The following is a 111,498-nucleotide window of genomic DNA, read 5'->3' as shown; positions in this document are numbered from 1 at the left end:
TCTCTCCTGCTCCCTCCCAGAGTAGTCTCATTCATGAGGCTCATCTTCCCCACTCCCCACTCCTCCACTTTTCTCAGCGGCAAAGAGGTCTGTAGCCTGAGCAATGGCTGCGAGGCCCTGGGGTTCCTTCCTCAACTTGGTGGAAGATAAGTAAGACCACTCCTCAACCTCCCGTGAGTGGTGGATGCCCTTACTACCAACGCACTGCCTGCCTGACCACTGGTCTTCTGCAGTGACTACTGTGTGCAGATACAGTGCCATACTGAACCCAGAGCCAGGCTCGCCAGCTCCCTCCCCTCACAGATGAGGAGACTGCAGCTCAGGCAGGAGGCGGGACTTGTCAGGGTGTCAGGTCAGTGAGCAGCCATGCTGTCTGTCGTGGATGTCCACAGCTGGCCTTTTCAGTTCTACGTGTTCTGTTTTCCCTCAGAGCTGCACAACTATCAATAACCCACCTGTGAGAGTTTCACAGGCTCCTGTCACGGCACAGGCTTCCAGTCTGTCCCAGGATATTTAGTGGGAGCCAGTTATGGGACCTTGGCCCACTTTGGTTGATCTAAACCAATTTTCTTCTGCTGTGATAGTCATCTCTTGAGACTTGATAAGTAGGCCCCGCAGCTGTAAGCAGGGGCTGTGGCCGGATTGCAGTGGTTGGAACCACGAGAGCTGTATCACCTGGAACAGCAGAACCGCTCTGCCCCACTCGCAGTAAAGGCGATAGTTCTAGCTTGCATTTTCAATCTTCAATGCCCACTGGGGAGTTTTGTTTTTGTTTTTTGTTTTTTGTTTTTTTGTATTTTTCTGAAGCTGGAAATGGGGAGAGACAGTCAGACAGACTCCCGCATGCACTGGACCGGGATCCACCCGGCATGCCCACCAGGGGCGACGCTCTGCCCACCAGGGGGCGATGCTCTGCCCCTCTGGGGCGTTACTCTGCTGCAACCAGAGCCACTCTAGCACCTGGGGCAGAGGCCAAGGAGCCATCGCCAGCGCCTGGGCCATCTTTGCTCCAATGGAGCCTCGGCTGCGGGAGGGGAAGAGAGAGACAGAGAGGAAGGAGAGGGGGAGGGGTGGAGAAGCAGACGGGCGCTTCTCCTCTGTGCCTTGGCTGGGAATTGAACCTGGGACTTCTGCACGCCAGGCCAACGCTCTACCACTGAGCCAACCGGCCAGGGCCTGGGGAGTTTTTCTTTATGTTAACTAGTTTATTTTTATTTATTCCATTTTTAATTGTTTTATCTATTTTATAATTTTTCTAAAATCTTACTCTCCCCTCCTGTCAAAAATTCTGATTTAATTATAAATTAAAAGAGTTTTTAAAACTGTTTGATATTACCATTATTACCAACAACAATAATGGAAAGGAATAATAGAAAATGAAAAATCTTCTGCTTATGTGTAAATATCTTCTTGATCTTGGATCTGCTCTTGGATGCCTTTGTACCTTTGCCCATGCCCTTCCTGCTGTCTGGTTTCTTCAAGAGACGTTGTTGTTGTTGTTTTGAGAGGAGGAGAGATAGAGAGACAGATTCCCACATGCACCCTGACTGGGATCCATCCAGCAACCCCATTTGGGGCTGATGCTCAAAGCAGCCGAGCTACCCTCAGCACCCAGGGCCAACACTCGAACCAGTCAAGCCAGTAGCTGTGAAAGGAGAAGGGAGAGCAAAGGGGGTGAGGGAGGGGATGAGAAACAGATGGTTGCTTCTCATCTGTGCCCTGATGGGGCATCGAACCTGGGACATCCGTAATCTGGGCCATGCTCTATCCACTAAGCCAACCAGCCATGTCCTAAGAGACTTTCAATGACTTATCTATGGTCAGGCAACAGGTCATTAGTAAGCAGGTGGCCAACAGGGTCCTAAGCCTCCCTGGTACTGCATGCCCTCTCAATTACCAGGCTGTAGAGACTGGTCACCTTCTGATTCCCCACGCTCAGGAAGGGAAGTTGGGGCTCAGGTGCTACGCTAAATTATTATATGTCTGTGGGCACACAATACACACATACACATACACACACACATTGATGAAACTACACTCTACCTATTTTAATTTTATCCTAGACTCCCTCCCCAATTGTCCTACCATTTATGGCCTGAGATACTTCCTACAAAAGTTTGAATGCCATTATATTCCACCCTCAGAACATAGAAAACAAGAAAAAAAATGAAGGTGCTCAAGTCAGTGAAGGAGCTATCCTAGCAAATGGGTAGAAAATGAGCGAGCCTGCAGAACACCGCAGGAGGTGAGACTTCAGCAGGATTACGTTGCCCCTGGGCTTGGAGGGGGTGGGTGGGTAGAGGCAGCCATGTTTTACAAAGGATTTGATGATAGCCTGAGAAGCGAAATCAAGGAGAAAGCCTCAGACAATGACGGAAAGAAAGGGAGTAGCTCGACAGGAGTACCGAGGGGAGAGAAGGGCCACAGAAGAACGAGCAGGTGTGGGGACCCAGCAGTGCGGGCCATGAGGCTGGCGAGGCTGGAGCAGAGTGTGGGGGGAGGGGCCTGGCGTTGGCTGAGGCTGGACTTCAAACGGGAGATGTCAGCAGCAGAGGCTAAAACCTGAGAGCTGCTCCCCTGGGTCAGAAGAGTTTAAATGCCATCCTGCAGGTGACAAGGAGCCATTGGAGGGATTTTAACAGGGCGGCAACATGGTCTGATTTACAGTTGTGCTTACAGAGTGGGGTGGAAGGATGGGGGCCAGATGGGAGCACAGCAGTGAGAGTGGGCCAGGGTGTGGGGAGGAGGGAGAAGGAAGAAAGAGCCTCCTAACCCACCACCTCAAGCCTCAATGTGTCCTGGGTTTGTCTATGAGCCGGGCCACGTTTTAAATCTCAGCCCTGCCTCTCTGCCTGCCCACAGCCCAGTGTGTTTCCAGGTACCCAATACTTTTCCACCCCATCATGTAAGTCCTTAAGTCTCAAACACTGAATTTTTTTTTCCAATTAAGTCCAGAGAGCCCTAGGAAAGGGGACTTCTCAAATAAGGTGGGACTTTGGGATTATACATTGCAAACCTCAAACCAAACACAATTAAATTTTGTATCATCTGCTACTTGGAATCCTCCAGGCCATAGTTTCCTCCACGCCATGAATAATGAAAGCTCGCTACGCCTATGCATGAGGGAATAGCAGAAAACCCACAAGTGTGGGCACTTTGGGGTTTTTGAGTCTCTTCTATGACACCCTCTGTGAATCATCTTCTCCCTGTGGAAACTGAGACTTGGTGAGTGTGGGGACCTCCTCTAGATTCTAGGATCTAGAGCCATCTGTGAGCCAGGACTTCTCTGGCCCAGGACCCGTAGCTTCAGGGCTAGAGCCTCTGTGTTTAGACACAATCACATAGCTTGTCCACAGCGTCCATCTGCTGGTCATCTCTCCCGGGCCCCTGAGTCTGGACACTTGTCCTATGCCCCCTGCCCTCCCCTCCCCTTCCTCAGAAGCCCGCATCTCCAAGGCCCACTCAGGAGAGACACTTGGGAGTGACACACGAAAGAATCTAATCAGAGATAATCAATAGGCAATATAAACAGAGCCCAATTAACTCCCCGCCTGGACGGGAGTCACCCAGCCCTGGCCAGCCGGCAGCCGGCATCCTTAATGCCATTTCCTGACAGTTATTAAAATGAGTTTGCAAGAGATAGTCCCATTTCAGCAGAGTCACAGACTAATAAAGTACTGTCAAGAGCCTGGCGGAGGCTGGTCTCCCAGCCTGCCCTCCCATTTCCGCTGGCTTCTCCTGGGCTAGGCTTCCAGAGTGCTTTCTGCCGTCCTGGAGGGAACTTCATTTCCTCCTTGAGCCTTTATTTCTCGCCCTGAACCCTGTCCCTCCAGCAGCCCAGCAGCTGTTCTACTCTCCTCCACGAAAAAGTCAGGATCTTCTCGGAAGGCTCTGAGTTCAGGTCCATAAAATAGGAGTGGTGGAGCTGCAGAGTTAGAAGACACAGATTCTCAGAGCTGGGTGAGGGCCTGGGGACCACTGTAAGCGAATATCTTCATTTCTTAAGTGAAAACACTGCATCCTAGAAGGGGGCAGTGCCAGCCTCTAGGCCACACAGTAAGTTTCCAAGGAGGAGGAGCCGGCGGACTAGCAACCAGCAGGAGCATCAGGGCAGCCAGTCCCAGTCTGCTCACCGGCCAGTGTTCACTGAACATCTGTAATAGGCCAGGACTGGACTGGACTCTGAAGTACAAGCCTAAGTGAGAGGCAGACCTTCCCTCCAGAATGTCACCGTCGGGGGTTGGGTGGGGACGTCACCGTCAGCAGGGAGAAAGACACAGAAACAGATGCTGATACTAAGGTTGGTAAGTACAAGCACAGATATTCACTCAGGGGCACAGGGAGCCAAGCGCAAGGCTCAGGGGAGCCGACATGCCCGAGGCCCGGAGGAGCTCACAGCCTGGCGTCAGTCCGAGCCATGGCCAGCAGTCACAGTGGTATTAGCTAATGCACAGAACGCTTACCCCGTCCCAGGCAGAGCTCACATTTGACCCTTATCACCTTCCTTTGAGGAAGATAATAAGATTACCACCAGTTTACAGGTCAAGGAAACTGAGAGGCTGACTGACTTGCTCAAGGTTACACAGTCAGGCATAGAAGAATTGGTGTTTGAACTTGTTCCTCCAGCTCCAGACTCCATACCCCACTGGGCCCCATGCTCTTCTACCCTCGAGGAACTGCGGGACCTCAGTTATGAAACCACAGGAAGCCTCCTGCCGCCATGACCAGGCGTGAGTTCTGCGCCACGCAGAAGGTGGTCTTAGGCCCTGAGTCATGTTTAATGACCTCAGGTCACCCCAAGCCCTGACCCTGCTCTGCCCTTCTGTGGCCTCTAATCCAGGTATCTCTGCACACTTTTAGAACTGTTTCCAAGCAACAGAGGATCACGCCTTTTTTCTTTGGCCCCACAAGGCAAGTTCTTCAACCTACTGTGGGAAGACACTCGACTGCGGTTGCTTCTCCCTCCCTCCCTGACACAGCCCGAGTTCTTGTCTGGGGCCTTCAGTTTCAGAAGAGGAAGCCACCATTTATAAGTAGCTGTGTGTACTGCGTACCGCGAGGGTGCGTTACCCGGCCATCTCAGGCTTTCTCACCTAACACTTGCAGCAGCCCTGTGAGAAAGGTGTTGTCATCCCCATTAAACAGGGGAAGAAGTCACACAGGAACAGGGATCTCCAGGAGCTTGCTACCGGCCTCGGGGCCATTGGCTGGAAGACCTAGGCTTCAACCCCAGGTCTATTTATCCCCAAAGCTGGCTGGAATTTCAAGAGTTCATCTGTGACCATGAAACAGCAGTGAGTGTGTGAAGCCTGTGTCTTTGGCTTCAAGCATGATGTTCTAGCCAACTGAGCTAACCAACCGCGGCCAGAAAGCAATTGTCGTGATATCAGAAACCTATTAGGATCCATGGAGCCTCTGAAAGACACTTCAGAAAGGCATCTGCAAGCCAAGAGTGATGCTGAGCATTATGCTCCCCTCGAAACAGCTGCCTGGGGCTGGAAGACAGCAGAATGGTCTCAAAATGCAGACCCAGCCTCGCACGGAGCCTCCCAACCACCTTCCGCCTCCCAGACAATAACGACCTCGGAGCCGAGAGGAAGCCATCCTTGTGGGAAGAACAGGATGACACGATGCCAGAAAAGAAAACGAGAATGATCTCAGGGTTGCACGGATTGCCCCTTTGCAGATTCCCAGTTGGCGGATGAGGCACTCCTACAATGAAGCAAACTATATTAACACTATTCTCCATAACAGCCTCCCAAGAAATCTTCCATCTCCATCCTCCACTGAGGCTCCTAGAGGTTGTGTCGACTAGACGTTTACCTTTCCTGTGGCTGGTTTTCTGAACTAGGCAGTGGGTTAAGTCTATGGCCATTTTCCAGGGACATGATTGCCAAATAGATCTCATTAGATTGTGAGCAAGTGTGGTGGCATGCAAATCTTGTGCTGTCACTTTCCTCATTAAAAGCCAGCGGTGTCGCGGTGTCTTCTCAATGCCTGAGGCAAACGTCCCTTTGACACAATTCACTGGGTTCTTGACCATGGGCCCAGCTGCATCTCAAGGCTCCGGCTCCTCACTTCTCTCCCCGGCCCTCACCTTTTCCCATTCTCTGCGCTTCTTGCATTTGCAGACCTGCCACACTCTCCAGACTACTTTGGGCTGGGCTTCAGCACATGCCATATCTCCCTCCCCAACTCTTCTGCGTATTTGAGTTTCTATTTAAAGTCATGTCTTCACAGAAGTTCTCTTGATCTCCTAACAGTCTCTTACTCCTTTAGCCTCTATCCTTTCCCTTTCATAATATTTATCACTGGGTCCACTCCTCCAGCAGCCTGTAAACTCCAGGAGTGCAGACCGGCGTCTGTGTTGTTCACTGATGTATTCCCAGGGCTTGGCATAGTGTATGCGGCACAAGAGCAGCCTGAGAGGTAGGGATGGAACGGAGGGACTTGGGAGAGACAATTTACCTGGCTTTAACTGGAGCCATTGTGCTGAAGATGAAATAGCACCTGTGCTTGACCTGAAAGCCATGTCTAGCCTCCAGATGACAGGTGGTGAGCATATCCCCATCCTAGGTCTTATGTTTTATGGTGACATGTATTCCTAGACCACGGAGCTGGGGGTGCTGCACGATATTTCCTCATCGCTAGGTTTTGTTCCTTCCTTCCTGCACAGATGTTCTCTTGGGAGGCTCAGTCCTTGTCCTGGGCACAGAGAAGGATCCCTATGGTTTTGTTCTTCTAATGCTTTCCAACTCACAATGCCATAGTGACATGTGCCTCTGTCACATTGATGACAATTTATGACACTGGGCATTTGACTGATGATTTCTTATTAAATGTAGCCAGATAGTTCTAAGCATCTATGTAGCATCATTATAGTCAAGATGTTCTCAGCCTGGTCCCCAACTCATCCCTCTTGCTGGTCCCTAGAATGTGCTTCCAAGCCACTAACTCTGGCCATCAAAGAGATTAGGGGCTGTGAGTACACAAACTCATCATACTGATCAAAACCAAATATGACAAGAAGAAAAATTCTCCTGGGAAAGGCAACATGTGTTGGATATTAAAATAAAGTAAACTTTGGATTACTACCGCTTTTTGCCACAGGCACTAGACATAGACACTAGGCTCAGACTAGGGTCACCAGGAAGTCCTTGTGATTAGAAATGCAGGTCAGCAGAGCCCTGCTAGAATGCCCCAGATGGGGCTGTGGCATCTCAACAATTGAGGCTTCTTTGGTTCTAATGAAAGGTCACATGTATGGATGCCGGCCAGTTGTTGCCTGCCCGAGGGCTAAGAGATTTTAAAGAACTCTACAGGCCACTTGTGAGAGCTAATGAACCAGAACCACGAAACACGCCACTTTTTCCTGAGGCTTTTTGCAGAAATTCTAGCACGTACAGTGCTGTCCCCAAACCTCAAGCCAAAGTGTGTGACCCTGGGAGCTGGCCAGCTGCTGACCAAGGCTATGACGGCAACTCCCGCTGCACTCCAGGCGTGCCTCTCCTAACAGAGTTGGAATACAGGGCAGAAATATTATTAAAATAATGATTACAACTGGAATTTCCATTGGATTTATAGTTTCCAAACATGTCTTATATATTTTTTATTTTATCTGAGTTATCTCCTTTGGAGTTTCATGGATGTGTCATCTCTTGTCCAAAGTCACACAGTAAGCAGCAGTGATGGGGTTTGACTTGGTCCTTTGGCTCTAATCCTCACATCATGAGCTGTCCAGTGACTGTCACTTCCAAGGTGGGGACAACAAGGGGCTTGGGTCTAGCGAGTTAGCATTCTGGGCATTTCCTCTGCCCAGTTTGCTTTCGCTTCCCTTGAGGCTGAGGAGTTAGCCACAGCCCAGTGGTTGGGAGAGGCACTTCTTACTGCTGCTGCTGGCCAGGCCCTAGGCTATGATAAAAGGGGTCTGAAGGCTCCTTCTCTGAAAATGACCACTGGGCCCTCCTGTGGAAATTGCTGGTAGAGGGGATATACTCTCCTTCTGTTTCATAGGCTCAACCACTGAGAGGTGCTAAGGAGCAACCCATCTCACCTCCTACCCTGACAAAGCTTACGTCACCGAGCTGGGCTAAGACAATGGATGGCTCACGGGGGCGGGGGGGGGGGACAAATGAACGGGCTGGTGAGGGATGATGGCTGAGGAACAACATTTCTCAGTATTTAGGCAACAGTAGGCCCGGCATGCCCAGAAACTTACAACCAGGCAATACATGCTGTGAGGGCAGGGATGGTGCCTGCTGACACTGCTGTATTGCTATGCCCAGCTCAGAGCCCGGAGCCCATGAAGTGACCAATAAATGTTTGTTGGCTGAACTAGATCACTGAACATGTTGTGTGTGAGCCTTAGCTAAATATGGGCCAATTGTTTCCAACAGGGCAGCCTGGCAGGCTCTGGACGTGGAGCCAGGCACAACGGTGTTCCAAGGCTCAGCCACAACACGGGGCAGCCTGAAGGTCGAAAGCAGGCTAAGATGCCTCACAGGAGAGGTGGCACTCAGAAACCAGGTGTGCAGTGAAGTGCCATTCAGGAATCTAGGGGGCTAGCAGGGATCCAGAAAAATCTGTCCTTAGGAAAGGGCTCCAGATACCAGGCTGGAGCCCTCTTACTCTGTGTGTGTGGGAGGGGCGTGGTTGCAAGGACAAGACAGCTGTCACCCCACGTAGGACCTGGGACTTAAAGATAGGAGAGCAAGGTACGGAAGATACCCAATAATGAGAACTGGCCAGATTACGGGCTATGTGACTCCCCCAAGGCACAGGGGTATGCTGAGACGCCTGGCTTCATTCCATCCTTTCACTGAGGTCTGGAGCCAGGCTGGGCTGGAGATGGGATGGCAGGTGTGGTCTAAGAGGAGAGGAAGGCTGCAGAGACAGGAAACCAAGTAGGGCCCGGCAAAGGTGAGATAGCCTTCATGGAGTGGTTTTCACAAAAGAAAGAAAATGTTGGCATCTCCCCAGGGCACAGGCAGAGGGACAGGAGCCTGATGTCCCTAGAGTCAGTCGTGGACGTGTTCCACAGGAATCAACTGGTCAGCCACCACCCTGTGGTCTCCCACATGCACCCCCGCTCTGCAGGGAGAAGCATGGGCAGGAGGAGGCGGGCTCCTGCGGACCCTGTGGTGGGGGAGGGGAGAAGGCCTGCCGGCAGTGAACCTCAGAGCTGGCACAGAGCGACCCAGGGACAGACCAGCCCAAATTAGACCACAAAAGAGGCACCACAGCTGCCGGTCTAGGGACAGGCGTAACAAAAGGAAGCTGTATCCCAGAAAGAGAGAAGAGTGACAGGGAGAAGGTCACAGATGGGTTTGTACAGTTTCAAAGAAAAAAAAAAAAAGGTAGATTCAGGGCAAAAACAGGTTTCATAAGTAGTCATTTTTATAGCATCTATTGTCATGCCGAAACCTCATCTTACACACTAACTTCTATTCAGAACATGCTCAAAGCAGATATTGCTTATTTTCTTCTGACTCAGAGAGAAATTACAGTTCCCACCGGAGTATTCCCAGGGCTGGAGGAGGGGCTGCCGTGCTCCTCCCCGCCTCCCAGGCTTCACCCCTGCGGCCCAGGACCAGAGAGAGGGGATGGAGTTGCTGGGACCGAAGGCCCTGGGCCAGGGCAGGCCTCAGGGTGACCCTCTTCTCCCCTGAAGGCTAGAGAGGACCCAGAGACTGCGGAGCCCTTTCTCAGCCAGCTTCCTGTCCCCCAGGACTGTCAGGCATGCCTGCGGTTCCCAAACACCCAAGCTTCTGTGGGGTCGTCATCCTGATTGGCTCAAAATCTAGGATTCTGCCCCACTGGCCATGGATGGAATTTTCCACAAAGTCGGAGGACCTTGCTGTTCAAGGATAAGCAGAATCTAGGGCTCCCTGACTCTCAACACAGTGAAAACCCACCAATGAGTTCCCCCACAGGCCTCTCGGGGGACCCCCTGCCACATCCTTCCTCAACCCCTTCCCTCTTCTAACACAGTCACTGTTGTCCCCTCATAAGTTTCTCTGCTTTTCTTGTTTAATACATGTGGACCAAAAGCATTATGTGATGTTTCACTGTATTTGTCTCTAGTTTCAAAGAGAGGCCCCCGGGCTGGACGTGCAGGGAGAGAAGCCCGCTCAGCAGCGGGCACAGTGAACAGGACCCACGCCCGCTGCCCAGCCCTGCACGGCGCCGCCCTCCGCCCAGGGCCTCGGTGCCTCACACAACACGGGTGGGAGTACCTCTCACCTAACTCTGGCCTCGAGGGAAGCCAACCTGTAAGGAGATGCCAGAGAGTTAGAAAAGGAAGAGGCCATTGCCACTGAAGTCAGCATTTTTTAAAATCACTACCATCCACAGGACACCCACCCTTGGGGCAGACCAGGGCCTCCTCTGCCTCCTCGTATCCCGGGCCCTGTCAGCTGGGCCACTTCCTCTAAATGGCCCCTTTGCCTTCCCAGGCCCTGGGAGGACTCTCCCAGAGCAGACAACGGCACAAATGAGACTGCCTGTCTCCAAAGCTGAAGAATAACCAAAGCCAAATCAAATCAAAGCACTTCACCAGTTTTGGCAGAGGACATGGTATTTCCATCTACGGAGTTTCGGTTACTACACTTGGACGAAGGCTAGGAGTTTCCCCAAGAGGTCTCTAATGGAAAGCAAGGGCTCCGGGGGGCCCAGCCCCCCTTTTCCCCAGCCTCTGAGTGCCATTGTGAGGTCTGTACCTGGCACACAAGCACCAGGCCAAGGGGCAAGTGAAAGCCACCTGCTTGCCAAGCAGAACACCCCCACAGCGATGTGTGCCTTGAGAGAGAGACCCTTTTAAAATTCAGGCAGAGCCTCCCTCTCTGCCTCCAGAGCCTGTCCCCCTTTTAGTGATGATGGTTCCAGAGAGAACACTTCAGAGCCAAAGAAGGACAGGAGATAACATAAAATTGCAGGCAAGTGAGAATGTGGTTCTGGGCCAGAGAGTGCTTTAGGCGAAGCTGCACAGGTCTGGCGGACGGGAGGGGAGGAGAGGGGAGAGGGAGGGTCCGAGATGGCACTGACCTCCGAATGTCAGGGCCCGGAGGACTTCCGAGCCACCTACGTAAGTCATTTTCAAAGGTGTTTGGTTTTGGTCTTGGTTCCTTTTGATTTCTTTATGTTATGTTTAGCAGTAGAATTCTTTTTTCTGAAGAAAATAAAAAAAGAGAAAGGAAAATTGTTCTTTCTGAATCTGGGGAGATCCAGAGCTCTGCCCACCCAGCCCCTGGCACCGCCCACAAGCCCTAGGGCCCCGCAGGACACAGTATGGGAAACACTCACTTGATGCAGGTCCCATGTTTCAGTGGCGATGACACTGAGGCTGAGGCCAAGGAACACGGCGTACCTTGCCCAAGGTCCACGCTGAATTGAAGGCAGAGCCAGCTAGACCCCCATGGCCCAGGCGCCTGGCACATTCCTTCTCCACATCAAAGAGGGGGGCCCTTACGCTACCTGGCAACTGAATATTCAAGGCAGCTAAGCCTGGGTCCCTGTCCACCGGGGAGGCTCCCCTATGTTCCTCAAGTAACCAGTCCCAGTCCCAGAAGTTTCCCATCTGGTTCTGCCCTCTCCGTGATGGGACTGGAGTCCGAAATCTCAGAGCTGGCAAGGACGCAGACATTGGGAGGGCTAGACATCTTCCAACCATACTGGGGAAAAGAGCAGTGCTGGGAAACTGGGTGCCACCTCGAGGACCACGTGTCTTTCTTTTGAGCTCAGTGGGAAGGCCTCGTTCCACGTGGGTGGGCTCCTGATGATGGGGAGGGTGACAGGCTCTGCCAGACATTGGCCTAGGGCTGAAGGGACAGGGACAAAATCATCCACCATTACACCCCGGGTGCTACTGCAAACTCTCAGCATCCTCGCTGAGGAGTGTTCCTGCCCGGGCCTGCTGGCCTTTCCCTCAGAGCCTGCCCCCATCTCTCCTCGGTGACTCTGGACCTGAGCTCAGCAGCTTCCTCCCTGCCCTTCCGGCCGCATGCACATCCCAGATTCCGGCTCTGGGCCTTGGCTTCCCTCCAGGCTCATGTGGCTTCCCATTCCACAGCACTCTCCCTTAGCTCCTGTCCTCGCACCCCAGTTCTTCCCACTCCCGGAAACTCTGCAGGAGACGTGCTTTTCAGCCGGTCCTGACTTCACAGCTGCTTCTACACAGGAGCTTACCTTCCCGGAGCAGGGAGCCACCAAGCTGCCGCTCCTCTGGTTCCCCTTCCGCAGCGGCCTTTGCCTTCCTCCCGAGCCCTCCCGCTCCAGAGCACCAGAGGCACAGCCGTCCCATCGCTTCACTCTCATGTGCATTTATTGAGCGCCCACAGAGTGTGTGGTCCTAAGCTCAGGGTTCCGAGCCATGGTCTAGTCAAAAGGAGACCAGAGCTAGTACAGAGAACGTTTCATAGCTGCTTACATCTGGGAAGGGATGGGGGAAGGGAGAGCTAATCACAAAACAAAGTCCTACTCAAAAGCAACAAAATCTCCTCTGAGAGTAATATATAGTCTACATACACACGCGCGCGCGCCCTGAATGAACACATGGGTGGACCCAGTGGTTGCCTATGCACGCATATACAGTGTTGTGGGTAAATAAACAACTGTATGTGCTGTACGCACACACGCACGCACACTCCACCGCACAGACAGAATCTGGCTTATGCTATCAAAGACACTAGCCTCCAGGTACTAGTGAAGCGGTCTGCCCTAGATGCCTGCAGCATGCAAAACTTGGAAGATCCGGAGATTCACAGTAAAGGAGGACAATGGGTATACATGGGTACTTTCTGTCCTCGGCCCGGCCGCAGCACTCCAGGTCGCTCTTGGTCAGTGACAGCAAAGGCTCACAGAGCAGAGCTGAGGAGCTGGCGGCCACCTGTCCAGTGTCGGGGCCCACCAGGGCCCTGGTGAGTTCCCCAATCTTCAAGGCAGAATTTAAAACTCTGGTTTTCAAGTGTGTAGTCCTGCAAACAGTGTTCCTTGTCACGGCGCCACAGATCGAGGTGAGAATTTTTTCTCGCTCACTCTCTGCAGCTTCCCACATGTGCTAACGCATTTTGTAGTCATTAGATACAGATGTTTCACACAGCTGTCCCTTGAAATCCAAGTCTACTGTGAAATCGAGGTCTCGCTGCAGAGAAGGAGCAGAGGGTCACGGCATTAGTGTGGTCAGAGTGACGGCAGCACTCCCCTCCCTTCAGGTGGACGGACGGGCAGCTCCTGTGCTCCTGAGGTCTGCTAGCGAAGGAGTTCCTGCGAACAGCCCTCGGGGACCTATTCTGCTGCCTCATTATCCTTACAGGAAGTTATTTGATTCCTAACCTAAATCCTTCCTGTCATAATATAAACTGTTCCCTCTGATTTCATCTTGGGAGAACACGGGCGAACTTTCTGTGGATAGCCCCCAAGGCATTCATTCTGCAGGGTTTTAGTACACCTGCCCGCACCTGCGGTGGCTCCGAAAGAATCACACCATCTCCAACCCACCAGGCCAGGTGAAGGACACAAACCAAATTTCTTCTAGGTCACCAGAAACTCTTACTTCCTAGGTCAGCTCATTCTAAATGAGGTGAAACCCATGGCAACAGCCTCTGTTCTCAAAGCCCCTCTGTGAAGAACGAGGAGCTGTGCTCAAGGCTGAGAGAGTTGGGCTGGGTGGGGGGAAGGGAGAAGTAGAAACAGTCTCTAATTCCTGAGCTTGAAGGGGCCAACACTGGAGTCCTTCAGTACTGCCTAGTTACACCCAAGCCCAGCTTCTTGCTGCCGCCTCCGGCAACTTCCCTGATTGTGCACAAGGCACTTAGGCAACTGGGTGTGTGGGTCCTGGAACCACAGAGGTGCCTTCTCCTCTCTGACCCGTGCCCACACACATGCTGCCTCAGCACTCACCACATTTTTGGCATTTGGCTTCATGGAGATGGTCCCATAGAGTTCTTCCCCCCTCCGGACAGTGAGGTAATCTTCCAAGTAGAAGACGGTCTGCTTCCAGTGGGTGTAGGGGGCGTCTGGGGCTGAGGAGCAAGGACAAGGAGGTAACGGGAGAGTCAGAGGAGACATTTCCAAAAGGGCTGAGGCTGGGACCCTGCCTACACGCCTCTGGTTTCCTCTAGGACCCTCTGACGCCCACACAACACTCTTGGGGCAGGTGCATAGCCCCGGTAGTCGGACTCCAGGCCCCCAGAACTCCCCCGTGTGCCCCCGTGATCCCTCCTTCCATCAAGCCCCCATCCCTCAGGTCCTAGCTGTGAGTCAGGAGAACAAGATGATGTTACTAATGCATACCAAGGGGTGAAGGATGACTACCCTCTCACCAACTAAATTCCACAGCACAAATCAATCTCGGACTGCTACTGTTCTTTCCTCATTAGTCAACAGAGTGAAGACTGGCAGACAGTGTGGGGAGGGAGTTGTAGAGTTGGCCATCCTATCTCCCCTAAAATGATATTGTTAATGCAAACTCCCCAGCTAACCCAGTTTCCCCAGTTCCACTGACAGCCCAGTCCTACAAATAGCTTTCCCTGACTGCTTCTTCTGCCTAGAATCAAAATTAGTACCCTCAGCACAGGCCCTCTAGGGGTTCCAGCTGTGCCCTCCTAACTGGATCAGATTGGAACGAGGGAGGAGTCTCACTCCACAGCCCCAGCCCTGGTCCGCAGCTCACACCTCCTGCATGATCCAAAGCCTCGCTGACACTGACGCATGCACCTCCCTCGTATTTGCCATTAAGTCCCACCCCTCCCCCACTCGGCACACTACAGATTCCACGGCAAATGAGAGGTCTGGCTAATGGGCCCTCTTCCTCAGCAGCAGCTGTCTTTGAACACTCCTCCCTCCCCACACACTATTCACCAGGCTCCCTCTTCCTCATCCTTCTAGGTCACTTCCTTCGTGAAGCCTTGCCTGACCACCCACCTGGATTTAGGGGCACACTGAGCTTGTGTTACGATGGTGTCTATTGTGCTGCAGCATAAGTGCCTTTTCCCTATGTGTTTGTGTCCTCCACAAGACTGTGATCTCCATGAGGGCAGGAACCAGGCCAGGCCTGTTCATTTTACATCTTTAGTGCTTACCACCACACTTAGTAGACCTATAAGTACTGAGTAAATTAACAGTTTACTTGGTATAAAAGAGAGTAGATAGACATTTCATGGTGCTTCAGTGCACCCATGGATGGTCAGTTACACCAGGGCTTCAGGACCCGCGGACTACAGAAGAACCCATCTGATTATAGGAAGCTCCTCTTGGCCTGCCAGGTTCCTATCTTCCTCCACCAGGATACAGAACTCATTAAGACTGATGTCCTCTTTGCTTAGGACCAGAGCTAAAGATGAGAAGACTTGGGGAGAACATAAGCGCCTTTCAAACACTAAAAAAGTTGTCACATGAAAGACTTGTATGTGGCCTTATCTGTGGCTTTGGAGGCAGAACAAAGGCTAGTTAATGGGGATTACCAGAAGGCAGATTTTTAATTCAACAGAAAGAATTAGAGCTGTATCACAATCTTATGAGTTACCTGAGTCCCACTAAGTTGGGATTTATAATGCACTGAGTCAGACTAGGTGAGCCCTAAGATCTTCCAAGCCCTATTTTAATGGTGGTGAAGAGTTTGTCTTGCTTTGCCCTTTGACATAAACTGGCTTGATCAAAAGTCAGTGGTTTGGATACAGACTTAGGTAGCCTTCACTGTGCATGTGAGGAATCAATGCAAACTCAAGGTCATGGAGGGCAAGAGCAGCCTGAACATTTGGAAGAGCCTGAAGAAGGATCATGAACATGAATCTGAGCCTCTCAGATCCTGGGTCCCCAAACATACCCAGTCCTCCTGGCCCCAATGCACACTGCTGCCTACAGACAAAGTCCACCTGCTCCAAGCACCTTCCCTGCCAACTGCATCTAAATAAATTGTCAAAAGGCAGTCTGCAGTGTGTGTGGAGAAGAGGAGTGTTTGACTGACAGCACTCTCACCCCCACTTCCACCTACAGCAGCTCAGACAGGTGTCTCTCCTGTTCTTAAAGACCTTCAGGCAAAGGGATTCAAGCAGCTTCCTTCTGTCACCTAATCAGATGTTTAATGACAATCCCAGAGACTTCACTGGCTCAGATTTGCCAGCCACCAAGCCTAGGAGTCTGCCTCTGTTGGTAGCACCCCCCAAAACAAGCCAGTCTTGAGTTAGAAGAAAGTGATTTTCCCCCTCCCCATCGGCCATCAACATCAAAACATCTTAATCAAAAGTTAAGAACTTCCCCAAACATTTCATTTCCATGATGGGTCCATTAACTATGGACTGATTATCTAAAACAGTCTTCTCAGTCCTAATCCTCCAACAAGATGTCCATTAAAACTCAGATATTTTCATTCTACTAGGAATTTGAATTCAGAATTTCTGGGAAGGAGAGATGGGGAGAAGGGAGCAGATTTGCCCAGACTTAAAAATCTCCCCCAGGTGATGCAGATGAACAGCCACAGCTGAAACCGCTGCACAAAATTAATCATTCACATCTGATCGCCCCTCTTGGGCAGGTGTCAGTGGAAAGGGCATTTATTTAGGCACAACAGACCCAGTTTCCAGTTTCCACTTTGCCACGTATTTGCACTGTGACCCTGGGGCTCACTTTCTACACCCGCAGAACGTGGGGCACTGTGAGGATCAGATGGGATGAGAACAGGGAGGAGATAAGTGTGACCAAACTGGCTGTGCACGGGACAGTTCCACTTTACTTCTGTTTTTCTGGCGTAATTATTAATAGCTCTCCCTTTCGCTCTCAAAGGTGTCCTATAACATATTAGGCCTATGCTACGGTGTTACCAAGCATTAGGTGGTTATTTCATTGTTACGAAAAGGGATATATCATTTGACTAACCCATGAATGATAGCTCCAGCCTGCAAAGGTGTACTGCCTGACTCTAGCTGTCTAGAACAGGAGTCCCCAAACTACAGCCCGCGGGCCGCATGCGGCCCCCTGAGGCCATTTATCCAGCCCCCGCCGCACTTCCAGAAGGGGCACCTATTTCATTGGTGGTCAGTGAGAGAGTGACACAAAGCGTGGAGTCGCTCACGTACAGTACTACTTCCGGTGATGCGGGACACATGTGTCACGGCTCCGGAAGCGTGTCATATCACTTGTTATGGCTAGCAGTGACAAATATGGAACCGGACATTGACCATCTCATTAGCCAAAAGCAGGCCCATAGTTCCCATTGAAATACTGGTCAGTTTGTTGATTTAAATTTACTTGTTCTTTATTTTAAATATTGTATTTGTTCCCATTTTGTTTACTTTAAAATAAGATATGTGCAGTGTGCATAGGGATTTGTTCCTAGTGTTTTTTATGGTCCGGCCCTCCAACAGTCTGAGGAACAGTGAACTGGCCCCCTGTGTAAAAAGTTTGGGGACCCCTGGTCTAGAACGTCCTGGAGAAGCATCCAGAAAGTTGCTGTGTACAAAGGTTAGCACTGACCACAGGGCTATGGATGACATCTAGAATTCTCGTCAGTGAACATGTCTTTTCTTCTCCTCCCCTGCCCTCAGCTTTCCTATTATGAAGATACCTTCATACTCTCAATATCTAGACCCCTTTTCTCCCTCCCTCACACCGCTCTCCTGACAATCTCTCTGGGTTCTGGATTGTGGACAGCTTGTGTTTTATAGTTTAAAATGAGTGTGACCAGTACTGTCTGCAGCATTCCAAGTGCATATTCATTCATTCATTCACTCACTCGTTCAACAGACATTTCTTCAAGATGCCTATCATGTGCCAGATATAGTCCTAAATTTTGGGAACAGCTACAAATACGGCCTTGCCCCCCTCAGATCCTACCGCCTAAGTGAAAAGACAACCAAGCCTGGCATGAGTTATGACCACAGGGGCCATGGCAATGAATAGCAGGGACCTCTCACAGAGTTTTCCTGGTGCTTTTGGGAAGGGAGTGGAATCTCACTTCCTGTTTTGCTTCCTAATGGCTAAATGGAATCTCATACTCTTTCTAGCGGCAAATTTGTAATTGTATTTGAAGAGTTAAAGACTATGCAGCAAGAAGCTTCTTTGACCTGAGAAGATGACTGCACGTCACAGGATGGCAAAGCTAGAAAGGGCAGTCCAGCCAGCCAGGTCCAGTGGTGTCATTTCACATATAACAAGCTCGAGGCTCAGTGAGTAACTTGCTCAAGGTCAGAGTCTGATCACCTGACCTTGCTGATTCCTGGAAAAACCAGGACTCGAATCCAGGTCTGCTCATACTCAGCCTACTGCCCTTCTACCTACCACACAGCAGTCCTGGGGCTCCGGTTCCAATTTCTTCCCACTACCTAAGACATGCCAAAGCCGTGGGGGAGGCAGCTGGACCCACTGGCTGGCACAGTCTGCCCTGGGCGCCTGTGCCCATTATGGCTCCTGCCTGGAGCAGCAGAGCAGAGATGCCAAGGCCATTAACAGCAATCGTTTTCAAGCTGCACAATATTCGATGTGTTTTGGCCTCCCCGGGCCTGCTGCTGCTGGGCAGAGATGGAAACACAGTTGGGGGTTTAAGAAGAGGGGCCACATAAGCAGGCTACACTTTGCAAGAAGTTCAAAAATAGCTGAGACCAAGCAATCCGTTGCTTAGGCCTATGCAAACACTTGATAAAACTTTTCTAAAATACAAATGGATAAGGAACAAAAAAAATTCAGGATAGTGTTCATCTAGAGGTGATGGGGTAGGGGTGGGGGACAGGGTTAGGCATAGAGCATCCAGCTAGGTGGAAAGGTGTTGATAGCATTTAAGTCACTGAGTTAGGTGGTGAGCTCACAAGGACTTATGATGTGACTATGATGTGACTATGAATTGATTTACTGACATTTAGTAAAAATAATCATGTGTAATAATGCATTTCTGCAGACTGACAGCTGTCAGGCGAGGGGGGTTGAGGGCTGGGTGGAAAAGGTGAAGGGATTGAGCTAAGAAAATAAACCTTATAGACAGACAACAGCATGGTGATTACAAGGGGAGAGGGGAGTGGAGGGAGGTAGACGAGGGTATATGGGGGATAAAAGGTGATGGAAGAAGACTGGATCTGGGGTGCTGAAAAAACAATGCAGTGTACAGATAGAACTGTATACTTGACACCTAGGTAATTTTGTTCATCAGTGTCTCCCCAATAAATTCAATGAAATAAAGAAATAAAATAAATAAACATGTAAAAATGTGTTTCTGGTTAATATTTATATGTTAATAATTTATTTCATAACTAATGTATTTATATTCCAATAATAATAATAATCTTATTTCTAGTTATTATTTATGTCATAGTCAATAATACTTGATTAACTTTACTACTTTATTCTGGTTACTGGGTTAAGTGATATGTTCACAGGCATTCATTACACTAATAAGCAACAAATGAAGCAGTCATGACCCAATGATGATAGTATGTCATAAACCAAGAATTAAGATTAATCTAATTCTGTGCATCTGGGGTCCTTACAGACAAAAAGGAAATCCTCTCTCCTTGGCAGTCAGCGTGCAGAGGGTCTGCATCAAAGCCCACCATCAAACCCGTGCTAATCGTTAAGGACGTCTGCTGAGTGCTGGGAGCAGAGTGCCTCAGTGACACCATAGGGTGGCTGAGAGAAGAGCCAAACAGTGTCCCCCATCACTGTGTACGCAGGGGTGCTGCCAGGGGGCGGGGGGCTCTGTCAGCCAGCACCGTGCAGTCTCGGCCAGGGAGAAGGCACACACGGGAGTCAGGAGATGGAGATGAGACTGCCTTCCAGAGGACGTCACCATGGGTCAGGTTCTCAACCGCCTTGCCAGGCGGGCTTGCACCAGGGCAGTGGTTCTCAACCTTGATCATGCATCACAGGCACCTGGAGGGCCTATGAAGACACAGATTTCTGGACCCCACCCTAGAGATGTTGACTCAGTAGGCCTGGAGTGGAGCCCAAGAATCTGCATGTCTAACAAGCTCCAGGTGATGCGGCCGCTGCTGGCCCAGGGACCACGCTTGGAGGGCTTCTGCCCCAGCACTCAGGAAACAGACTACAGGAACTGACCTTCCCTTCAAAGCCCGAGTTCCCGGGATTCTGTGCACAGGGGAGGGGACATGATGCCTTAACTGAAAAAAGACAAAGGAACAGGCTCAGACTTTGGTCTAGACACAAGGTCTTTGAGCCTGTATGACATTCCCTTCACCTTTTTTCTCCTCAGGGCTTGCGTGGTACCAGGTGGAGGGTGGCCAGAGAGTGGAAAGAAAGGGAACTCGTGGTTGGAGACCTAACACTTCAAATTCTCACCATCTCCGAGGCAGCCCAGGGCTCTTCTTTGATTCTCAACTGGAATTTAACCATGACTCCTCCACGAGGGGAGCATCAGGATGTTGCCTCTGCCATCACAAAGCCAGAGGGCAATTTTTGAATAGGGTCCACCAGGACATCTGCTTGACTTCTAGGGCCCCAGCTGAGAGCCACAGGGCTGGAGCCCAGGCTTTCAAAAGCCAGAGCTTGCTCCAGAGCTGACTTTCTCTTCACCTGCCACAGGGCCGGCCCTGCAGAAGGCACCACCTGGGAGGCAGGAGAGGCAGAGCCAGCCACTGTGACTCCACCCCTGGCCTCCAGTCACAGCCCTGGTCCCCAAGCAGGCTCCTCGGCCCTCTCGCTGCCCCCACTCCGAACCATGGTGGGGCTGGGCTTTCCCCATCCTCAGGGTCCAGGTAATCTCCCTGCCCCCTCCTGGCTGTTTCTGCCCACCAAGAAGATGAGCTTGCAGGCTGCCCCTCTAAGAAGGGTACTGCTGTGATGGCCCGGACTGGGCATCTTGGGTTTTCTCCGGGGCAGGGAGCACCAACCAGCATGGGCCTGGCCAACGGAGACTGGGAAACCCTGGTGTTGGTAGTTGGGAGACACTAGTTCTGGAAAAATTCCTTCTGTGAGAGACCAGATAAGTCCTCACCTGTCAACAGGTGAGGAAGAATCATTGTCACCAGGTGTTCCGGAATTGAATAATCACATCCTTAGATTCTGGTAGAACCCACCTATTCCTGCCACACGACATGCTCCCAGTCCCCAGGGCGACTCCACGTGAACAGTGACTCTGAATACATCCCAAGGGCAGAAGGTGAACCTTCACACACATAGCTAATAGACATGTGGTTAGGATCTGCGGTGAGCCAAGCACTGCCTTAGAAGCCAGGAGTGCCGAGATGCATGAGATGCGATCCAGACTCCTGGGGAGACCAAGGGTTGCAAAAATAGGTGGAAATGTTGACTAAATGATGGCACATCCTACATTGAATTCCTGTGTAATTGTTTAAAAAAAGAAATTATATATATGTATAATAATATATATATCTGTGAGGCTGTGGAAGTACCTCCAAGACATAATGTTAAATAAAGAAAAGGTAGCAGAAGGCCCTGTGTGCAGTATGCACCAACCTGTGTTTGTTAAAAATGCTGTCGTTTTGATATCGTACTCTAGTTATGTAAGATGCCACCAATGGGGAGAGCTGGGCTCAGGGTTCACCGAACTCCATGTACTCACAACTTCCTGTGGGTCTGTAATTATTTCAAATAAAAAGAATTTAAAAGGTGTATATAGATACGTATGTGATTGTGCACCACTGAAGTTTTCTGGAAGGATACAATATAAATCCTTAACAATTTATGCCCCTGAGGTGTGAGACTGTGATGAACAGGGAGAGGACATTTTCCTCGACTTTTTATACCCTCTGTTTCTTTTTGCCATGGTCTATATGCATCATGTTAAACACGGCCATGACAGACCTAAGCACGGGATGTAGGGAGCACTGAGAAGAACCTAAGTTTGACCTCAGAGGGAAGGAGGGAGTCCATTAACACCACGCTCAGAGACGAGGCCGGGCTGGTCAGGTGAGGAGCTGGGGGCTGGGGAGGAGTTACAGGCTAAATTGTGCCCCTGCAAGTTCACATGCTGAAGCCCTAACTCCCAGTACCTCCGACTATGACTGTATTTGGAGCTGGGTCTTTAAAGAGGTGATTAAGTTAAAATGAGGTCCTTCGGGTGGACCCTAATCCAATCTGGCCGGTGTCCTTTCATAAAGCAATTAGGACACACACGGAGTCACCAGGGACCTGTGCACACAGAGCCACATGAGAACACAGGGAGAAGGTGACCACTGCAAGCCAACTAGAGGCCTCAGGAGAAACCAACCCTGCTGACATCTTGATTTTGGACTCCCAAGCCTCCAGAACTGTTGCTTAAGCCTCCAGTCTGTGGTACTGTCATGGCAGCCCTAACAAATGAACACAGGAGGAAAGGAGATGACGAGAGCTTCTGACAAAAAGACCCCCTCACTCCCAGGCACACTGGGATGGACCAGGGGTTGGTGAGTGCAGAAGCAAGTCCCAGAGACTTAAGAAGCCTCACCGAGTGCAGGGAACTGCAAAGTGCTTAGTGTGAACAGGCTGTGTGCGCAGTGGCGGCAACAGGATGGGGTGAAGGCGAAGCGCAGGAGGGCTCAGAAATTAGGCTAGAGGAGTGCGCTGGGCCAGGTGACCTTGCCCCACTAAGGCATTTGGGCTCGTCCGCCTCAGGGAGTGAGGCACCTCTGAAGGGGGCCTGGGAGGGGGAATGTGGGAGGACTTTGGGAACAGTGTCAGGGACCTAATGAGCACAGACTGGGCTGTATGTAGTGAAGAAAGCAGGAGACACAGAGAAACCATTTGCAGTCTACTGAGTCTGTAGTAAGACAGGCAGTGGGCAGACAGAAATTTAATTCCACTGTTTCTTTACCCCTCACATAAAATATGCTCTAGAAGTGCTCAACGGACAAACATGCATTTCAAAAGGGGCCCGAACCTCCGCCTCTCCCCACTTAACACACTCTGTCGGGCCTGGCCATGCCAGCCACAGGTGACTACCTTCTCCTTGGGCAGCCCACGGTGCAGGGACATGCGAGTACTCTGATCGCTCTGCAGCTGCGGAAGACTTAGAGTAGGTGCCACATGGTGGCCCCAAACGCCCAGTCCTCCCCCACGTTGGGGCCAGCTCTGTGTCACTTCCCACAAAGTTCAGCAGGGGGAGAAGGGAGGGGCTGGGATGCCAACAAAAGGCTCACCTGTGGAAAACCCCATTTTCTTGTGGCACTTGGTAAATTCAATATTAAAATAGGTGACCAAGGCGTGGATGTAGTCGTTGCGCTGGATCTGCAGGCAGAAGGCAGACGTGAACGACAGCTCCTCCGTCTTGACCGTGTAGATGTCCACCTCCTGCAGCCCAGAGAGGAGACAAGGCCGGACACGTCACGCCCCCACCAGGCCTGGGTCCTGGGGGCTGCACTCCTGCAGGAGGCTACCTACATAGATCCTCCCGGGTGTCATTACTCTAAGGGTAACTTCCCAGGCCCAGCCCACCACCCTCCCTATACCCTCTCTGTTCTTCCTAGGGTGGAGCAGTGGTGCCAGCAGATATGAATCAGAACCCAGGGGAAAAAAAAAAAAAAAAAAGAACCCAGGGGAAACAGCAATAAAAGGGTAAATCTATTGGGGGTGGGGCTGATGGAGGAGGGGAGGAGAGGGAAAGAAGAATTAATTACAGAGCACCCTTAAACCCACACTGAATGTCCTCAGAGAGATCCTTCTCAGCATTGCTGCATTCATGTAATGGGTCTCAGTGTGATCTCGGAGCAATTTCCAAGGGGTAGGGCAGAGGTGGGCAGAGGAGGGCATCCCAGCCCCCCTGAGTCAAAACAGCAATCTGTGCTTTACCAAGTCCTCCCTGTGATTCAGGTGAGTCAGACTACTCATTTCTCAGGTCTTTGATATATAAGTGCCTGGCAATAGAAGGCATCAAGTACTACCACAGGAGTGAGGACCTGAGCCCACCCACAGCCACAGACTGAGCTGAAGGGACTTCTGCTAGCCATTGATAACAAGCCTGGACAGTTAAAAAAGAAAAAGTAAAAAAGAGAGAGAGAGAGAGAGAGAGAGAGAGAGAAAATGGGGTATAGAGGGATTTTTTTTTTCAATTCTGGCTGGAGGATGAAGAACTAATAATTTAACAATTTCAGTTGGGAAGTGGCTGAAAATCAATCTTGCAGGGGGAACAAATAATAAAGGACAGTTTACAATGTGCTGTTCTTTTCTGTGTGGAGAATGCTGACCTGCTGTTTGCTGGCTCCACTGAGATAGGGCAAACCCTCCGAGAGCCCATGAGGCATCCAGGCAGCTTTCAGTGAGGTCTAAGGAAGGACTGCCCACTGTTGGGGGGGGGGGCGGGTGTAGCAAGGATCTCTGTCCTGCAGACTGCAAGAACCAGACACCTGTGTGCCTGGAACGGTTCCCAGGGGCTCTCCTGAGGCCCGGATAACTGCTGGAACATGTTGGGAATAATTAGGAAAGGGGTCTGAGAGGGGAGACAAGATAAGGGAAGAGGCAAAGGGACATAGCAGAAATGGCTCTTATCTCTACATCTTTCTAGAATAAAGAAGTGAAAGCAGATGTGAAGCATCCAGGGCCTTCAAAGAGAAGTCCTGCCTCCACAGGACAGAGGAGGAGGAGGTATGGTCCAAGGAGCCAGCAGAACAGCACCACGTGGTGGTCTGGGGCCAGCCACTTTGACAAGCCCCTGGGGGAGTGGAAGCTCTGCCTATTAGTTGGGAAGAGGTGAGGCTGCAGGTTTAGGGGAATGTGGGAGCCTCTCATAAAGATAAGGCTGGGAACAAGGACTACGGGAATGCTGAGCCCTGTGTTGGGCGTGCAGAATTAGAGAGCCAATTCCATGTATCCAATGCAAGAGCCCCTTGATCTGGTAATTGCTTGAACACTCTAGGATGATGCATTCACTACCTACCAGGCAACTGATTCCATTTCCTGCTGCCTTCAATTGGTAGGTCCTTCTATGTAACAAATGAGAGCCCACACCCATCTCAGTAACTTCCACCCACAGAATTAGGTTGAAACATCTATGTTACAGCTCACACGGCTATAAAACATTTTCTACTCCAACATACACTGCCCTTGTTTTTTCATTTGCTTCTCATAAAGTCATGCTCTCTGACTCCTTCACCAGCCTCTGACCTCAAAGAGCACACTGCTGGCTCCTACTGCATTTAGTTAGCCAACCTCCTGCCTACACTTCATCCCTCTCAAAATCCATTTTTCTTTCTCCCTGGGACCCAAGTGTAGGGGTCCTCCGTTAAACTTATCATCCTGTTAGTTTGGACCATTACTTTAGTTTGGGAAATCTTTTTAGACCCAGTGTGTGTCAGCCGTCGTGATGTTCATTATTCCTCCCGGCCACATGCTGTCCACAGGTTCCCTCCAGCTCAACAGAGCAGGCTGACTGTGTTTTTATTCATGGCTTCAGCACAGTCCAGCAGGCCCCCAGTGTCTACACTCGCTGACTTTCCATCTCCTTCTGAGTCAGGGCCACTACCCAGGCTCCAGGCTGCTTCCAAGGTCCGCGCTGTTTTCTAGCCTCGCCTGGTCTTTCTGCCCTACCTCTGGCCCATCTCAGCAGCCTCGTCACCCTGGCCTTGCCCCTGCCGGTGGGACGGAGCTCTGCAGGGGCAGAGGCTGCACCTTATTGGTCTGTATACCCTCTCTGTGTGACGCGGCCGCTGACACTCATCAGTCTTCTCCCCGCGGGTCTCCTGTGTGACAATTCGCCTCCCTTTCCCAGGTCTCGCCTTCATACCAACCGACTCATCTTTCAAATCCATTCAGACTGTGCTGCTCCCTGCACGCAACACCTTCCAGGAGTCCTCAAGGCTTAGCTAAAGCGACCCAAACCCGCTGGCCTGAACACAGAAGGGGAGACCTGGAAAGTCGGCTCGGACACACATCGAGACCTGGCTCTTTCTGTCTCTCCCTCACTTCACATACACACACCACCACCTATCAGCCATTCTCTCTCTATAGGGTCTTGCTCTCAGCTCTCCATCAACCAAATGTCAGCTATCAGCTGTGTTAGCTGACAGTGCTCATTAGGTCCTGCAGACATTTGCATCTTAACGGCAGCTATGGAGGAACAAAAGCCTCAAGACAGAAATAGGGGAGCACATTAAAATGGTGACAATGTAGGCAATGGGTCTTTTGGAGTGGGGGCTGGCTCAGCGGTGAGTGTGAGATCAGCTGTGGCTGGGCTTCTGAGACACAGACCCCTCCGGACTCAGCTCCATACCCCTCTCAGACCCCAAGTCTGCAGTCAAATCCAGCTCTCCTGGCTCCCCAGAACCCAGGCCCCTTTGCTGGAAGCTTTCTTTCTTTTGACAGCAGAGACAGCATCTCGAAGACTCTGTAACTTGGCCTCAGGTGACCCCATGAAGTGAAGGGCTCCATAGGCATCAATTACAAGAGCCCCAGGCCATTGCTATCCCCACTACTAAATAATGTTACAAATGGATGTCTCAAAGCAGAAGTCTGGTCAAAACAGTCTTAATTATAATAAAGTGTCACACTCTGCAACACTAATAGCATGAAAATAGCAATTAAGTGTGTGAAGAAGGGCAAGTGTTTTCCCAACAGGCTCGCAAGACGGCAAGACGTTGCTCAGCACATTATTAGCAAGAGAGCTGCCGGAGGGCGCTCCTGCTGGAGGGAGCAAATACAGACAGTCCTCAGTCTTCCCTGAGGACAGAGGGAGAAGGCGGGAAGGACCGCAGCATGGAGCTCGGTCCCCACACGCCCTCACAGCCTCTCTGCGCCCCCTGAGTCTGGCCGCCCTGACCTGGCTGTACTCAGGCACTCAGTTGCTACTAAGGGGAAGGTCCTTGACTGTTCCTGGCTGGGACAGAGCAGAGGACGGAGTCCAGTGTGGCCTGGGCAGATGGAAGCAGGCCAGTCCACTGTGTGACCAGCAGATGTACAGAGATGCAGTGGCATACCTCCAGGTCAGGGGCAGAAAGCCACCTGGGGTCCAAGCACGCTGAAGGAATTTTATCCCAAAGCTGAAGCCATGATACACAGCTGCCTAATGGTCAAATGAGCTGCCATGTGTCATTCTGGCAAATGTAGTTGCACAGTCGATTTCTATCTGTTCCACATATTCACAGACATGTTTTGCACTGTGGTGAGCTCGTTTGAGGGTGTCCTTTCCTGGTTCTTGTTTGGGGCACCCAAAAGGAGAGGCTTCGGGGACAAAGGGGCTGGTAGAAAGAAACTAAAGGGCATGTTTGCTCACTATCAGTCCTGCAGAGACTTGGCATGGGCTGCATCATTAAGTGGTGAGAACCCTGTCTGTCAGTGGAAAGTCCAACGCTTAGACTTGAAGCCAGACCTCGTAGATAGGTTGTTACAAGAGGGAAGCAGCACCTAATGAGACCTGCGTGAGGCTCATCTCATTTTATTTGCTCTCAGAGGTGTCTTTAAACACTGCAGTGACACTACGAGCCAAGGGTTGTGGTTCTTGGGAACACCATATCTGGTGACAAAGGACAGTTAGTTATCTGGCAAATCAGCAGTTTGCATTAGTCTTTCAGAAACTTCCCTCTGTTCCCAAAGGCCCTGGGCCCCTCCCACTGTAAACACCACGGTCCTCCGCTCTCGTATTTCCAGAAAAGAAGGGACACGTGTAGAACCAGAACAGGCAGGGCTGTTTCAGCAGCATGAGGGCTGGGCGGGCTGATGAGTACGTACAAAAATGAATCCAAATTTTCAACTAAAATAATCACCTTGAACCACATGAAATTAATGTTTTTCTAGATTTTTAAAAACAACCACATATGAGTAGTTTATATGATTCAACATGATATCTTCACATACATAAACGCAAAAGGACGGGAAAACTTAATCCCACATGCAAACAGAGATTCTCTCTAGGAGGTGCATATGTTTGAAAGAGAGGAGAGGAATAAAACTCAGCTTTGAGTTTTATTCTCCCAAATTTGGCTTGTTTGAGTATTTAATAATAATGAGAACGCACTAAGGGTTGGTATCATAATGATGCTAACCAGTCACTCTGCACTTGCAGTGAAGAAAGCTTTGGAAAAAAAGACGTTAGAGCGTACAGACAAGAAGCCTCAGGCAGGGGGCTGTGTACTGCTGGCCGGACAGTCCCATGTGTGCTAGGACACGGGAATGTAGTGACAACTACACAGCAGATAGAGGTATCAGCAAATAGATTTCTTTCATAAGACGGCCATCCACCTCTGAATGGAGTCGGCCATCACCTCTGAATGGAGTAGCTTCCCCAAACCTTATCTGACCCTCCAGCCTCCAGGGTGTCCTCTACTCTGTTGCCCCTTCCCCTACCCCATCTCTGCCCCCAATACCACCAAGGGACGCGTACTGATTCTCTCCCTCAGCTGTGTCACCATGGAGTCCAATAGCTCTCTGTGTGGCTTTTTTGACTGGTCATCTTGTGATGCCAGAGGCTCTGGTCAAGGTGGCCTTGCCTCACTAGGCCAGGGTCATGCAGGAGCTGGCGAAGGCTTTGCTCCAGGGTGAAACAGCTGGGTTCCCGACATGCCCAGGCCCAAGCAGGATGGGTCTGCAGACCTTTATTAAACAGGCATTGGTCACCACTTGCTTTGGATCCACGATGTCCACCAGAGGCTCCTTCATGGCAACGTCCCGGATGCAGGTCATGTCAAAGCCATAGACATTCTCCCACCCTAAGGGAACAGAGCAAGACATGAGGGGCAGCAACAGGACCCCCAGAAGTCTCCCAAGCCCTCCTGAGCATGTCTAAGAGGGTGAGGGGCAGCCCGTATTCTGCTGCATCAGAACAGAAGAAGAATGTCTCATCTGGGTGCAGAGCTTTGCAATGTATCAAATGCTCATTCACATGATCTCATGTGTAAGATCCCTCTTTATGGAAAACTACAGCTCAGAGAGGCTGAGAAACTTCTCTAAGGTCACACAACTAGAATGCCACAGGCCCCAGTCTAGAACCCAAACCCTGACTTTTCCTGTTCCTGCTTTTCTGTCTCCCTCCCTGAATTAGCAGAGTCTCCTATCAACTCTCTCATCTGCCTTCCACATTTCTACATCAGGGCGTTTGCTCAAGCCATTCTGTAGACCTAGAAGGCCCATCTCTCTCCCTTCTATTGCCACCCATCAAAAAAAAAATTCTATTGATTTTAGAGAGAGACAGGAAGGGAGAGAGAAAAGGAGGAAAGCAATGAGAAGCATAAACTTGTAGTTGCTTCACTGTATTTGTTCACTGATTGCTTCTCATACGTGCCTTGACCAGCAGGCTCCAGCTGAGCCAGTGACCCCTTGCTCCAGCCCACAACCTTGGGCTCCAGCCAGCGACCTTGGGCTTCAAGCCGGTGACCCTGCACTCAAACCAGCGACCTCAGGGTTTAGAACCAGGGACCTTAGCATTCTGAGTTGATGCTTTATCCACTGCACCACCACTGGTCAGGCTCTCCCCACCCATTTTTAATGCAGCAGAGAGAAACATCGGCTTTAAAGTGAAAGAGGCTACAGTTTGACTCTCAGTACTACCACTTAGTGGTCAAGCCCTTGCTCAAATTCCCTAACCTCTCTGAACCTCAATTTTCTGAACTTCAAAACAAGAGAGGAGTCCATGAGAGTCTTTCCCTTTCTCGTATGCCATCAATGCACTCACTCAGGAGCTAGCCATAAGAAATATCTCCCAGGTGGAACACAAACCACCCCAGCGGAGGTCGTTGACCCCCTGCGGTAGCTCACAAGATGCTTTGAAAGGAAGAAAGATCTAGAGTGCCGGATTGGTGAGTAAATGAAGGCAAGCCTGATGGTCCATGTAAGACCACTCTTACATGGTGATAATCGTTGCTTTCATTGAGTGACCACCATGCCCAGACCTTTCATATTAGCTACGCAAAAACGTTGCATAGGACACATGAGCAAACCAGGGCCAGAGAAGTTAGCACCTGGCTCACATGATGTACCTGGCCCAGGGTCACACATCAGGGAAATGGTGGTGCTAGGGCTCAAACCCAGCGTGTCCCTTAACCATTCAGCTGCACTGACCCAATGTGACAGCATCAGGAATACAATTCCCTGGCCGCACAATGCCGAGGTTAGCCTGGGCAGAGGCTGTCGTTACTAGGCAGCCGACTCTCCTTTGTCTGTTTACTCAGACGGGCTTAGAAATGCACTGAAGTAGAGATGCTTTTCTCTAAAATTGTTGGGATTACATTTTCTTTTAAAATGTTCATCAAATACACAGCATCTTAGGGAACTCTGTTCCTGCATGTTTGGGAGAGGGGGTGTGCGAGGAGGGAACAAAGAACGGTCGGTGAAAGCTGTGTTCCTTTGACTCACACTCTTTTCTGAGGCACACAAAGACTTTCCTCAGGGAGAAGAGGTAGAGAAAATAATCATCTCCCAGAGGGTGAGTACTTGTGAAATTCTGGCTTGAGGATAAGATGCCAGTCATAGCCCATTAAATTACCCAAGCCTGGTGCCAAATTCCCAACTGAAATCTACATTTGGAGGAGGAAGCTGCTCAGTTGGGAACTGGACAAGCAGCAAAGAAGACCCCCTTCTAGAATCCGGAAATAGCTACCCTTTCTGTCCCCAGGTGAAGGTGAAGCACACACGCTAAGACACACTGCCTTTGTTTTTGTTTTTTGTGCGCCTTTTTCTTTTTCTTTTTTTTTTTTTTTTAGTGAGAGGAGGGGAGATAGTGAAACAGACTCCTGCATGTGACAGGATCCACCCAGCAACCCCTCTCTAGGGCTGATGCTCGAGTCAACCGAGCTACCCTTAGCAACTGAGGCTGACACTCAGACCAGCCAAGCTATCCTCAGTGCCCGAGCCAATGCTCAAACCAGCCACTGGCTGTGGGAGAGGAAGAGGGAGAGAAGGTGGAGAGGGAGGGGGAGAGAAGCAGAGGGTCGCTTCTCTTGTGTGCCCTGACTAGGAATCAAATCCAGGACGTCCATAAGCCAGGCTGACACTCTATCCACTGAGCCACCTGCCAGGGCCTGCCTTCATTTAAAATCCTTCCTCAGGAGACCTGCAACCATGTTTTGGCTTTTTCTCTCTTGCGGCCGTGGCCTGGGTTGAGGTTTAGTGCAAGTGTTGGGAAAATACCTGAGAGAGTTTGCGTGTGTAATAGTTAAAGGCTGGGCTTTGGAATTCAAATCTGGGCTCTGTCACTTATTTGCTGTGTAACCATCACAAGAATTTAACCCCTCAAAGAGCTGTTTTCTTCTTTAAAACGGAGATGATAACAATTACAGTTGTTATGAGGATCAAATGCGATAAAAAACATAAAGTGCATGAGACAGAGTCTGTACAGAGAGAGTGTCTGTAACAGAAAGAGCAGTTGACCAACAGTGGTTGTTCATATGATGTGGTCTAAACTTTGGTTCTGCCGCCATGTAAGCTGTATGACCATGGGCCGATCGATCCTTTCTCTGGGTTTGTTATAAAGTGAGGAGATTGATTCAGTAGTTCTGGGTTCCAGAATCATCTAGCACACCTCTAAAATACAGGTGGACCCAGACCAGACTTACAGATCAGAATCTCCAGACTTGAGACCCACGAAGCTGGCATTTTACAAATCTACAATGGCAGTTCTAACCCTAGTGTGGAAACTTTAGTGTTAGATAACCTTTCAAGTTCCTTCCAGTCCTCCAGTGGGGAGCTTACAGTCTCATGGCCTTTGTGAAACCTTCCAGCCACTCCCAGCCAGGGAACTTCTCCTGTATCCTCAGCACCTATTATGCAGCATCTGGACAATACAAGCCCACAAATAATGCTTTTTTTAATTGAAATTTACTCCCAAGCCCTGGCCAGTGGCTCAGCAGATAGAGCATCGGCCCAGCATATGGATGTCCCATGTTCAATTCCCATCAGGGCACACAAGAGAAGTGACCATCTGCTTCTCTCCCTCTTCCCCTTCCCTTCCTTGCCTTCTTCCCCTCCCACAGCCAATGGCTCGATTGGTTTGAGTGTCAGCCCTGGGTACTGAAGATAGCTTAGTTGGTCTGAACGCCTCAGCCTCGGGCGCTATAAATAGCTTGGTTGATTTGACAATTGGCCCCAGACAAGGTTGCTGGGTGGATCCTGTTCGGGTCACATGCAGGAGTCTGTCTCATTATCTCTCCTCCTCTCACAAGAAAGAAAGAGAAAGAAAGAAAGAAAGAAAGAAAGAAAGAAAGAAAGAAAGAAAGAAAGAAAGAAAGAAAGAGAGAGAGAGAGAAAGAGAGAGAGAAAGAAAGAAGGAAGGAAGGAAGGAAGGAAGGAAGGAAGGAAGGAAGGAAGGAAGGAAGGAAGGAAGGAAGGAAGGAAGGAAGGTAATCTATTCCCAAATATTTAATGTTTAGACTGCTTCACAATACATGATGTTTTAGTTTCCTTTTAAGTGGCTAGTTCATTTTTTATGTCCCCAGATAGACTACCCCACCTTCAGTTATTCAGGAGACAGATCATCCAGGACAATGAACTTTTTCAACGTCTTTCTGCTGACTATTCATGTCCCATGAGCTCCTTGAACATAAACGGAGCTCAGATAGCAGACAGCACAAGTCAAATAGATGAATTTTTGTTGCAATTCTATCTTGTCTATCGAATGTGTGAATGTGGAGTGAGGGCCATTGGCTACCAGGAAATATTGTTATTAATGTTATGGTGATGTAAAAAGTAATACCAAAAACTGCACTGTGGCGCAGTGAATGTGACTAAAGAAACAACAAAGCCCAGACCTACCAAGACTACATACTAGATTGACTCAAGTCAGCACTGTAATAGCCTAGTAAAAGAAAAAAAGTGTTCTTTTCTGTGAATAAATATTATTCACCTATCTCTACTGTTCTTTTTTTTTCTCTACTGTTCTTTTACTGACAATTTCCAGCATTAATAAAAACAATATTTCAAAGCACCTGAGAAAGAAAAACTATGACCCACTTCCAAAGGAAAAAAATGGTCAATAGAATCAAACTCAGAGGTAGCTCAGATGTAGCTCAGATTATTCAACAAAGACTTTGAAGTCTTTATACTAAATATGTTTAAAAATCTGATAGAAAAACATGCATGAAAGATACAGAATTTCATTGGTGGAATGGAAACTATAAAAAAGAGCCAAAGAAAATGTTAGAAATAAAAATCACAGTATCTGAGACAAACAGTTCTTTCGACGAGCTTATTAGCAGAATGGATAATGATAAAATTGAGGACAGGTCAATAAAATTATCCAAACTTAAATATACAGAGAAAAATGAGCAAAAAAAAAATAAAGCATCCAAGATCAATGGAACAATATTATACAACTTTGAATATATGTGTGATTGGGGCCTCTGAAAAAGAGAGAGTCAGGCAGAAAAAAAAAATCTCCAGAGATAACAGCTGAAGTTTTTCCTAAACTAATGAAATCATCAGCCCATAGACCCCAAAATTCCACAGTGCCCACAAGTGGGATAGAAACAAAGAAAAACACACCTAAATACATCAGAGTCAAACTGATGGACATCAAAATAAAGAGAAAATCTCAGAAGCATCTGGAAGAAGAGAAATATGAAGTACTGGAAAAAAATTTTACATTTCATTGGTGAGCACTGTAGCTACATCCTGCCTCCCCACCCTGGCCCCAGAAATTTGAATTTCTCTGCTATGGCTAATGGGACCACCTCGGAGAAGAGCAGAGCAAATGCCACCAGGTGCCACTTACAGCTTCTCCTCTAGACAGAAAGAAAGGTGTTTACAACAGTTTTATATATTTTAGGCTCTCAGGAACCAAGTCAACTCCTTGTATAAAGTGGGCCAGAGACTAGTGCTAGACTAGACTCTGGACTTAGGGGTGAAAGGGGAGGAGAAAGCATGGACAACAACCGAGCCGCCAAGAGCTCCTGCCCTCCAGCCCTGCAGCGGCGGCACCCCTGGCTCAGCAGAAGACTTCCTGCTCATCTTCTCATAAGCCAGGAAGCTGGTGTCAGTCCCTCTGCCTTTCGGCAGTTTGTAGATTCGTGTATTGATTGGGTGAGATTGACGTACTGGGTAAGAAATCAAACAGAATTCTCACCAAGTTTCCTTCCAATTTTGAGATTCTGTTACTGTCCTCCATAGTGGAAATTTTTTATTCTTTTTTTTTTTTTTTTTTTTTTAGAGAGGAGAGGGAAAGACAGAGAGGAGAGACAAAGAGAGAGAAGGGGGGAGGAGCTGGAAGTATCAACTCCCATATGTGCCTTGACCAGGCAAGCCCAGGGTTTCGAACTGGCGACCTCAGCATTTCCAGGTCAACACTTTATCCACTGCGCCACCACAGGTCAGGCCATAGTGGAAATTTTTTTAAAATGATGACTCCTCTCTCAAGTTTAAAGAGTTACACCTTGCATATTTTTCTGCTGGTTTATCTCTTCATTTATTCACTCTTTTATTCACCCAACAAAGTATTCATTGTGAGAGTAGTACATGCCGGTCAGTTTGTCTTGCTTTCTCTGTGGTCTCTAGTAGTCGGTGAGCAAACTGAAAGCAGGATCTGTATCTCACCGTTCTTGTGTTCCCGTGTTGTGTGTGGGTGAGAAAGGGAAAGGGGGGGGGGAGGGAAGGAGAAAGATTCAGAAGGGAGGAGAGGAGAGGAAACGTGGGGAGAGAAGAGGTGAGGAAGGGAAGCTGTTTTCCTAACAATGTATCTTCTGAAAGGGACTGGGCAAGTCCCGGGCTCCTGCCCCACTTCAGGGTTTTCCTATTTTAGCTGGTTCTTGAGCCAAAGGAAATTTGCTTACAATTGTTCCTTAGCAACCAGCAAATTTGATGCATTACTGGTGATTGAGAACTCAGAGTAACCAAAATCTTTATTTATTTGAAACAGTTTTCTAAGTGGGTTTGCTTCCTTTACTAAAAACCAGAACAGATCATTAAAATAAAATTTAAAAGAAAATAGCAAACTTCACAGTATTTTGAATAATTTTTAAATGTGTGTTTAATTTTTGTTTCTGTTTTTGGTTTGTTTGTTTGTTTGTTTGTTTATGAGATACTTCAGAGCAAGCATTCCACAAGGAAAATATTGGGCTGATTTTCAATTTTTTCTTTCCTGGAAGCCATGAAAATTGAAACAGGCAGTGCAAGGCTAACTCACATGATCTCCAGTGCTGGGCTGGCACCTGGGTACTGTCCCCAGGAACTCTCAGGGCCCACCCAGTCCTCTTCTGGCCCCAACTGGCTCACTGCAAGGTGCACATGTAAGATCTTCCCGAACACAACCCAGGGAAAGGAGGAGGGAAAGATGTGTTTGTTTGTAAACCATGAGGAAGTTCCTTAAAGAGCTGCGCCCAGGTCGCAGCTTAATAAATATTTCAGTGCACGTGAGATTAGAGAATGCACCTGGAAAAGTTCTCCTCAAAACACTATTCGGTACAATCACACAGCAAGGACCCCAAAAGCAGTATTGTCACGCAGCTCCGGGGTAAAATGTGGCCTATTTAGACATACATTTGATCCATGTTCACTGTTGAGTTGTTTCTGCAATCCACCGTCAGAGTACATCTGTCCCAAATTCTGAGCCACTGGAGGCTAGAAAGCTTAGCAGCCAGGCATGTTGCCAGGGCCAGGAGCAGAAAAGAGCTCAGTGAGTGACGCATTAGAGACTGGACCAGTCTGGTGCCTTGAGCACCAAGAAAACTGTTGTGTCCTTTGACATGCGTCATCTCGCTTAATTTTCATAACAGGTCTACGGAATTGGTGATGTTATCTCCAACCGAGACTCAATGATGTTTCAAAGTGAGCCAGATAGGATTTGAACCCAAGACCGGCAGATTTCAAAGCATGATCATCTAACCTAGGCTACCCTCCTTCACAATCCTCATCAAATGTTAGAAATGATGCCAGACTGACTAGAAGCAAAGAGTACAGAGCCTAAATAACCGTTTCATTTCTATCTTCTTCTGAGCCTCAACTTCATGCTTTGATGTTATCTTTCCGGAGCAGTGTGAAAATAGCACAGCCTAGCTGAGTTCTCACCAGTGGCACTAACAGCTATTAGATGGGAATTGTGTGAATCAGTTCGCCAAATAATTGAGTCTCAACCTCTTGGTGCAGTAGGCATTTACTCATCTGCTCAGTCTGTGACGCCTCCACAATCATCTCGCCAGAGAGGACCGGACCACCAGAGGGGCAGGAACCCTCGATGTGCTGAGTTCATTGGACTTTTGGAGTTTCTGCCCCCTGCTTTGGGCTGGATGGTGTGCGTGTCACTTGCATGAGGGGTTCTTTGCTCCTTTGTCATGGTAAGTTGTGGCTGGGGAGACATGGCCATTTCTAACTTTATGAAAGTTTAGAAAGGTTTGGTATAATCTCGTCGAGGACCAGGTTTGTGTCACTGAAAAATGTTATCCTTTAAGTTAAATAGAACAAACCAGTCCTTTTTGGACAATATAAAACAAGGAAGATATTTTGGTGTTTTTCCCTAAGGGAACAAGTTCTCAGCTGATAGAAGATCATGAAAACAGAGTTGGACCTGAGTCTCCCCGCCACAGACACGCACGCACGCACGCACGCATGCACGCACACGCATAGGAAGCTTCTATTTCTTCCCACCCCCACTGCTTTCCCAAAGAACCTCAGGGAAGAAAACATATTTCACTAAATATGAGGAGAATTGATATCATTTTGTTAAGTTTGAGTAGCATGAAGGCAGGAGGCAGAATGCTCGGCCTGGCTAGAGACCGGCCCTTTCTGACCCCTGTGGTGGGCTTCTGGGATAACGAAACCTGCTGCCTTCCAGCTCGCTGGCCTGCTGTCCTTCCCAAAATCTCAGCTTCTGAGACTTCTGTTTCTTTTCCTTTTTTTTTATTATTAATTTAATTTTCTGGGATGACATTGGTTTGCAAAACCATACAGGTTTCTCAACTGATGTTTCGTTAACACTGCATTGATTCTCTCGCCCCAAGACATCTATCTTATGTGAGTCGTATCGCTTATTTTCTCTCTGTGGACCCTTGGGACTAGGGAAAAACATAAACATTTATGGAGAGAAGAATCCAGAAAATGTCAGGTAAACACCCAGACAGAGCAGTATGTTTATAGACAGGCTGCTCACCTCAGGCCCACTGAATTACCCCCCAACCCTAAATGTGCAAAACAAACAAAAAAGTCCAACATAGAACACAAAGTTGACTTACAGTGTATTTTGAAGTCCTTGTACTGTCTGTCTTCAATTGCTACCACGTACAAAGCTGCCCGGTCTGGAAACATAAGCCCTCCAGGTTTCTGTTGATGAATTGTGGGGAAATGGGTCTCGTAATCTATTCACCTGACAAAGACATCACATTTTGAACTGCACATAGAGTCATCAGACAGGCATCCCCTTGCAAAAATTTCTCATTCAGAAGACTGTCACCTTGGCCAGGATTAGGGTTCAGATGATAATGTTTGCTTTTTATTTTGGAGCAAGGAGAATTTGAAAAACCCGGATGGAATCAGTAGAACAAATGAAGTGGGGGGGTGAGGGTAAGTCCATTGAGGAACAGTGGAAGATGGTATGACCTCTTAGCCCAGAGAAGCCAAGGTCAGAAGCACCCTCGGCTCCCTGGCCACCATGCAACCCTAAGTATTTGTTGACCACAATAGACTTATGTCTTGACAACACAGAATGGGTTCAGTTATGCTGAAGGAAGCCAAGGTTAGACCTACAGGAGAACATTGTGACAGTTAGACATGTTGGACCTACAGATAATCATTCTGTTCCCTGAAGCAGATCTGGGAGACTGGAAGAGACCATCTTCTAGCCCAAATCCTCATGTCTTCCTAGGCTGTGGACCAGGGGCACAGCAGCAAAGATAGCCAGAGACCCACAAGGGGAGAGTGTGCAGGACACTTACCAGCCACTTGTCCCTGGCAAAGATAACTGTGTTGAGCATTGACTCATAGAAGAGACAGTAGCCCATCCACTCGCTGATGATGATGTCAACCTTCTCCACGGGCAGCTCCACCTCTTCCACTTTCCCCTTAAATATGGTGATGACTGGAAAATAAGAACCCCGAGGCCACACTCTGCAGGGCCAGACCTACATGTTCTAGCCCAGTTCTGATTGGGGCATACCTCTGCCTGCACCATGCTAGTGTACACCAAGAAAATTGAAAACTAGTTGCATGTTTTCCCCCTAAAGAAAAGTAAATACTTTATTCTTACTCTTATTTACAAGTAAGAAAACTGAGGTTTAGAGAGGTCCCATGGTGGCCATGGAAACAGAGTCCAGGTTTGATCTGTTGTGACTTGACCCCTCTTTTCATGGCACCCTCACCCCATGTTAGGCTCCTGGGACAATTCAAACCCCAGGAAGACTGGGGTGACTCCTCTATTGTTCTTTTATCTGTTCACAGCCAGGGCTCATCCCGCAGTGAGTTCACGAAGGAGACAGTTTCATGTTTGACAAACGTGTGTTCTCTCCAGTCAGAGAAACCCGGACTAAGTGTAGGGTAGTCTCATTATCAGCGGCACTACTTTCCACAAGTTCTGTGACCATCAAACTCCAGTTCCCAGGAGAACAGCCCAAGGAAGTGCTATCCTCTTCGCAGGTGGTTGTACTGATGAAATGAAATCATGCATGGGAAGTGCCAGGCCAGGAGCCGGGACTCAGCAGAAGACAGACATTCCCTGACCTGTCCCCCTGTTCGCCAGCCCATAGAGAGGGGAAGGGGACAACGCCGGGACAACGCCTTTGCTCCAAGTGGCATCTGCTAATGAGTCACTTCAGAGACTTTTCAGTCCTTCTGTGGCAGGAGAAAACTTTTAGTTGGGTTTTTTATCATCTGACATACAGGTGTGCCGAATTTTGTATCCGTTGTTATAAAGATCAGAGTGAAAGCTCTCTTAGATGCCGCTGTGAAATTGACAGGGGGACATATGGGTTGGCTGGCTCCATGGGAACCTTTCCCTGAAAGGGTCCATCCATTCTTGCTCTGAAACTCTCTTCCTGCACCATCTTCTGAAAGACTATACGATGCCTGAGCTTTGCTGGGAAAACTGAACAATGGCCTGTACTCAGTAGTTTAAAACAACAACAACAACAAAAAGAAACCTCACATCTTTTCTGAATATCAGTTCCACAATAATTAATTTGAAGTGGAGGATTCTAGATGGCAAAGGACACACAGGTCACTGGCTTTATTTCCTAACTCCATAGGCAATAAGTGCAGGTGAGAGAGTGCCCATTAGTGGCCTCTAATGAAGGTGTGCTCTCCAATATCTGGTACTTAATTAAGGCTTATTGAGTAAAGCTTTCTTTATATGAAGTTAGACACTTGGTGATGTACATGGGCCCAGATAACTCTAGAATGATGCCCAGGCTCATGTAACCCTCCTGGTTCCTGCTCAGACACTCTACCTCTCAGAAGTAAGAGCAGGAAGGGCCAGTCTTCTCTTAAAGGTTAGGACGGGGTGGGAGGAGGGAGGAGTAGGTGTTAAAATCCTACTTCTCGGGGTGCTCTGAGACCCAAGGGCAGGGACTCAACCCAGTGAAGGATCCAGGAAGCACCAATAGAAAACACAAGAGGACAGAGTAAAGCATTTTTGAAAATGCAAATAAAATGCTTAATTTATTTCTCATTCTGAAAGAAAATTGAAAAATATGCCTGATCCACCTGCTTAGTCATTTGCGTGCAAAACCTGGCTTGTCTTATTTTGTAAATATGTTTAACGTGTTTCAATGGCCTCCCTTTCTTTTCTCCGTGCACATTTCTTGAAGGCTCTTCTCTAATGCCTGTATATGTCTGTGGGACACAACTCTTCAAAGATTGTTACTGAATGGATGAACAGATGCATTAGATCACGACCTCTCCTGCCTGTGGTGCCCATGACCTCCACCCTGGGTATCTAGACAAGGTTCCCCATGACGAGTTCATAGATGAACTCTAGTAGGACTGTAAGAAGCAGAAATGAACAAGAAATTAGAGCTTAGTCTGACAGATAGGTATGTATAGAACATTCCTTGGGTGCCCCCCAGAGTGAGTGAATGCTGCCCCGGTTCTCCGCACTAGCCCTCTTATCCATTTGTTGCTATAGATACAAAAATACAGAGATACAAAGATACAGCAGGTCACAGAACAGTGCAAAAAAAATCACGCTGCTCTGCTTACAAAAAGGCAGAAGGAATCAATTAACCCTATAAAATGCTCAGCAACATGGGCCTCTGTTCAATTTACATTGCCCTTCTGCATCCAAACGTGCCTCAGGGCAGATGCGGCCCCAGTTGGCTTGGTGAGTAGATGGTCTCTTTGCAAAAGGAAAAAGACACGCCTCTCTTCAGTCCAGCTGTGAAGAGGAGTTCCCACTCCACACATCCCCTCACCCAGGGCAGTGCCCAGCCGCACAGCCTTACACTGGGGCCCTGGAGGCAGACAACTTAAACTCTTGTTCCAGCTAACAACTAACCTTGATCAGTTTCTCTCCTTTGGGGCCTCAGTTTCCTCACTGGGAAAAAGAAAAAGAAGGGAGGTTGAGTCTGAAAATCCCTTAGATCCTTTGCAGCTCCAAAATGCTTTGATTTTTCAAATAGCATGTATTAACCATCCGTAAGGTATCTTGCATGTTGGGGAATAACTGACATCGATAAAGAAATAGTGCCTGCAATGTCCAGTTTGACCTCAATTTTGCACTAATTTCTCGAGTCTAGTTTTAAAAAAGGGGGGCCACATTGTTTCTATGGACCCAACTACAAGGCCCCGCTGTGTTCTCAGGGATAGCCTTCTTGTTTTCTGTAGTCTTTACCAATAATTACTTAAACTACGAGATTCAGTTTCCCAAACTGCAAAGTGTTACCCCCTTGTGATGGGGTTAATGGCAATTAATTCAAGGTTTTGGGCCAGTGTGTGGCATTAGGTTGACTGGAAGAATTGTGTGGACATACACAGCTACAGGTGCCCTGCTCCAAGGGCTACAGAGCCCCACTTCTAATCTGGACCCTACATCACACATTCTGTGTCAACTCAAGGTTGGACTGAGGTCACTCTCTGGAGCTGTGCTCTGTTCCATAAGCATGATGGAAAATCTGTTCAACTAGCTGTGACAGGACCCTGGCCTGTAAATCTTAAAATGATTAATCATAATTAAATACACAACAAGGAGCAATAAATGCCAAATTGGTAGATGTTTCTCCCTGTGACTTCAAGTTTACAAATTAGACATCCAGATTTTTTTTTTTTTTGGTTGTTTTTAATGGGGTTATTTTTTCCTTTTGGCTTGAGTGGTTATTACATAAATTTAGTCATTCTAATTCATGGTGATTTGTTTAACAGATTAGGTTGTTTGATTTGGTTGGTGGTTTGTTCATTGTCTGTTTGTTTTTACAAATCAGGTCAGCCTGATCTCAGTTGGGCCTCCGGGGTATTCACCAGCCAGTGGCCCCCACAGGGCCTATGTCAGTGGTCTCCCCACTCTAGATTCCTCACTGTTTCCCAGAGCAGATCTTGTCCCACACAAGCATGGGCCTGAGGGTCATGAGTGCAAGGACAGGAAGCATGTAATGAGGCCATGGAGCCTCCTCAATGTCACCCTCTCGTGCAGCCTCGTTGCCCCCCACTCCCTTGCCATGCTGCTCACACACCCGGGTTGGGAACAGCCGTGCCGCCTGCCAGGCCCCTTCTGAGGGCCGACTCACCTCTGGCCTACGGTCTCCTTCTCTTGGATGCCTATCTTCACTTCCCTTTCCAGGACCTCACAGAGCACTTGACTACTCACAAGCATTCAAAGATTGTTCCTGAACGAATCAGTGGATGAATGAGCAATTTTGAGAAAAAGCGTATTGGATTCAGAGACAAAAGATCTTTAAACGAGTCCTAATTATGATAGTAAAAAATTACCAGCATTTGAGTAGCAGCTTGCAGAGTGATTTTACATATATTGTCCAATAACCCTCACAGGAACCTGTGAGGTTGGTTTCATTGTTCCATTTGCCTAATGAGAGAACTAGAGTTTACAGAAGTCAAAAGGTGGAGCCCAAATCTAGGCCTGTCATGTACAAGTCCCCAACCTCCCTGAGAGTCCTCTCCTTCATCGGCAAATGATCAGAATACCCACCTCACCTACCTCATGGGATTGCTGCACACCAAGCAAGTGCTTGGGACTGTGGGAGGAAAGAAATCAGAGAAGGCCAAGGACAACCCCATCCTCCCCCTGAAGGCTGGCCGGGCTGGTTGGTAGGGTGAGCAGATGTGGAATCATCCTAGAGGCAGAATCCATCAGGCCCGCCTTGGTTTCCCACCCTCCTCTTCTCCAGGATCCAGGCACACGGATAAACCTCTTACAGGGTCAGACCCAGCCCCATTCCTAAGCCAGTAGTGAAGGGAGAAAGAGAACACCAACACTGTTACCCTCCATATCTGGTGGCACTTGGAATATCTCCTGCAAACATACCCCGTAACTGGGGTGGCGTAAAGGAGCCCTGTGTGCTCTGCATATTCAATATGATAGAAATTCAAATATAATTCCTTCTCTCTTCCCAAGTCCTCTATTCTATCCAAGAACATAGGATTTGAGCTTCTGCCTTGTCCCCGGCACATAATCTGCTTGTCTTCATGCCCTAGCCTGCTCGGGCTCCCGTGGGGGCTGAGGGCCCGTCTGCTTCGCTGGAGCTCTCAGCTCTGGCCAGGGCCCGTTCAGGGCCAGAGTTCCTGTGTGGCATGTCTCCTCCCCTAGGCACTGGCTGGACTAACACTCAGGTAGCTAAAACCACACTAAGACTTGTCCCAAGCCTAAGTCATCTCCAACCGCTTAGAACCCCTGGTGCAGTGCAGCCAAGGGCAGATCCCCACGCACTGGCCATCTGTAGATGGTTTTGTGAGTTGGGCCAAGGGGGAGGGAGTTAAGAAGCGAGTGGTACTAGACAGGGTGGTTGAAATCAGTGGGAATGTAGAAGGCTCAGGGATTCAGAAAAGCATGACACTCACTCATAATCCGCAGGAAAGGCAGACGTGCCTCCCAGCCCAGGGATTTGCTGCCACCAGTAATCCTACTGTGTCAACACCCATCTCTCCACTCTGAACATGCTGACCTCTCTCAGTCTCTCAGTTCTCAGCTTCCATGCCCTCTTCCCAGAAAAAGGTCCTCTTTCTGGTGCTGTGCTGTTCAATGTTTAAGAACAGGCTCCATGAGGGGAAAAAAGCCCTGATTTGTAGCCTTTGCTGATGTCTGTGGTATAAATACTCCACCATGGCTGATTTCAGCTCCCATCACAATGTCGCTCGCGGCAGGCTGGGAAGATAGGCCCACAAATCAGCTCAGAAGGTGGGGTAAGTGGTTCCAGCAAGACCCTCCCAGCCCTCGGTCCAAAGTGGATACCCGTTTTTCTCACTGACGCTATCATGCTTCTTCCTAAGTGCTTTCCCAATTTGAAGTGCATTGTGATATTGTTTGTTCACTTGCTTTGATGTCTGTCTTCTCTGTGAGACTGTAAGCTTCATATGAGCAAAGCTCTCACCTATCCTGTTTGCTATTGACTGCCCAGCTTCTGGCACAGGGCCTGGGCTTGCACAACAATGCCTGAAGAAACGGGAGCAGGAAGCCTAGCCCTAAGACTGTTAACGGGCTGCCTCCCGAGCAGCATAGAAAGGAAGGAACCGCTGCCAGGAGGCACTAGTACAGGTTCATTAAAAACCATTATAGCGGACTCATCTCCTCTCATCTTCTGACAGGGTTATTAGTCAAGTTACTAAATGAAGTAATAATAACAATACTTAACATTGGGTGCCTATCACCCACTGGATATTGTTGTATTTTACCCAGTGGTGTGCTCTCCAAGAAAGAAACCTTGATTTTCCTATTTGCTGATTTCTGTAATGTAAACACTCCCACTGTGGCCAGCTTCACCAAAGTGGTGACTATATCCATTCCACAAATCTACTGACAATTGGACAATCAGCTCTTAGAAATCTAGACTCTAGAGAGCCCACTCCAGTGCACCTCGGTTTTACATACAGGAACTCTGTGACCCTTGCAATGACTCTATCAGGTATGTGCCACTAGAGTTCCCATTTCACAGATGGGGAAACTGAAACGCAGAAAGTGCATTTAACAAAACCTTGCCTCCGTAGCATCCTTATGGAGAATGTGACAGATTATCGTGTGGGTTCATAACTGGCTACCTGACTGAATTCCGAGTTGCAGATTCAGAGCTGAGCGTGAACCACCAGAAGAAGCACCCACACTCACCCCAGGGAACCTATCAGATATGTAAGTAATGCCAGGCAGAGAGCAATGACCATGGAAGAGCACGGCTCTGTGTGTAAGGAAGGACCAAATCTAACAACATGGCATTTAATATAAATAAGAAATGGGACTCAGTTTGGATTTAAAACATCCACTGAGCAGATATGGGAGAGGAGCTACAGTTCTCCAGAAACGTAGGCAATTGGATTGGATTCCAGTTCAATATCAGTGTGATATGGCCTTTCCCACAACTGCTAATGGAAACTAGAGCCACATTATTACAGGGACAGGCGCTTGGGCCAGTCGCCTTGCTGGGTTTATTTCTTAGCCTGACTCTCCAAGGGTGTGAGAGATGCTGAGGCGTGGCCAGAGGAAAAGGTGACTCAAACCAGCACAAAGGGTGAAGCAACTGGGGGTGTAGAGCCAGGAGATGTGGGAGGGGGTAAACATGTGAAGGAATCTCTTTGCTCCCAAAAGAGCAACAGGAAGGACCCGGGAGGGCTTAGAACTCGCCTCAGCAGAGGGCATTGCTTTCTTACACTCATGGCTCTCAGAGACTGTGACGAGGACCCCATCAGAGGGGGCAGCCCAGGACCAGATGACTGCAGAGCACAGAGGACTGTGGGGGCAGAGAAGCCAAGCACCACCTATAAAAGGCTTGGAGCTATGTGGCCAAAAAAGAGCAAAGTGTGAAACATTAAGCCTGAAAGAACCTATAGTTCGTGCTTGTTAAGCACCTACTATACACGAGGCCCCCCATTGGGCATTTTATGTACATGATCCTTAATCCCCCAACAACCCTGCAAGACCTTCATCAACATAGCTCCTCTCCAGGGACCAAGCAGAGCTCAGAAAGGTGAAGTGATGCGACCACGCCCTCCCTAACGGCGCACTGCAGAGGCCCCTCTGTCTGCTGCCACCCTGTTGTCGTGCTCAGCTCAGACCCCTTCCATCCATGCTGTGTAGACCCGCACCAGTAGAAGAGAAAGGAGGGATACACTTTTTTCTCTTTAGTCTTCTGAGCCGTAAAAACATGATCCTTTTTTTATTTCTAGAACTATTAAAATTGTATCAATCCCCGAGCTCCCATGTCAACGTTCACAAACGAATCTTGGCAGCCCACTGCTTTCCTCGGCAGGAAAGAAAAGAAATAATAGTTGTCGGTGCAGAGGTCAGGGAGGAGGCTGGCGCACATGTCGAGGACATGCGTGGGGAAGCAGCGTGTGAGGCTGCACGGCCACTGCAGGTGGCCTCATGGAGGTGCGTGGTTACACGTGAGTAATCCATCCTGAAGAGCTGTGTGGAGGTGGAGAGGGAGAAAGATTGATTGATTCTGGGTGGCAGGTATTTTATGTCCTGTGTTGTTATTTATGTTTCTACACCTACACTCCTGAGCCCCACGCAAGTGCTGGCTGACACAGCATTTCAAACGCATTTCCATGGAAGCATTCGTGCAGTTAGGCTGTCCTCCTTCTAGGACACATGCCACGGCCGGACGAGCTGTGCAGCCAGCAGGACCTGCTGCCCCACCGGCCCCACCCGGCTGTTGCAGTGCCCAGGGAGGAAGAGATGAAGGCAGCTCAGCCTTCTAGAGCCCCTGGGCCAACTTCTCTCCTCTTCAGCACGGGGGGGGGGGGGGGCAGGAGCAGGTACAGGGCATGGGGCTGGCTATTCACCTGACAACAATGGTTTGTCCTTCTTGGGCCTTTGCCACAGTAACAGAATCAAGTGTGAACCATCAACCTACAAAGCATGGAACTGTTCCACCCTAAAGCCATCAGGTGGGGCTGAATAATCTAGATCTCTGCTGCCCAGGTAGAGGTACAGATGCCACATAGCCCAGTGTGAGGGGTTCAGCTTGAGCCAGTAAGGGCAGCCCAGCACGGGATATCAGAGTCGGAGCAGGGTGAGCAGGGCATCTCGGATGGGGGAGGGTGAAATGCAGGTGCCCAGGGGGACCTCTGCCCAGGAGGGCAGCCTGACTCAGCCAAATGGAACCTGAGCAGGGAGGGGGTGCCCTTGTGGGAGGCCGCCTGGCACAGGGTGTTGGAGCCCGGCACCGGGTGACAGAAGCATCTGCACGGGGCAGGGGGTGCCGACAATGGGATATTGTTTACACACAAAGGGACGGATCCAGTAAGTAAACGTATTCAGAATAATAGGAGCCAGAGTTTTCACCATCGGAGAAATGAGTCACAAACATGGGAAATGCTATAAAAGCAAGACACCGTGGTGCTGAATTAGAAGTAGAGGTGTAACATGAATTCATACTTGACAGTATGTATAGACAGATGTAGACATTTATGTTATGTAAGTGCATGTGTACATACACACACACACACGCACACACCCGTTCTTTCTATTGAGACAGCCTGCGAGCATCAGCACCCTAAAATCAGTGAGCACACCTAGACCTGGATCCTCATTTCTAAACCGTCCGCTAAATGGAATCAAGCATCCCAGAGAGACACCTGACTCTAGAACAGTTGTGGAAAGTACAAGCTGAGCCTGAAACAAATTGCCAGGAAATCGAAAAGCTTTCAGAAAGGGAAAGAGACATGTCAAAAGGACCTAGGAACCGGCTCGAAGAGGCTCCCAGTGACCAAATCAGGGACATGTTGAGTATCAAAGTATGTACGGATAATAACAAATGCAACTTATTGAATAAAATGGGAAATTAAGGATGAGGAATGAAATAGTCACATGGTTTCGAAGTACCGATCCCAGATAATCTTACTAATTACGAAGAGGGAAAGAGCAACTTCATCATGAAGGAGGCTGGCAGACAGAGCCTGAAATACGTGTTCAAAGTCAGTGTTATCAGGAATCAGGCAAATCAAAACCACATGCCACCTCCTAGTACACAATGAGACACAGTGTGCCTATGTGGTGTTTCTGCAAGATGTGTCATCTGAACCCAACTGTGAGGAAGTTACACAGCCTAAACTGAGGGACATTCACAGAATACTGGCTTCAAGTTCTGAAGGCCACTGAAGCTGAAGAAAGCGTGTCCCCACTTGAAGGGAACTAGAGACATGATGACTAAAGGTGACGTGTGCCCTGGACCTGAATCCTTTTGCTATGAAGCATGCCATTGTAACAACCAGCAAAATGTGAAAGGTTGCTGGCTTGAGCCCAAGGTCGCTGGCTTGAGCAAGGAGTCACTCGCTCCAGTGTAGCCCCCCGGTCAAGACACATATGAGAAAGCACTCAATGAACAACTGAGGTGCCGCAACGAAGAATTGATGCTTCCCATCTCTCTCCCTTCTTGTCTGTCTGTGCCTGTCTGTCCCTCTCTCTATTTGTCTCTGTCTCACACACACACAAAAAAATGTGATGAGGTTCTGAGCACTAGGTAATGACATTGTATTCACATTACCCTGCTGGTTTCAAATGGCTGCCCTGTGGCTACATAGGAAACCGTCTTTGTTTGTAGGCAATATACATTCATGTATTCAAGGATGACAGGCATCATGTCAACAATTTACTCTCAAGTGGCTAAAAAATTTTTTTTAAAAAGAAACAGCTGTATTTAAACCTTTTTTGTAAATTGGAATGTTTTTAAGGTTACAAGAAAGAAGACAAAAAGGAAAGGAAAAGGAATTTAAAAAGTGAAAGAGCCTGAGGCAGAGGAGGGAGGTAGGGACCATGAAGTGTGAACCAGAGGGGCGATTAGGGGCTGTGCAATATTTTCCTGGCAAGCGTTCAGAGCCAGACTGCCCTCCCCTCAAATGCAGGGGTCTCAGCTGCTGTCAGTCCCCTCTCCCTTGGGGCTGCGCACTCCGCGACCAGTGTTGCAGGGCAGTGGCTTTCTAAAGCCAGAGCGGGGAGGTCAGTCAAAGAGCGAGGTGCAGGCAGAGCCCCGGAAGCAGGAGTCGCTGTGCAGGTGAAGCCTGTGCACAGGCAGGGGAAGTGTCCCCCACTTGCCCATTTTCACAGAGTTGGTAGAGGGAGGTCAGGTGAAAACACGCGGCTGCCCGGCAGTGTCATCTTTATAGAGGAAGAACAGCCGTTTTCTTTCCCCGTTGTTAGTAGGCAAGGAGAGCGGGTCAGCTCTCTGTCCCTTCCACCCCGCTCAGGGATTTTCTGAGGAGTATACAGGAGAGATCTGGCTCCCTGAGTGAACAAAGAGAGGTTGAATGCCCGGCTCTAGGTTGGGGAGTATCTGAGCAACACTTTCCCCATTCAGGTTTCAAAGAGGCCTCTGGATCTTGGGCTCTGCTTGTGGTCCCCGTAGATGTTGGTCACCCATCACCCCTTTCCATTAGCACTCACCCACCTCCAGCCCCTTCACTTCCACACTTCCTTGTTCACCCAGCTTAGACGGTTTGGCCCACTGTTGTTGTAACTCTGCCTCCTCCCTCCCTCTGTTGTGTCCTCCCAGCAAAGCTCCTACCCAGGCAGCTCCCCTTCCACCCACACCCAGCCTGCTGAGCACAGTACCAGAACCGAGTTCATTGCATATCTCCATCCACACACCTCCAGCCAGTGCTGACCGCCCCCACAAGCTGTCCCTACTAGACAGTGTATTTGCTCCCCTCCCTCTAAAAGACCATTCTATTCCTCCTCACCTCCCTCCAAAACATGTATACCCCTCCCCTCCTGTTTTTTTCTGCCAATGACTGTCTCATTCTTTACTGAGGAAATGGAAGCAACAAAGCAGGGGTTTCTCACCACCAGCCCACCTCCCTCTGAACCTCCATGCTACCCTTTCCCTTCATTACTGTGGCTCAACTGTCTCTACTCCAAATAAAAAACTAGCGCTCCACCTTTGCACCCCAGACCCTCTTACCTTCTCAAAGTCCTTGCTCCTGAAGTCACTTTTTCCTGGAACAGCAATTCGGTTCTCTCTCTCTACTGGACTATTGAATCATACACACACACTTTCGTATCTTGTCCGTAAAAAAAACAGCTTACTTCCTTGAGCCTATACCCCCTGTAGCTACTGTTCCATTTTTCTCTTCCCCATTACAGCAAGAAGACTTATTTATGGTCCTTAGTTCATAGTCTCTCCCTAACCTACTCTAATTGGACTTTGGTCCCCACTCCTATACTCAGTCTGCTTTTGTTAAGAACACCAGTAACCTGGCCCTGGCTGGTTGGCTCAGTGGTAGAGTGTCGGCCTGGCATGCAGAAGTACTGGGTTTGATTCCCGGCCAGGGCACACAGGAGAAGCGCCCATCTGCTTCTCCACCCCTCCCCCTCTCCTTCCTCTCTGTCTCTCTCTTCCCTTCCTGCAGCCAAGGCTCCATTGGAGCAAAGATGGCCCAGGCGCTGGGGATGGCTCCTTGGCCTCTGCCCCAGGCACTAGAGTGGCTCTGGTCGCAACAGAGTGACGCCCCGGAGGGGCAGAGTATCGCCCCCTGGTGGGCAGAGCGTCGCCCCCTGGTGGGCGTGTTGGGTGGATCCCGGTCGGGCGCATGCGGGAGTCTGTCTGACTGTCTCTCCCTGTTTCCAGCTTCAGAAAATACAAAAAAAATAAAATAAATAAAATAAAATAAATAAAAAATAAAAAAGAACACCAGTAACCTCCATGTAACCAAAGTCAATGGCCGCTCCTCTGACCTTATTTTACTTGACCTCTTAGCGTACCCTAGAGGTGACCACGTTCTCCTTCCCTTGGTTTATTCCAAGGACTCTTCTCTCCTGAATGCCCATTAACCTCACTGCCTCTTTGCTGCCTCTCTGCTGGCCCCTTCTCCTCTGCTTGACCTCCAAATGTTGAAATGCCCTAGAGCCCTCTCTCCAGCCCGTTTATTTCCTCTAGCTGTGCTTCGTCTCTAAGTGACCTCATCGTGTAGCTTTAAATAACATCTGTGCATCTGTATGCTGAGAACTCCCAATTCATTTCCCATGAAGAATGCTTTTCCTTTGTTTAAAATTCTCAAAAGACCTCCACCATCCTTAAAGACTTGTTTTCCTAGTTTGCAAACCCTACATGATCTGGCCCCACCAGCGATAAATCTCATTCTGCTGACTGATAACTGATAAAAGATACAAGGACATCTAATCAGAGGTGTCTGCAGGCATAAGTGTATTCGAGATGTGTTCCCGGCAAAGGGCCTGGAAAATGCTGCGATGTATGGGAAAGGAGTAAGGAGGGGAAGGGAAGGGGATATACCGTGTTTCTCCATGAATAAGACGCACCTTTCCCCCCCAAAAATTGGAGTCTAAAAACTGGGTGCGTCTTATACAGTGGTTGTAGGTTTTTTTTAACTTGCATTTCTTGCTTTTTTGCACTTGTGGAGGAGTTGTGTGAACTTTATGATGAATAAAACTTGAGTTCCATAACTTTATGCATTTTTTTTTTCAAATTTCAGGCCCAAATTAAGGTGCATCTTATACATGAGAGCATCTTATACATGAGGGAATATGGTACTTCTATAATCAGACTCCAGCTTGAAGAAGGTCCCGCTTCCATCGACAACCCCATTGCTAAGCTAGCCCTACCAGCAGCAGGGCCTGTGGGCAGGAAAGGATCACATTCTCCCCAAGGCAGGGCCCGGGTCTGCCACTCCATGGGTGGTGGGGAGAGGCAGGACTGGGAGTGTAGAGGGAAGGGAAGAAGGAGGAATAGCTGCCATTTCGCAAAATTCAATGGACTGTCCAGAGCTGGGGCCAAGCAGAGGGCAGAGCAAGTAAGAATTTAGCCACAGGCTGGGCTCAGAGGAAGCTGCGCTGACTGACATGACATGGACTAGGAGCCTCAAACCCCATGCCCACAGGTCTGCTAACGAGGCCTCAGCTGGGCTCCACCCTCCCGAGGCTAAGAGCTCTGTGCTCTGCCCTCTTATGTCAGTTTATGCCACCCCAAACCAGGAAGTACAAGCCCCCCACCCCCTCCATCCATGGGAAAGCACATGGAGGTTGTCTTACTGTTGTCCAGGTGGTTGGCCTTAATGATCTTCTCTGAGTAGTCAGAAATACTGGAGCACTCAATCTAGAAAGGGCAGAGAACACAGGAGCAATGCGTCAAAAAGACAACCAATACCAACTGCACACAGGGAGAAGCTGGGGCCTGCAGGGGTGCGGGAACCTGCCCACAGCTGTCACTGCTGATCTGTGGCAGATGAAAAGCAGCAACACAGCCCTCCCAACTTGCAGGCCAGCAGCTCTTCCACTAAGCCGAGCTGCCTCTGCTGTGCTTTGTAAGGGAGGCCCCCAGGTGTACATTGGGAGATTCTGGAGGAGGTGACAGGCCTCACTCTTCCCGCCAAGGAAGTGCAGGATGAGGTGGCACAGCCACTGTCCTCCCAGGATGGATCGGACTGACCAGCGGTGCTGTGAGCCTCCCTCAGTGTTCCCTCCCCGCCCCCAGCACTCATGGGTTAACTGGGAACATTCCAGGATAGGGATCACCTGGAAAATGCAGAGTTAGAGCCTCGGGGGCCACTCTTAAGATCTCTCCCCCAACTCAGCACACACAAATCAGCCCTCACCTCTGTTGCAGTCTCCACCTTTGAAAGAATGAATTCTTTTTCATCTAAAAGTCTTCCCATGCTCCTCAAGTCGTCTGAGCAGAGGGCCAAGGTATTTGGGGGATTAGCTGACCTTTAGCTGATAAAAGGACCTTGTGGGAGTAGCAGGAGATCAAACCTGAAGCTGGGTTAGAGGCCGTGGGCTGGGGATGCTGACACAGGCAGCTGCCCAGAGCTGGCCCCTCGCAGAGACCAGCCAGCACTGAGGCCCTAGGGCTCCCTTCACCTGCACACTCAGGCCCCACCTCGGACTGCCCCCAGGCCTGTGCATTTGCACAGGGTGCTGAAGGGGTTGCTGGCAGCCTCCCTCAACGCCATGGGGAAAGTGAGGGCACCTGCAGAGTCAGGAAGGAGAAACCAGGAGAGGAGGCAGGACCCAGCTCAGACCCAGAGGACCCGCCCTCTCCTGAGTTGCCTGTTCAGTGGCAGCACCCCTGCTGTCTACAGGACTGGGCCTCTCTCCTCCCCGCCCCCCATCATGCTTTCATCCTGTCTGAAAGAGGGTACCGAGTTTAGCCATGAAGAATATGGGATTTGAAGCCAGCCAGTCGGGACTCCCACCTGGCCTCTGCCACTGTCTAACCGTGCCTTGGCCTCCTCATCAGAGAGGTCACAGCCCGTTTTGCATGGCCAGTGTGAGGACGAAGCGAACACTGAGCGGCCCTGGAAGAGCATGGGACCTGTGAGGTTGCATTTATTTCTCTTTCCTCTTTTTCTTCCTTCTACTTCTGCCTTTCCCTTTCCCCTCTTTTCCTTTATTCTCTCTCTCTTCACTTTCCCCATCTTTGTTTTGTACTTTCTCGTTAATTTCTCCTTTTTGTTGATTCCTCTAGCTTTCCTCTGAGTCTCTCCATTTCTCTCCTGTCTCTCTGCTTCACCATCTCCATTTGCTGTCTCTGTCAATTGCCTCCCTTTCTCACTCCCTGGCTCTCGCTCTCTCTCCCCTGCCGTCCCATCTCCCCCGGGAGAGGAGTTGTGGAGGGGAGCCACGGGAGAGGCTGTGAAGTGAGCCATCCGGAAGGAAGCCCAGCTCGCTGTGGCAGAGCTGTTTATGAAAGAGCTGTTACAGCAAAGGAGTGGGAGGCAGGCTGGCTGGAAGGAGCCACCACAGCTGGAAGGCGCTGTGCGGGAGCCTCCTGACAGCTCCTTGGCTGGTGCCCCCCCCCCCAACTTGGAAGCCCCCGTCAACTTGGAAGCCAGTGACAGGTGACCCTACCTCTCCCTGCTCAGGCCCCTGTGCCTGGCAGAGACCGGAGCAGAGCCAGGGCCTGACAGATAGCTAAGGCTGCGTGAGGTCACTGGAGGCGGAGTCTCACTGGACAAGAGACCTCTATCCCGGTGAGGAGGGTCTTGTAAAGGAAAGCTGAAAGGTGGGAAGGGGCAGTACCTGGGATGATGACAGGACTTGACCTTGGGCAGCAGACTGGCCCCATACCGTAATCATGTGTTTCAGCTGAGTGCATCCAGCGTCTTTGGTCAAGGCTATGCCAGAGCTGCCCTGAAGACCACCCAGGTTTCCAGAAAACCCTCTATGGCCAAAGTCCACGTGCTTTCTGAGTCAGGCACAGAGGAGGAATGCTGTCCCTGCTGAAGACTGAGGGGCAGGCCTCTGAGGCAGAGGCCGGCCAAGGGCATTGGGAGGGCTCTCGTCAACCCAGGTTCCCAGGACAGTTTCCATGACTGGGCTAACTGCACAGAGAACAAAGACCCACTTAAAGCTGCCCAGCTCCCGGTGAGCTTTTGCAAATGGGCTGTCTTGTGCGCATGCTGAGTTTGATTGTAGTGTAACTTTAATTTTGATCAAGATTAATTCCCATTTTCCAGCCCTAGACCCAATGAAATTTTTAAATGTCAGCCAGCAGCGCGAGCTCTCTTTTTCACAATTTCTTCCCAGCTCTGGATCCTTCCAGCGGCCTGTCCTCGGGTTGCATGCAGCGACAGTGTGGGAGCCGGGGGAAGGCCGGGAGGTTTCCCAGAGGGTCGGCCTCCACCTCCAGCCCTTGATGTGATAGCAGCCAGAGCAGCAGGACTTAGATCTACCAAGTTGTCCTTTAAAACAGTGGTCCTCAACTCCCGGGCCACGAACTGGTACCGGTCCATGGGCCATTTGGTACCGGTCCGCAGAGAAAGAATAAATAACTTACATTATTTCCGTTTTATTTATATTTAAGTCTGAATGATGTTTTATTTTAAAAAATGACCAGATTTCCTCTGTTACATCCGTCTAAGACTCACACTTGACGCTTGTCTCAGTCACGTGATACATTTATCCATCCCACCCTAAAGGCCGGTCCGTGAAAATATTTTCTGACATTAAACCGGACCGTGGCCCAAAAAAGGTTGGGGACCACTGCTTTAAAAGTCAAAGGAAGGGGGTTTTCTTATTGTTATCTCCTGACCTAGGGCACTATCCTAACTATACTAATAAACACGGAACATCTGTCATATGCCAGGCACTGTTCTAAGCACATTATATATGCATTAAACTTTTTACCCCTTACAATGATCCCATAGGCAAGATATGTAAATATATAGATATAGCTATATAAAACCTGAGGTACAGAGAAGTGACTTGCCCACAGTTACACAACTTGTGAGCGGGAAGACAGGGGTTCGAGCCAGGGCTCACATTTGTCACCAGGCCACACTGCCTCTTAAGTACGGTACAGTAATGGTGACCCAGAAATGGTTTCTGAAAAATCAAGAATCCCCTGTAAATGTCAGCAGTAATCAAGGCAAGAAACCAGGAGCAATGCCCAGGTGACAGGGAGCCACGGGAGATGGTCCTGCCTACTGAGAGTCACACTTGACTTTCTCCTTGAGGGTGTGAACTCAGCAAAGAGCTAGACCAGGGTCTGTCCTTCCAGGAAGGGCTGTAGGAGGCGGGGGCAGGGCCAGCTCTGCGGGGGCCGATGTGAAAGAGGAAGTGGCATGCCTACCCCAAACACCTTCTTGGCCCCTGCTTTGGCAGCAAACATGGAAAGGATCCCGGTGCCACTCCCGACGTCCAACACCACCTTGTCCTTGAACACGTGCTTGTTGTGATACATGGAGTTCCGGTAAGTGAGAGTGCGCACCTCGTCTTTCAGCATTTCCTGTATGGAAGGAGGAAAGTCAGTGCCAATGTGGTCAAGGTTCCTAGGAGTACAACAGAATACTGTGGAGCAGCTAAACCACCAGTTACCTGCCTCATTACAAACAACTCTAGCCCTAAAACTCTACCCAAAAATGTATGTAATTCTGTACTATCAAAGAAGAAACTCATGTCCAGACCTGGGAAGACTCCAATTTACAAAAAAAGAAAAAGAAAGAAAGAAAGTATCAGTAGAATTCAACAGGAGAGATTCAAGTTATGCCTGAAGCAAAACTTTCTGGCTTGGAGAGAGTATTGTCAGTTGAACCAGTTACTAAAGGATGCCTTTTATGTGTATACTACTTTTGTTTGTTTTTAAGAACAGAAAACATGTTCCTTTAATTACTATTATTTAAGTGCTTTGTGGTAAGAAAGAAAGTAGATTGCCCATTACAACAGCCGTTAGCCCAGGGAGAACATAGTCCATCTGTCTATGGTGATGAGGCAGAGGCAGTGGTGGAATTCAGCTGGTTCACACCGGTTCGACAGAACCAATATCTAATTTTTTGTTGAGTCCGGCGAACCAGTTGTTACATGGCACTTGTAATCAGGGTTCTCTCTAAGGCGGGCTCCTGGGAAGCTGCCCAATGTGGGAATCACAAACTTACATTCCTTCCTCTTTTTTAACGTTCATCTGTGCAACAGAGTATTCTAAGTGCCTGTAGTAGTGTTCATTCCGTCCATAGGTGAAAAAAGTTTGATGGAACTATGCTTGTAATATTTATTATTCACTTCATAAAACTCATTATACCTTTGATTAAATACTACATTTTAATTCCCTTGCTTTTATTACTTCAGTAAACAAATATATAATATAAAGAGAAAAAGTGCCAAACAACCAGAGAGTGACAAGCTGACACTGGACATATCTTAAATAACAGTTTTATTGTTTTTTGTCACGTATTATTTAATTTTTTCATTAATATTTTAAAACTCTTATAACATAACCTAGTTTTGTGTATCTCTTTTATTGTTCTTATTTAAGTATTAAATGCACGAAATAAACTACCTTTCGGTATATCATTTTTTTATGCTTAAAATGTTCATTAAGGCAGAGACTGGTTGTTAAATTACTTGAATCCCACCACTGGGCAGAGGTCTTCATCTTTTCAAGGCATCAGCAAACACTCTAAGTCATCAGCAATAGTATTGGGATTTGGTGGGTATAATTTTAGTATAATTTTTAGTATAACTCGAATACAATAAAATGTAGAGATTGTGTAAGTTTTGACAAATGTACACCTGTGTAACCACCACCATAATTAAATACAGAACATTTCCATCACCCCAGCAAGTCTTTCATGCCTGTTTACAGTTAATCATCACCCCACTCCAGACACCCAATGATCTAATATCTATCACCAAAGCTTTCTTCTGCCAGATTTAGAACTTCATATAAATAGAATCATACAATATGAACAGTTTTGCATCTGGTTTCTTTTGCTCAAAGTTTTTGGATTCATTCATTTTCTTGCATGTATCCGAGGCTTGTCCCTTTTTTCTTGTTACAGCTACTGTTGTTCTTCTTCTTGTTGGCTAGTGTTCCTCTCTAGGACCAGACCACAATGCATCTATCCATTCACTTATTGATGGGTATTTAGATTATTATGAATAAGAGTGTTACGAACACTCTCGTATAAGCATTTTTGAAGATACATGTTTTTATTTCTTTTGAGTAAATAACTCAAAGTGGGTTTTTGTACTGTTAGTGTAGGTGTTTAATTTTGTTAGAAATTGCCTAACAGTTTTTCAAAATAGTTGTTTCAGCAGTATATGAGAGAGTTCAGGTTGCTGGCCACCTATCTTATCAGTCTTTAATTTTCGACTCTTCCATCTCAGGCACACATAAACTAATTACTACAATTCTACGGCACACCAAAAATGTACATTTTTGCCAGTCTGACAAAAAGGAGGTATAATTTTGATTCATTCACACCAGACAGCTATTGATGTATTAGCTGTTATCATTTTTTTTATTTGACAATCTAAGAAAAAAGGGTCAGTATCCTGACTGAAGAGTCAGGTAATGCATGTTTAAAAAATTCTTGTAGTACACCAATTGAAAATTGCTGTTACAGTGGTTATAAACTGGTATCTCATTGTAGTTTTAATTGCATTTCCATGATGGCTATTAATATAATTTTTAAGTGTTTACTAATTATTCATATATATCTTCTTTTGAGAAATGTCTCCCTATTTTTATTTTCTTGAACTATTTGCCTTTTTCTATTAAATTATAGGAGTTTATATATATGGAAACAAATCTTTTGTCAGATATACATGTTGTGAATATCTTCTCCTAATCTGTGATTTGCCTTTTCATTTTCTTAGTGTTGTCTTTTGAAAAGCAGTTTTTAATTTTGACAAACACCAATTATTTTAGTTTTTTTTTTATGATTCAAATTTTTTGTGTCCTGCCTAATCTTTGTCTACCCCAAGGTCACAAAGATATTTTCCTGTTTTCTTCCAGAAGTTTTATAGTTATGGCTTTTACTTTTAGGTCTAAGATTCATGTCAAATTTATTTTTTCATATGGTATAACTTAAGGATGTGAGTTTAATTTTTTTTTTTTTACAACTAGATGGCCCATGCACCAGGGTTCATCTTCCCTCTGAATTACATGGGAGAGAGCCTTTAGAACAATCCTTCATTTCAATTATGTTGCCACCTTTGTCAAAAATAAATTGACTGTCCATATGCGTTCTCCCTGATCCATTCCATTAATATACCAGTTCAATACTCACTTGACTATCATCGTTTTATATTAACTCTGAAATAAAGTAGTGTAAGTCCGCCACCATAGTCTTCTTTTACACAATTATTTTGGGTTTTCTAGGTCTTCAGCATTCTCATATGCATTTTAGAAGCACTTTGCTAATTCATACGGAAGAGCCTGCTAGAGTTGGAATCACATTGACTCTCTAGATCAATTTGGGGAGAACTGTCATCTTAGCAATGCTGGACCCTTACAATCCAAGAACAATGTGATATGGCTCTCCTTTTATTTAGGTCTTGTTTATTTTCTCTCTGCATTATTTTATAGATTTCACTAGAGAGGCTTTGTATTTTTTAATTAAACTTATTCTTAGTTATTTTATATTTATGGTACCATTTATGATATTTAAAAATTTTTGTATTCCAATTTTTTTTTAATGAGAGAAGGGGAGATAAAGTGACAGACTCTTGCATGCACCCCGACCGGGATCTACCTGTGCAACCTGCATCTGGGGCCAATGCTTGGACCAACAGAACTGTCCTCAGCACCAGGGCCAGCACTCAAACCAACGAGCCACTGGCTGTGAGAGGGGAAGAGGGAGAGCAGATGGTCACTTCTCATGTGTGCCCTGGCTGGAGATCAAACCTGGGACTTCTTCACGCCAGGCCAATGCTCACCAACCGGCCAGGACCCCCAATTCTTAGTATATATACTGGCCTTGTATTCTGCAGCCTTGCTCACATCACTTGTTAATTCTAGTAGGATTTTTTTGTAGATTCTTTTGTTTTTCTACATAAAAAATATTGTCACTTGTGAATAAAGACAGTTTTGCTTTTTTATTCCTATCTGTATATCTTTTATTTCTTATTCCTTCCTCGTGCTGTATTGCACAGGCAGAGATGGCCATGCAGTACTATGTTAGAATTGGAGCAGACAGGCATCCTTCCTTTGTTCCAGTGGCATATAAATGTCACCATTGTGGGTAATTGTAGCTGTGCGCTCTCCATAAATGCCTTTTATCAGACTGAAAAGTTGTCTTCTATTTCTAATTTTCTGAGAGTTTTTATCATCAATTGGTGTTGAATTTTGTCACATACTTTTTCACCATTTATTGCGATGATCATGACTTTTCTCCTTTGTTCTGTTAATGTGCCGAACTCCAAAGGTTGGTTTCAAATGTTTAATTAACACTTTTTCATATGTATTATTTTCTTATATGTTGCTGGATTTTATTTATTAATATTTTGTTGAAGATTTTGGTATCTGTATTTATGACAAATGTAGATCTATAGCTTTCTCTTATCTTCTCTGGTAATTATTTATGTTGACCTAATCACACAAGTTAAGAAGTGTTATTCTCTTTATAGACTTTCTGAAAAAATTTGGATAGGATTGATTTTTTTTTTTCCTTAAATGTCTGATAAATGTCTATAAAACCATCTGGGTCTGAGTCCTTTTTGTAGGAAGATTTTAAATTATAAGTTCAATTTATTTAATAGATAGAGGGTTGTTTCCGTTTTCTCTGTATTCGTATATCAGTTTGTCAAAGTGTTTTCCCAAGGAATTCATCCATTTCAGCTAAGCTGTCAAATTTGTGGTATAATACAGTCATGATAGTCTCTGATTGCTGTTGAGTGTCTACATGATGTGTAGTAATGTTCTTGCCTTTGTTTACTTATCATCTGTGTTCTCTCCGATTTTTTTCTTGATCAATCTAGCTAAAGGGTATGAGTTTAATTAGTATTTTCAAAAACCAACTTTTTACTTTGTTGGTTGTCTTTAATGTTTTACATTTACATCATTGATTTCTGTTCTTATCATTATTATTTCTTTTTTTTTCTTTTTCTAAGTGAGTGGAGGGAAGATAGTGAGACAGACTCCCATATGCACCCCAACCAGGATTCACCCAGCAACCCATCTGAGGCCAATTCTTGAATCAACTAAACTATTTTTAGTGCCTGAGGCTGATGCCTGAACCAACGAGCTATCCCCAGTGTCCAGGCTGATGCATGAACCAATCGAGCCACTGCTGTGGGAGGGACAGAGGGAGGATAGGGGGAGAGGGAAGAGAAGAGAAGCAGATGGTCACTTATCATGTGTGCCCTGGCCAGTAGTCAAACCCAGGACATCCATACACCAGGCTGACACTCTATTCCTGAGCCATTCAGCCAGGGCCATCATTATTATTTCTTTCCTTTGACTTTCATGAATTTTATTTGTTCTTTCTCTACTTTATAAGGTAGAAGCTTTGATCATTAATTTTTACACTTTTTTTTCTAATAAAAGCATTTAAGCTATAATTTTTTCTTTAAAGATTTCTTTAACTGCATCCTACAAATCTTCATATGTTGTTGTCGTAGATCAGGCTGCTATAACAGAGTACCCTAGACTGGGTGGCTAAAAATACAAACATTTATTTCTCAGTTTGGGAGGCTCAAAAGTCCAGGATCAAGGTGCCAGTAGATCTCGTATGGGTGAGGACCTGCTTCCTGGTTTACAGATGGTTGTCTTCTCCTTGTATCCTCACATGGCAGAGAGCAGGGTAAGATAGCAAAACCTCATGTCTCTTCTCAGAAGGGCATAATCCAATTCATGAAGCCTGACCCCTGTCCTTGTTACCTCCCAAAGGCCACACCTCTTGATATCATCTTATTGGGGGAAGGATTTAACATGGAATTTAGGAGGACGCATTCAGTCCATTGTATTGTGTTTTTACTATTGTTCCATTTGGAATATTTTCTAACTTCCTGTGATTTCTTCCTGACTTTGTTCTCAGTGCTGCTTGATTTCTAAATATGATATTAGGAGATTTTTCTAGATAATTTATTACTTTTGGTTTCTAAATTAATTCTATTATGATAAAAAAAAAAACATACTCTGCCTGATTTCAATCTTTTTAAATTCATTGAGATTTATTTATGGCCCAGCAGATGATCTATCTTACTGAATGTTTCAATGTGCATGCAAAACAAATGTGCATTCTGAAGATTAGGGGTGCAATGTTCTATAAATGCAAAGTAAATCAAGTTATTTGATTATGTCAGAAAATTATTCAAATTTTTTTTAGCCATACTGATTTTCTTGTGCATTTGTTCTATCAATTACCAAGAAAGAAGTGTTAAAACAGACCTTTAACTGTGGTTGAGGGTTTGTGTTTTTCTCCCTCTAGCTCTGCAGATTTTGCTTCATAGTTTTGAAACTCTGTGCACACATCTTCAATGGCTTTGCAACATGTCACCTGAACCACCTGAACTATGTTTCACAGAATTCTCTTTCCACTATATTTCTAGTTAGGATGGGTCACAAGAGAAGACTTGTGAGACTTAGAAGGCACAAAGGAAGCGGGAACCATTTTATAGCGCACACATATGTCATTGTTGACGTGTTGATCACCTCATTAGCATGAAGCAGCAGTTACAAATGTTCTGCCTTCAAATTCAGCTTCTCTAACTCCTGGGCCAGGTGTGTGTGTATTCAGCTCCATGTTGAAACACCACAGGCTCTAGAGTACATGCTTGCCATAAGTGAAAGGCAATAGAATGAACACGTGTTTTAACCTGTCCTCATCGGGTTCAAACTTGTCCTTTTGGGTTCTAGCTGCTCCTGATCTCCCATTATGTAATAGCCAAGTCTCTTTTCTAGCTATCTGTCCTGCAGAATTCAAGCTGCAACATCAGACATACGTATCCTACCGGACCTGCTTCCATTGCTGAATCTTGAATGATACAAAGTTTGGTACTAAGAAGAACTCCAAAGGAACAGAACCTTCAGTTATGTTCTCTGACTCAGTTCTGAGTTTTAAAGGCACTAATACCTCTATTGCCATTGATAAAGAGGGCACTGGTACTCACTAGCATGAAATGCCAAAGGAGTTACTCAAATTTTAGCTTTAGATATCTGTAATAAAGGATCTGTAAAGGACAAGACTAGGTGGCTAAGTATTTGCTACCTTAGCATATTTTAGTCAAAATGAGTATAATGGGGTAGGTTGGTTGGTTTATTACTTCAAACTTTGCTAGAAATTTTGGTGAAAGAAAATCATGAGCACAGGGATTTAATATTCCCAGTTCAAGGGCAAATTTTAGCACCTAAGAGCTTCTATGACTTCTTTGGGGGGAAAAATACTCTTTATTTCCTGTAGGTGCAGGGCCAGGGTTTCTGAAAACCAAACCCAAAGTCTAATCTTGCAAATGCCCAAATTACAACACAAATTGAATCCCATCCTTGCAGAGTCTCTTTTGTTAAAGTTGAGGCATCTATTGGGAACAAATGAGATTCTGAATATTGGAGTTAGAACATGTGGGCAAATTATTTTTTTCTTTTTTTTTAAATTAAGTGAAAGGCAAGGAGGCAGAGACAGACTCCCGCATACACCCTTACCGGGACCCATCCAGCAAGTGATGCTCTGCTCATCTAGCACTGCTGCTCTGTTGTTCAGCAAATGAGCTTTTAGCACCTGAAGCAAGGCCATGGAACCATCCTTACCACCTGGGGCTGAACCATTCTAGCTATGGCTACAGAGGGGAAAAGAAAGAGAGAAGGGGGGGGGGTGGAGAAGCAGGTGGTCGCTTCTCTTGTGTGCCCTGACCGGGAATCAAACCCAGGACTTCTATATGCTGGGCCAATGCTCTACCAATAAGCCAACTGGTCAGGGCTGGCAAATTATAATAAAGCTGGGACCTCAAGTCCCTAAATTGGCCCTGGCTGGTTGGCACAGTGGTAAAGCATTGGCCCAGCATGTGGAAGTCTTGAGTTTGTTTCCTGGTCAGGGCACACAGGAGAGCGACCATCTGCTTCTCCACCCCTCCCCTCTCTTCTCTTCCTGCAGCCATTCCTCGAAAGAGCAAGTTGGCCCCAGGCACTGAGGATGGCTCCCTGGCATTGCCTCAGGTGCTGAAGTAGCTCAGTTGCTGAGCAACAGAGCAGTGGCTCCAGATGGACAGAAAGAACATCAGCACCAGATGGGGGTTGCCATGTGGATCCTAGTCAGGACATATGGTGGGAGTCTGTCTCTCCATCTTCCTTCCTCTCACTTGATAAAAATAAATAAATTAATTAATAAAAGTCCCTGAATTACACAGAATCTGCTTTGCCAGTAAAAGCACCTTCCACCCCTTCCTGAGGAATCATATTGGTCTCTGTTGAGGTAATTACTTGAGAAATATTGCTGATTTTCCAGGAATGACCACCACCAGCCTTCTTTGCTACAACCCCTACAATTAGCTTTAACTCTAAGCAGGCCCCAAAGGGTTTACAGTGTGACTCATCGGGTAGTGTGATACACACCAAAAGAAATGCCTGGTATTTTTTATTTCTATAGATTGAAAGCTGGGAATGTATATGAAAATGTATAGTAAGGGTGTGGGATTCACATGGAAGGAATACAAAGTTGGATTGAGCCAAGTGAATTGATAGAGAACCACTAAGCAGAGACACTGGATTCACCATTATAACTCCAGGGGCTTGAAATGCTTCTGTTGGTTTTGTCTGTTGACCGAAACATGGACCCACAGTTATACTACACTAAATAAAACTGAAATGTCAGAACTTTCTCAGTGTGCTGAAGAGGATGACCAAAGGCTTAGGAAGATTAGAATGTTAGAGTGCATTTGTCATGTGAGACCTACTCACCAATGTTAGAGAACACACCTTTCGCCAGAACCGTGAGAAATAAACCTGTGAGAGGAGTTTAGCAACCTTGGAGTACTCTGTAGTGCTCTTCTCTATATTATAGGAAGACTTTCTACCATCAAACTGAGATCCCTCAGAGCTATGGAAATAACATCAAACTGGGATCCTGAGGTAGCAGGAACCAAACTGCATCACTTAATCAGCAAAGATGAAGTGGGCATGGTCACTATGAAAGACAAAGGAGCCAAAGATTTTCAGAATAGTCTTGAGTTGCAACGACCTCTGATGTTTACTAGGTGATAGTGTCTTCAGAAAAGAACTCGATAAGCAGCATGCTAAATTCTCTCTCTTTTTTTTTTTTTTTCATTTTTCCGAAGCTGGAAACGGAGAGGCAGTCAGACAGACTCCCGCATGCGCCCGACCGGGATCCACCTGACATGCCCACCATGGGGCGATGCTCTGCCCCTCTGGGGCGTCGCTCTGTTACATCCAGAGCCATTCTAGCACCTGAGGCAGAGGCCACAGAGCCATCCCCAGCGCCAGGGCCATCTCTGCTCCAATGGAGCCTCGCTGCAGGAGGGGAAGAGAGAGACAGAGAGGAAGGAGAGGGTGAGGGGTGGAGAAGCAAATGGGCGCCTCTCCTGTGTGCCCTGGCCGGGAATCGAACCAGGGACTCCTGCACGCCAGGCCAACGCTAGCATGCTAAATTCTTGCTTGATATGTTTAAGCAGAAAAGGCATAGGTCTAGTGAACAGAAGTCTGGCTTGAAACACTGAAACAGAGAGTCACAGCCCCTCAACCAAGTCCCAAACTTGAGTCAGTTGAATGAAGGCAAAGCCATGTCCCATGAGAAAAATCTTGTTACACTTCCAAAAATGTGCTGCTGTTAAATGTTCTCTGTCTTTTCCCAAGAGGGCTTACAGTCATTTACCAGGGTGATAACATTGGAGGGGAAAAAACAAACCAGTTTTTTAGGATTACTGGACACTGGCTCAGAACTAACACATTCCATGAGATCCATTAATCCAGGAGATTAATTCCTGGAGATGGACATCCCCATTCAGTTTGCCCGTTTGTGCAGAAGACAGAGGTAGAGCCTGGAGAATGACCAGGCATTATCATAAACATAGTCAGGTCGTAATTCCAATTGTAGTGGTTGTTTTGGATATGGCTTCATTGCTTGAGCATGCTGTCTGTCTGTTTGTTTGTTTGTTTTTTAAACTTTTAGAAATTTGTCCACCTATATTTCTGCAAATATTTTTTTCTGTCCTTCTTTTTCTTTCCCACTGGAACTCCAATTACTCACATATTTACCACTTGCTTCTGTCCCACAAGTCACTGAACTTGTCATTTTCTTTTTTCTTTTTATGGATAATTTCTATTGACCTGTCTTCAAGTTCATACATTTTTTTCTATGTATCCTACATGCTGTTAATCCCATTTAGTAAATATCTGGTTTAGAGCTTGTATTTTTATTGTAGAATTTCACCTATTACATCTATCTTCTGGAGATTTATTTTTTAATCATATTTATTATAGTTATTTTAAAGCATTTTTCTGATAATTCCAAGAACTTGACTATTTATAGACCTGTTTCTGTTGACTAATTTTCCTCTTGACTGTGGACCAAATTTTCCCATTTCTTCACATGTTATAATTTTTATTTTTATGTTGTAGATAATATGTAAGGAACACTACTAATAGAAGTTAGTTTTAATTGTTACTGTTTTTTCCAAAAAGGAATATCTTTTCTTTTGTTGGACTGCTAGAGTGGTGGCATGGTCAGTTAAAGCCACTCAGGAGTAGAGCTGGTTTAGGATGGGTTTGTGGCTTTAATCCTTCTGTTAGGCACTTGGGATTCAACCACAGGGGCTAAAGAATCTTGTATTTGCTTTTCAGTGGAGCCACAGCTTCCTGTGCTGCCCCAGGATGCATATATTTAATCATACTAGAATTTGAATAAGGTTAAGGATATGGTAAGACTGAGTTCACTTTTGGCTCTATGTTATTTGAAATGAGCTCAAGCCTTTCTCTATAGGCTTTTGGTCTGGGAACAAACACCACAAGTCTACTTACTACATATCAAAATGGCAAGAACCAAGTTGTGTGACCACAGACTGCCAATGGCTTCCTCAGAACCATTCTGGGGGTGTGATACATAATCCATGCTTCATAAATAAGAATATAGCAGGGTAGGCCCTGGCCTGTTGGCTCAGTGGTAGAGCATTGGCCCAGCATGTGGAGGTCTCGGGTTCAATTCCTGGTCAGGGCAGATAGGAGAAGCACCCAGCTGCTTCTCCACCCTTCCTCCTCTCCTTTCTCTCTGTCTCTCTCTTCCCCTCCCACAGCCAAGGCTCCATTGGAGCAAAGTTGGCCTGGGCACTGAGGATGGCTCAGGCACTAGAATGGTGCCTCCGTCTCAGGCACTAGAATGGCTCTGGTTGCAATAGAGTAACACCCCAGATGGGCAGAGCATCACCCCTTAGTGGGTTTGCCGAGTGGATCGCAGTCCAGCACATGCAGAAGTCTGTCTCTCTACCTCCTCTCTTCTCACTTCAGAACTTCAGAAAAATATGCACGCATGCGTGCACACACACACACACACACACAGAGAGAGAGAGAGAGAGAGAGAGAGAGAGAGACTATAACAGTGTATAATGGTTATACACACCAATTCTGGAGCCAGAATCCCTAGATTGAAATCATAGCTCCAACGTTTTTGAGCTCTCTGATTCAGAACATCATTCAGCCTCCGTATCTCAATTTTCCTATCTGGAAATTAGGGTAACAAGAGCACCTACTTCATAAGGTTGCCATGGTGGTTAGATAAATACAGTAAGTTTTACATAAGTGTTAACTCTACTCTTTTTGTGACAGTGAAGACCCTTTCCATCCATGCAAGGGAACTGTTGAGGGTGAGCAGAGAATGGAGGCAAAATAATGGTCAGGTTTTCAGAAATCTCTCAAACCCAGCCATGGCTAAAAGTCCTCACAGCCTCTCTTGATGGAATTAGATGGGCTCAATACCTCTCCAGATCTTATTTTTGCTGAAGTGGAGCTGCCCCTGTGTCCCCTCCCCTGAAACTCACTGCCTCTTGTCACTTCTTTGGCCCCTTCTCCCCTTCCTTAAAGCTCCAGACCTTTGGAGTTAGGTTAGAAGATACAATTTCTGGGAGAAGGAAAGTTATGACTTAGCAAAACTTCCTCCCTTTGGCCTGCCCAAAGTAAAGGCTCTTTCCTCCTATCGCCCTGTGTTCCCATCCCTGGGAGAGAGTGACCCAGGAAAGTCTCAGACGTTTCAGACAGGGCGTGTCACTCTTCAGCGAGAACAAGTCCCGGCCCCCACTGTGGATGGCTCTGTCTCCCGGCTTTCTTGCCTATTAAACACGTAACAGCACATTGAGTAACTGCTGAGAAATGAGGCCCTGAAGAATGTTTCACAAGAAACTGCAGCAAGATTGTCAAAAGTACTGAGTTGGCCAGGAGTGGGCTGGGCGCCCAGGGTTTGGGGGCTGGGAACGCAGCCCTACTGACAGGCGGTGGAGGCACGGGGCCCAGGGCCTGTCAGAAACACTGAGGATTCAGAGCTGGAGTCTGGGAAGTCACCGAGCTGGCCCTCTCCACTCTGAGCAGAGACCTCAGTAGGCACCCATCTGTCACTTCTGTTCCTGTTCAAGATTCCATTCTCCTCAGACAGTCCCTGTGATGGAAGGGCACAGTCCCCTCCACCTCATCCCCATCCTGTGAAGGTTGAATGTGGAGTCCTCTCTGGACAGAGTCATGGGATGGAAGGACAGAAGTGTCCGGAATGCCCTCCTGCTGTGCTCTCCAGCCCCCAACAGTGTCCTTCTCCAAGCCCGGAGCTTCTCATTTGTATCTGCAGACTAGTGAAACCCAAGCCACCCCGCGCCATGTTTCCTAAACACTCACTAATCACTATTAATCAGCAAGCTGGTGGCGCTGCCACCTGCCCTGTGAGCGTCTTGTTAATACAAGAGGAGACTGCCAAACGGCCAGCGCGGCTCGGGGTGGTGAGATTCAGGTCTTGCCCAGACTGAAAAGGCAAAAGCACCACCACCAGCCATCTGGCACAGAGCGGCAATCCCTGGCGCTTGATACCAAGGAATGAGCAGGCCCTCCTTCTACGAAGAACAGGATGTTCTATGTTAGCAGTCCGTCCACTCACCCCCTCCCCATTTCCTACCAGGTGATCTTGGAGACCAGTGTGAAGGGAAAGCTCCAACCAAGAAGGAAAGCCAACTAGCCACCCCACAGGACAGACTTTGCATTTCCCTGAAGCCAGGATCCAGCCACCCCACAGGACAGACTTTGCATTTCCCTGAAGCCAGGATCCAGCCACCCCACAGGACAGACTTTGCATTTCCCTGAAGCCAGGATCCAGCCACCCCACAGGACAGACTTTGCATTTCCCTGAAGCCAGGATCCAGACGGGGCCGGCGGCGGCGGCAGGAAGGATTTCACCTAGGTGGTCAGAAGTACTTCCTGATGTAAAATGTTGCTAACACTATTCTAGGGCAGGTTACTAGGGAAAGCCATCTTATCGATGGCCTGCAGAGCCTTTATTCCAGCTTAGTCAGCTCAGTCTACACCAGGGGTAGTCAACCTTTTTATACCTACCGCCCACTTTTGTGTCTCTGTTAGTAGTAAAATTTTCTAACCGCCCACCGGTTCCACAGTCATGATGATTTATAAAGTAGGGAAGTAACTTTATTTTATAAAATTTATAAAGCAGAGTTACAGCAAGTTAAAGCATATAACAATAATTACTTACCAAGTATTTTATGTTGGATTTTCACTAAGTTTGGCAGAATAAATCTTTATAAAACAACTTACTATAGTTAAATCTATCTTTTTATTTATATTTTTATTTATACTTCGGTTGCTCCGCTACCGCCCACCATGAAAGCTGGAACGCCCACTAGTGGGCGGTAGGGATCAGATTGACTAGCACTGGGCTACACTATGTCTAGACCTGCTCATATACAAATTTTATTTTTCTATCAATACACGGAGCAAAGGAAACCCGGTGTAGTACTCATCTGATGTTTCTCGTTGTCCTCTCTCTGTGGAGCTCGTACCTGCTGGCTGCCCAGCCGTGGTGCTGACCAGGCATTGTCTAAGGGATGAGATTTAGCAGCCGTGGCAGTGAACCTTTGCCAATCAGACGATGTGCTAAGCCCTAGGTTAGACACTGGGGAATCAAGCCATGGGGGGATTATAGAGATTAACAATAGCCCAGGAAAGCATATCCCAGGTGCCAAAGTGTTGCCCAGCAAGAACTTATCAATTCAGAGGGAGGTGTTGGAGAAGTCCATGGGAAGAGGCTCCAAGGGAGAGAAGAGCCTGGAGATGGAGGAAGGGCAGGCATGAGGTGCACTTTGTAGTCAGTTGGCTTCTAGCAAGAGGATATTCAGGCTTGCCCAAGGAGAGACACACTGGGGCCTCTGGAACTGCTGTGTCTTCCCAGGAATCGGCCCTGAAACAGGTATAACTTCTAGTTCTGCCATTTATTAGCCTGTAACCTTATGTGCAGAGGAAGCAGCAAGGATGAACGAAGCTTGATCTGATGCTTAAAGTCTTACATCTTCATCTGTAAAATGGGGACAAGTATTAATATCAACCTCAGAGGGTTGACCTAAGCAATAAATGAGCCAATAGTATAAAATTCTAGGAACAATAGCCAGCCAGTTGTAAGCACTGAAAAAAAAAATGCTGGCTATTATTACTATCTGGCAACAGCAGCATGGCCATCCTGATACAAGGGCTTACGGAAGCATCTTATTGGAAGGGGGAGCTTCAGACTTATTTTGAAAAAGCATTTGCATAACAAGCAAACCTTTGTTCCTTTTTCAATATTTCTTCATATTATGAGGGGATAATAGAAATATTTTCTTCATCAGATTCTTAGGAGGATTAAGTAAAATGATACATACATTGTGCTTAGAACAGTAAGCACTCAGTTCATGGTAATCGTTTATGTGGGGTGGCTTGAGAAAGTGTTGAAGGTGACAAAGGCAAGGTGGGGGTAAAGGGACCATTGGGCCCCCACCACAGCCAGGAAGCCTCTGGTTAGGAAGCTTGGTTCTGTGCGCCAGCTCACATAAGTCTTCCCTGGTAAGGTTGAAGACAAGCCTTTATCTGTAGGAATTTCCTGAGAACCAATCAGGTGCCGAACCTGGGCCAGGTTTCCAAAGAGGCTTGCTGTGTTTCTTCCCTTGGAGGTGCTCATTGGTCTAGGACAAACCTAAGGGTTCATGTTCAGCCCTGTCTAAAGATCAGGACCTCCAGAAGGCCCTTGTGGCCTTAGATCCGCAGCTGCAAACATCTGAGTTCCTAGAGCAAGGACCAAGGATGTTCAGTCCACCTGGATCAGCCAAGCTGAGGGGCAGGAAGAGACTGTAAACAGAGGAGTGCCCAGCACTCCCTGCTCACCCGCTGAGAATCACAGGTGCACACTCTCACCTACTCCCCTGCTCCAGGCCTGGCCCTGCCCCACCCAGAGGGACCCATGGATGGAGAGAGGGGGTCAGGGGCCTCAGACCACTGGGAGAACACCGTATTAGTAGAGAGTTGAACACGTTATGCTGCCTCAGACAACAGCGATGAAACTGCCAAGCCAGCTCAGGATGGTTTACCTCATGGATCCCAAAGTGGGCATAGGAGTCGAAGTAATAATCCCTCGAGGTCATCTCCTCTGGGTTCAGCAGCTTGGACAGCTTGCCCCGTCCTGGACAGCTGGGTTGAGTAGACACATGATGGACACATTGCACAGGCTTGGGTGGGACCACAGGCTGAGGGGGCTGAGAGGGGGTACTGCTCACCTGAGGGCAAAAAAAGGGAGCCTGGTGTTAACTGAGGCAGCAAGGTCCTGCCCTGAGATTTTGCCCCTCTTCCCTTCCCGTCCCCTGAGCCCGGCTCTGGTCAGCCAGAGCAGCACCCCAGAGGGGTGGACAGTGCCTTCAAGCTCTGACAGTCACACTGACGGCTGAGGCGGCATGCTACTCAGGCACCAAACAGACCTGGATTTAACCCAGTTCCATCTCTTAGAGTCAGGTGACTTGAGCCCATTTAGGTCCCAGTTTCCATTTCCGTTAAATGAGGACAATGATGCCTTCTTTCGGAGGCGGATAGCAAACATTCAGTAAAGGGGAAGAGGTAGAGCACAGCATCACATAGCGTGATGGCTAGAGAGCCGATTCCAGAGAGAGGCCACCAAAACTTGAACCCCGGCCACTTACTAGCTGTACAACCCCGAGCAAAGGCATTAACGTCTTGGTGCCTCAGTTTCCCCACATCTATAAATGGTTCCCATCTCCTAGAGTTGTCCTGAGAATTAGACAAGTTGATCTTTGTAAAGTGCTTAGAAAAGAGCTAAGCACTGAGTGTTTGTTAAACTCAAATGAGTCCTATCTGCCCACTTAGGATGATCACACCCGTGGGCTTCTCTCCACCCAGCAAGTGGCACTTGGCCCCCAAAATGCAGGTTCTGGTGTCTCACACCTGTTGTCTTGCCCTCTGGTTTCTGATTCACAGTTTTGCTCCAAACTTCAGCAGAAGTTTATATTGAACAGTGAAGACCCGCACCATCGGCGACCTGCCTGGGCGCTATCATCACTGCCCTTTCTGGGTTCCCCAATCCTGACACCCGGCCAGAAGCACAGCGGCTGCTGCTGCCCATCATAGACCACCCCACAGGCCAAGGGGAGGAGAGAAGAGATACAAGCACAGAGAACTTCTGGGGCCCAGAAGTTCAAGCCTCCCTGCAGGAGCACAGTTCTGTCAGAAGAGCTTCCTCTCCCTGGAGGGTAGGGAATCAGGTGGGCACAGCACTGGCCTTAAAGCAGGGAGGTATTTTTAAAAACAGAGAGTCAGTATCATCCAGTAGGCAGTCATCTGGGGCTCCTGGCTCTAGTAAAATTAAAAATAGGTATCGAGAGGCAGATGGCACAATGCAAGAATGCAAACCCTAGGGCCACACTGCTTGGCTTTGAAACCCAGCCCGTTACTTGTTGGCTGACAAATGACCTTGGGAAGTCATTTTGTCATCACTGTGCCTCAGTTTCCTGCTCTATAAGCAGAAATCAAAATAAAAGCTACCAGCCCTAGCCAGTGGCTGAGTGGATAGGGCGTCGGCCCAGCATATGGACATCCTGGGTTCAATTCCCAGTCAGGGCACAAAGGAGAAGTGACCATCTGCTTCTCCCTCCTCCCTCTCCCCCTACTTTCCCTCTTTTCCTCTCACGGCCAGTGGCTTGATTGATTTGAACATGGACCTCAAGCACTGAGGATATAGCTCGGCTGGTCCAACTGACCGTGTTAGTCTCAAATGCTAAAAATAGCTCGGTACTTGGGGCATCAGCCCCAGACAGGACTGCCAGGTGGATCTCAGTTGGGGCACATGCAGGAGTCTGCGTCACTATCTCTCCTACCATCACATAGATAGATAAAGAGAGAGAGAGAGAGAGAGAGAGAGAGAGAGATAAAAGCTACCTGAGAGAGTTGTCCGGAAGTTTGGATGAGTTAACATATATAAAGATATTAGGTTCTGGCCAAGTAATAAGGTTGGTTACAGCATCATCCCAATACAACAAGGTTGTAGGTTTGATCCCCAGTCAGGGCACACACAAAAATCAACCAATGAATGCATAAGTAAGTGGAACAACTAATCGATGTTTCTCTGTCCTTCTCTCTTTCTCTCTACCAATCAATCAATCAATAAAAGACATTAGAACACTGTCCAGCATATAGGAAGGGCATTATTATTATTGTCATATTATTATTCAGGTTAGATAAGTATGTCCCTCTTCTCTGCCTCAATGTTCTCATCTGTGAGCTGGGTCAGCTCAGGCTTACTATGACCTTTCTTGCCAAGGAAGCAAGGAGGTCCTAAGACAGGGGAAGATCAAGAAAAATTAGTGACTTTGTCCCTTCATCATGCTGTGGGCACAGCCGCAAGACCACCTGGGGCTGGAGGAGAGCCAGCTAGGGGATGTGACAGTCCCATTTTCCTGGTGTATCTAGGCTGCAGCCTCTGGGAAATAAGCAGACTTCCCAGTTTAGCAACATCAGATTTCAGGTCGTCGAGATCCCGACCGGCTGGCAGAGGCAACTGGGGTTGCCTCATTAGAATGCAGCAGGTGTGCCCACCCTCAGCTTGGGATGTTGATCACGGTCTCAGGGAGGCTAAAAATAGACTGTCAATTGCACACTCCCGTGCTGGCTACAGAGTCACCTCTAAAGCTGAAAAAGTCTCTGTGCATGAAGCTGACCCCAATATTGATTCTATTTAAATATATTAGGAAGAGAAAAAGTCCTGGTTGGTGTAGGCAGCATGTGTGGTCAAGACTGCAGGGGCCTCCTGCCCCCCTTAGCTGCCGTTCAGCTCTGGTCCCAAGGTCCCCATTTCCAGGGGGCTCCCTGAGACTCTTTCCCCAGCAGCCAATTGACAATGGGTTGACCATGTGCACACATTGCATTCATGAGGGAAAGGAATGAATAGACATAGAGGGTCGTTCAGCTCAATAACCACCAGTCACGGGAACAAAGAGATAACTGGCCCCATCTCCGGTATCATAGACTGTCAGCCCAGCTCAGCCTCCCACAGAGGGGACTTGCACTCTGCCTACAAACCCAGAAATGTCCCGGGAGGCTGTGAGTGGGGTGGGAAAGAGCAGTGGTGCAAGCTCCCTGGGCTATCAGCAACCTGGCTGATGCTTTTCATTCCACAAATAGTCAGTGAGCATCTGTGGCAGCGAGACACTGTGCAGGTCCGTGGGGAACAGAGATCCACAGGACAGTGCTCTCAAAGGACTCTGCCGTCTAGGGGGAGTATAAGACCTTTGAGGGCTCCATAGATGATGGAGTGAGGTTTGTTTTCCAAAAGATGCTCAAGCAAATTGTTCTGGGGGCTCTAAGGAATGGGAATTCATTTCTATTGAAAGAGTCAGAAAAGCCTGGGATAGCAGCATTGGAGTAGGTGGGAAGCTTCCTGAATGGATTTGGTGGGTGGAGGCGGTGGGAAGGATTCTAGGAGGAGGGGATGGCTGGAGCAAAGAGGGAAAGGGGCAGAAAAGCAATGAGCATGTTTGTGGAGCAAATTGGCCAAGATAGTAGAATATTCAGCTGAAGGAAAATGATGGCCGGGCTATGATATAATTAACACAAGACAACAGGGAGCTGTTGGCAGTGTGTGACCAGGGAGCTCTTTGTTTGAGTTCGACTTTAGGAAGATTGGTATGGCGGCAGGGTACCACAGGGGCAAGGAGGAGAAGGGAAGAGGGAAACAACAGGCGCTGGGGAGGCAAGATGTGAACTGATGAAGCTATTTGCAAAGGTCGGTCAAGAACTAATGGGAACCGGAAGGACTGTCGTGCAAGAGGGGCTGCGAAGGCAGGATGGACGGAGCTGCCAACCGCATGCCGGGGACCAGAGATGACTCCAACAGCTCCAGCCTGGGAGACTAAGAAATTGGTGGTGACATGAAAGAAACAAGCATATCAGCAGGAAGGTCAGGGAGGGCAGGGAAATGATAACTTTCCATTTCAATATGTGAAATGTAAAATGTCATTGAGACATGTAAGGAAGAATGTCTAGCAAGCAGACAGCAATGCTATGCTAGTCAATAAACATCCCAAGCCAAACTAAAGGACAAGTGGTAAACTGAGAGTACATTTCTACCATTTATGGCAGACAAAGGTCAATATCCTTAATATGGAGAGAGCTCTCATGAACCAGTGGAGAAAAGAAGAATATCTCTCATTTAACATCGGATGGAGGATCTCAGAGCTGATTCACATGAGAATAAACACAAATGGCAAATTAACACCTAGCAGAAATATTTAACCTGTTTAGAAATCAGGTAACTTTAAATTAAAACAAAAAAGTTATAACTTTTAAAAACCAAATAAGCTCAACTGCCCCCAAAACTACTACACTTCTGCACTTTCAATGGCTGCAAATAATAATAATAATAATACTTTTATATACTTCTACTGAGAATTTTTTGGAGAGTAGTTTGATAAAATCCATTAAAAGTATTAAAGAGCACACAAATCTGTGAGCCCAATAATTCCTTTTTTTTTTTCTTAATTTATCCTCAGGAAAGAATCATGAATAATCATAAACAGGCAGCTACAAGAATTTTGTGACAGCGCAATTAATGGCGAAAAAGTAGGAGTCAACTTAGAGATTCCACAAAGCACAACTGATTGCATGAACTATGTATGGTACAGTGATACAGTCTATAGGCTGCGGAGCCTTTGAAGCATTGTGGAAGAGTGTTTAATAACAGAAGCACAATCACAGTAAGCTGTGGGTCAAGAAGAACAAGTGTCAGAATAGACAGTGTGATTGCATTTTGAAAATTAAAACCTATTCATGCCCATGCATGATGAAGGGGGACCCGGGGATTGTCACAGGGTGTGGGACTGCCAACAGTTACTTCTTTCCTTTCTTGTGTTTGTTTATGTTTTCTAAAATGTATGCCATTAACACACAGTCAGCCTTTGTAAATGGCGAAAGGTCATATGGGAAAAGAAAAGGAGATGTGACCCCAGAGCTCTGGAGGGGAGCTGAGGTTGGCACTCTGGATCTGAAAACCATCTGCACTGCGTGGGGGGAGGGAGGACTGAGGCATTCACTTGAGAGGGACCCCTAGAAAAAGAGGTGGGGGAAGGGGTGAGGATGGACCAGGGTCCTCTGAGGACCTTGGAGGAGGCATCAGGGGACCAGGGAAAAAGACGTGTCCTCACTTTTTCAGCTCTCTGACTGCCCCTCTGCTGAGGACACGCAACCCACACGTTGCACTCCAGTGACCAGGCAAGGGCACCCATACAAGACAACTGCCTTCTAGCCATGCATATCCAGCGGGAGGCTATGCCAACATCGTTAAAGCTGAAAAGGGCTCTGTGCGGGAAGCTGACTTCAATCTTGTCTCTAAATATATAAAGGAGAGAAACAGTTCTAGCTGGCCCAGGCAATATGTGTGGGCAAGGTCACAGGGGCCTCCTGCACCCCTTAGCTGCCATTCAACTCTGATCCCAAGGTCGCCTTTGCCATGGGGATCCCTGAGACTCTTTCCCAGGAGCCAACTTACAAAGCATCTACTGTGCACCACACATTGCATTCATGGGGCAAAGGTATGAATGGTTTTGGGAGGGTCATTCAGCTCAATAACCACCGGTCATTAGAACAAAGAGGTAACTGTGGCCCCACCCTGGTATCACAGGCTATCAGTCCAGCTCAGCCTTCTACAGGGGGGATTTGCACTCTGCCTATCAGCTCACAGGTGTGCTCTGTCCCAGGAGGCTGGGAGTGGGGTGGGAAACAGCATTAGCCTATGATCCCTGGGCCATTAGCTACTTGGGTAGTGCTTTTCATTCCACAAATACCCAGTGAGCATCTGTTGCAGCGAGACACCGTGCAGGTCTGTGGGAGAAATTTAGATGTACAGGAACCCTATAGGTCCTCATGCAGGCATACCGCAACAAATATGAGAATCCAGACATATCTTTGGAAGCTATTAAAGATGGTTTGGCCACAGTGGAAGAACCTTGGGAGAGGGTCTGAAAGCTCAGTCTTTGGCCCCTCTGCCTGCCCTCCCATGGTCCTGGAAGGACTCCAGAAATGTCAGGGATGGGTCTTGGGGGATGGTGCCGGGATCATCTGTAAAGTCAGAAGTCCTGACTTCTATATAAGCCACAGTGGACAATAGAGGCTCCCTGTGAAGCAGTGAAGGCTGCTTCCTGACATTAGCTAACCTTGCATATGTTGGCTGTGAAGTCAGCCAAATATTGGGAATCACATAGGGGAGGAAGCCCGACTGACTCCAGCCTCACCACCTCAGTTGCCCTACAGCTCTGGCTACCACAGCTCCAGTGTGCTCCCCTGCCCACGTCCTTCCCCCTGGACATGGGAACCTCTTTCGGGCGACAGCGTGGGGTCTGTGCTCAAGCCACCTTAGAATTCCACCTCTGCCTGCTCGGCCCTAGCATCTGGTTACGGTAACTATTTCTGCATAGCAGTTATCAGAGTTAGCCTTGACCTGGTGGGATGCCCAGTGCTTAGTGCACACAACACGCCCTGCCTTGCTCTCCCCGACTCCTCCAGAGGACCCCAGGCTTGGAGCAGTGACATTTGTGGAAGGTCTCCCAACACTGTCTGCTTTCCTGATCCTCTGAGGGTCACCTCCCACTGCTAAGATGTGTGGCTTTGTCTTCTACCCTCAGTGCCACCGGCTGATCAGGATTCAGACACTAACCTGCCTCCAGGCCTGGTCTTTCCCAGGACATCTTCAGCACAGTTTTTCTCCCCAGTAAACTACCTGTAATTTTCCTAGTCTACCCGATGCCCCCTGGGGGAATGGGCCCAGCCCCCCTAAATAAGATACAGGAAGCACCAAAAGGAGCACAGCTTCCTAAGGAAGGGTTTGAGCCGGTCCTTGAGGGGTGGGTAGGAGGCCCACAGGCGGGTGTGGGGATTCGAGGCGAGCATCTTCTACCTAAGCCCACTTCTGTCTGAACATGGGGGTCATGACTGGCCATGATGATGCTCGACCCCGATGGAGAGCCCGCCGTGGACCAGGCACTGTGCTAGCGCTCCGCCAGTACCATCTAATAAAATCCTCACAGCAATGGCAAAGAGGCACTGGAATTCACAGAGGAGGAACTCGAGCTCAGAAAATGCAGTCAATTGCCTGAACCCAGAGCTAGCAACGGAGCTGGGTTGTGACCCAGTATCTATTTGATGCCAGAGCCGTGTTCTGGACACAGATACTCTGGTTAGCTCTGTTCAGACGGCAAAACTGGCCCAGGCAGGAAACCCAGGTCTGGGGGAGAAAGAGGGTCCACAGGCAATAACTCAACAGAATAAAGTGCCTTGATGGAGGTAGGCACATCCCCCAGGTGACCAAGTTCAAGAGGGAGCAGACAGTCGGCTCCAGTTTGTAGAAAAGCAGCTGAGGCCACACAAGGCAAGGAATGTGTCCAGGGTCGCACAGGTCAATCTAGACCTGGACCTTCCAAGAAAACAGGAGTGGGTGGTGGGGAAAGGACAGAGGCTCTCAGGGAGGACAGGGCAGGTGGAGGAGACACGGAGGGGGGTGTGGCAGCGGCAGAGGGAGGCCAGAGCCGGCTCTGCACCAGGCAGCTAACGCCAACCTGAGCCCGTGGGGCTATAAATGGCTCTTGCTGGCACCAGCCCAAGCTGTGAAAATGATTTTCCTGAGAACAAGAGGCTCCATGTGAGGAGCCAAATCCTGGTCTGTTCTCCAACCATCAAGAGAGCATTTTCTAACCCCGGTGGCCCGTCCTCAGCAGCAGCCTGCCTGGCCTGAGACCCCATGGAGGGACGGGAAAAGGACCGCAGGGGTGGGGGCACGGCAGGGTGAGCAGAGGAAGGCCTGGCAGAGGGGACTCCCAGCCCAGCTCTCACCCCATCTTCCTTCCTGGATGCCTTCCTCTTCCCCCACCCAGCCCATCTTCACAAACAGCCCCGCCCCACGGTCACCCTCAGACGCACAGGACTCCCTTTCCTCCTCACCACATGTGATCTCAACATGTAGTTGATAATTACACAGACTTAGCTCTCCAAACACTGTCTGTCTGCCTTTAGATATAGACCACCGCTTCGCCCCAAAGGGGGACACGCCAATGGTAGAGAGTCAGGCAACGGCAAGGCAAGCAAGGGCTCTGCTGGGCCCCTGGACCTCTCCTTTGCCCACAGATATAGAGCTTCCATGTCTGCTTCGGCCAAAGACAACCCTGGCTGCACCCTGATATCTGCTCTCCTGCACCTGTGTTTCTTAGCATCTGGTCTAAATATGCGAGAGCAGAGCGATCCTGGAGTCAGCCTCCCGGAAGGAAGTGCCCGCTCCAGCAGACAGCCTCGGCTCGCTGTTCCTCCCTGGGTCAGGAGTCTGGGGGCCTGGGCATGGGGAGAAGGATCTAGGCGCTGTTGGTCCTGCAAGATGGTGTGGTCCTCCTGTACATGACCTCCAGGGACCCCTGGCTTGTTCACTTGTCAACAGGCATCCTCATGCACCTCACCAGAGTTGGCTTTTTAAAGACACAGACACTCTAGATTCCCCAAGGGCAAAGCCAGACACGGATGCATGTCACAGAGTGTCAACTACTGTCACACACTGAGACTTTCCTGTTTCACAGTGGCCCTGACTGTAACTCCGGCTTCCCAACAGAGCCCACCCTACATCCTTCACCCCTCCAAGGCTGTGCTCCTGGAGTCCCCTCACCTCAGGTCCTGTCGCTCACGGTCTCAGTCCCCACCCGCCCACTGGGGAATGCTGCCAGGGCTCACAGAGGGGTCTAGGGTGATCCCTACCCTGCCAGCCTCAGCATCACTGAGAACGTGTCAGAAATGAACATCCTCAGGCCTTACCAGAAACCACAGAATCAGAGTCTCTGGGGCGGAGCCCAGCCACCTCTTCTCACAAGCCCTCCCTGTGATTCAGACGCATTCACACGTTGGAGCATCTCTGGGCTACCGTTGCTTTTCTTCTCTGTTGTGTTCCACAGAATAGGTGCTCTGCAGTGGATTCCGTAGGGAAGTAAGTTTGGACAAATAGCTAGAGAGACATGTTTTCCTTTTTTATTTTATTTTTTTTTTTAGCTTTATTGAGATATAATTAACGTATTACATTGTGCAAGTTTAAGTTGTACAATGTAATGATTTGATATACATATATATTGCAAAACATAAAGAGATTTCTTAATTGTAATTGTTTTAAGCCTTTAATCTGATAAAAATAAATTGTGAATCTCCAAGAGAGAATTAGGGTATCCAGTGCTACCAAATTTAGGACCATGGAACCTTTTTCTCCTGAGAGATCAGGAAAAAACTCCTGAAATTAATGTTCCGAAAGAGCCATCTGGGGGGCTCCGGTTTAGAACAGTGCTTCTCTGTTGTAATCTGCATCACTCGCCCTGGCTCGAGTCTCAGGGCCCACCCCAGACTAATGAAATCAGAACCCATGTGTGTAAGACCAAACCAGCTGCATGTTTAACCAGCTCCTCTGTGTTGCCCATGAAACCCTGGTCCAGCGAGGGCTGGGGACAACCATCTGCCTTCTCTGTTGCTGTCTAACCCCTGCTGTAGCCCGCAGAAGCCATCCGGGCACTGCCTCAGTGCCATTGTGATTCTCAGATGATGTCTGAGCAGGACACATGGACAGAGAGGCAGCCACAGGTTACAAAAAGCACCATAGTTCTCACAGCAAAAGAGCTGGGATGGGGCTCAGGCTCTGCCACCATCAGGCTGGGTGACCTTGGGCCAGTCCCTAACATGCTGTCATTGGAGAATCATCGTGCAGCTCAGCGCAAGGGGCCCTGCGCCCTGGGGCTTCCTGTCAGCTCCTGTCTCTTTGTGGTACAATAGCAATGTGTACCTAGACTCAAAATGGAATTGTGCCCGTCCAGCCCTCCCTCTGGCTCTTGGACCAAGAATTAAGCAATACTGGGTTTGTTGGGCCTGGCCTATTTTTTAAATAAACTCAGACCATTTTCCAGCTATTAGTCACTTTTCTCCCAAGCCTCTGCATATTATACTCTCTTATATCCTCGGATTATTTTGGTTGCAAGAGATGTCAGGTTAATTGGATACTTGGCATGTGGCTTTTCTTCCTTAATGGACTTAGAAAGCAGACTTCCCCTCTTTTTTCTTCCTCTTCCCTCCCCAAGGTGACAGGAGCCTCTTTTTCTCCTTTGAGGTAAAGAAGGTCACAGAGCACTTGGCTTCTTTCTCCACTTTTCTTTACAGACAGACGTGCAGAAAGACACAGCCAACCCCCTCACACCTGCGCCTCCCAGAGGTGGATCAAGCTTTAGTGTCAGATTTGAGTTAAATCGTTCCTGTGGGATCTGAGCTGGGCTTGCAACCCTCTGTCATGGGCTGGGGTCATGGGTGGAGGTAGAGGGTGTCAGGCAGATAGAGTGCCTGTGGATTCTGGCCTTGGCTCTCTCTTCCCTTATTCAGTTCACTATGCAAAAGCCAAGTAACCTTTCCTACTCTCAGTTTCCTCTTCTGTTAAACGACAACAGTTGTGTATCCTGCATCTCTCATAGGCTTACTGTGATGACTAAAAGATGCTGAGTGTGTAAATATTTGGAGAAATTTATAAAGTGTGGTAAGGAGGATGAGACTGCCATCTCTGGAAATGTGACTCTAAGCCCTGATGTTATTTTTGGATGCTCTCTGGACCCTTTGCTGGCACTAGACACGGTGACTTTGACTGCCCTTAGCATTCCGTTCTGCTGACTGTGTGACCCTGGTCCTCACCCTCCACACTGTCCACTCTGCCAGCTTCATTCGGCCCCTTCCTCAGTGCCTTCTGACTGTTACACAACTGCTGTCTTCAGGAATGTGGCCATTATGGAAAGTCGTTCACTTTCTCCAGCCTTTGGCACCTGCTCTCTCCTGCTCTTATCCTGGACTCCTATGGCCTCTGCAACCGGTTATAAGATGAGTTGTTTTGCTGACAAACTGTCTCATTCAATGTGTCTCACAAATGTAGGTGTCACTTCTATAACAAATAAATTACTGCAGACCAGTAACCAGACCTTACATGTCATTGTTTTTCCCTTAACACTTGGCCCAGAGCTGGGGCTCAATAAAGATATGTTGATTACAGTATCTGTACACTTCATCTGGGTCAACACTGCCCTTCATAAATATATTATGAAAGTGGAGTGAGCCATGCACTCGGAGACCTTTCAGTCCCCCCGAGAGGGTAGGGAGTGGAAGCCAGAAAGACAAAGCTGAGAGGACTAATCATCAGAATCCTAACATTCGACACTCTGGAGGGTTCAGTGGTACTCCACACATCTGTACTGAGAAGTGTTTCTCTCCTGGGATTACCAGGAGAAGGAAATACCTTGCAAATATAGAATACATTTAATAAGCACCCGCAATTTCATCCAGATAGACTACTAGTAGCTTCAAGTACAGATGTAGAGATTCAAGTTATTTGTTAGACATTTTTCCAATAGTCCCTTCACACCCAAGTAGAGCAAGACCAGAGCTGCAAGCAATGATTCTGCAGCTCAGAGAAGCTTGCTGACTGACTCCACTCATACAGCATAGCTGGGCAGGACCCAAAGGCTGACCCCTCACTGAGTCTCTGGCCCCATCATTTGTACATTCAGCCAATGGCTGGAGAAGAAAACAAAGTCATGTTCTGAGTCAGAAAGAAAATCACAAGCTGTCGGTGTCACAATAGTCACACCAACTTAGTCTAGATTCTCATTTAGTTTCTATTGACTCCTCCAGACACTTTCTTTCAGTTCTAACAAACCTGTTTACTCCACATAAATATATTTTCACCCCAGATTCTTAGCGAAATAACTGACTCTTTTCATCAGAGATTCTGATGTAAATATTCTCTGAAAATACAGACATGCCAGCTAGGAAAGAAATAATATCATCCATCTGGTAATATTAAGTTCTACTCCAAAGACGACCTCAAATTAGGTGATGACATATTCCAGGTAACTTTTGTGTGTAAGTGTGTGACAGAGACAGAGAGAGTGACAGATAAGAACAGACAGACAGGATGGGTGAGAGATGAGAAGCTTCAATTCTTTGTTGTGTCACCTTAGTTGTTCATTGATTGATCTCTCATATGTGCCTTGACTGAGGGGCTACAGCAGAGTGAGTGACCCCTTGCTCAAACCAGAGGCCTTTATTTAGGCTCAAGCCAGCAACCTTGGGCTTCAAGCCAGTGACCTCTGGGTTCAAGCTGGTGAGCCCGTGCTCAAGCCAGTGACCTCTGGTTTCAAACCTGGGTCCTCTGCATCCAAGTCCAACATTCTATCCACTGCGCCATCGCCTGGTCAAGCAGCAACTTGTTTTTTAAAAGCACTCCTAGGCAATTCTGATGATCTGTTTAAAAGTCAAAGGATATATCAAAAAATAACAGTTTTTGAAACATTAGACATCAGACAATGAAAACCCTGAGAGATGGCGCACAAACAGGGTGAACCTTATGATGGCCCAGCTGATTGCCTGGTGTGAGTATCTGAGTGATGGTGTAGAGAGCGGGAACTGGGCAGAGCTAGGAAGACCTAGTGAGGAGACAGAAGAGGGAATCGGGACAACAAGGCAACAGGAGTTTGCAAGGCAAAGGACAGAAGCTTATGTAGGGAGGGGGCTCTGTAGAGAGTGAAGACAGTGGCCCTCAAGTCTTCGTCTGACTGACCAAATCATGCCTTTGAAGGAACTCCCCGAGGCCAGGAAGATTACTGCTAAAAAGACCGACGGACTAGCCCGTGCTACTCACACGGGGCCAGAAACGGTTCCTCTGCCCCGAGCCAGGGTAGAAAACCTCATTATTCATGAGTACTCAGAAGAGATCTTACTTTTCTTCCCTCAGTTGTGGAAAGTAGCCCTAGGTTAATCCGTTTATGCCAGAGGTTGAAATTTTTGAAATTCAGTGCTGGCCTGGCCTGTGGTGGTGCAGTGGATAAAGTGTTGACTTAGAAAGCTGAGGTCACCAGTTCAAGATTCTGGGCTTGCCTGGTCAAGGCACATATGGAAATTGATGCTTCCTGCTCCTCCTCCCCACTTCCCTCCCTCTCTCTCTCCCCTCATTCTCTCTCCTCTCTAAAATGAATAAATAAAACCTTAAAAAAAAGTTCAGTTCTTCAAAAATTTTCCGAAAATTCACATCACTTTTTGACAAGCTCTCAGCAAGTCAATATCTGCAGCAGTGACTAACTCTGTGCACCCTGTGAGAACATGTGCCCTCAAGAGGCAGATATGTAAAAAATCAGACTCGGTGATGACCTTGAGCAGTAAATGATAAATAATTCCCACGTCACTACTGTTCCATAATGGAACATGAGGCATAAATGGATTCAAGACTTCTCTGTTTCTGCCTGATCAGGCAGTAGCGCAGTGGATAGAACATCGGACTGGGATGCGGAGGACCCAGGTTCAAGACCCCGAGGTCGCCAGCTTGAGCATGGGCTCATCTGGTTTGTGCAAAGCTCACCAGCTTGGACCCAAAGTTGCTGGCTCGAGCAAGGGGCTACTCAGTCTGCTGTAGCCCCACAGTCAAGGCACATATGAGAAAGCAATCAATGAACAACTAAGGTGTTGCAATGAAAAACTAATGATTGATGCTTCTCATCTCTCTCCGTTCCTGTCTGTCTGTCTCTTTCTATTCTTCTCTCTGACTCTCTGTCTCTGTAAATAAATAAAGAAAGAAAGAAATAAAAAGACTTCTCTGTTTCCACCAAACAAAACTGAAAAGTAAGACCTAAAAGGGTTAAACTCTCCAAGTAATTTAACTGCATCCCAGAGCAAAGCTTGGAGCAGTAAGAAGGTTGGGATCCACAATGTCTGGCGTTCAGTCAGAATTTATCAGGTTTGTCAAAGAAGTGGGAATATGCAAAAAAAAAAAAAAAGTCATTGTACATTAACCCAGAAAGAACACAGATGATGTAATTCATAGACAAGGTCATTAAAATTGTTAATGTAACTAGATGTCACATGTCCAAGAAACTAGAGGAAATATTAATCATGTTAGAGATGAAAGATATAACAATGACCCAAACTGAACTTCTAGAGATGAAAACTGTAAGTGATGAAAGATACACTAGATTAGGTTAATAGCAGATGAAACGTTACAGAAGGAAAGATTAGTGAACTTGACATAAGAAAATGAAAACTCTCCAAAATAAGATGTAAAAAGAAAATAGACTGAAAAAAAGTTAAATAGAACATCAGTGAGTTGTGGAACAGCCTCAGTGGTTTAGTACACATGTAATTGTAGTACCCGAAGGAAGGGGAAACACAGAAATATTTTAAGAAATATCAGAGTGACGTCTGACCATAAACATAGAGATCCAAAACACTCAACAAACCCTGAGAAAAAGAAATAAGAAGGAGGAAAAATCTACACCAAGTTATATTACAATCAAATTGCTTCAAACCACTGATAAATGGACAATTTTAAAAGCATTCAGAAGGGGGATAAACAGATGCTACATACAGAGAAACTAATATAAGAATGAAAACCAACCTCTTATAAGAAACAATTCTGGTCAGAAGGCAGGGCAAACCATTTCTTAAAATGGTCATTGACTGTTTAAATAAAAAATAATAACAATGTTTTGTGGAATTTATAACATATACAGGAATAAACCTTCAAAGTACTGAAAGGAAACAAGAAAACTGTCTGCCTGACCAGGTGGTGGCGCTGCGGGTAAAGCATCAGCCTAGGATGTTGAAGAGCCAGGTTTGAAACCCTGAGGTAACCGGCTTGAACACAGGGTCGCTGTGTTCACACAGACATGACCCCATGGTCACTGGTTTGAAACCCAAGGTCACTGGCTTGAGCCCAAAGTCGCTGGCTTGATCAAGAGGTCACTGGCTTAGCTAGAGCCCCTGGTCAAAGCATGTATTAAAAAAGCAATCAATAGACAACTAAAGTATATAAGCCAATGCTTCTCATTTCTCTCCCTTCCTGTCTGTATGCCCCTGTCTGCCCCTCTCTCTATCTCTCGCTCACAAAAAAAAAAAAAAAAAAAAAGAAAAGAAAAGAAAAGAATGAAACCTGTCAACTTAGAATTCTATACACAGTATAAATATCTTCAAAATATAAGGCAAAGTAAAGATTTTTGAGATATACAAAAACTGGAAGTTTTCATTATCCATAGGCCCACACTAAAAGAAATATTGAAGGACATCCTTCAGGCAAAAGAAAATGATACCAGATGAAAATCTGGATCTATGCCAAAAAATGAAGTGCACTGAAAATGGTAACTCCATGGGTAAATATAATAAATAAAAAAGATGTTTTTCTTGGCCCTCACCATTGGCCCAGCATATGGAAATCCCAAGTTCAATTCCCAGTTAGGGCACACAAGAGAAGCAACCTTCTCTCCCCCTCCCTCTCTCTCTTCTCTCCCTTTTCCCCTCTTGCAGCCAGTGGCTCATCTGGTTTGAGCATTTGTTGGCCCAGGCACTGAAGATAGCTCAGTTGGTCCTAGTGTCAGCCTCAGGCATTAAAAATAGCTCAGCTGATTCGAGCATCAGCTCCAGATGAGGGTTGCTGGGTAGATCCCAGTTAAGAGCATGTAGGAGTCTATCTCTCTATCTCCCCTCCTCTCACTTAAAAAAAAGAAAAAGAAAAGTTTTTCTTGGCCCTGACCTGGTTGTTCAGTTGTTTAGAGCATCATCCCCATATACCAAGGTTGCAGGTTCAATCCCCAGTCAGGACACATATGAGAAGCAACCAGTGAATATACAACTAAGTAGAACAACAAATCAATATGTTTCTCCTTCTCTATCTCTTCCTCTCTCTCTCTCTCTCTTTCACTCTCTCTCTGTCTGAAATCAATAAAAATTTTTAAAAGACATCTTTCTTATTGTTTAAATTTCTTAAAATGGTCATTGACTGTTTAAATAAAAAATAATAACAATGTTTTGTGGAATTTATAACATATACAGGAATAAAATATATGATAGCAATAGCCCAAAAGCCCAAAAGGAAGAAACAAAACTGTATTATTGCAAATACTTATAATATATGTGAGGTACTGTAATATTTCTTGAAGAGAGATTGTGATAAGTTCATTATATATTCTACAAACTCTAAAGAAGCCACTTTATAAAAGCACATGAAGTTATAGATAATAATCCAGCAAAAGTGATAAAATAGAATCATAAGAAATACTCAAGTATGCCCCCCAAAAAGGGCTTAAAAGTGTAAGATAGCAAAGAACAGATGGGTGATATAGAAATAAATAGAAAGATGGTAGGTTTGAACCCAATAGCATCAGTAAAATATCTATATTTAATTATACTAAATATAAATGGTCCAAGCACCAGAATTAAAAATCAGAGGCTGGTATATTAGATTTTTAAAACAACCATATGCCATCTTGTTTGAAACTTACTTAAAGTTTAAAAAAAATAGTTAAAAGTAAAAAAATTGAAAAAAATACTCTATTAACTCAATGAAAAAGTGAAAGTAACTATAGTAATATCAGACAAAGTAGATTGCTGATCAAATAGTATCAGAGAAAAGAGGAACTTTTCATAATGATAAAGGGGTCACTTCATCAAAAGGACATAACAATTTCAAATGTTTATTCATCTAATAAAAGAGATGCAAAACATATGAAGCAGAAATCGATAGAACCAATCTTTAGGAAAATGCATATTGAAGCAGGAGCTACCACCTCTCGCCCAGTAGGACGGTTGATAATGAAAAACAAAGAAACAGGAAATAAGTGTTGGTAAGGATGTGGAGAAACAGGAACCCTGTGAACTCGCTGGTGGGAGAATAAAATGATACAGCCACTGTTGAAACCAGTACAGTGCTTCCTTCAAAAAATTAAAAATAGGATTACCATATCAATTCCACTTCTGGGTATACAACCAAAAGAATTTGAAAGCAGGGTTTCAAAGAGATATTTGTGCACCATGTTCATAACAGCATTATTCACAATAAGTGAAATGTGGAAGCAACCCAGTTGTTTATCAGTGGATGAATGGATAAACAAAATATGGTATCTACAAACAATGGAATATGATTCAGCCTTAAAAAAGAGGAAAGCTCTGACATGTGATACGACATGGATGGACTCTGAGGACATTACGCTAAATGAAATCAGTCAGTCACAAAAACACAATACTGTAGGATCCCATTACATGAAGTATTTAGAGTAGTCATATTCACAGAGACAAAGAATGGCAGTGGCGACGAGCTGGGGGAGGAGGAATGGGAGTTAATATGTAATGAGTATAGACGTTAACTTTGAAAAATAAAAAGGGTTCTTCCAAAAAAGAACACGAATAGCCTCAGCAATCCTGAAAAAAAAGAATAGTGAGGGTTTCACAATTCCTGATATCTAGTTATACTACAAGGCCATCGTACTCAAAACAGCTTGGTACTGGCAAAAGAACAGGCATATAGATCAATGGAACAGAACAGAGAACCCAGAAATAAACCTACACCTTTATGGACAACTGATATTTAACAAAGAAGATAAGAGCATACAACAGAGTAAAAACAGCCTCTTCAACAAATAATGTTGGGAAAATTGGACAGGTACTTGCAAAAAAATTAAACTGAATCACCAACTTACACCATTCACAAAAGTAAACTCAAAATGGATAAAAGACTTAAATGTAAGATGTGAAACCATAAACATCTTGGAAGAAAACATAGGTAGTAAGCTCTTCGACATCTCTCGTAGCAATATTTTTGCTAATTTATCTCCACGGGCAAGTGAAATTAAAGACAGAATGAACAAATGGGACTATATGAAACTAAAAAGCTTTTGCACAGCAAAAGACGCTATTAACAAAATAAAAAGACAACCCACACAATGGGAGAATATATTTGCCAATACATCTGATAAGGGGTTAATAACCAAAATTTATAAAGAACTTGTAAAATTCAACACCAAGAAGATAAACAATCCAATCAAAAATGGGCAAAAGAAATGAATAGACACTTCTCCAAAGAGGACATACAGATGGCCAATAGGCATATGACAAAATGCTCAACATCACTAATCATTAGAGAAATGCAAATTAAAACCACAAAGAGATACCACCTCACACCTGTCAGAATGGTGCTCATTAACAAAACAACACATAATAAGTGCTGGAGAGGGTGCTGAGAAAAGGGAACCCTCCTGCACTGCTGGTGGGAATGCAGTTGGTGCAGCTACTATAGAAAACAGTATGGAGATTCCTCAAAAAATTAAAAATGGAACTGCCCATTGACCCAGCTGTCCCACTTTTGGGAATATATCCTATGAATACCAAATCACTGATTCAAAAGAAGAAATGACCCATGTGTTTATTGCAGCATTGTTTACAATAGCCAAGATCTGGAAACAGCCCAAGTGTCCATCAGTGGACAAGTGGATTAAAAATAGTGGTACATATACACAATAGAATACTACGTGGCCATGAAGGAAATCTCTCCATTCGCAACAACATGGATGGACCTGGAAACTATCATGCTAAGTGAAATAAGCCAGGCAGAGAAAGAAAAATATCATATGACCTCACTCATTTGAAGAATCCAATGAATAATGTGAACTGAGCAACGGAAAAGAGGCAGAGGCGGGCTCAAAAGGACCAGAGGGAAAGTGATCAGAGGGAAAATAGAAGAGAAGATCGGATCAGAGAAGGGAAAGAGATTAATGAAATTATATATACATAACACAGCATTATAGAGAACAGGACAGCAAATCCTGGAGGGAAGGGGGGAAGGAACTGAGGGGAGGGGGGCATAGGGGGACCGAGGGGAATAAGGGGATGGGGGGAGATATATTTGGTGGGACACTTGAATCTATGTAAACAAAAATTAAAATCATAAATAAAAATTAAATTAAGCCCTGGCCGGTTGGCTCAGTGGTAGAGCGTCACCCTGGCGTGCAGGAGTCCCAGGTTTGATTCCCAGCCAGGGCACATAGGAGAAGCGCCCATCTGCTTCTCCACCCCTCCCCCTCTCCTTCCTCTCTGTCTCTCTCTTCCCCTCCTGCAGCCAAGGTTCCATTGGAGCAAAGTTTGCCGGGGTGTTGAGGATGGCTCTGTGGCCTCTGCCTCAGGCACTAGAATGGCTCTGGATGCAACAGAGCTACGCCCCAGAGGGGCAGAGCATCGCCCCCTGGTGGGCGTGCCGGGTGGATCCCCGTCCGGTGCATGCGGGAGTCTGTCTGACTGCCTCCCGGTTTCCAACTTCAGAAAGATACAAAATAAATAAATAAATAAATAAATAAATAAATAAATAAATAAATAAGTAAATATAATTAATTAATTAATTTTTTGTATCTTTCTGAAGCTGGAAACAGGAGAGACAGTCAGACAGACTCCCGCATACGCCCGACCGGGATCCACCCGGCACGCCCACCAGGAGGCGACGCTCTGCCCACCAGGGGGCGATGCTCTGCCCCTCCAGGGCGTCACTCTGTTGCGACCAGAGCCACTCCAGCGCCTGGGGCAGAGGCCAAGGAGCCATCCCCAGCGCCCGGGCCATCTTTGCTCCAATGGAGCCTCGGCTGCGGGAGGGGAAGAGAGAGACAGAGAGGAAGGAGAGGGGGAGGGGTGGAGAAGCAGATGGGCGCTTCTCCTGTGTGCCCTGGCGGGGAATCAAACCCGGGACTCCTGCACGCCAGGCTGACACTCTACCACTGAGCCAACCGGCCAGGGCCAATTTTTTAAAAAAATAAAAATAAAAAGGGTTCTAGAGATGGGTGGTGGTGATGGCCACAGCAGTGTGAATATATGTATTACCATTGAGGTATTTACTCTTAAAAATATTTAAGACAGTAAATTTTATGTTATGTTTATTTGACCATAATGAAAAATAATTGAAAGAAAAAAAACGATAGAACCAAGGAGAGAAATTAATTTGGTGATTTGAAAACCACTAAAATAGCAACCCTTGGACCAAAAGCCTAAGAAATCTAGATGCAGAATGTCCCATTCTATCTTTCCTATCATTTCCAAACTTCCCAAATCGAAGACTATGCCAGGGTGGTCAATACAACACACTAAGCATTTGCTTGTCAAATTAACACCTTGTGAACTCATTCATCGGGTCCCTTCGCTCCCAAAAGGTGGAAGAAAGTACTCATCTCATTTTACTAATAAAATTTTAATAATCATGGGAAAGACTAAGAGGCTATACAGTATTCCCAAGGAATACCTATGAGTCCCGAAGCCTGAAGGTCTTACCTAGAAGCCCAGAAAAACCATGTGCTAAGGAGAGTAGGGAGGCCAGAGTCCAGCTACCGTTCCCTCAGTGAGCAGGGGTTGGTTCTAAACTTTTGTTCCTGAACTCCTGCATCCTCTACATGCCTAGACAGCCCTGCAACTTCTCCAGCTCATTCCTGCTGTTCAGTCTCTGTAACCCCAGCCTTCATTCTGCTCTTTGTATGCCTCCAAAACGACCCAGGGGTTTTGCACAAGCTGTTAACACCCCCATATATTTGAATGGTTTGCTCTTTCACCATGTTCATTATTCAAATGTCACCTTTGCAGAGTGGCCTCTCAAGACGACTCTATCTGCAAATCCCGCCACCTCTACCTCATCCTATTCCCTTACCTGCTTTAATTTTCTTCAGGACTCTTATCAGTAGCTGACAGTAATTCATTTATTTATTTATATCTGTCTTCTCCATAAAATGAAAGCTCTCTTAATGCAGGTGGCATCAGGCTCCTCTGTAATCCCAGTTTATAAAATCTACCTGACAAGGAGTGGGTGTTTAGTAAATATTGTTGAAGACAAAAATAAATGAGCCCATGAACAAATGAATGACTTCCTTAACAAGATGCCTGGGGCAACTATGCAAAGAACAGGGCTGGAAAGCACAGAGACAGAACAGCTGGAAGCCAGACCCGGAGGCCCATCCTCAGTCCTACACCAGGTAGCTCCATCCCAGAGAGCCCCAAAGGCACCCAAAGTAGTTTCACCACCTATCCACGCTTGACTATCCCTCTCTGTGCTGGCCCTGTGATGCTCCCTCACGTGAATGGCCCACTCTGCCCTGCTGTGTCTCAGAAGGAGGCTGAGCACTCCAGAACCCAGGAAAGCTGGGCTAGTTTTGTCCATGAGGCCAAAGTGTAAGCTGGGGCTATCAGAGTCCTTACGGGTAAAGCTCAAATTCATTCAAAAGGCTTACCATTGTCTACTTCCCACCATGATCTGACTCCTGCCTACTCCGAGGGTTCCCTCCTCAAATGCTGCTCCAGTCCCAGTGTCCTTCTCTGTGTCCCCTAATTGCACTGCGCCTGTGTGCCTTCTGGCCATGGTACCTGCCGCTCCTCCACCTACAATCACCAGCTCCTCTCTCTCTTCTGCCATCAACCTGCCCAAGCCCACACATGAACATTTCCAGTACGATTTCAACAAGGCTCAGATGTCATTCCCTACAGCAAGTCCCTTTGATCACCACCAAGTTAAATGCCCTGGTGAAGAAAGCAGTCATAGAACATGTAATCAGCCCATAACAGAAAGACACTTCTCAACAGAACGACAGTTCCTCAGCGCTTTGCCAGACCCTCAAGGACAGCCTTTTGAAGTTGCTAATCAGAGGGTCCAAGGTCTCTTACTAGGTTTCATGGGATTTCCCCTTCCATGACTGTCCCTGTCCACCTGAGTGTCATGAAATTCCCCCTTCCATGCAACCACCAAGCAATTACCAGAGGAGGGTTTAATCTCTGTATGGAAGAAAGCCCGCAGTTTTGATGTGCTAAGAAGTGTCAAGGAGTGGAGGGAACTGAAGCGTGCAGCCTTCAGGGGGCCTGCTCTTGCCTCTCTTCTTGCACTGCAGTTCTTAGCAAATGCTGAAATCTTATTTTAAATTATGAGTCTTGTCCTTTCCCCAATGGCTCCCTTCTGTAGATGCTTTCTTGGCACCCCTCCTACTGTCTTCACAATACCCCTGCAACTTCTGGAATCCTCATCGACTCCCCTAACAAAGCATAAGCTCCTCAGAAACTAGGACTGCTCCTTACTCGGCTGCGTTCTCAGGGCTTATCCTGATGCTTGGCACAGGGGTGACCCATTGTACCTTCTCAGGAAATGCTTTTTGAAGGAACAACTGGCTAAATACACAGATAGACACATGGGCAAACCCACTGCAGAGGAGACTGAGACTCAGAAAGTTTAAGTGTCTTCCCCACCGGTTGCTGATGTCAGCAGCTGACAGAGTTCGGGGCTTTCATGCTGCCAGAGTTGGGCCTACATAAGACAGCTGAGCACTTGGGATGTCTCGCCAGAATCCAGTTTCCCCTTCCATTCCCAAAGCACCTTCCCAGATGAATGGGGCCCATAGGTCATCTCATCAAAGAAAATATGTCATTTTGTTTGGACTTAACTTTGACAAGCACATCAAGTCTGCTTTTCTGAATTCATCCAAGAGAGGTGAGCATCTAGCAATCCTAATCATCACTCACAACTACAGACAAAACAACAGCCACCATCTGTTAACCAAGCCCAATGCCAAGTGCATTTTCATTGTTATTTCATTTGAACAATCTTCATACCAATCTTCTGAAGAATGAACACATGATTTCTATTTTACATAAATTAGTAGATGGTTCAAGGTCATAGAGTTAAAAAATGGAAAGGACATGGAATCAATTCTAAGGAAAGCTGCCTCCTATATTTTAATACAGATTCATGTTGCTCCAAGGTCAAAATCCTGAGCTATAGGTAGCCACTAAAGACAGCCCCTGCCCAAAATGTTTCCCAGTCGAAGTCATCCCTTTTAGGTCCCATGGTGTAGCATTCTGAAGTATCTCTTAAGTACTTCATTGTTTTCACAATTAGACACAAATAGTTGTCTCGCTCCTGAATCACCCTAACAAACTTTCTTTATTTTAGGCTTATAAAAAGATCTTGAAGAGGAAAGTTTCTCATTGGGCAGTTTGTGAAGGCTGAGAGGTACACAGAGGTCCTCAGCCTCAGAGCCAGGACCGTGTGATGAGAGAAGGCACACACTAGGATCCTGGAACTCCTATTTCTGTCCGAGCTTTGCTACAACCTCACTGCATATCCTTGAGTCAGCTTCGACCTTCTTTGACCTTGGATTCCCATCTCAGAAAGAGAAGGGACAGGATTCCATACTTTGGCTCAAACAGGCACATCTAAAGGGACCAAGCTGGTGATATGAACTAGTGGAATAAGTGTAGGTGATGACAGCCACTATGGGTATCAAGGGGACTCTGGCAGGTGGAGAATAGACACCTCTTCTAAGGGGTGGTCAATGTCCCCTGCTGTTATCTTCTGATCGGAAGATCATATGTAGAACATCAGCCGACTCAGAAAAGGGCTTCAGGTTTCATCTGGTCTATACCTCCACCTTGAGAGGCAAGGAGTTCCCTAATCCAACCTACACTGGTGATCTCCAGTGACAGAGCTGATGCGTTTGGAAAGGCTCTAAGAGTTTGGGTGGGCAGCTGCTCCCCAAACCACATGTGGCAGCCTGAAACACTAGTTAGTCCCACCCCAACACCAGTCGGGTCATGAGTTCCAAACCCAGTGGGAACTCTGCCATTCAGCCAACCAGGCATCAAGCGTGGAGGAAAGTGAGTTGTAGGCTTTCTGTAGGGGACAAGAGACAGCCTTGCAGGGAATTTAGAAGGCTGAATTTAGCAGAGACTGGAAAGACCTGACTCATGGACCATAAGGGCTGAGAGCCTGGCTTTGACCCTGAAGCCAACTCTCTGACCCTGACACAGAACCTCTCCTCATTGCTCCCTCTCCAAAGAACAGTCATGATCACGCCTACCCCCATTCTCCACCCAGCTCATCCTTACCATTCAGGATTTAGGGCCTGGAAATGTATTCCAAGATATAAGTTATCCTAGGCTACTTGAAGGAAATCAATGGAGCAATACCTGACGTAATTGTGATCATTCATTATCTAAAATTGGACAGAATGAAGTGCTGCAAAATAACATACGGAAGGGAGTGGATCTGCCGAGGTCACACACTGAAATAAAATTGTTGCTATTAAGCATTGTCCCAGGACTAATAACGTGATACCCTCCTCACTCAGATACTGGCTGTCGTCTCAGAGCCTTTGAAGGGACCAACGCTCTGCACTTCCCTGACACCGACGGGGAAAGTGACATGGAAGAGGCAAGTTGACTATGGAAAGAGAAGGCAGCATGGACTCTATCACAGAGTACAATTACGGTCACTAAAAACTACCATGAGAAGAGGACAATTAACAGCTAGGAACCCAAAAGGGACCTCAGTGAGTCATATGGTACTGACCCCTGGCTTCAGGTAAGTTGCTATTAACTATGCCCAAAAAGTCAAAGGGACTTATTGGGGGTTCTCCAGCTAGCTACTTAAGTATAAAACCCCTGCTCAAGCCAAGATATAAGGGAAATGAAGCAGGAGTTCGCTGTTCAAAATCACATACTATGTGTGGTTTAGCAAGCAGAGCTCTGCAAAGAGGTTTCTAGAATCCCCAAGACCAAGCTCATTGTGTCACAAGGGACAGAGTAAGAAACAGGGCATTGAAGCCTACATTGTAAATTTCTGAGGATATTGGGTGATGCTGGGGGGTTGAGCAATGTCACATGAGGGGCTACAGGACACCTCCTTGTGGATTCAGCTACTTCTCCAGGTTTACTCTCTATCCTTTGTCCTTTTCCTTCCTGAAGGATACTGTGGTATGGTAAGTGCAGAGCAACTGAGACCTCAAACTCCTTGATTGTTGGTTTTGCAGCATTCTCAAGGTCAAATACAGCCTCAGAAAAGATTTGTCCCATCGTAAGCAAGTTGCAGAACCTGGACAATATCAGCCAGGTCTCTCGAATCCCACAAACTTTATTCTAAATGTATTTTAACACCCAAGCAGCTGCACTAAGGCCAAATGAAGTGAAGAATGGTGATCCCTGATGTTAACTCACAATGACAACCAGCTGCAGAACAACCACCCTGCATTACTCCTCTGAGCAAGTAATTGCTACTCATAACTCATTCATTCATCCATTCAATCAACATCTACTGAATCCTTCTGGCATCCAGGCACCATGCTGCAGAGTAAAGAATGGGCTAGCAGGTGTGAGAGCAGAAGCTGGGAAGCCAGTTGCAGTGGCCCAGACAAGAGATAATGAGGGTGTGATCTAGGCTGTGAGGAGAAGAAGGAGAGGAAAGCAAATGATGTTAATTGAGAAAGAAGCATATGTAAGGTTTTGATATAAATGATCTGGGATTGGGTAGGAGAGGTGAGAGTAAGGGAGACCTCTGGTAATATTCCTGATTTCTGGCTAAGTAAAGGAGAGAACAGCAGTGCCCTTCATGGAGACAGGAGGACCAGGGGCGGAGACGATGAGTAAACGTGGAAGAATGATAAGGAATTCGATTTGGATCATGTTGAACTTGAAGTGCCTACAGAACACTGAGGAAGAGAAATCCAACTAGAAGGGCAGGTCTGGGTGTCAGCAGTCACAGAAGAGGATGAGATCGTCCAGGAGCAGTAAGCTGGAGACAGCATCATTAAGAGATGAGCAAGGAAGAAGGATTTCCAAGAAAGTTGGAGAGAGAACAGTTATCAGAGATGTGGGAGAGGCAGGAGAAAGTAGGACTTAGGATCCCAAAGAGGAGAGGGTTTCAATGACCAGCAGTGCCTAATGCCTTTGGCTGGTCAAGTGAGATGATAATCCTTTGTAATGTGTAGCACAGGGGCCTCCAAGGCTGGTGGCAAGAGCATGTCAGGGGAGAGTAATTGCAGAAATGGCCAGAGAATCGCCTCTCCCCCAGACCCCTGGTGTGGAGCAGGCTGCTGCACCAGGCACAGTACCCTAAGGAATACAACATCCTCACCTGGCCCTATATCCTGGGAGATAATCCAGGTCCCAGCCCTTTAGAAAGAATGGTCCAGCACGCTCCCTGGGGAAGACAAAGAAGTATGGCTTTAACAGATTTGAAACTCAAATCTTTTGCTTCATTTTCTTTACCCCTCTATACATTTGTAATAGGCTAGACCCGTAACATCTGAGTAAGGTTAAGCATCAATGCCTGGTCAAACATATTTGAAGGAATGGCTGCCAGGGATTGAATTCTCTCCACCATCCAGGCACACAGAGCCCGGCCAGAGCCAAGAATCTGGAGCTGCCACCCCTTGACAGCTGAACACAGTCTCTCCTGCCTGAAAAACAAAGAGCCATCGCTCTTAGAAGCACAGAAGCCCATGCCTGGGAAAATGGGAAAGAGAGGAAGAGACTGAGCCAGCAGGTGGAGAGCAGAAATAAAGGCACAGGTTTCTGGAGGGAGATTCTTTCTTCCCCAGATAAATACTTGCATGCAACCTACCTACTCTTACGTCCGTTGTTAACGCCAGGGCCCTAGAAGAGGCCATCTCCTCACCAAGCCAAAGTCCAGATGGACGACACCTTTCTGCTTTCCCCCAAACCTCCATTTTCTGTGTCCTTTGCCACCAAGGGGGAAAACACCTTCTATCTTCAACAGCATGAATTTAACACGTGTAAGGATGGATGTCTGGACAGGGAAGCCATGTGGAGGATGGCAAAGAGCTCATTTCCAACTCATTGAGAGTAAACAGCACAGAGTTGGACTGGGAGGCACTTGAGATAGCAAGGGACCGACAGCAGAATTGAAGACTTGCACAGAGCTCCTCCTTGTTCAAGTGTCCTCGTGTCCACTGTCTCCATTTTACTCAGGGCACCCCCATCAAGTGGGATAGATTAGGTTCATATCATCCATTCTTCATACGGGTAACTGAGAGTCACAGAGGGCAGAGGGCAACAGAGTCAGGATCCTGGGTCCTGCCTCCTGGTTCTCTGCTCTTTCTGCACAGCCTGGGACCAGCTCATGGCCTGAGGAACTGAAGTGCGCAGTCAAGGAACGGGGAGCCAGTTTCTCCTTGGGGCTCAGGATAGAGGCCGACTGTCTTGACCGGACTGTGTGGGGTCCCCTCCAGAGGTGGGAGAATGACCCAAACAGGCTCTGGGACCACCCGCTCGCTCTGAAGCAGGGCTGGAAGAAGAAAGGGAAATGGGCACAGGCCTGGGGGCCTTCAGTTAGACCTCCCCAGGAGGCCACCAGCTCTGGCCTGAGGCCCATGTCCTTGCGTCCCGCACCACTGGCAGCCCACGCCGCTGGTTTGTTCTCTCCACATCTTGGATTATGGAGCATTTTATTTTTAACCTTATTAATAGGAGAGTGGAAGGCAGTGATGAACCAAGACAACCACCAATAAAGGAGACCTGGACGAAGCTGGGGGCAAAGCACCTGGCCCCCAAACAGGAGCCTGGAACCCTAAGCGCCTGTGGTCAGGAGCCAGAGCCTCAGGGCTGCTCAGCTGCCTGTCTGAGGACATTGCCCACTGTGTCTCCTGCTCAGATCAGCCAAAGATGATGCATCAGGCCAAGTGAGAAAGAATATATTGGCTGATCCAAACCCCAAAAGTCCCCTGCCTCAAGCGACGGTTTTCAGGGGAGACCCCACAGTCTCCCTTCCACCCCTTGCTGCTGCCGAAACTCAGGGAATTCTCGCTGCTCCTGGCAACGCTCTGACTCCCAGGCCTTTCTGAGACGTACTTTGTGCCTGTTTAAGAGGGCATTAAACTTACACTGTTGTTTGTCCAAGTATCTCCTCTTGGCCAGTTTGCACTGACTATAGCCATTCTCTCCACAGTTTGGGTTTTGTCCCGTAGCAGGGAGCGTCTAACTGGAACAGCTTAACTACAACCGTGCTTTGGGTTAAGAGGATGATGACTATGAGCACAGAGATTTCCTCTTACAGTGGGACCCTATGTGGCTGACGCAGCCTGATGCAGAGTATTAGGAAGGAAGCAATAAACAGATGTTCATTTAAACACTAGGATTCATAGGACATTGTCCATACAGGAAAGGTACAGGCAATGTCACTCATTGAACAAGTGGTTTTAAACCTCTGATAGGTACCAGACCCTGTGGTGTGTGCTGGGAGTCAATGGTGAACCACACAGTCAGAGCCCCGGCTCTCACAAAGTTTATGGTAAACTTAAAGACAAGGAATCGGCAAATAAAGTATAGCGTGATATGTGCTGGGACAGAAGATGCACAGGTACTATTAGATCACACAAGGGGATGGTGTCAGGGAAGGCTTCCTGGAAGAGGTGATGTGACATCTAAGCTGAGACCTGAGAAAAGGGTAGGTGGTACCAGGAGATCAGGGGAGGGAAGCAGTTGAGTATAGCAGGAGCAGAAAGGAAGTACTTACAAAAAATACGGGTGGAACAGGGTGCAAGAGCCTGATTGGGCAGTACCTTATATGCCATGGTAAGGAGGGGGCTCTTTTACCTAACAATAACAGAAGAGCCACTGAACAGCTTTGAGGAGGAGCTTAGTATAACCAGATTTCCACCTGCATGCTGCCATGGGATTCAATCAAAGCAAGGAAAGGGAGGATGTGTGGAGAGCATCCAGGAGGTTGGTGCAGAGACCCAGGCAAGAGATGCGAGGACATGAACTAAGACAACAAAGGTCAGACTGCGAAGAGAAGGATCAATCTAGGGCAAAGCGGACAAACCTTTGAGACACAACATCCCAGGCCTCGCTGTGGAGAAGGGAGAGAGGAGAGCTGGGGCTTGTGACTTTGAAGACTTCTATTAAGCAAGGTGAGGATCACAGGAAAGAGGTAGATTGGTGGGAAAAGATATTCCAGAGGGGGTCCCTGAACAGTTTGGGATATTTGTGAGCAGTCAGCTAACCAGGTCCAAGCTCAGAAGAGAGGTCTAAGGATTATAAAGAGATGCTAACAAAAGGAAGTTGGCATCATATGTGTCTCATATACAGGCTTACTTCCTTTATTCATTCAATAAATATTCATCAATTTCCTACTACACACCTGGAGGCAAGTGTTGAACTAATGCACATTAATAGAGAACATTTCTTAATTAGGATCCCATCTACACCTCTGATAGGTTGTAATCATTTGTGTGGGATTCTCTGATTGAGGCTCCTTCAAGAACTGCTGTCATAACTGCTCGTCAGGGAGAGATGGAGTTCTAGAATTTAACTGTCGATGGGGAGCGCAGGCCCAGCCTTAAAAGGCCACCACTTCGCTTTACTCCAGCTCACACGAGGTTATCTTTCACAACAGGGCTACAAAGGGAACCCTAATTGACAAATGTGCAAATAGCCATTCCCTTTATAGTGGCATTAGCCCAATTTGGTCTTAGCTGTGTGTGAGGGTCAGGCCTCACACACGGTGAATATAGTCTACTGGATTTACAGCCAAGAGGACAGGGAGTTTAACTGGGTGATTAAATACCTATTTTGTTACATGAGACTGGGAAATATTTCTGTCCTCTCTCTGCCCTCCCATGTCTCAGTTTCCCTCAGTAGAAACGTGGGAAATGATCACCAGTCAATCTAGTAATCGACAAATAGGAACCGCGCCCTTTCCAACAGCAAGACTCCTGAAGGGCACAGAGAAAATGGGGACGGTGGCCTTTCCCCAGGGGGTTTGCAATTCAGTGCCATTTACTCTTCAGCCTCCATTTCTCTCACACCGGTAGGGACTCGATGACGTTTCAGTTTCGTTCTCTAGATCAGGGGTCCCCAAACTACAGCCCGCGAGCCACATGCGGCCCCCTGAGGCCATTTATCCGGCCCCTGCTGCACTTCTGGAAGGGGCACCTCTTTCATTGGTGGTCAGTGAGAGGAGCATAGTTCCCATTGAAATATTGGTCAGTTTGTTGATTTAAATTTACTTGTTCTTTATTTTAAATATTGTATTTGTTCCCGTTTTGGTTTTTTTACTTTAAAATAAGATATGTGCAGTGTGCATAGGGATTTGTTCATAGTTTTTTTTATAGTCCGGCCCTCCAATGCTCTGAGGGACAGTGAACTGGCCCCCTGTGTAAAAAGTTTGGGGACCCCTGCTCTAGATGCTGAGTTCTAGAACCCAGCACTAAATGTGAGCTTGCACACAGATAGGTTAACCTGTGGGTCACGGGGATACCTGTTCCTCCTGGAACTGGGGCACTCCACATGGGGACTAGCGGCCCGCTAGGCAGAGGCCGTTAAAGAGCCCCATTGTCAGGAGTCTTTGAGGCTCTGGCTGGCTGACCTGAGAGTGACCGAGTCAGTGATTCAGTGATTCGACAACCTGGATCAAAGAGGCCCCCCTTGGCTGTTGACCTCCAGCCTCTGCTGCCACTAACTTGATAATGTCACCAGTAAAGGCCCTTGATTCGTCTACTTCCACTTTCAGACACCACTGGATAAGCCCAGATCACAAATAATAACTAACCTTCCTTGAGCATTTACCATGTGCCAGATGCCAAATGCATGTTCTCCATGAAATAACTCGCTTAATCCTGACACTAACTCAACAGGATAAAGTGCTATCACCGTATCCTAGATGGCGAAATCAAGGCACCGATGCCTGCAGTCAGCAGACTAGTAAGTGGCGGAGTAGAGAGCTGGGTCTGGGCTTACTAATCCCAGAGGCTACGCATGTAACCTCCTTGCAAAACCTCAGAATGAGAAGTCAGTGGCCCACATGGTTTAATTGTTTGGAAGTTACCAAGAAAGTCCTTATGCCTCTTGCCCTCCAGAATAGCCCTTCAAATAAGCTAGTCACGTGCTCACAATTCTACTCTTAAAATAATTCTTCTGGCAATGACAAAGCAAATCACCTAGGCAGCTGAGGAGCTCAAGGACAGGGAGGCTATTTCAGGCTGACGGGCCCTTTCTCAAGCATAGAAGTGAATCCGTTCCTTCCCAGATCTTTCAACAAGGGGGAGCAGGTGTGGGCAAAGGTGAGGAGCAGCTGGAGGACGGGGATGTGGAAAAAGTGGGGAAAGGGGCCCGCGTCAAGAGCAGAACACATTCCAACTCAGAGCCCTCCAGCTCCGCTACTTCCCAGTGCTATACTCTTGGTCTAACCCCTGCAAGTTTCCATTTCTTCAACTGCAAAATGGGAATATAGAGAGTGGCTTTTGTAGCCTTGTGGTGTAAATTAAATCAGGCAATGCTTACAAAGCACTTAACACTGTGCCCCACACGTAATAAGGGCAATAGAATAGTAGCTCTTATACAATCATTGATACTGGCCAGGCAAGAAGGCCTGATAAAGATGGTGGAAGCCAGTGGGCAAGGCAGACCCGGGGTGAGCAGCTGGAAAGGGACTCAGAGGACAGAGGTGACCTTCACTGGCTTTGCAACTATTCTAAGGCCTGCTATGTATTCATTCAGCCTTTCATCAGCTTTTTTTAAATTTACCATTTACTTTCTTTAGTACATTTACAGTGTTACGAGGATTTTTAAGATTATAAAGTCTGTTAAACAAATAAAGTATTTACAAAGAAACAAATCCATCTTTAAAACCACAATTTTGAGAACATTTCCATTTCTGTAAATTCTCACTCTGCCTACGTTAGAATTTCAGAGTAAGGACAGGCATAACTAAAATACGTGTCGCAGTAGTGTATATTCTTCAACATTTATTTTAGGGATAAAATATTTTTACGAGGGCAATATCAGAGTATTTTGAGCCCTGTGGGTAGTACTCAGTGTCCCTAAACTACTGTATAAACCTGGAGAGACAGGGCGCCCATGCCTTCTACACACGCATGTGCACACAGCACACTCTGCAAAGTAATTTACCAGGGCCCCTTGCACAGCCCAGCCATAAATGCCACCTGACAGTTCCATCGTCAGCCGTTTTCTACTCAGACCTACGATGTGTGGGCACCGTGTTGAATGATGTTGGAGTTTGAATCAAATCTCCCCAAAAGATGTGTTGAAATTCTAACCTCTATTACCCGTAGATATGACCTCATTTGGAAATAAGGTCTTTGTAGATACAATCAAGTTAAGATGAGGTCATACCGTATACAGTAGTCTCTGATCCAATATGACTGGTGTCCTGATAGGAAGAGATAGAGACACACACTTCAGGTAGAAGGCCATATGAAGACAGAGGCAGAGGTTAGAGGGATGTGTCTACAAGCCAAAGAAAGCCGAGCACAGCTGGCAACCTCTAGAAGCTACAGAAGAGGCTAGGAACAAATTCTCCCTAAGAACCTCCAGCAAGAAGCAATCCTGATGACACCTGGGTTTCAGACTCTTAACCTCCAGAGCTGTGAGAAAATACATTTCTGTTGTTTGAAGCCACCCAGTTTGTGGTCCTTTGGTACAGCAGCCTTAACACAAGTGACAAAACTACAAAAATAAATTTAAAAATGAAGTTTCTATCCTGAAGCATCTACTATTCATTTCATCCCAAGAAAGCCGGATGAGAATCCAGACTTAGTGTGGATGGCCTTGGGTCTAGTTTTCAAAGAGATGTACTTCATTAAATGAGTTTCCCCCTGGCCCACCAACTAGGACCCCAAGCATAGGAATGACTTAGATGAGTAGGTGGCATGGAGTGGGGGTTGTGCCGGCCACAAATTATACATGTCCCTGCCACCCATAGGGCATAGTATTGAGGAGAGTGATAGTGACAGATGGCAGGGTGGTGATGGAGGCAGGAAAAGAAGACCTGGGAAATGAAAGGTGGGAGCTGATGTCCTGTTCTTGCTTTCTCCCAAATTCACCATTTCTTATTTCTCCACTCTTTCTCTTCATATGTTAAGTTTTTACTCTGTTCCTTCTGATGCCATCATAGCCTAGCAAACTGGAAAACACACATGAATCTTGGTGGTTAGAAAACTAGAGTTTGAGTCCCAGCTCCACCAGTTCCTAGCTGTTAGGATTAGGATCTTGGGCAAGTAACACTAGCTTTCTATGCTTTGGATCTTCATCTGTACAATGTAGGGATACTGTGTAACTCATAGTGTGTTTTATATATATATATACACACACACACACACACACACACACACACAGTGTACATTATGTAACATGTATATGCATGCAATGTATGATGGCATGCATTAAACATGATGATACACCGCTCACAAATATTAGGGTATATTTCAAAATGAATATGAAGCGATAAAAAAAGAAGCACTTGATTTTTTTTATTAAATAAGAACATCAGAAAAGTGAACAACAAGTCAAAGAAGGTTGTCCAGTTATGCAAATGAGATACAAAGCCAACTTTTATTTCATTGGTGAAAATGTACTGTACACAAGGCTGAAAGTACTGGAGTATCTGCACGTTCCCTGATCCTCTAATTTTTGTGAGCAGTATATATGCCAAAACATTTTAAGTGTCATGTGAAAAAGAGAGAGATCTCATTATGCACAATTCCTTGACCTTACATAGAGAAGCACTGGTTTTTAGATATTACATATCTGGATATGTTAAAAAGAAATAGCACAAAAAATGAAACAATGGGCGCTGGCTGGTTGGCTCAGTGGATAGTGTGTTGACCCAGCATATGAATGTCCCAAGTTCCATTGTTGGTCAGGGCACACACGAAAAGCTAGCATCTGCTTCTCTTCTCTTTCCTCTCCCCCTTCTCTCTCTCTTCCCCCAGTGGCTCAGTTGGTCCAAGCACCAGCCCCAGACACTGAGGATAGCTCAGTTGATTCGAACATCAGTTCCAGATGGAGGTTGCCAAGGTTGCCAGGTAGATTCCAGTAGAAGCGCATGCATGAGTCTGTCTCTCTATCTCCCCTCCTCTCATTTAAAATAAAAATTAAAATTAAAAAAAGAAAATGTGGCCCTGGCCGGTTGGCTCAGCGGTAGAGCGTCAGCCTGGCGTGCGGGGGACCCGGGTTCGATTCCCGGCCAGGGCACATAGGAGAAGCGCCCATTTGCTTCTCCACCCCCCCCTCCTTCCTCTCTGTCTCTCTCTTCCCCTCCCACAGCCAAGGCTCCATTGGAGCAAAGATGGCCCGGGCGCTGGGGATGGCTCCTTGGCCTCTGCCCCAGGCGCTAGAGTGGCTCTGGTTGCGGCAGAGCGATGCCCCGGAGGGGCAGAGCATCGCCCTCTGGTGGGCAGAGCTTCGCCCCTGGTGGGCGTGCTGGGTGGATCCCGGTCGGGCGCATGCGGGAGTCTGTCTGACTGTCTCTCCCCCGTTTCCAGCTTCAGAAAAATACAAAAAAAAAAAAAAGAAAGAAAATGTGCACATCAATCTGTTGGCTGTTATAAAGTTACATTTTAAAAAGAAATCTTTACTTACAGGTCATCCATTACAAATCTGGGGAAAGCTGTGGTGCTTGAGGGACTTGTGACAAGTGAAGTAGAAAAGCCCTTTGATGTGTGAAATATCCCATGGGTTGGATAACACTGGAGTTGCTGGCTGTTCCTATTACAGGGCTACTGCCAGACTATCAGAGAAAGGGGTTGGAGTCTCTTAAAACAAAGACTAGTAGTAAAGTAGGTGACACAGCCTTAAGACAGCCCAAAATGTAAAGGTAACTGGCCAATTTTTATCTCCTTTTAGAATAATATAAACAGAGGTGATTCCGATTGCAATGAAAGAGACTGAGTTCAGACCTAAGGAAGCTTCCTGACTACTGAGATGCATGAGGAGTTTGGGGAAATCGCCTCCTCCAAAGCTTTGTACCAAGTGGCCAGCTGCACGTCATCTGGGGTTAAGAGTGCTCAGCAGCAGCAGCATGGACAGAGTGGCCTTTCGGAGGTCCCTTCTGGACAATGCTTTCTCTATTCTCCCACTGAGTCAGTCCACAGCAGAACAACAAAGTCTGCTTTTCACACAACAGCATCATCCCACTTCCAGTTACCTCCGCAGCTTGTGAATTGTCATGTTGCCCATTTTTTCCCTCCAAGGTGCAAGTACTGTTTTTACAGATTCTTGCGTGTTCCACGCTGGTATGTGATAATCACTTCGCCGCGCAGTTAACAGAGGAGGAAATGAAACCCACTCTTGAATTGGAGATGAGAGTGTTGTGTTTCACCCTGCCAACAGCCAAAAGCCAATTGAGGACTCTCTGAAAAGCCAGATTTCACAGGGGGAAAAATGTGGGTATCTTCTTAATTCTCCAGAGCTCACTTATGGACTGAAATAGCTATTTGCTGAAGGAAGAAAAAAATTGATGTGGACTATGGTTTATGGATCATCTTGGCAGAGAAACGAAGAAGCAGGAGAGTTTATCCGGTTTGCACTTATTTTGGCAAGGCTTCCAAAAGCGAGCAGGATAATAATCATAAACAGTTATTGAGCACTCACCATGTTCTAAACCCTCTGCATGAATTAATTCATTTAATAATCGCAGCAACATTATGAGGCCCCAAGAGGTTAAGTCATGCTCAATGTAACAGCACATCTAAATTCATAGCTGGATTTTAAACCAGGCAGACTGTTGCCAGAGGCTACATGGTTAGTTAGCCCCACACTCTTCAGAAAGAGACTTGGTTGCAGACTATCCTCAGACAAGTAGGCCCAGCTCCTTCCTCCTCTCCCCCTCTTCTTGCTCTCTTCTTTCTCAATTCCCTGACCCCGCAGCTGAAAGGAACTTCCTAAGACAGGCATCCATTAGCTAAAGCCACCAGCATGCGCCATGTCAGAAGTCAGCTCGGCTCTTACAGGTACCCCTAGTCCCATTGGGCTAGTGTAGAATTTCTCCCAATCCAAACTATTCTCTCTCCCTGGGTTAGCAAGGCAATAGAACATTCATAATTCAGTCTCTGATGATAAAGTTGCTCTATCACCCTGGGGAGCTCTCGTTTGAGGTGCTAAAACCCTAATCAGGGAGTCATCACCATCAACAATATATTAAGAGTTTCTCCAAGAATTGATAAAGCTAGCAGCAACTCACAAGTTTCCATTATCCCCCAAGGTTCATAATTGGGCATTGTGATTAATCCGTCTATCTTCCATTCAGAAGAACACCACATATTAAGAGCCAAAAATTACCAGTATTAAATAGGTACATGAATAACCAAAACGTACCCATGTTCTGAATTGCTGCAGCACCTTGATTCCCAGAATATTCACTCATTTTGAGTTGGGTTTTTTTTTTTTATTTCTTTTAAGTGAGAGGAAGAGAAACAGTGAGACAGACTCCCTCGTGCACACTGACCATGGCTGATGCATGAATCAACTGAACTAACCAGAGGCCGATGCTTAAACCACCAGCTGGGAGAAGGAAAGAGAGAAAGAAGTGGGTGAGGGAGAAAAAGAGAAGCATGTGGTCGCTTCTCCTGTATGCCTTGGCCTGGGATCGAACCCAGAACATCTGCATGCCAGGCTGACACTCTATCTACTTTGAGTTTTAAAGATCCACAGTCATGTAAATATAGCAGAGGGTGGAGGATAGAATGCCCTGCTTTCAGAAAGCCATGAGTGGCAAAAACTCAGAAGGCTCATGAGCTTGTTCATAATTCCGTGAGTCCATTCAGAAGACATTTATTAACTTTATTATTTACTGTGTGTCAGGCACACTGTTGAAAATTGGGATATTTTTTAAAAGTTCATTATCTAACTGGAGAAATACATATATAAGGAACCAATTATCTTGAATAGGGAAAGTGAGAGGCAGGTGTGAAGAGCAAGAGGAAGAGGGAGCACTCCCTCTCTATGAAGGCAGAGGATAAGTAGCATATCTGGGAAGGCTTCCCAGAGGAAGTGGCCTTGGGTCTTGCAGATTAAGGAAGATTTTTTTTTCCCCAGAGAGAAGTGGGAGAGAGCAGCCCAGGCAGAAGGATCAGTAGGCACAAAAGCATTCAGACACAGTGTCAGTGACTGATATAGAGAATTGCATGGGACAGGCATTAAAGGGCCTTGTACACTATGCTAAGAAATAACAAAGATCTATCCTGTATCCTATACAAAATAGAGCACATGGTAAGCTTTTTAAGAGATGACTGATCAGGAGTAAATTTGTGCTTCTGAAAACCCATTGAGCAGTAAGAATGTGGCTGGATTAGAGAAGAGGACCAAGAGTTGAGAGGCTACTGCCTCAGTGAGGGCAGAGGTGAGGATGACCAGCCTCAGGCACTGAGAGTGGATGGAAAAAGAAGGGTGAGATGGAGGTTTTGCTGATATTTTAGAGGGCCATGTCAGAAGGTTTCTGGTGATGTGTCAGGAACAGCAGAGGAGAGGCTGAGGAGAGCGGGGACAGGCGCCCTCATCCGAGGAGGAGAAGCATATTTGGGGAGCCGGAGAAAGCAGAAACAGAACTGATATTGCTGTGTGTTTACCATTGCCAGGGTCCAGCACTTCCTTCCATTCATAAGGGGAATGAGCTCAAGTTAAAGGAAATGTGGCCTAGTAGTTAAAGGGTGCATCAGGGCCACCCAGTGCCAACTGTGCCTACCAAGCCTGTGGCCTTGATGTCCCCACTGCCCCAGCTCCGACTTTGCTTGTTGAGAGAGTTTCAGCACCCAACGTAAGTAATCTTTTTTTTTTCTTTTTTTTGTATTTTTCTGAAGTTGGAAATGGGGAGGCAGTCAGACAGACTCCCGCATGCGCCTAACCAGGATCCATCCAGCATGCCCACCAGGGGACGATGCTCTGCCTATCTGGGGCATCGCTCTGCCGCAATCAGAGCCATTCTAGCACCTGAGGCAGAGGCCATGGAGCCATCCTCAGCGCCCGGGGCCAACTTTGCTCCAATGGAGCCTTGGCTGCAGGAGGGTAAGAGAGAGACAGAGAGGAAGGAGAGGGGGAGGGGTGGAAAAGCAGATGGGCGCTTCTCCTGTGTGCCCTGGCCGGGAATCGAACCCGGGACTCCCGCACACCAGGCCGATGCTCTACCACTGAGCCAACCAGCCAGGGCCCAATGTAAGTAATCTTATTCTTCACTTTCTCCTTCTTGCCTAACAATTAAAATATCTTTCCCTATTTTTACCTTGGGAAAGAAAGCCTTCTCCTGTCATTCTTGCCTACCCCCAACATTTGATCTCTCCCTTCCAAAGGAATCCTCTTTTCTTTCCCCTCCTCACCTACTCCCATTCACACGTGGCATCTTTTTGGAAGTACGAATGAACGTAGAGCAAAGAGCAAGGAATCAGAAGTGGGATCAAGCTGTGTTCCAAGGCTGACTTAGTCTGCCAGGTGACTTCAGAAATTACAGGACCTCTTAGCCTGTGTCCTCAGCTATAGAGTGGGGGACAAAAAAAATTAATATATATTAACCTTTGCTTATTTCACACGATTATTGTGAGAATGAAAAGAAATAAAGTGCTTGCAAACAACACGAACAAAAGGCAAGAAACAGTGCTACAGGATTAGCTGGGTGACTTGGCACCACTGTCCACTGGACGAATAGTCTCTGGAGAGGAGGGACCTGGTGGCCGTCATCTTTAGATCTGGGGTACCTGACTATCCCTGGTCCAGAGTCAGTGCTTGATAAAGACATGTTCAATTAAGAACAAAAGCCACTACCACCATGAGCACAGCACCACACACACACACACACACACACACACACACACACACACACATACACACACACACTAATACACACACACCACAGAGGCATCCTTGCCCCCTCTCTCCCACCATACTGACAGGCAAACCCACAATTCCCCACTTTTGGAACTATTACTGTAGTCCTGGCTTATTCCAAAACAGACAGTTCCTGGAGAAAAATCAAGTGATTGTCATGCAGCCTGGATGGCTTCATTGGCCACATTTGAACACTGGGTACATCTGAATTCCTCCCCTTCTCAGGGAAGTTGCTAAGAACTGAACCCCCAGATTCACACCCTTTAAGGAGCTCCCATGGCCTACCACTCCCACCATCTCCATGCGCCACGTGTCTTTTTTTTTTTTTTTCTTTTTTCTCGCATAAGCTCCGAGCCTCTACTGCTATTTTCATTGATGCCTTGAGCAGAGCTGGCATGTGCAACTGCTGAGAAGGGGGAGGGCTGAGCCGCGGGGGAAGCAAGTAAAAATAGCCTGGCGCGTGTTGATTGTCTGCTCAGGACGCTTTTAACCCTGGCCGAGGTGGGGAGCTCAGGGGCCGCTGCTGCACGCTGAGGAATCCAGTAGCAATCTGCACCCGACTCTCCTCAACAGCTGGGGTTGGGGGGGGGGAAGAGCTAAAGACCCTAAAAAACTTTTTTTATGAACCAAGAGGGACGGGGAGGTAGGTGGTGGGGGCGGCTGTTTCTTGCTTTCAGCGCTCCAGCTACCTAGCTGCAGGGACTGCTATGTGTCCGCTAGTCCAACACTTTACAGTGCAGCCTTGACTCCGAGCTATTTTTAGAAACCTTTTTCTCGGGTGGGCGATCGGAAAGAGGATTGCTAAGGCTAGGCGCCTTGCACTACACATCATTCTGAATGTCTGCTCCCCCGTGCGGGGTGCGGAGTGGGGAAGGGCAAGTGTTCCGGGGACTGCAGGCTTGCTGCCTTTGCCCTAACTCAAGGAGACGTCATTAGCAACGGAATATCCCGCTGTTTTCAAGCCCCAGAGCTTGTTGGTTTCAAAATCGACACTTGCCAGATGCATGCTGCTTCTAGCCACTCAAAGCATGGGTTTTTAAAACGCTTTGCTGCCTACGCTGTGGGGGTGGGGTTAACAGCAGTTCAGACCTCACCGGAAGAAGATAGGGAAAGGGTCTCTGCACCTTTTTGCATTCCAGAAGGACAGAGAGATAATCGCGGCGCCACACCTCCATCCCTGCCCCACGCTGCATATGGGTAACCATATGTGAAATGCACGGCAGCCCCACCAGACACCCGACTATTAATAGAGTCGGAGAGTTTGCTCCCTGCCTTTCTCCTGCCACCGAGTAAGGGACGATCTTCACACACTTACCCCACTCCGCCCCCACCTCGGCTCGCCGTCTCTCCAGGAAGGTAAGGGGACTGCCCACGCTGATCCCCTTCGTGACTACAGGTGCCCAGAACCTACGGACTAGTCCAATTGTAACGACAGCGGGGTCAGTGCGGAGCTAGAGAACACAGCCTTCAGCACTGGGACGCAAAACCCAGCAGGGCTCTTTGCGGCTCAGGGCCAACTCGAAAGTAGAGAAAGGGCAGCGATTGGGCTGCCAAAAGCGGGGGGCAAGAGCGCGATTTGTGGAGCTAGAGCGACACTGCAAAGCTGCGGGACGAGTGGCTGCAGACTCATTTGTCGCTGCAGCCCGAGGCGCGCGGCCACCACCGCCGGCGCGGGCTCGGCTGCGGCAGGCGCGGGCGCTGTCCCTGGTGCTGAAGGGGTCGCGGTCCGCGCTCGCTCCCCAGGTGGAGCGCCCCGGAGACGGCTGTAACACTCGAGTATTGCACTGCTCTCCACGGCCCGAATCTGGGCCGAGGGTCTGTTGGCGGTGCCCAAGTCCCACCACCAGCTCAGCTTTGCCCCCTGCGGCCGGGAGCTCTCCGCGGCGCTGTGGAGACCGAGAGCTCAGGGACTCGAACTTGAAGGGTCAATCTGAGGCAGCGGCTAGAGATGGTCACGGCACTGCAGGGAGCAAACCTGGCCGCAGGGTCACCGAGCCCAGCTCTGCACAAACCCAGGGCTCTGAAACCCTCATACAGCAGGGGAGAGGGCAGGGGAGCGGAGCTACCCAGGATTCGGGTTTGGGAAAAAAAAAAAGCAAGCGGCGGGTGGCAGGAGAGCTCCGGGGATGGAGTGAAGCAGTGATGGGGTGAGAGCGACTCTTTTGCATTCTCAGAGGGGTGAACCTGAGACATGCACTGTCTTCCCCCCACCCCAACACACACACACACACACACACACACACACACACACATGCACACACGCACACATGCACACACACACACAGGCGCGCACACACACACACACGCACACACGCACACACGCGCACACACACACACACACACAGGCGCGCACACGCACCCGGCCGGCAGAAGCAAGCGGGATAGAACTGGGGAAAGTTTGGCTCTAGTGTGGAGCAGCGGCGGCGGCGGCGGCGGCGGCGGCGGCAGCGGCGGCGGCGGCGGCGCGGTGGTCGGTGGGCAGCCGGGGTCGCCCGGAGCCCCGGGCCTCTCGCCGTCTTACCTCGGTGTTCTCGGCAGCGTTCTCCGCCATTTTCCTCCTTAGGAGCAGGCAGCGGGAGGAGTGTTTCATGCCCATAAGAGCCAGCAAGGGTTTGGGGATACAGAGATAGTATAGAAAGAGAGAGCTGGTGTAGCTTTAAAAGAGAGAGAGAGAAAGAGAGAGAATGGGAGGAAGGAGGGGAAAAAAAAAAAAACTCAACCCAGCCCCTTTGCCGGAGCGTCAGCCGATACAATCAACCACGGTTGAGTCTTTCCTGCAGTCTCCACTTTGTTTTATTTTCCTTCCTTCTCATCTGCTTCGGATGCCTTCACACAGTTTCAAGTTCTTCTCGCGCACCCGACCCCCTCCCCGCCCCTCTCCACCCGCGCTGCGGGCTAAGCAGGAGGGAGGCAGCCCGGAAGGCTCCGCGGCGGCGGCGTCTCTCTCCCCGCTGTTCGCAAAGTCCGGCCGGCGAGAGGCAACCACCAACTCCGTTCAACTTCTGCGGATCCGCTGGGCGAAGCAACACGCTTCCTGCGCGTCTCTCCTAGGGGCTGAGCCGGGTGAGTGGGGGCGGGGTAGGAGGCTCGGCAGAGCAGGCGGCTGCTGGGCGCAGACCGAGGGCCCCCGACGCCCCTGGGCCCGCCTCCTCCGCGGGGCTGCGAGGGTCTCTTGACCGCCCCCACCGCCCGGAGCTGCGGACAACTCGCGCGGGGGCAAGGGCTGCGCGGACGCGGCGGGGCCACGCGGGAGGCTGGGAGAAAGCAGGCGCCGGCGCTGGACTCCTGCAGGTTCTTAGACCCGGTGTGCGTCCTCCCACCGAGGACAAGCTCTGGGCAAGATTGGGCCACAGTTACCTCGCCCCCACCCCTCCACCCCCAACTCCCCGGTTTTCTGCCAATTCCTAGCTCCTTCCTGGGCAAAGGGTCTGGGAAGCCTGGATGAGGGAGGGTCTTTAACTCCTTCAACTCTAGGGCTAAGTCTGGTATCCTGTTCTCTCCCTTTCTCCCACTCTCCTTATCCAGGGCACTTGGGGCTCCAAGCCTCTCACAGACTGGGTGGGGCGAAGGTTCAGCCAAAGGTGGCTTGAGAACGAGGCTGGGATAAAATCAAGTGGAAGAGCCTGCGGTCATGCTCCCCCTAACCTAATTTTCCCTG

At 47.5% G+C, this 111,498-nt stretch overlaps 1 protein-coding gene across 3 annotated transcripts; it reads right to left on the bottom strand.

The window, feature by feature from the left end:
* Positions 1–12,325: 12,325 nt before the first annotated feature.
* Positions 12,326–110,516, bottom strand: PRMT8 (protein arginine methyltransferase 8). 3 transcript variants are annotated; one of them, XM_066365740.1, is made up of 11 exons: positions 110,362–110,516; positions 69,650–69,835; positions 54,453–54,608; positions 50,912–50,975; positions 40,265–40,303; positions 37,713–37,855; positions 37,014–37,101; positions 28,456–28,571; positions 23,076–23,226; positions 13,897–14,018; positions 12,326–13,138 (listed from the first exon to the last, which is right to left on the bottom strand). In XM_066365740.1, the coding sequence occupies exons 1-11, from the start codon at positions 110,434–110,436 to the stop codon at positions 13,055–13,057; spliced, it is 1,224 nt and encodes a 407-aa protein (XP_066221837.1). In that variant the 5' UTR covers positions 110,437–110,516; the 3' UTR covers positions 12,326–13,054. The 3 variants fall into 3 exon arrangements, with proteins under 3 accessions (XP_066221837.1, XP_066221839.1, XP_066221838.1); XM_066365742.1 differs by lacking the exon at positions 110,362–110,516 and adding an exon at positions 109,156–109,296; XM_066365741.1 differs by lacking the exon at positions 40,265–40,303.
* Positions 110,517–111,498: the final 982 nt, after the last annotated feature.

The sequence above is a fragment of the Saccopteryx leptura genome, chromosome 2 (assembly GCF_036850995.1).
Source record: "Saccopteryx leptura isolate mSacLep1 chromosome 2, mSacLep1_pri_phased_curated, whole genome shotgun sequence".
NCBI classification, from domain to species: domain Eukaryota; kingdom Metazoa; phylum Chordata; class Mammalia; order Chiroptera; family Emballonuridae; genus Saccopteryx; species Saccopteryx leptura.
This window is presented reverse-complemented; position numbering and strand designations above follow the sequence as displayed.

Coding starts and splice junctions, on each gene's coding strand:
- PRMT8 (XM_066365740.1), bottom strand. CDS start 110,436: ATGGGCATGAAACACTCCTCCCGCTGCCTGCTCCTAAGGAGGAAAATG. Junction 37,856..40,264: donor AAGGAGAGAAACTGATCAAG/GTTAGTTGTTAG, acceptor CTTATTTTCCAG/TCATCACCATATTTAAGGGG. Junction 28,572..37,013: donor CAAGGACTTCAAAATACACT/GTAAGTCAACTT, acceptor CTGTTCCCTTAG/GGTGGGAGAATGTCTATGGC.